The following is a 141260-nucleotide window of genomic DNA, read 5'->3' as shown; positions in this document are numbered from 1 at the left end:
GACCGCAGCTACGAGCTGGTCATCCACCAGCCGCCCGCCTCGTTCCTGCTGCGACAGGCGGCCGGAGCGCCGCGCGGCGCCATGAAACCCGGTCAGTGACTGGGGTGACTGATATTGGTGGCTAGACCAAGGGCATAGTTGTCTTTGTGCGTTCAGGTTATTGAAGCAACTAAGAATGGATATGTCTTGATAGTGGTCGGTGGGGTTCGTAAATAGACTTGGAGATACAGGTTCTCTTGTAATGTGTTACATATAATGATAATGAACATATAATTGCACACCTGTTTGTGTTTGGGGAAATCTACAGAAGTGGATATTTTATTGTAACAATTGAATTGTGCCCATGTTTGAAACTGTGAAGCAACACTCGACATTTTCCTTTCAGGTCATGACATAGCTGGGAAAGTAACGTTAAAACACATATACGAAATCGCCAAAATAAAAGCAACTGATCCTCCTCTTCATGAAGTCGATTTGGAAGAAATCTGCAAATTAGTAATTCGGACGGCTCGGAGCTGTGGAATTCAGGTAAGAATACATTTGTCATCATCATTCCACCTCATCAAACAGCCTTTGCGTGTGATCAAGCGCAGAAGCCTTCAGCTACGACGAATTGAGTGAAGTAAGCACATTGCTTTCTCAAGTTAATGCTAGCTCTTTTTTATATTTATGTGTAGTTTGAATGGCTGGATGAGTGATATTGGGCCTGTGTAGTGTGTACAGCCACAGGGATTGTTGCAATCCCTACCATCGACGACATGTCATCCAGAACGCGCTCGCTACGGGTGGGCAGTTCGGTGTTCACCGGTGTTCTTTGAAACCTTTAATTCGATGCTCCGCTGGTAGGTGGCAGTGAGGTCAACAAGGACCTGTGCTACTGGTGCGCCCCGCACCTGCACATCTGCTCGTAGCGTGTGATCATTGCACTGATCAGTGCGTGTGAATGCACTGATCAGTGATCAGTATGTGTCCCGGCGGTGTGTCTCGTTCTTCACTGACCTGAGCCCTGCTTGCTCGGACCACCGCTACATCTGGCCCGACCTGCCTGCTGCTTATCGTTTTAACCTATCAGCGCGTCCCTTCAGTGCACCTATTCCTTCTGACCTGACATGTGTGCCCTCAGGTGGTGCGTGACCTTGACCCGGTGGAGTACGGAGCCTTTCTGGAGGAGCGGCGAGCAGAGATCAAAGCTCAGGATGAGCAGCTGGCAGCTGTCAGGGAGGCCAAGCTGCTCCGGACTAAATGAGGTGCCCGTGAACGCCAGTGCTAGTGCCGTGAACTAGTGATGGTGTGTGGTGACATGTGCTAGAGATGCTGCCGCATACTGATGCGCCGCCAGTGTGTTGTTGTACCGTGATGTGTAACTGTAATTTGATTGAGACTTTTAGCAGAACGAGTGGTGGGAATTGACGTGGTTGTTGATATGAATACAAGACGCGTGTTATTAGTGTGGCAGTGTTGATGTGTTCCCATAAGCAATGTTGATGATGGAGTAGGTAAGGTTTGACCTGAAAATCACTGCAATGAAACTGAAGTACTCGCTCCACACCACTGGGAATCCTCGATAAATGATGACGCTCTTGGTTTGGGACTGGAAGCGCCCGGAGTTAGGTGTTGGACGAATACACCGGTGCGCTATTGCTAACACGTGCCAGTGCACGATCATGCACTATGTGGGTTGTAGGAATAACAGAGAGCGGTAACCGTTTCAAGAAAAAGTGGTGATAGCAGTTATTTTATCGTTTTCGGAAAAGGGCTTCGCAGGACAGACTCCGCTACGAAGACGTGTCCTCACTGGGGAGTGAATCTCATTTAGAATCGGTAGTCAACAGAAAAAAATAAAGTACAGCAAGGATATTTGTGTGAAGTATCTGATCCGCTAGTGCCATACCTAATCAATGTACGGCCCTCCATGAAGTGGTTGTTGCCAACATCACAATAATCGATCTGCATCGATGAATACGTCTAATGGCTGTTGAAAACCAATGCCGAAATGTGTGCACGAACCCTCTTCTCATTTCTATTGAGTTATTTTACAGGAGCGTCTTTGTCATTTAAAGTTATTACACCAAAAGCACATAGGCTAACCAACCACTCTTTTGCTGGAGGGCCGCACAAGGTGCCGGCTGCCGCTCTTTCCATATAGCATCGCTAGTCGATTATTTGTATTTAGTAGTTGGTATCTTTCGAAGCTGTGTCTTATCTATAAGAATCTTGTCTCATAACATGCGCCAGGCCCATGTCGTCCCCTATCTCTCTGCGTGTCCACTAACACGAATGACGTCACGCATGTGGGCGGAGCTATGGGCGGAGCCTAACGCACGCGGCAGTCCAAGCCGCCATATTTGAATTTATATTTTAATAGAATCTTGCCGATATTTTGGGTGAAGTCAATTTATATGGATAGCTTGGTGACAGTTTAGCTATACGAATAATAATTTATTATGGATGTGCGTATATTCAGCTTGGAATTGCAATTAAAGTTCCGCACCGCATAGATTCGAACCCGGGACCTTTGGAATACTGCGCGGGCACGCTAACCACTACACTACCGCGACCGCGCGACGGCCGGCGGCAGGGAGGCTGCGGAGACATGGGGGGACATTTTACGCTTTTGTGAAAAAAGCAAAAGATTTAGCGAAAAACACGTAATAGATAACTTGCAGAAAATTGTCTGCTCTTTCAGATAAGATACTTAGGTTTGATATATCTTGTACAGACTTCATTCTACAGTGCTTCGAAAATCGCTCATTTACATGGGGATTGAACGGGGCTTCGAGACTTGACTCCAAATGACGTCACGAGCTGACGTCACGAAAAGGTAGAATCGCCGGACGACCCTACCTGGTATATAGGGCCTTGACATGCGCATGTGATTCAAGAGCGGCGCAAACTTTTGTGGAGGTAGGATGTGTTATTTTATATTTTATTGTTTTTTACCAGGTTTGATGGATTTATTATGTTTTCTTTTTCTTTGCCTCTGCATGCTGAGTTCGTTCTTCTTATATTGACCAAGGCTATATCAGTAAAGCTTGGTTTGGCATGCAAACACTAAATTTCAATTTGAGCTTCACTTCGATTTCATTTTCAGTAGGTATGTTGATGTAGCAAATATATTTCATCAATAACTGAATGATATTCTCAAATCTCAGCTTAATAGATTGGAACCTTATCATTTTGGCCTTCATTGTATGTGTTCTTCTTCCTGATACTTCTAAGACCCTGGCCTTAACGATGTGGACGACCTTAGCGGGGAGAGAGTTCCAGTCGCTTATCACCTTCGTGCCGAAGCAAAGTCTTCTAGTCCTCGATTGTGCTTGTTCCTTGTTCAGCTTCCATGGGTGTCTGTTTTGATGATGCTCATCACTTTTGTAACATAGATAAAAACTGAAACTAAGGAACAGTCTTTGCATCAGAGCAAGGGGCATAGGTACAGTCCACAGCAGAAGTAATGTGGGGTTTCAGTCATGGGTATGTTCTGCTTCTGAAGCTTAGGAACGATTAGCCAGACTACAATGAAACTTTGAATGTAGCTTATATGTATCGTCACCCTTGCAGCTGCAACTTTAGCTATTGACATCTTCTTTTCGATCACTCCGCATTAAACTATCGCCAGTCAAAGCCCACCGTTGAGATTGGTAAAACCCTACATTACTTTAGCGGTGGGCTGTACCAAGCAGGCATGTTGAAGAATGATTATTAGGGAAAATAAGGGACTATTAGGGGAATAATCAGGGGAGTGGAAATGGACTTAGTTTCCAGCCCATAGGAGAGATTTTAAGGAGAGGGCGAAGAAAATATTTCAGGTTTAGTCCAGGTTAACTCAAAGTCTCAGGTTCATTCAGGGCAAAAGCCTGAAGACTACTGCAGATGCAGAATAACATAACCTGACATAGGGTACCCTAACACTTGTCCCCTGCCCTCTAATTATTTAACTCCTGCAACAAAACAGGGCCCACCCTCCCCCTTCGCCATTTTGCCACCAAATGAGCTAGAGCCTTACCATTACAGGAAAAACGAGCGTGAGCGCCGTTACATGACTCAGGGGCTGGTACCTAAGGACTCAGGGACTGAACTGCTCTGTTCGGGCTGCGCTGCATTGCGATCGTCGAGAGGAGCTCCAGAGGGACATCTCTGAGCAGGGTCTCAATTAGTCTCCCAATAAGCCAAAACATTCCACATTCCTACTCAGAAAAATGTTGTCGGACTCAAGAAAGTTTTGAACTTTGTCGCTAAAGTAATCGGGCGTTGTAAATTTGCCAACGTCTCGGAGCTTAGTGACAATTTTGGCGGCTCTCTCCAAAATACACTTATATGTCAGATTACTTGACACAAGCGCGCACAACATACATTACGGCGGGACAGAGGAACTCAATGCACCGTTTGTTTTCAATCAAACTTTTTGAGACAGGCACACCCGGCAGGACTGTCTCCTCCATGTACCACGACCGAAACTTGAAACCGGTAAACAGTGTTTCGAGTACCGAGCCGCGGTGCTGTTGAATAGCCTCCCACCTCAGGTAGTGCAGCTGCCACCTGCCAGCTTCGCCCGGTCTCCCCGGGCCGCGCTGAAGACCCGCACTCCGCTACGCCGCTGACCAACAGTACCTACAGTAGTCGACAGAACTGACAGTTTGTCAGATGGGTGGTCTGTGTTGCTGTGCGTCTTAGGATGAGTTCTGTCGCGACCCTGCGCTGACGTATGGCAATGAGTGTTCTCGTCACTTCTCCCCCTACCTGCATGCTTGCTACCAATGACTCGGATCTAACGTTAAGTCGTAATCGTCACGCTGTATAATATACAGTACAGCGCTGTATAATATACATCACAAGCCTTCCCATATACAGTGTATATGGAAGGCTTGTGATGTCACTTCGTCACAGACCTGTAACTTCGCCAAAAATTGTCATTGAGTCGCGATTTTGGCACCATCATGCTCTTCATGCTCATGCGCATCGAATCACGAATGATACACTTTTGGTGAAGGTGAGGTAAACTTAAGTTGTCACGGTTGACCCTAGGTCAAGGTCAGATCAGAGCCACTTATATCACGAGGGTGCCGAAGGAGGTCATATTGCATACCATTCAATTTGGCAGGTCTTCCCTAGTCCATTGGTCCCTTTCCCGAGGCGCTAGCTCAATTTGACCGGGAGTTGTTGACGAAAAACTCGTATGACCTTAATGACGTCATAAATGACGTCACGCAAGGCCATCGATGCAAAAGTGAAGCGTCAGCCCTTGCAAGGAGTGCATGAATCCATGCCTCCATTTGCTTGAGATAGTCCTCGATAATTTCAGGCATAGGCAACAAAAAATCAATACCTATTTCCCATTTACTTATAGTGGTGAGGTGACATGACCGACCTGGCCTCAGGTAACCCTAAGGAAAAATTCAAGATAAACAAGATATTAAGATTTAGATAAGTCATATAAGTTTCATCTCCCTGTGAAAGATCCCCTGGCACTGAGGGAGGATGTTGCGTAGTTGGGACATTTTATGACCGCGTAGAGGTTAATTTACAACGCCATAGGTCATTGACCTAACCTGACCTGAAAATGCGTTTGGTGTTTCAAGATCTTGCCAAGGCTATAGAACTCCGATCTTGCACGAAGCGAGGATTGAGTGGGCCAGCATTCATCAGTCATCTCATCTCACTATCGATATCGCGTCCCGAACAATCGCTATAAAATCGCCTTTGGGTGCGGCACCCTCCCCTCTCGGCCGAGGAGAGTAACAGAATTAACGTTTCTTTTTTGTATTTATAACGAAGTGTTGTTATTGCAGAACATTTACTTTGATGTCACCGAGTGGCAGAGCCGTTACTACACAACAAAACAATGCCTCACCACGCATTTTTTACGTTGTGAGGACTCTAAGCCCACTCAATCATGGGTGAAAGCTGAAACTCTGCGGAATGATGTTATTGCAGCATCAGCGGGCCCGTATTACGCTACAGGGCTTGTAACGCGCCGAGCTGCAAACTCCCACCCGTTTCGGGAAAGACTGTTAATGCATTCATCAACACCTTCTTTGGACGGCCATCGTAATTGCAAACCTCATGAGAGCCATTTGCTAATGATTTATTGCTTGGCATCGCGACAGCCAGTTGCAACCGACGCATTGCACTAGCTGGTTTCAACATCATTATAACTGCTGGTCCATGAACCACCTGAAACAGCAAATTATACGATATCTGGGATCTAGCGGTCGTATGGCTAGGATACATGGACGTTGTCGACATTTGACATGCTTCCAGTGTCCTCCGCGTTAAAATTACAACCCTCACCTACTGTGTAATCGTTAGGTACCTAGGTGCACTGTGGACATGTCGCAATTCAAAACTTTTATTTTCAGCACATTTTGTTCTGTGCCCAATGTAGTACATGTTAGTATCTACCAGATACCGAACTATTTCTGATGTGATGCAGCCATATAGTAATACTACGTAATAACTTTTCTTGTTCTTACTTTATTTGAGGCTCCATTTGCCAATGTTTATTTCCATAATATCGAAAACTACCCAAACAAAGTGGGTAGTATTTACACTACAGTAATACTTAGCGTTGCGTTGCCAATAACTGGTGAGTCCGAGACGGTGACCGAAGCGTCAACATGTTGCCGCTCTGTCCCGGTTCCTGGAAAAAGCTCTTATATGCCTCCCTAGCCGGAAAGAGTTATGAAAGACAGGCCGTTAGCTCCCGCTGGCAGCCTCGCACCACAAAATATATGAGTGGCAGCGTCTCTTATCCTTCGATGGGGCTCGCGAAAGTTTTTTTTTTTGTATTTTCTCATAGACGCTTGTCCTTTGGCAAGAACTTTGTTACCTAAATCTCTTTGGTTCTGTCAGCTTACATCAACAGCAGTATTTTTTCCGCACAGTTTAAGCAATTTAGTTGCGCACCGCATTTTTACTAGATCGGAACGTTTCCATCTTGTTTTATTGACCATTAATTCGTAATCCGTTGACTTCTTTTTTGTTGCTGTTCGAATGAGGTAGGCAGAAGGCACAGCGATGAATGATAGGTATATTATGAATAATATTGTTGAATTAGTTACACGAAAGCGTGCAATTGCCCTATCGAGAGAACCGTCTTCAAAACATGCCACCTAGAATTGGAGTTTGCCCATGAACCTCCTACCCTGCAGTCGGCAGTCAATCTTCGACAATCATTCCCCGATTCATACCTAGTCTTATCTCAAGTCTCAACGCGTTATATCAATTCCCTCGTTTTGGAATTTCAAGGCTATCATTGTTCTTTCTATTTTTAAAATACCTCAGCCTTTTTGTGTTGAGCCAAAATTGTTTGCCACAATTTCTTCCACCCGCGCAAACTCACTGTAGAAAGATGCCTCGGTATGTCGAAGGTTTGTACTTTTAATAACGGATCATTTGTCAAGACGGAAACTAGTTAGTAGAGCTCAATATTCCACGAAGAGCCTAGGACAGGTCTTTGTAGCAGATTATTTCTCCTTGCAATTTCACTGCAGAATTGTGATAATATCCAGAATTCCTACGCAGCTAACGCATTACGCAATCCATGCTGACACTGAATTACAGTTATCGAGCGCATACAGCAAAATCACCAATCAGTCATTCACATACGCGTGTAGTTACAAACAAGCGTGTTTATGTGTTCTGTATGATTTGCTTGTCTCTTTCATTGCTGCTTGTTAGAATATATCGCTTTGATAATGGCAATGGACTTCTGTTATGCAGTATGTAAAGTTATGCTGTATCTGAATGACCCGGTATCTATATTACTATTTGTGGTGACGTAGTTTCTGTGTATTACGAAGGTCGCGACATGGTGCTACGTAGCGCGGGTTACAGGTCACACCGTTGCACCTACCGCGCTGAAGTTTGCGCAACTCATAGAACAAGGATGGACAACGTGCCTTTGATGGGTCTCAGCTCGATCGGATCGATAGCGAGCGCGTGGCGTGTGCCCAAAAAGTGCAAATTCGCGTCATAGACTTTACATGTATTAATCGGCTGGCAAAAACGGGCGAAAACAGCCAAATTTGCCCGACATGGGTCCGGTCCCGGTGCAATATCTCGGTAACCGTGGGCCCGACCGGTACGGGGAAAACAGCATCGTGTAGAGAATCGAACGGGCTATCGAATGGTGTGCGGTGCAGACTGCAGGGGTTGGCACGCGCCACGTGCACCGGGTAGGACACTTTCTTTTGAAAAATGGACGTTTTGGACGGATTTTGGAATTTATATTAATTTCAGGTGATCGTCAGACGGAATGAGTTGAAACAGCGCCTATTAGCAATAAAAATGTACCGTCTCTCATGGAAAAATTGTGAAAAGCTAATTGATCAAAAACAATGCGGAAAAAATCGCTGAATTAAATGGTATTTGTCCAAAATGTGCCACTAAATAATTACACGGATTTTGCTGCTTAACCTGATACGTTTGACAATTGAAAATGCTATCATTGGAAAGAGCATTCAATTCTCTCCAAGATCCATTCATCACGTTTGCATGACAAGCAACAGTATTCTTAAAAATATTAATGTTTCAAACCTCTGCAAAACGATTTTTAGTGAAAATTATCTACGCCTTTAATTTGTCATAAAACTACGCGCCTAAATTATAAAGCACATTTGACAGATTCTGAAGTGGAAAGCATGCTTATCAGACACGGGCACCTCGATGCGGTGGATATTTTTTCCACAAACCAAAACGTTTAGCCGTCAAAAAGCAATCGACCGAAATGGATAAATAACCCAACCGTCACAAGAACAACCGAACACCCGCCGATCGAAAATATCCCTTTTCGCGTTGCGGAGCACGCGGGTCACCCTAGTGTAAAACCATAGATACAAGATTCATGTTATCTATGGTAACGCGAATTATGAAAAACACAGCATCACGATTAGGCTATTTTTGTTTTCCACCTTCAAATGCCGTTAAATATCAGCATGAAATGGACGTCGAAAGGTTTCCTCTTTATCGTTGACCCTAGTTTGTAAAACATGTCTTTATTTTACAGACTAATCGAGCGTCATGGCCCAGTACAAGGGAGCCGCACGCGAGGGGGGCCGCGCGCTCCAGCTGGCCAAAAAGCGCGAGCGGGAGCAAGAGGAGCTCGAATTTAAAAAGAAGAAGATCGAGAACGAGATGAAGATCGCGGCGATCGACTCTAAGTTCGCCGCGCACTACGACGCTGTGGAGCAGCAGCTGAAGGTAAGTCGGGTCGGGCTGCGCGACTCACTTCCTCAGTGATTGTTCAAGGCTAGTGCGCCGGCGCTGAATGTCTTCTCAATGACAGCCGAAGGTCGGACTGTTGCTGGGGATCTCTGGCGAAAAGATGTTTATCAGATTAGAGTGGTTTTCGGTTCCTGGTAGTGCTGAAGTGTAATGCCTCTTTTTAATGATCTCGGAAATAAGAGAGTTCCTAGAATTATAAGGCATTAAGGGTTTGAAACACCAACCTTTTGTATACGTTTTCGGAAAATTTCAAAGCTTTGCGGTAACGGAGTCACGCCAAAATTGATTAATCAGACATTCTTCCACATATCGAATGAAATAGCGCATTATCGTCGAGTTTTAAACGGCAGAGAAGGCCAAATAAGTCCACTTGCATACTAGAATGCTGTTAATTCCATTGGGAATAATTACATTAGCAGCGTTTTTCATGCGTACGACCCTTATCCAACACCCAGCGGTTTGTCGCCAATGTACCGGATGACGGAGACATCCGGTACATGAGTACAGTGCTCACGTCAGATGCCAACGGATTTCTTCCGTGACCGTCTCACAAATCGGTTGGACTTTGGCAAACCTCTCTGGCTCACGATGGTAACTATGCCCGATAAAATTACACTCGTCTGAAAGACAAATGTCCCAGAAATCCCCGTGTCTTTGTTTCATCTCGATACTGTTTTTTTTTTTTTAAAGAGTTGTGGGGTAACAGACGCTACTTTTTTACACACCTTTGTGTGAATGGTATGTGCTTATGAGCATCTGGAAGCTAGTTAACCTAATCGGGCATCTTTCTGGTTAATTCGCGATATCAAACCCCACCTATAGTGAGATGACGCACCAGTTAGCCAAGTGTTACATGGATAGAATTAGCTGGTAGCTTAACTGTTCGTCAAAGGTGGGTGATGAAACACCCATCGGAGACCATCGATAGCGCAAGCCATGGGCTGAAAGTGCTGCCTCTTGTTTCATCTCTGATCCTCTAGGCATACATTGTTGGACTGTCTTACTTGGAAGTGAGGCGTTGATTTGTAAATACCAAGGATGAATGCAGGGCTTTAGTGTCGTCGTCGCCCATATTCATTGCAACACTGCTGAATGGCGAAATAAGCAACAGGAATTGAATTATTAAGCGACATTGGTCAGTAAGTGATTGTAATCTGAAGACTTGACTTAGTAATGCCACAACAATTGATGCAACCATTGCTGAAAAGTTTCGACATTATTTCTCGAATTTCCCTATAGTGCCTTGCATTTAATTGATTTTTTTTTTATCACCGCGGATCAACGCGGTAAGAACGATGGTTACCGCAATTTAGTTTGGGATATGATTTTTGCCAAGGTCTCAACGATAACTATAGATATTGAAGCCTGCAACCTCCGGTTTTGCTATGGATTAATCCAATGATAATATGTCATCGTACGAATCTAACAAGCATCCATTGTACCCCATGAACCCTTAGCTGGCTAAAATAGCTGATTGGTATCTAGCCGCAGCCATGCTCGTTAATACGGCGGTTTGGTAATTCCTGTCGTCCGATCCGGTCCTGCAGTGCGGTCGGCACGTCGTCACGTCCCAAAATAGCGCCCCGTGCAAGGTCCGCTCCCCGGACCGCCGGATGGAGGCGTCCCCGGGAGCGCCGCCGAGCCATCGCCGCCGCCTAACGCTGCGCGCCGGACGTCGGAGAGGATTGGCGTCCGATAGATGCCGCGGGATGGATGCGATCGTGACGCCCACGCTGCTCTGTTCTGCCGTCGGCGGTGTTCCGTCTCCGGAGATTTGGGCTGTCGTGGTTCGGTTCTTCCCCTGTCACGGTCGAGATGTGAGGATCGCGCCGGCTGCCGGTAATTTTCCGACTCTGCTCGAGAAGTCTGTCGATGCCGACTTTATTCCGCCCTGATACCGACTTAGTCCACCGTCGATGCCGACTTTATTTCGCCCTGATACCGACAGTCCGCCGCTGGCGCTACCTAACTGGGCGCTGTTTCACGGCACGACGCCACAGCGCGTTACGCGTATCGGTGTGCTGGGTTTCCATGGAAACATCAACAAACTCAGATGCGCAACGCTGGAGTGTTGAGGCTTATTCGTCTCGAACGCCTCAACAATACCTATCGTAGCGTAGCGTAGCGCAGGGTATATTGCGTAGCGCAATGTAGCGTCGTACCGTGAAACAGGGCCCTGGCGTTAGGTGACCTGCCTGGCGTAAGGTGGCAAACTTCGCCCCATTCGAGAGATCCTCGAGCAGCACCGCACTGGCCCGTACGCCATACTGGGGCCGACCCTGGTATCCGATCGGCGTATGTCGCACATGACATGCCTGATTATTGTTGGGCATGTGGAGATGAGGGATGCCGCATTTCATTACTGCGTTATCCGCGTGCTATCCGCATGTAGTCACTGTTTGAATTCTAAAGGGACTGTAGCCTGGTCAATGCTTGTGCCAATGGTTGGTGGTGGCGATGGGACCAAGAGGTTGATGCTCGTACGTTTCTCAAGACCGTCAGTTATAATGTATCTGAAGGCTGCGACAAGCGGTGCTGCATATTTTTACCCTCTGTTGCTGCTGGTACTCGGTACTGGTGGCGGTTTTGAGTAAGAGTTGCGCCTCGGCTGATACCCCGCTCAGGTCAGGTCAAACGGGTGTCTGCTGGCGACGCTCTGACCGCAGACATGGGGACTCAGCGCAAAACTGGCAACCGAGCTGAGCCACCGTCGTTTGGCAACTCCGGTCCGTCCGCTCGGCTGTTTGCGCTCACGCATGACAGGCCTCAAACCGGGGCCGGTGCGCCTATGCAGATGGCAAATCCGGCGTCCTGAGGGGTTGTTTCGTTATTCTCTGCCCTCTGACAGCTGTTGTTTGAGGTGACTTTGCACTTTCACATGCTGGCGGGATAGGATGAACGTTGGCACATACAAGGGATCATGTCATAGACTCGGAACGGGTTTTACCTCTGGTAATTCCACATCGCGTCCATGCGTTTTCATGTGTGGTGTCAGTTCTTTTGAAGGAATTAACTTGTCTAAGGAAGGTGTGCGCTCGTGTGAGAATACTTATCTGATGCATTGTTTGTTTGTTTGTCGCACTTACATGACAATACATACAAGCCGTGCAAGATTAGCCTCATTTCAATACCTGTGATGTATCTGATAACCCAGACCATTAAAGTAATGTTTGATACCCAACCTGCGCTGTCCTTTCTAGATGCCGGTATCTATCTGTTCTTTCGTCTGGTTCTCCGAACCGGACGCGCTCAGCCATTTGTCCAATTATGCTAAGATGGATGATGCAGTTCAAAACCTGTTCTTTTAGGCCAGATAATGCGTGTCCCAATGCCGAGATACGTATCTTGCGATCATATCCCACATTTTACGTCAGTGCAGTCCTAGAAAACGGTTATTCACTTTTTGTTTTGCTGAGCACAAAGCTACTGCCATATTGCAAAAGGTGAGAGCGACGAACTCATGCTACTTTGCGTTAAAAAGTCGTCTTAAAAGTAACTTTTCTGTCTACTTCTTTTATGTTAACTCTTTTAGGCTCTATAGTTTGGCTTATCCTCGGAAAAATTGAAACTAACCACTGAAAAATCCTGCTCGTATGATTCCAATTCGGGTGATTGCTTACTTGAGTCTTGATACATATTTATTGATGGCCTGCAGATGCCTCGTGTCTCCAACCCTTCCAAAAGCCAATATTCAATACATCAAAAAACGCAGTCGAGATACTATATTTCAGTGAGATCTTGCTCATCTGTCATATATTCTCTCGCATATTTCTACTAGGTACTCGGAACGGGGCTAAACGCGTCTTGTTTCGCAAACTGCACGGAGCTATTACCGTTTTGCCTATCCCTGCCACCTCACTGAAGATATTAACGGTCGTAAATCGGTGTTGAGCGCGTGACGGCGCGGTTGGACCAGTTCACACCCACCCGGCCGGGCTAGCGGTCCTCCGGTTTATCGCCGGCCTACTGTGTCGCGGTGGGGACTGCCCGCTCGGAGGAGAAGCACCGCCTCCTTCTGGGCCGGTCGGTGGGATCAGGTCTGAGTGCGAACCGAGCCGCCGCCGCCGGGAGAAACGCTGCCAGACCTGTCCTGTCGGTACGAACACGGGACCGGGCTCCGCACCGGCCGGCCGGGCTCCGAGAAACAGCCGGGCCGGGCTCAGAACGGGACCGCCGCGTGCAGCCCAGTTTCGCCTTCTTCCGGTGAATCTTCCGAGGATGTGATTCAGCAGGGCGGCTTGTTGCTGTGTGGCTTTTGATTCGTTTAGTAGTGCTTATTTACTGATTTAGGAATACAAATAGCTTGTTTTGTTTTACGAGACTCTCATAACAGTCTTGTTGAGACATTATATTTCAAATGCGTTCGTGGTACACCTCTGAAGCCACCGTGCCTCGAATAACCGCTTCGCTTACGATGCTCCTAAGCTCAATCAAATCTGTTAGCACGACTCTCCGTGACAATGTTGTAAGGTTTTCTCAGTAGACGTGGTGGTATTGCTTTTCATGAGACCGCAGTAAGTAGATAAATGTGACTGAAGTTTCCGGTGCCCGGGTGAAACACCAGAGGGTCGCCGGTCTAATGGATCTGATATGTGACTCCATTGTCGGGGCAAAATCGCCATTTGTGCTGGCAAAGATCGGCAACGTACCGACGGAAGTGAAAATCGATACCAGTTATGTCGGAGAGCCGCATCAATTTGATGCATTGTGGCTTTATGTTATTTTTTTGTGATTTGGGAATATTTCCTTCATTCTACTTGCTTTGTCACATTATCTCGGGGATATGTTTAGCAATCGTGCATATTTTGTTTGCGACACGTTCAGCTCTCGTCAGTATCTGCCTACACATAACTATATGACCTTTAATGTCTCAGCGAGATCATCATTGCAGTTATTGCCGCATTAAATATGTTGCAAAATGATCCTTGAAGTCTCGTCTGCATGAGTGCAAGAGTAGCAGTGGGCAACAGGGCGTTGTGAGGTGGTTCAGTAAGCGTAAACGAGGTTTTTGATGCTTTGCACAATTTAGATTTAAACCTTGCTATTTTTGGATGATGATGTAAATAATAAACCAAATTATTACAAATGCATTCAAATATATTCAAAAAGACACACAAAGCTTTCGGTTCATGGAACCTTGATCACTGTGCAAATGAGTACCTATAACAATCGCTGTAACCGTCTAAAAATTCTTTGAAATTATTCAGCCGCGTGTTTTCTTCTTCTGCTGGTCTACCACCGATTTTGCTGCCATTGACGACCATGTGATAAATCCGCTCCTACTGTTAAACGTATCACGTGTGATGATGTGGGCTGCTTCCAGAACCTTCCTTGTACCTTTCTTTATATTGTTTTCTAATATCTTCGTGCCGTCCCAGTCAGGTAAGTGGTTACACTTTTCTATATGCAGTACTATTGCATTTGATGTTCGGTGAAATTTTACATCGCTTCTGTGATACGTAGACGACGTACTAGCAATCATTCCGAAAGAAACTGACATTTCTGAAGCGCTAAACAAACTGAATGCTGTTCATCCAAACATCCAATTTACAGTTGAAGAAGAACAAGAAGAAAAGATGGCGTTTTTAGATACTTGCATTGTAAAATCAGCCGCAGGCTTCAAATTCAAAGTCCACAGGAAACCGACAAACAAAGAGGATTATGTGCACTTTTACTCAGCACACAGTCAAAGGACGAAAAGCGGAATAGTTATCGGTTTCTTTCTCAGAGCGCTAAGAATCTGCAGCGATGAATTCATTCAGGAGGAGTTCAATCATATTTATACTTCGTTCGAAAAACTGAAATATCCCAGAGGATTTTTAATCAAACAAAAAGAAAACGCCGAAAAAATCAAAAATCGAAGAAACGAACAAAACAGAAGATACGAACAAGAAACGAACCAAGCGCAAAACGATGACACCAACAGAAGACTCGAACAACGTACGAACCAAGCACACGGAGATGAGACCGACAGAAGACACGAACGACGCGCGAACCAAGCAAACGGCGGCGATGCCAACAGAAGAGACGAACAACGTGCGAACAAAGCACACGAAGATGACACGAGAAGAAAAGCCAACAAAAGAAAGAGATGGATTTCGGTCCCAAATTCGAAAAATATTGATATCATAGTAAGAACACTTGAAAAGTCAGATATCAAAGTAGCTACAGTAACAGGAAAGAAAACTCAAGATTTAGTCAAGCACCATGAAACCAAAAAAGATACCACTATACCAGTGATGAAAAAAGTGTAGTTTACGAAATACCATGCAAAGGGTGCCAAAGAACGTACGTTGGGGAGACGGGAAGAGGGGTGGAAGTTCGTTTGAAGGAACACAGAAGCGATGTAAAATTTCACCGAACATCAAATGCAATAGTACTGCATATAGAAAAGTGTAACCACTTACCTGACTGGGACGGCACGAAGATATTAGAAAACAATATAAAGAAAGGTACAAGGAAGGTCCTGGAAGCAGCCCACATCATCACACGTGATACGTTTAACAGTAGGAGCGGATTTATCACATGGTCGTCAATGGCAGCAAAATCGGTGGTAGACCAGCAGAAGAAGAAAACACGCGGCTGATTAATTTCAAAGAATTTTTAGACGGTTACAGCGATTGTTATAGGTACTCATTTGCACCAAGGCCATATATAGTATTTGCACAGTGATCAAGGTTCCATGAACCGAAAGCTTTGTGTGTCTTTTTGAATATATTTGAATGCATTTGTAATAATTTGGTTTATTATTTACATCATCATCCAACCTGTCATGGATACTCAACACTTGCTATTTTTGTTGAAAGTCAGATGAGAAGCCGCTATCGAGCTCGTGTTAAATTTTACTTTTTAGTTCTCAAGTCGCGTGGGTATAGAAGCAAGATTGTTGATGATCCACTCGGTGCAGCTCTTCTCTACAAATATTTTAACGCCCTTTCAACTCAACGATTCTTATTCTGTTGAAGTGGTTGGTAGCTCAGTTATAAGATTCGAAGTCTGAGTGCTTAACATCTTTTCACTGTTTAAACCTATAGGCACAAATGTCTCGCAGAAGTGGCAACCGTAATGCCAATTATCTAAACGTATAAACTTTGGCTTCGTGACCAACTTTTTGTGATACTGGCATGTTAAACCCTTTAACCCGTATGAGGACATGTTTTGCGGACATATAGCACCGGTGAAATCCAAAAATATAACAGGTCGTACTACCTTTTCACCCATTTCTCGTCTCGCCACATAGCTGTAGAGAAATTGTTTTCCATCATAACAGGAGGACTTTGACGGTTATCTTTCTGGATGGATCACGTAGAAAGGTGGTCTGTCCAGCTAAGTCCTGCTTTTAAGCTTTCCCCAGTTGCTGCGAAATCTTGTTCGAATCGGCTTTTGGCCGATTTTCTATCTAAATCCATGTCGGTATGACATGCTGCCTCTACCGGTCTCCAAACAGGAAGTGGGTGTTACAACACGGCCGGCGCGGTCGGTGCTTCTCGAGCTGGTGCGCTTCTCTCGCTGTCGGCGGCTGAGGCGTGCTGTCGGCTGTGTGTATATGTGTGCATTGACCGCACCGGTACCGGCCTCGGGGCCGCGGTGCGGGCGCGGCACCCTCACCGGCGCGTGCCGCCGAGAGAGCGACGCTCTGAGCTACCGGCTCGGCGGTAACAATTCAGACTAGCGTGGCTTTTGTGAAGAAAAAAGGGCCATATGAGGCGACAGTAGGCTACACTACACGTTTTGCTGTTTTTTTTTTCATTTTCTTATTGTTATTACAGCCACGTATGATTCGGGATGTCATCCATGGATCGTTGCTGTTGTGTATATGCTATAAGCACAATAAATCAATTATTCTGACTGTTGAATGTCGGCACTCGGCATTGCTTCAATCGAAGTCGCTACCGAGTGCTTTAGCCGTTTTCTTCAGTAGTCTGCAGATATTTGCAGGGTTATGTGGTCTTGAATCGAGTCTAGAAAGCATTGTTTTTGTGAGTTATTCCTTGCTGGACTAGGAACAAAACACCCATGCTTAGTAGCGGCGGAACACCTTCAATTAGGGGGGGGGGCACTGTCGACTTTTGGTCCCATTCTTTCCATGCAGCGCCCATAGGGCTAATGTTAAATGCCAAAATCAAAGGGGGCACGGTGCCCCGGTGCGCTCCCCGTTCCGCCGCCTATGCCCATCCTGCTATTCGGCCATGGACCTGAGAGTTCCTTATCATATCGTGGACATTTCGTGCTCTCTCTATAACTCGGCACACACTTTTTCGATGTCAGGCATTCAGTCAGTCCCGAACTAGCGCACAGTTTTGATACTGACGCGATGGTCACAATCTATTATTTTTGCTCAGTTGAAAGACAATTAACAAAAGATCGAATCACTGTGCTTCGTCGGTCTTATAGCCGAGTTGTTAGTTTTTAAGCCATAGCCGTTTTCAGTAGCTTTTCGTGGCCCCTTTTTACCCTTTTACTAGTAATGTAGGTATGTGTTTTCTCGTCTGAGCGATATCCGTGTCGGTTTTTGTGGATGAATCGCCCTTTTGTACAAAAAGAACTTTATTTATAGATGTTCTTCGGCTTAACTTCTCATTGATTTACATAGGCATTTACATTTTTTTTTTATAGAAAACATCACGTCATTTCCAGGTTGTATTTCATGCTGACATGCACATGTACACGGAACATAACAATCATCAACAAATCATAAACAGCAGCGAGCCATTCCTTATTCATCGGCCATCGTGCAAAAAGCTCATAACAAGGAATGTACATTTAAAATTAGAAATTTCAGCAAACACTCTGCTCTCCCGTGAAAGCTGCACGATAAAGATCGCCTAAGTAGCAACATATACAGTTAATGTATCGGAAATGGCATCTTGATTGGTTTGGGCCTTTGGGACAAGATTGCAAACATCGGTTTCAGCACATCGGTCGCCACAATGGTAATCTGGTGCCGCCCACGGCTTGGGTTCGGCTCAGTGAGAGGCGTTCTATTCTATTTCAGTAACGATAAGCCTCAGTAACGATCAAGCGAGCGTTGCACTCTGCATTGCGGCAGCGCTCAGGACGTTATTGTACACAATCGGCACCGCTGCAGCCACTCAATCACCTCATGTCCAGTGCTACCGGGGTTCCGAGAAATGGGTAGGCCGCCATCTGTGCGCCGGTCGCGTCAGACAGTAGTTCATGAACCCGCCGCCAGGTGACCACGGATGGCTCGGCCGTCTGCCAGGCTGTGAAGCCGCTGGTGGGTTTTTGTGGTTTCAGCAGCTCAGGTGAGCCGCGCAGACCCATCAGTCGCTGATGCTGCAGCCCGACCAGCGGAGCCTCTGCGTGGGGAGGGCCGGGGGCGATCGTCCGCGGAGGGGACGGCGAGGAGCTGGCGCGCGAGCGGCACAGTCGGCCGACCACCGACTGACAGTGGGCGGGCGGGGGTGTGCTACACTGTACCACCGACACGGGGTGACAGTGGCCGACAGAGATAGCTGGGTGTGCCGCTGGGACGCCGGGCGGTGGGGACGTTGAACTGCCGACTTCCGAGTCGTCGTTGATAATAAGACGGTGGGGTGAGGCCGGCGAGCGTGACCGGGAGCTGCTGATGATCAGACGGCACGATTGCTGCGGCGGCGGTGAACGAGAACACCGGGTGGTCACCAGCGACAGTGGCATGTCTTCTGTCTCTGCCGACGAGTGGACAGTACGGAACGGCACGCTGTCGTCTCTCCCGTATCGCCCGTCCCTCTCCTGGAACCTGTCGGTCCTCTGTTCTGTGTCGTCTCTTTTCCTCAGGTCGGCTGGACCCAGTCGTAGGTCTGTCGGCCTCTCCCAGTGGCTAGGAGCAGGAGTCACCTCTTTCTCACAGCGCTCGACACGCAGGCCGTTTAAACTGGCCGCCGTCTCGCGCATGAACGCGAGCGCCGAGGCCAGTCGCTGTCGCCGAACACTCTCTGCGTCTTGCCCCATTTTGTACACATCTCGCCTTTCGAAGTCGATGTTGCCTAATCCAGCGCGTAGCAGAGCCTCGGGAATAACTCTGACAAATGCCGATCCGGGCAGTCTCTTTGCAAGTGATAGATCTTCCTCAGCTTTTCGTTTGACACCAGAAGTCGCGTCTCTGGAAACGTTTCTCACTGACAGATCGGTTGGAAGGTCGAGCTGTTGACTGCTGACCTCGTTTTCAGCTGAGCAAGCTGTCCGTTGGCTGGACACGCTCTCATTAGTCCGGCTGTCCTTCCGAGCTGCGGTTCTCGGCAGCACGGAGCCCGGCGAAATCACGGTTTGCTGCTGCTCGAAGCCCGGGGACAGAGATGGTCGTACCTGCGCACGATCCGGGGACAGCGCGCTCAGCGGCAGCAGCTCGGGCAGCTGTCTCCGCTGTGCCTTTCCCTGATCGGCGAGCGGCACCAGGGTGGGAGGCGGACGCCGACCGGTACTGGAGGCACTGCCGAGTGGGGAGGAGGCTGAGCGGGAACCTGCCGTGGCCGGGCTGAGCTGTGGATGGTCTGGACTCAGCTGGGTTTGCCCGGGACTCAGCTGGGTCTGTCCCGGACTCAGCTGGGTCTGTCCGGGACTCAGTTGGGTCTGTCCTGGACTCAGCTGAGTCTGTCCTGGACTCAGTTGAGTCTGCCCTGGACTGTGTCGGTCTCCTGCCGGCAGCTTGTTGAGCTGACTGAGCTCCTGCTCACGCAGCAGCCGCTCTCGGCGACAGCGTTCCTCCCACGGCGCGTTGAAGCGCTCCAGCTCCTCACGCGAGCCGGCGCTGAGCACCCCTCGCAGCGTATCGTAGTGGCGGCAGCGCGCGCGGGGCAGCTCGCCGCGCTCCACCTTTCGGTAGAGGCAGACCATGTTGTGCAGCTTGGCGCGGCACTGGTGCGCCGTCCGGTAGAAGCCGCGCTCCAGCAGCTCCTCGGCGAGTCGCTCCCAGATGGCCAGGTTGCGACCCGAGCTGCGGAACATCTGCTGTGTCTCGGTGCGCCGCCAGAGCGCCATCAGCTCGGCCGTCTCCAGACTGGTCCACATCACGGCTCCCTCGATCATGGTGGCGGCTGGTGCGGGTCACAGGTCACAGAAAACGTCGTGCCGGCCACCGCCGGTGGCTGCAGCGGGGAAGATTTGCGTACCACCGTCCGTTCACTGTCCTCTGATTCACCAAATGTCTCACACACAACACGCTCTGCTGAACTGCCGCACGTTAGTCACACTACTTCATCAGTCTCGTTATGACCCGGCTGCTCTCTCGTACCGTCCTCTCTCGTTCGGTCCGCGTGCCTCACTGGTTCCTCTCTCGTGTCGCACTCGTGTCTCGGCGAGCGGCGTCGCGCGGCGCGTCCGCCCGGGCCTGACTCAGAGCCCTGTCTGCCGCTGCCGCCGGCGACTCGCCGCTGCCGAGCGGCCCCCGTGCGGGCCAGTGAGCCAGCGGCCCGCCCGACCGGCCCGACGGGCGTAACGCAGTCCTACCGCAATGCGGCGTAATTCCACTGTATAGTGGGGAGAGGGGGGGGCTCTTAGACACCCCTGCGCGCGTGCGGCTATGCGCCGGCTTCACTAAGCGGTCTTGTCCAGATTTCGGCGGTTTCACAAGGACTGACAGCGGTGCGTGGGGGAAGGGTGCCAGTCGGAGGTAGTGTGTAATCTTTGCTATCGATGACGCAGTTCAAACTGTCGGTGCACCTGGCTGGGAAGCGATGGCTCACACCGACAGACCAGTTTAAAGTGATATTACTCGGTTCGCACGCCGACTTTCACACCCACTCCCCATCCCCATAGCGGAAGTCGTTGAACTCATTGTAAAGCGTTCAGTCTTGACGTTATCGCTAAGCGAGTTGGACGTTTCCTGCTGTCAAATGATATCTCTTGCGCAACGTCGGATACCTTTCTCTCATATCCCGTTTCTTCATTGACTTTCTGAAATGTCAATAGTAGCATCGGCATCTTTTATGGTTTGCCAGGGCCTTTAAAGGGACTATCCCACCTTTAACATGGGGTTTGAGTTGAGATAGCCAAGTTTGCGGCGAGGTTCAGAAACCACTATCTATCTAGGTTGCAATCCCCGCGGCCTCTTGGTGTTGAAGAAATTCGTTCCCTTCATTTGAAAATGGGCCTTGTACAAGGCCCTATCTTCAACATGGAGCGACCGTTAGTGTGACGTCACCTCGTTTAGTCATTCTGATTTAAACGGGGTTGTTCGTTGAAAAATCGCTTAAAACTTGGTCTGAACTTTGTTGTGGTGCCTACAGAGTAAAAAGAATCAGCTTTATGACAGTAATGTGGCCTGGGAAAGGAGGTAATTTTGGGCTGTGACGTCACATATTTGAAAGTTTGTGTTTGGAATATGGGAAGCCTAAGATGTTTAATGAAAAATAAATGCCAGAACCGTGTTCCTGGTCATCCAATCTATAAAGTCGGGCACAATTTAACTGGTTTTAACAACATTTTAGAAGGTTGGATAGTCCCTTTAACATTTTGTGATTTTCCGGCGGTGTTCCGCCGTGTCGTAATATACAGTTTGATGTGATTGCCTATAAGTAAGTCTGATCTTTTCATAACATCCGTCCCACTCGCTCGCTGACAACTGTTCGGCCTACATCGGCTTATTATTCATTACAGACTGCTCAATATATGATCCGCTTGACCAGTGTGGCATTTGAGCTTTGTCGTGGCTAAAAGGTAATACCATCCTGCTGAACCTTCCTTCCGGCTTTTTTTCCTCTCGAGATGCTTTACCCAGAGCTGCCATTTTTTATCGTATCTATTAAATCCTGATGTGATGTCTGCATCACCCGCCCCTGGTGACCTTTTCCACTTATTCGCCTTACTGTTGCACGCTCTCCTTGGACCTTGTAGAGCACTCACTCTGACCACCGTTTGGCACCTTAACGCCGGACTGGTGACCTCTGCCGTCGGATTCGGATGGTCAATGGAGTCGTCTGACCCTGGCCAATCGCTAGATAAATGACCTGCCTTCTGGCGTTATTGGTGACCCATGTCCTATCACTGACCTGCTGACCTGTCGTCTGGCCTCTACCTCCTGTTGTCTAACCGCTGACCTTTATCGTCTGACCTCTCACTTGTATCGTATTGCCGCTGACCTGCCGTCTAACTCTAACCCCTGCCGTCGAACCCTACTCCCTACTTTCTAACCGCTGACTCACGTCTGACCGCTGACCTCCCTCTCCCTCAGACGTCCACCATCGGCTTGGTCACGCTGGACGAGATGAAGGCCCGTCAGGAGAAGGTGGTCCAGGAGAGGGAGCAGGAGCTGGCCAAAAAACAGCGCGAGGCAGAGCGCGAGCGACAGAAGGCCATCGACGCCAAACAGGCCAAAAAGGACCGGCAAAAGAAACAGGTGAGTCTGTACGACCGGTGAATAGATTGTGGCATAGATAACAGTAGAACAGTTCTACTTTCTACTGTTCTTTCTACTTTTCTACTTTTCCAGTTCTACTGTTATCTATGATTGTGGTTACGTCATATGACGCATTTTCATTGCTTTTGGTGTGGTCTTTGTCAGTTATTGCGTCTTTTACAACCTTTTCATATCTTTCCATCATGCAACTTGCTCGTTTATCTTTTGCACTGTATGATTTGGAAAGACAGGCATGTCTTAGGTCCTGTCGATTAACGATCTAATGGTGATGGCTGGGGTAGATCGCCACGACTCTGCTGATCCCAGCTTCTGTGTGCCGCCAGATTCAGAGTTTGTCCTTCAACCCTGACGAGGACGAAGAGGATGAGGAAGGGGAAGAGGACGAGGACAAGTCCGACGGAGACCGTCCAGCGGTGAAGGCCGCTGAGGACGCGGCGGACGAGTCCTCGCAGTCCTCCGAACCGTCCTCCGAACCGTCCTCCTCCAACGCTCTGGTGCCGGCCAAATCGTCCTCACAGGCGCCAAAACTAATACCCAGAAAACTGGGTAAAAACCCTGACGTGGACACGTCATTTCTGCGCGATCGTGAGCGAGAAGAGCACGAGAATGAACTCCGCGAGCAGCTGCGACTCGAGTGGGAGCAGAAGCAGGAGGCGCTCAAGAACGAGGAAATCGAGATCACCTTCTCCTACTGGGACGGCTCAGGTCACCGGCGCAGCCTGCGCATGAAGAAAGGTCAGTCGCGGGCGTCACGAGGGCTAGAGGTTCTTTGGTGTTTTTTTTTTTTTTTTTTTTTTTTTGGTCAGTTATGCGTAATTGTGTGACATACCGCGGGTATGTGGCGTATATCGTTGATTGCTGTTTGGGCTGCGATGGTGGTTGCGCTCTAGGCATATCAGACCACAAACTCCTAATTCATTAGCATCTTCGTAGAAATTGCTGCTCATTTCCTGGTGTGCATTCCGTTTAGGCAGCTGTGAAGTCAATTTGTGCGAAGTCATCCTACATCGCACCCTCTGTCTTGCCCTGCCCAAGTAACGGAAATATTCGTCTCTAAGACCTCATCCTGTGCGTTTGATCCCATTAATCTTCTTTCTCTAGAACTGAGTTATGTCGGCGCTCCGCGTCATCTCATCAAGGTGTCCAGTTTTCAGTTAAACCGTGCATAAAATTCTATCCAAGACAGACGTAAAGTAGCAGTGTGCGCGGAGTTCCTCCGATTTGGGTGTGTTTCTGGTATCTTGCGTTTGCGACTTTTCAGCTTTCATTCGTCTACTAGTTATGGGGTTCTGTCAACTTTGCTGCAACTTCCAAATGAGAATGAGATAGGGAGCGACATGGCATAATACATTTCATCATCGGGGAAAGTTTAGCATGGCACGAGCGAGGTTTTAGGATTAGAACATCAGAAATTTGGTAATTTGACAAAAGAGGTTTTCTTCCTGTTTGCGGATTCATCTTTTATTATCAGTTTCCGCCAGGTGAACGTCTGTATTTTTATATAGAGTGACTCTGCCGATTATAATCAGCGGCTTTGCAGCAGTGACCATGGGTTACATAATAGCTGGCACCGCTTCCTTCTCAATACAGTAATTTTGTCATTAGATTTAACCGTCCGTCGGAAACCTGTTAGATACTGATTGGATTCCCCGAACACAAAGCTCAAATATGATTCGCCAGTGCTGCTGATTCACGGTATAGATTACGAGCCAAGATGTAATGTAAAGGGTATGCTGGTTCTTTATAATAACATGCTCTCAGATTTATGCTGCCAATTTTTTCTCCGAATTTCCAGTCAGCTCGCCTATACCGCTGAAAGTGTACTGGTTTATTTTGTAATTATTCTTGACGATATTTAATTTTGATAAATAATGGCAGGCAATTCTTTTTGTGGCGGCTAATGGTGGCTGCCTGGCGCGCAATGTCTTTCTGCTCAGACCGGACATTACATAAGTGTCCGCCGGCGGTCGCCACAGGAGCAGTGTTTGTTTGCACCGGCTCCGCCCTAATCCCTGCGGTAATCGCTTCGACGACTCGCCAGCATTGGGCAAAAATGACCCCACATGGTCGCTCTCCCAATGCAATCCCGGCCCACTCTTCGGCAACACAGCCGAATCATTATGACAACGGCAAGTGTGAATGACTAGGCAGATTCGAGCTGAGATATGAGCCCTAGTTCACGCGCCAGGAGGGAAGGGCTGCCAGGTAACAGTCTGGGCACGAGCTGACATCAGAGAGGGAGGCAATATCGGACTGGTTTGGGCGAGTGCCGTCGTTTTCAAACCCATCGGGAATGACTAATTTTACATCGGCTGCAATAGACCGATCGGGGAGTTTTAAGGCTTCAATGAAATAACGTAAGTGCGGTTAATCTCTCTTGACTAATCCTACTGGTTGTCACCGCGAAGGAAAGATCCGCTGATGAAATATGCGAAGGTTTCGCCCATTATTTGTCGCTGTTTTTCTTTATGGATTGGTATATCTTGGTATTATCAAAGTGCTCATCTACATATTGGTGGTGTACCTATGTGGGTATATGGTCACGAATTCTCAGAAAACCAGGATTTAGTTTGAGGTATCTTGTCATCTTCCACATGATTAATTAATAATTCATGGTCGGTGACGTTAGTTTGATCGATGTTGATCAGATCGGCCATAGGGTGCGAAAGGCTGATATATCAGTAGGTGGAACTATGGTCATGAGTACCCAAATAAAGGAACGTTCCCATTTTTGGGAACGGAGTTCCCAAATATGGGAACGGGCGTTCCCATTTATGAGAATGGAAGGCAATTTTTCGGCCGTTCGTCCACGAAAACTCAAAAGTGCACCACGTCTCAAAAAAGTGCACGCTTATTTAAGTATCTACTAAGTCTCTATAAAATTATCTTTAATCTGACCGTTGAACAAGGAAATTGACCGTCGAATGATATTTTTAATGATTATTTGAAATGACGGAATGGTGAAAACATGGGTTATACTACATTTAACATGCAATTTTAAGGAAAATGAAGCGTTTTTACATTTTGAGGTCAAGTATAATAATTTTCGCCTGGTTATGAAGTTTCATACTAGCGACACCAGATGCTGACATATGCAAGCGAACACGCGGACAGTCCCGAGGCAATATTGTTGACTTTTGGTGTCGGGGCGCACGACCGCGTGGAACGTCAGTGATTTTACCGAACTACTGTTGTAAACTCAGTTTCAGTGGTTTAAAATTATTCAGCTGTATTTAATCAGCCCGGAAAGACATATTTTATTTGGATGCTAACTGTGCTAGCTGTTTAGCGTTGTTTTATAAGGAGCGTCATGAGCGTGGTTTTTGTCTTCCGTGTTTCTAAGCATGATCGTTTTGGGGGAATTTCTCTTATATAGGTCGCTCTGTGTGGCTTATTTATAATTTTTATGCTGATTTCGATCATTCCTCGTGCCCATCCTACCAGGCCTTTTGCCACTTACACTCACTAAGAAAGGAAAAAATTAGATTTTCATTGGGACTAGGTGTTTTGAGGGTGTAACATATTCAGCGTTCCCATTTTTGGATACTTCCTTGTGCTCGTCAACTATCGGTGATAAACAGACAGGTGCTTGACATGTCTCCACCCTCGGCGCGGACGGTGGATATAGGTATGGAAGACCTTGTTGAACATCGCTGAGCGTTGTGAATTACGTAATCCTGCAGAGGGGGGCGTGCCCGCTGCGAGATCAACGGGAATAAAAGCGCAGAAGACCGGGCGAAACATGCGACGGTCTTGCCTGATGATTGTTGTGTTAACAATGATTTGCGGCGTTGGACGTGATGCTTGTTAACCCGCGCCCCACTGGGGTCTGTGTATAACACGCCCTACTGGGGGGGGGGGGCTATTCATAGCCCCCCCTCCTTACTCCGAAACTACTAGGCCGATCGTCGAAATTCAAACGGCGTCTGATAGCCCCGGAAAAACTGTCGAGCGAAACCTAATTTCATTGACCACGAGGTCACCGATGACGTCACAGGTCAGTTCAAAGTAAAAATTATTAGCATTTTGGCTTGTTCACATTTTGGGCTCTGGCCGCCGTCTTACAAGTCAGATCAGGCTCATTTTTGGTTTCCACACTCGTGAACAGATGCTCTAGATACCTTGAGGGTACCAAACTTGTACTTTGATTTTCAGGTCAGGGTCAGGTCATCACAGGTCACGAAAATATTATATCATGTGTCGGTCAGGTGACACATGTTTTATGGTCCATTTAGGCCGTGGATTTCGAATTTGATGTCGTCTGTGTCATTCGAGGTCATTTTGAGTCGAATTTAGCTTAGGTCAGGTCACTTTCAGGTCAAAAAAGGTCAAATTTTGAAGTTAAAATTTTTCAACAAAAAAAGGTGTCTATTGGATGCAGTTTTAGCTCAGGAACACGATGGTGCCATTTATATTGGTGTACGATGTCAAATACGTACTGAAAAATTGATTTGAAAAATTAATAATTGTGAATTTTTTGCAATAATGCGTATAACTTGGCCATTTTTGAAGATATTTAGCTAAAACTTGCTAGAGTTAGTCATAATCATGCGTTCTGTCACATATATTCCGGTTTTTTTCGAAAAGTCACAAACTTTTTGAAAAAATGTACCTAAAAATATAAATTTTGAATATTATATAAAATTTTCAAAATTTTCGAAACTTTGAAAATCCGAGATAGCAGTTTGATAGCGCGGTCAATTCTGAGTCCTTTCATGCAAAGAAATTGGATCTAGCTTAAAAACTGAGCTCTTGGGAGCGATTGCCGTGGTTCAATGTTTTGCGTCGAAATCGGATGAACATGACGTCACTCTGACGTCATTTCCGGCCGACCTATGGTAGCTACGAAGTTCAAATTTTGACACAAGGTGTCAAATTGATGCAGCCGAAGGTACTGAAAGTTTGGCGTTGATCCGTCAAGCGGTTTGGAAGTTATTGCAGAAAAACGGGAGGGGGGGGGCTATAAATAGCCCCCCCCCCAGTGGGGCGCGGGTTAATGAAAAGAGCCCCTGAAAGGCGTCGGTGAAATCGTTCCCAATATTGGGTACGCCGTTCCCATAATAAGGAACGCTTGCAGCGCCAGTGTACGAGAGCGTTCCCAAATTTGGGCTCGCGGCCCGGATGATGGACTGCTTTAGAAATAGGGGAACGATTTGAAAATACGATGGGCCTTACAATATTTAACTCTTTCCAACAATATTGAGACAAATATCAGGCGGTTCACGATCGTTTTATATTTTTTGGACGTCATTTAGCGGTTCTTTTTCTTGTTTTAAATAATGCCTACATGGCGTTCCCATATTTGGGTTTATCGTTCCCAAACATGGGAACGAAAATGCGTTCCCGAAAATGGGTACGCTTGACCATAGTTCCGCCTACTGATATCTGTCCTGAAATTCTCACTATGCTCGATTCCACTAGACGTGATGTTTCTCGGAATCGAAGAAGAGTATGTGTGAATGAATACAATTTCTGCCCCTCCCGTTTATCCAGACGGCGGTCTGGGCTGGCCTCAGAATCATCCTGTCTCTCGGGCCGCATGCATCAATCGTGCCGGGAATCTCCGCTGCTAAATGACGGCTGCGCATTGCACGCTGCACACACTGCACAGGCTCGGTGTTGTTTATTGACGTGCATCTGTTACCCGATGGACCCGTCTGTGAGGTGTGCACGGTGCACGTGACCGTGACACAGTTCAGCTGACGCCCGGGTCCATCGTCAGGACACGATACTCTCAGCGCCCCTTACAGACCGGGTCCGCGTCGCAATCGGAAAACAAACGATCCTGCAAGAGGCCCGGCCTCGACCTGATTTTATTCTGGGGCTTCGGTGGTAGCGTCGCAGATGACCTTGACTGATAGAGAATATGCACGGACTCAGACCAGACGGGCTGCTGGGTACGACGTACATATTTACGACGCCTTGTTATACAGACTCGACTAGCATTGATCGTGCCTAATCCGTGTCTGCTGTGTCCTCCCGTGCCGAGACCCCTTTCGGCGCAACACGGAAAACATGATTGTGGGGAACCCCGACTCGGAGCATGGATATCCATTAGTTTCGAATCTTTATTTTTTCCTTTGTGCTTAATCGATCTATCAGATGCAGGACCGGAAGATAGGTAGGGTGTCCAAGCAGTTAAATCGATCAAATTTGTCACCTCTTGGTGCCTGTTAAACAGCATAAGTTATCAGTTATCAGAAATCGATCAAAAAAGTTGCATGATTTGACAAACCCCATCGGCTCATTCGTTTTCCTGGGTTAGAGCTATATCGATACTCGCCGTAAGTTCAGCACTCGCTACTGTTCAGTTTGGGTGAGATTGACCATTCTTCAAGCACAGCGGAACGGATAGGAAATACCAGTCGGTAGGTGGCCGCATAGCGTGATTACCTAAGGATTAATTTTTCTCGGCGCTTAGATGATCCCAGACAGGTTTGATAAGTTCCGGATTTTCCTGATTATTTGACTGGAAGTTACATAAAAGCCGGGCCTCCTAAAATAAGTTGTCTTAACTGTGAAAAAGCTGGTCTTGCAAGATTGTTGCATGTTTATTGTACCTACATGTTTAAAGGTATTTGATTGATTTACTTGGTATTCTGTATACCGACGGATAAGAAGGTTTTAGCGTGAAATTGAAACTCGAAATATTTACCCTACCTCCCATATATTCCTCCCATAAAATGTACCTCCCATAAAATAAGTTGTCTAAACTGTGAAAAAGCTGGTCTTGCAAGATTGTTGCATGTTTATTGTACCTACATGTTTAAAGGGACTATCCCACCTTTAACATGGGGTTTGAGTTGAGATAGCCAAGTTTGCGGCGAGGTTCAGAAACTACTATCTATCTAGGTTGCAACCCCCGCGGCCTCTTGGTGTTGAAGAAATTCGTTCCCTTCATTTGAAAATGGGCCTTGTGCAAGGCCCTATCTTCAACATGGAGCGACCGTTAGTGTGACGTCACCTCGTTTAGTCATCCTGATTTAAATGGGTTTGTTCGTTGAAAAATCGCTTAAAACTTGGTCTGAACTTTGTTGTGGTGCCTACAGAGTAAAAAGAATCAGTTTTATGACAGTAATGTGGCCTGGGGAAGGAGGTAATTTTGGGCTGTGATGTCACATATTTGAAAGTTTGTGTTTGGAATATGGGAAGCCTAAGATGTTTAATGAAAAATAAATGCCAGAACCGTGTTCATGGTCATCCAATCTATAAAGTCGGGCACAATTTAACTGGTTTTGACAACATTTTAGAGGGTGGGATAGTCCCTTTAATGGTATTTGATTGATTTACTTGGTATTCTGTATACCGACGGATAAGAAGGTTTTAGCGTGAAAATGAAACTCGAAATATTTACCCTACCTCCCATATATTCATCGCGACTATAAGTGCTCACTGCTCTCATTCCATCAGGAGCTCGGCTATGTAGGTGCAATATATGCCTAATCTAAAGGCTTCACCCGCTCATCTAAACTAAAAAGCATTTCATCACCACTCATACTTTGACCAGCTTAAAAAACAAAAGTGCAAAGGGTCTATTTCGTAGCTAGTTAAGTAATAGTAGTTAAGTAGTTAAGTATTAAGTAATGCGGCTTATGCTATATTGAAATGTTTCCTCATTGGATGCGTCGGGATCACGTTTTTCTTGGAATTGAGTGGTACCTTTCGTTGGCATGTGACATTTATGAGCGTTCAGACATTTAGGGCCGTGTGGCTAAGAAATTTACAGCATGAATCTGAAATGAGACTTGTTAGCTTTAAGCCTGTGCGTCCATGTTCAGAATTTCTGCGTCCATTCCAGGTGTTAGTACAAGTTGATTACCGTAATGTGGGGCTATTTGAGACAGTGAGGCTATTTGAGACAGTATTTAAAATTGTTATAAAATAAAAACCGTTTGAAATTTATGCTTAATTTTTGCACAGGCGATTTACTGCTCGATTCCACATCTCCCTGAGCAAAAATATCACAAAAAATCAAACGATCTTCATTTTATAGCGACTTTAAATACTGTCTCAAATACCCTCACTGTCTCAAATAGCCTTTACGGTACCTACTTTACGTTTGAGGCTTGAGCGCATTGCATGATTAAAGCATGAATATACATATTCCTAATCAATTTTGCTTTTCTCTGTGCAATATTCAGTATTTGTGTCGAATCGGATAACTGCACTAAAATTTGTAGGCATAGACACAATATTATACAAACATATCTGCCTTTGCAGCTTACTTTTCTTTAGCGACCACGCGGTGTTTGCGGCATTGCGGTGAACAGGGGATGCCAGGGCTAGAGTCATCTGTACGTCTCTTCATTTGAGGCCTCTTCCTGGAAACGGAGGTGGGCCTTTCCGCCTCCCCTGTCAGCACTCGGTAAACTAAGAACACAGACTTTCTCATTGAGTTCACTGGGTTCGTCGGACTGAGAGGAGCGTTTTTAGTGTTACCTGTTCCATGTTGTTCCCACAGCCAGTTCACTCAGCTCCGGCCTGTCCTCACCTACTGTGGAAGTAGTTTCAAACCCACTTTCTCCATTTATGGCAACGCCTCGCAGAATCGCTGATCCCTTTCTAAAGACCGTCCACAACCAGCCACCTAGGAAATGGGGAAATTGAGAAGACTGAGCGGACCGCCCAGAGTCGAGCGGCTTAACGAGTCCGGACGCCGGGAGTCCGGAGCGGATAGTGTGAACAACCTGCTTCGTTCGGAGTCACCGACCTCTGACAATCCGGTCTCTGGAGCAGACGGCGGCGCCGCTCCTGTGAAAACCGTGCGACGTGCGGTGTACGAACAGACGAACCGACACCTGCCGGGCCACGCGCCGCGGACTCTCAGTTGATAAGTGTCGTCCCCGTCTCCTTCCCCTTCCGCGATGCTAGCTCGAAGGACAGCTCAGCTGAGACATTCAGGCATATCAGATGTTCGGAGAAACAGGGACACGTCTGTCCGCCGTGGACAGGGTGCCGCGGTGTGATACGACCCAGCTGCTCTCCCCGGCCCCGGAAAGGCTACCACCGACCCAGTGACCGAAGCGAGGAGCCGGCAGTGACCTTGGCCGCCGTCGGGACGTTCTCTCCCCGGCCTGCCATCATGATAAAACTCAATGACGGAATGTTCGTCTCATTACTCTGTAGCCGAAAATAGCCGGCGAGTTCCGCGCGTCGCTTGCAAATGATCGAGGTCACTTAGAGGGCTTTGTTACAATTCGCAGAAGTGTTACGTGCGTGTGCTAATCCCCCCCTGAGTGTTCAATGTGATTGGCGCTCCCACTGGTGCCTCAGTGTCCGCTCCCAGCAGGGCGGTGCGTCTGCAGACCCACCTGACGGGTTAGAAGGGGGTGTGGGGGATTCAAACTCCGCTAATTGGCCGCTCGGACCGGGCGCGGCCGCTGTGAACCACCCGCTGCTGCTGTGAGCGGCCCGCTGCCACTACTGGCAGAATGGAGGAATGGTGGAATGTTACCTTAGCGGTCTCCCTCACCGGTGCAGCTGATGGTATAGGTCGCTGCCGGTGTGGCTGATGGCCATAGCGGTACGGACGTGGACCTTTTATAGCTTGTTTGGCTGATAGGTGACCCTGACCACCAATCGGTTGACGAATCTAGTGGATGAGAATGGGGAGGAATCTATCAGCCGGCATCGCCGCCGCAAATGGGGTTGTTAATCATCACTGAGACATAATTTTATCGTTTTACTGTTATAGCCTGTCGCGCCTATGTGTCACAAATGATCAGTGAACAACGTTTGTGTGCATGGCCGTGCATACATACGAGCTATATTTGTTTGATAGCCCATGGTCAATGTGTGATATCGCTGTTTTATTCGCAGGTAACTCCATCTACCAGTTCCTGTCGCGATGTCTGGAGATGCTGCGTAAGGAGTTTACGGAGCTGCGAGCTGTGTCCGGCGACCAGCTGATGTACGTCAAGGAGGACCTCATCATCCCGCACCACTACACCTTCTACGACTTTATCGTGACCAAGGTGAGACCCTCGACCGCTGACCCTCCACCACTGTCGAAGCTCGGTGCTCTCTTCGCTCTTCGACCCTCGACCGCTCACCCTCGACCGCTGTCCCTCGACCGCTGACCCCCGACCGCTGGCCCTTAACCTCCGGCCTCTCGTCGATCGTCGCTTTTTCTTTGTTGGTGATTCCCGTCATTTTGTTTCTGATAATTTGATTATTCCCGTCATTTTGTTTCTGATAATTTGATTAAGTTGCTTATTGCTGTTTAGAGGTTTATGGAACAGCACGCTAAATTTATTACTGGGTTATATCGTGCGCAGTTGATCTCTTCTTCCGTATTTTCCAAAGTTCAAGACATATGTTTTTCATTTTTATTCTTCCTTATTTCCGGGCTTAAACAGCCGTCAATACTTCCAGGCATTAGGCTTACTAATTTGATAATGGAACGTCTTGGGAACGCTGCGCTTGCAAGATTTCACTCTACGATTCTAGTTGGGGCAGTGATTTTGATTACACATTGAGCCATTTTGTCACCGGGTTCTGTGAGCCACCTTTTGCAGCGGTAGTTAGTGCAACAGGTGGCGCCGTGATTGCACATTGCAGAGAACACTAGTTAGGCAAACAGCCACCAGAGGGAAAACTTGCACGGCTGCTATCTTATTGCTGAGGGTACCGTTACAAGCCTATCGCTGATGATGATTTATTTGCTTTGTTGGAAAATAATCCATGCCGCCGCCCTGCCCTTTTGTGGTTGTCAGGTATAAAGGCTTCACTAATTGAACACAAATACAATAACCCACCATGTCTGGACCGTTAATTCCGCTCTCACATTCTCTTTTGGTCTCCTCAGGCTCGCGGCAAGTCGGGGCCGCTGTTCAACTTTGACGTCCACGACGACATCCGAATGCTGGCCGATTCGCGGGTGGAAAAAGACGAATCCCACGCAGGAAAAGTGCTGATGCGCTCCTGGTACGAGCGTAACAAGCACATCTTCCCGGCGAGTCGATGGGAGCCGTTCGACCCCACCAAAACGTACGATAAGTACAGCATCCATGATCGCAAGAAGAGCAAAGGCAAGTGATCTGCGTCAACAGCGCGGAAGACTGGTGAATCGTGTGCTTAGACTGTGAAAGATGCCAAGGGCTCGGGCGTGTTTACGGAAGGCTACGTCTCATAATTGTGGTACTTACCTACATTCGATAAAATTTATTCCTTTATGACTTATTAAGTGTATAAACAAACAATGTTTCTCATGATGGCTTATCTTTCAAACACGGAAATTATTTCACATTCTGTGCTGCATTCGTGAATTTTGATCTTTCATGAATAATGGCGAAGCTTCTCGGCATAATTTGGCCGCCGTCTGAGCTCCCATCTGTTGTTCTGGCGGGCGTTCGGTGGGCGTTGTAATGCACTGGCTGGATTACCTCCCCCTGCTCGGCGCCACGGATCCTGGGCTCTGCGGCCGACCTGTGACGTCAGCCAGCCCCGGCACGAGCGTCCGCTGATAGCGGTGTTTGGGCGCGTCGATTTGCCGCCCGCAGCAGTGTGGGTGGGACGAGGGTCGGACTATCTTCCGCGTGGAATACCTGTGTCTCGTTCCAGACGTTCATTGTACAAACCATTTGTGTGGTGGCTATTGCATCGTGTTTATAATCAACGAGTGTTCTGTCTGCCCTTGTTCTTTGATGCTCGTGTAAATAAACGACCGAGAACTGTAACGACTATCCCTCCGTCGAGCTTCTCTCTATTCATTTTCAGTCAACGGAATGGTCTGCTCCAACGTCTGAGAGCAATGTAATTCCGGGTTTTCCGCGACGTCTGGATCGTGTGACACGAAGACAAATTGTGTCCCACCTGGCGGCGCACCGCTTCTAGGACGCCGCTCGGCCGACCGAGTTTGCCAACGCGGCGGTGTTCACTGACGCCAGAACCGCCAACTTGTCCCCCGACACGACTCTGTACGCCCTCGGATCCGCCGAGCGAGACGCCAACTCCCCGCGTGACCGAGTCCATTCCGAGCCCACGCCGGCTGGAGTCGGCGAACTTGTCTGACGGCGCGCGGCGCGCTCCCAGAAGCGGCGGCCGCCGGTGCGTGGTGGCAGTTATTTACGGTGGACAGAGTTGGGCGGACGCTTGCCGGCGGGATGACGCGTTTCAAGCGCCGCCCGGGGCCGGAGTTGTCGAGAGTCTGTCATGCCCCGTCCACGCGGGCGAGACATGCCATCAGCCCGTGGGGACAGGCAAGGGCCAGATCATGCCATGATCACGCCTTCTAAGAACGGCTAAGGGAGACGAAAGTAGCTTTCCTCGCTCGTCCACCCGTGGGTAGCTTTGATGGTGCTCATTAGCTACCGGAAGTATGTTTCTGCTGCCTCTTTTATCCACGGGGGGCTCTGCATGTTGCTTTTACTTTCTCTAATTAGGCTCTGAATCCAAACGCTGATATTTTCTGAGGATAATGATATCGCTCATCTCGCCTTTCTACGGCGCTTTTACTGGGTAAACACGGCACCATATTGTCCCATCCGCCGCTCGCATCAAATCCGTCCGCTCTGCATCCCTGGCACGCTCTGCGCGGTGCTATGTTTAGCCCCCTGTTTGACTCGATCAGCGGTATCAGTGTCAGTGACGCGCGGATTGGACTACCGGCGCGACAGACTGTCTAAGATGGGTCGATGAGGCTGGGGTACTGCTGTGACAGACGGTTAACCCGCGCCGGGCCGGTGCTCTGAGATTCCGCGCCGGGCCGCGGGGGGGTGTCTGAACACCCCCCCCCCCTTCTAACTCGGCTCCTGGGCCACGTAGCGACACGCGGTAAGCGGTAATCGAAAGAACGTCAAAAATAAGGACGAAAACACTTCGGTCATTTTTTGGGTCAGGTCAAAGGTCAGGTCACCAGAGGTCATCAAAGGTAAAATGTTGACTATTTCAACATTTTGGAAACTGCCAACGGCTATCTCGGGAACCGATAGAGCTACAGCGCCGCGGAAAAGCGCATTTGATAGCCCTTTTACAGACCTTTCTGAGTAATGTTCTCAGATTTCACCTCAGGTCAACGGTTTAGCCTCCAGAGGGCAAAAACTCCAAAAATAGCCGTTTTTACGAAAAACGTTTTTTCGGCAATAACTTTTGACTCAAAAGAGCTATGACATTACTTTTGCCAGCATCGTGTTCCTCTCGTCGAGACGCGTCGATTGAACTATAATTTGACCTTGAAAGGTCAACTTGAAAATTTGACCTCAGGTCAAGGTCATGACCTGACCGGAAAAGGTCATGTTGCATATCAGTCGATCCGCAACGTCGAGCCAAACACATCTAAGGCGTTTTCAGCGCTCTAGCACGCCTCTATCAGAAGTTATCATCGAAAAACTGTTAGATTCTATTCGTGACCTGAGATGACCTCGGGGACATAACGAGGGGTTACAGTTGCCATTTTCTGGTTCAGTGTGTCTATTTTACCTACATCTCGATGTTGGAGAGTGTCTAGAATAGCGTTCGTGCAAAACAGACGCTTTTCAATTTTCTCCCATTGACTTATAATGGAGAGGCCGCAAAATTGACCTGACCTTAGGTCACCGATATCAAAATTCCGAGATATACATTTTATAGATAGTGTTGCTCTAATCAATCGCTGAAAGTTTCAAGGCAATCGTTCAGTCGGTGTAGCTATGACGAGCATTCTTATTTTTTCTGAGGTGAGGTCACTTGGCGTGATCTGGTGACCTGACCTAAGGTGACCTGGGTCTGAAATTTTCACAACATGTGCGGAAAAGATGCACGAACAGGTGTGCCAAAAACGGCGGCGCGGAGCGCCGCCGTTTTTGAGATATCTGCGAAAAACCACAAGGGGGGGTGTTCAAACACCCCCCCCCCCGGCCCGGCGCGGGTTAAGATGAGACAGATGGGGCTAGGGGTACCGGCGTCACAAACTCCTACAGATTTCAGGCGTCTACGATGTTGTCCTGACAACCTCGTAAAATTGTGTTTGAAACTGTGCTTGTGTTTCTTCCAGAAAGACAGCAGGATGACTTATGAAACGGGACTGTCAACAATAGGCAATATCCTGCAGACTGATATCGTGTGGTCATTTATTACCTTAAATCGTTTTGACGCCGCAATGGCGATTGATCAATCACTTCACGTCTAATTGAGACGCCCTAATGATATCTGACGGCTGAGCGTGGGCGTTGTTTACCGGTTTGGGTCGCGGCGGGGCGGGTTAACCCGTCTGGGTCGCCGCTGCTGTCTCGCCTGTCACGGGTGACAGTCTGCCCGGGGATGGTGTCAGCCTGTCGCGGCGCCGGCAGTGCGACCCGGCAGTGTCCCCGGTCGGCCCCGTCAGGCCGCCCCCGCACCGTTTCCGGCGGTCCGTGGTCTGAGAGCCCGCCGACCGCCGCCTCTCGGTCGCCGATGGTGGCCGACTGAGTCGTAATGACCGCGTTATGTTCCCAATAATGACCAGTCCGAGAGCGCACTGCGGTCGCTGAGCGGGGTCGTGCAGTGCCAGCGCTGCAGAGCCGCGGTATAAATGTCGACGGTCGGCCGACACAACACTGCGCTACGTTCATTCGGTGGGCGCTCGCGTGAGGGTTTTTTTGCGCTACCAGTTCCGCGATTCGGTCGGCCAAATAGTGAACTTGATCCAGCAATGACGCATTACGGTAGGCAAGAACATAGGTCCGGGCAGGGTTCAAGAATAGCTCCGCGTCATTGCTATGATTGGCTATGGAGGATAATGATACAGCAGAGTTTAAAGGGGGATGAACATCTATGAGGACAGACCCTGTGTTAGAGCATTTAATCGAAAATTAGCGAGGTCGTTGTGGTTTGACGATACGGGTAGGTACCCATCAAATGTTATTGTGTCCGTACAAATAAAATGTATCGATATATGGAAAAATAACGGTATCATGGAAGTCACCAAAATAGCTTAACATGAAAATATACGAGAAATGCATTTGCTTCTTTCATTGACAGGCTGGCCTGACTTGTTTCGAAAGTTGAACTGTAATTTTGATACTCTATATATCCGGATCTGAAATTGTATCACCATTCACCAGCTATATTGTTCGTGTGTTTTTCCTTTGTTAGCGCCTGTATTTTAATCCAATGCCACGCAGTAGTAATCTGAGCCCCGGCGGCCCGGCGGCGTATGGTTCGACTATTGACCTGTGGCCGGTGACGTCATCGGTGCCGGATTTGGCGCTGGCACCATATCGGCCCGCCCCGTCAGCACATCGTGAGAGGCTATTGAGGCTGGGCGCCTCAGTGGCCAGTGCCACTAATAGCGGCCGCACACTGCCGACTGAGGCAGACGACCCTTCGTGCGTCCTCATCGTCCGTGCAGCCGCCACGATGATTCGTTATAGGCGATCTAATGATTTCATTTAGATGCAAGCGCTATATTTTATACTGAGGTTAACGTTAAGTTACCGTTCAAATCAAATGCGTATCCGTTCAAATCAAATAATGTAATGTCACCATAGTTCCGCAGTAGGTATGTACCATAAGTCACAGGCCGCTCGACACACGCTTGGCAGAGCTCAGGTATCTTTCAGCCCGCGTTCAATTTTTGCATAAGGTGTAGTTAGATGAATACCATAACGCGCTTATTAGGGTGGTCCTTATTTCCATACAAAATTTTAATTTGTATTTTTTCGCGTTTGCGCCCCCTGAAATGATGCCATTTGTCTAGAAACGTGGAAAAAGAGCAAAAAGAGCGAAATCGGCGGATGCTTTTTGGTGGCTCAATGCATATTAACCCTCGTATGTGTAGGGGGTCGGATGGACCCCCATGGGTTTTCGCGAATAACTCACGGAAAAGCGGCCGATCACGACGAAACTTTCAGTGCCCTCGAGTTGATTAATTTTATACTTACTCTGAAAATTTCATGACCCTGACCCAAATGACCTTTGACCTGTGACCTATCTTTCGAGACCATGTTTGGCCGGAGTCGCGATTCAGCGTATGTCAGCTCTCATTATCCGCGCGTTTCTAGTCTTTTTGCGATTATAAACGTCCAAACATGTGAAATGATGTTCGTCCCATGCATTACGGTGGGTGTCAAGGTCACCTGAACGTCAGGTCAGGTCATTGACCTATGATGACCTCGTGTCACTTTTCCGAGTTATACATGTTTCTAGGGCAGTTTTTCGGACTGATTTCGAATTTAGCATCCATTTGAACATTTACGAAGTAGTTTTAGTGCCTTTGTAACGTGTTACGACGCGATCAGTGGTAGTTGAGACCTACTATGGGTAGCCGGCAGGACGCGTAATGGTTGACCTGACCTGACCTGACCCGACCTGGTCTAAATGCATGAAGACATCATATGTGATCAAAACTAGCATGAAATTCGTGATCAGCACCCCAAAAAAACATGATAGCTTCGCTGTACGAAGCTCTTGTAGGTCCCGATTTTCCTGACCATTGGGTCATTGACCTGACCGGGAAGGTCAACCAATGACCTAGGACCTTAAATTGGATATCATCGGCTTCCGCTCGTCACGGGCAACACGCTCGTTTTTTTTTTGCGCAAAGCTCTAGCGCGATCTGGAGCCAAACGGCAGAGGGGTCCAACCGACCCCCCTCCCCACCCACACACACACACACGTCAGACGTTAGACGTAAGCGGAAAGTTGCGGCGTGATGACCGTGGTTCGACCACGCTTTCGGGATGACAGAGTGCCTGTACCCATGCTGGGGCCAGGTCTCACGGCTCCGCGAAGTGGTGACGATTCGGAGCTACTCGAGGTTATGCTTTCCAGCTCCACTTGGTCGGCTGCCGCCCGCGCCTACTCCGACGCCTTGCTCCTCCTCCTCTCTTCGGCGTCATCCCTCCTCCTCTTCCTCTTTTCTTGGGAATGGAGCGCCATGCCTGCCTCTGTCATTCTATCCCGTCTCTCTGGCTCACGTTGGGCGAGAAGGAAGGCGCTATTTTGAACGCTCACCCCTTGTGCTGAGTGGGAATCCTAGCCCTGGCCCAGAACTCCTCTACTTTCTCTAACGTCCGGTTGGCCGCTTCCCGGACCGTTTCCTAGAGGATGTGGTGGCGGTGGAGGAAGTAGGCGAGAGATTGGCCGCGGGATGGGAGATTGCATAGGCGGTGGGGGGAGGGGGGGGGTTCACCGGAGCACCGTACCCCCTTTAATTTTATCATTTTAACATAAGCGCTATGGGCGTTGCAGAGAAAGAATGGGACCAAAAGTCGGCAGTGCCCCCCCCCCCCTAATTGAAGGTGTTCCGCCGCTACTGGGAACTTGGAGCCAAGGGGTTCATCACTGGGGGACACCATTTACCCAGAAGTTTGCGTGACAATCGTTACACCTGAGGAAGAGGGAACGAACATTGATCGACGAAACGGACATTGAGCCAACATGGACGAACGAACGAGTGTTGAGCTACCAGTAAATAATGAAGTAGGGATCTGAAATTTTGACAGACATGTTTTTTCGTTAAACGGCACCGATTGAAGGGGCGCAAGATATCCAAATACGATTTTCGAAAATAAGGACCACCCTAGCGCTTATGTATTTATTACATGCCTACACGGTAATGAAAGTTAATAAGCACACTTCAGTTTTTATGTCTGACACAGTGAGGGCATATATAGACACAGAAGCCATTAACCCTCGCCGGCACAGGCCATTTTGAGTCCTTCGACGGCACAAGGGGGGGGGGGGGTTGGTTGGTACGACCCCCCCTCGCATTTGGCCCCTGATCGAGCTAGAGCTTCGCGGAAAAAAAACGAGCGTGTTGCCCGTCACGAGAGGAAGCCGATGATACCAAATTTTAAGGTCCTAGGTCATCGGGTGACCTTCCAGGTCAGGTCAATGACCCGAAAACCGGGAAAATCGGGACCTGTTAGAAAGTCGTAAAGTGTGGCTGCTATGTGGTTTTCCGGGGTGCTGATCACGAATATCGTGTTAGTTTTGATCATAGATGATGTCTTTAAGCATTATACCAGATCGATCGGGTCAGGTCAGGTCAGGTCAACCGGTAGGGGTTGTGACGGGTATTCGTAATACGTGTCAACCGCCTCGGACAGCTTCGTAACATGTTACGAAGGCACCAAAACTACTTCGTAAATGTTCAAATGGTTGCTAGATTCTAATTCAGCTCCAAAAACTAGCCTAGAAACATGTAAAACTCGAAAAAGTGAACCGAGGTCACCCGAGGTCACCAAAGGTCAATGACCTGACCTGACCTTCAGGTGACCTTGACACCCACCCTAATGCATGGGAGCAACATCAAATCACATGTTTGAACGTTTGAAACCACGAAAAGCTTGCAAACGCGCGGATAATGCGAGCCGACATGCGCCGAACCGCGATTTCGGCCAAACATGGTCACAGAAAAGAGGTCACAGGTCAAAGGTCATTGGGGTCAGGGTCATGAAATTTTCAGGGTAGGTGTAAAATTGATCAATGCGAGGGTACTGAAAGTTTCGTCGCGATCGGCCGCTTCTTACGCGAGTTATTCGCGAAAAACCTTAGGGGGGGTTGCATCAACCTCCCCCCCCCCCTGTGCCGGCGAGGGTTAATTAAGGTTCCGTCCCGTACTATGGAATAAAATTGTTACGTGTTAAGTCGTTAATGTATACCTAGGTGCCTATAATTGGTAATCGCTGTTATGCACACGAAATGTGCGCAATATTGTACGTTTCTGAAGCCATCAACCAGTCACTACTAATAGGCAAGGTTAAGCTTTTTAATTCCTCTCGGATCTGCGCTGGCTAGTAGCTAGGATGTCTTTCATCCTTGATGTAAGCGCTGGCTTGTAGCTGTATTTGTCGGTATTAGAATGGTTCCGCCCTGCTATTTAACTGGAAGTGCGAAAAGCTAACAAATGAATACAGGAACATCACAAATTGGAGGGGTGCAGATAGGATTTTCAGTGTCACGTTACAACTTACAGTCAATCTGTTACGAATCAAACAGTCCTTAGCCATGAAGATCGTGTATTGAGTGTACAAGTATGTGGACCTTCCTAGCACTCACCTACCTCCCCGGTTCCTAACTCCTAAGCCGTCCATGAAATGATGCGTTAGCTTACATAATATGAGCGTTTACCGTGTGTTCCAGTGTGCTGATGGAATGCCGCCGATTCTGTCCATCCCGGACATGCGGTAGATAAAAAATGGCTGCCAGGGGAGGCTTATCTCAGTTTTCATAAAACCAACGTTACTGTGACCCGCCTTACATGTATTATAACAAACAACGCAATACAGCGTACATGCTAGACTCTCCGCTGCCCGGACGCTCCACAGATCCCGTCACCTCAACATTTGCATCAACCTTCAACCGACATTAGCCAGCAACCAACCACGGCAAGGGCGAGCACGCACTGCTGGGGCGGGTCAGACTGACCCGCCACCAGCTCCACTAGCGGCGGGTCACGTAACTACGGTTTCATAAAACCAACGTTACTGTGACCCGCGGGGCATTCCACGTCAAATCGAACAAAAATCGGCTGTTTTGCACCTTACCATCAGCGATTTCATTATAAATTTGTGAGCGAGTTCCTGTGTGGCCCCGGACATTACATTGATGTTTTTTGCACATTCTGACCACAGGTCTTCTAAATATAGGGCATCAAATTTTTACAAAATGTTGCATCTTTATATTTTTGAACGACCATAACTTTGGTTGTACTTGTTTGATTTGAATGAAATAAACCATACTGTTTAGGTAATTTCTTAAGCATTTGTTTAGAATTGCACCTACAGGGTGTCCCAAAATTGATGGCGGTCTAAATAATCGCCCCTGTGGCAAAAACCAGTCGGCATGGTGACACGGTTTATTTACCAATGCATCCGCCCCTCTCCTTCACACACGCCTGCATGCGCTCTGGCATGCCACTGATCAGGTTGTCCAGCGTCTCGCGCGGGATCTTCCTCCAGGCAAGCTTGAGGCTGTCTACCAGGCCGTCCCTGGAGGTCGCAGCTGGTATCTCGTCCATCTTGTTCTGGACGATGGCCCAGAGGTTTTCGATAGGAGACAGGTCCGGGCTGTTGGGTGGCCACACCTCCTTCCGCCAGAAGTCCGGGAGGTGCTCCTCGCACCACTGCTGGCTCGTGCCGGCGGTGTGAGCCGGGGCGCCGTCTTGCTGGAAGATGACCTTGGACATGTCAGGGTGGAGTTTGACCTTTGTCGGAGGGCCGTTCTCACGGGTTCTGCTCAACGCGGACTTCAGGGCCGTCTCGAGGATGTTGTCCTGGTAGTAGCTGGCGGTGACAGTCTGGCCGCGGGGGACCACGTGCAGATCAGACAGCCCCCGGAAGCTCATCGCGCCCCACACCATGACCTTGGTCGGATGCTTGACAGTTTCCGTTGGGATGACGTTAAAAGAGCCATGGGCCCAAACTCGGTCGTTTTGGCGGTTGGGTGGGTGGTGTAGCTGGTAGGGCGACTCGTCGCTGAAAATGACCCGTCTCCAGTCGTCAATGGTCCAGCTGGAGTGCTGTTTGGCGAACTCCAGACGGCGGCGCCTCTGTTCCGGGGACAGCTTAGGCTGCAGTTGCGGCTTGAGAGGCTTGAGACCAAGACAGGTCCTCAAATAACGGTGTACAGAGGACTTTGATACCGGATGACCTCGCTGTGAAAGCTTGTTGGACAGTTTTCTGGTTGAATGCCCCCGCTTGAAGGCGGACTTCGCGATGACGATTTTGGCGATGCGTGTGATGGTGGACTTGCGACCACGTCCTTCCTGGTTCTCAAGCCCTTTGCCAGCACGGTGAAGGGCAAGCCAGCGTTCCAGCGACCGTTTTGGAATCTCCAGGTCTTGAGCAACTTGCCCTGGCTTCATGCCGCCGATAACCATGCCGACGGCCCGGGAGCGCACTGCCAAAGAGTGCTCCCGGCGCATGCTGGACACCTCTTCAGGGCTTTGCGACATTGATTTTTAGAAATGCTTGATAGAGACATATCGACGAGTTTTTATATGCTAGAAAGTAAGTCAGCACGTGCAACAATAAGCACGCATGCCACTGCACATGATTTTTTGAAAAATACATCACTGCAAAATATTCAACTTAAGGTCAACGAACTTTTCGAAGACCGCCATCAATTCTGGGACACCCTGTACTTAAATGTATGACCTTGAAATTTGCTTAACTCTGTTCTTAAGCACAATTATTGAAATAGCAAAAAACACGTCACCTTCGATTTGGCTCATTTTCATATATTTTATTGCCTACCATATTCTTAACAACCTGTGAAAAAATTAGAGTGGGCCATTCATAAGTTTTGAAGAAAATTGCACATATGCAAACGTATGTTAGCACGCGCAGTGGAGGGGGAAGAGCGAATTTCGCCCACCCCTCCTGTTTTTCGCCAATATCTCAAAAGATTAATGCGAAATTAATTATGGCTACCTGTTAAAAATTGAATTGGACATCTCATCGTACAAGCAATAAGAAAATCGGTTCACAACTGTTCTAGTAATAGCGGTGTGTAAAGTGAACATCCTGTCGCCGCAGCGACACGGCGACTCGGCAGCCGGCGCCGACCGCTACGCGCCGCCTGAATTGTAGACTGTGCCGGGACGGAACGGAACGGTTCCGTCTTTACATCGCGCTCCCTACCGCTGATTACGTTCGATTCGCGTCAAATTTTGGGAGAAGACTAAGAAATGTACAGGCAATCTTATGGTGAAAGAATTTTGAAAATCGGGTGGTAAACAATTGAAATATGAACGTGTAAACACAAAATTGTGATTGCTGCGTTTCCCGCATCGGCCGAGCCCGCCTCAGCCGGCGACATGTTACTCTTAGCAGGCCTCTCTAACTGCCATATTTATTATTGGATTAACTAGAAATTCCCCATACATACTAAAAAATGTATGTTCTTTCGTATAGTGAAGATCAAAAGACGTGAAGATATCGTTGCGTGATAATGTTTTCGTTGAATTTACTTCATGATGCATTTCCACACGGCTCAAAATTCACCGCAAAATACCGTTTGCCTGAGACACTTTTACTATGGAACGTGAATGCTTGACTACGATGACTATGCATTTCCATTCTCGCAGAGTTTGGGATATCACTAATCAGCAATCATTCATTTCAGAAAGTGTACACAAGCAAGCATGTCTTGACTCTGTCTTTCAAGGTCACGCGCGGTTGCGTGATGTTGATGCATGAAAACGGCGTTTGCCGCGAAGTTATGAATGGCCCACTCCAATTTTTTCACAGATGGTTAGGAACATTGTGACGGACATAATATGTAAAAATTACCCAAATCGAAGGTGACGTGTTTTTTGCTATTTAAATTTTTCTGTTTTAATTCAAGGTCAAATGCATTTCAAGGTCACTTCAATTAAATCTTATATTTAAAATTCAAAGCCTTATCAATTGCCTATCAAACCCTGTTAATATCATTTTGATACCAGAAAAGGAACCAGAGTTATAGCCATTTAAAGAATTGATATGTGGCATTTTTCGCTATATTCGATGACCTATATCTCAGCGATACGTTATCAAATTTCGAAAATATTATACGTAACTCAGTTTTGAACCATGCCCAGTCTGCCTACAAATTTTCAGAAAAATCGAAGGGGATGACGGATTTCGGTGTTTGATTTGACGTGGAATGCCCCCCGCCTTACATGTATTATAACAAACAACGCAATAAACACTGGAGAGAGAGAGAGAAACAAAAGGAAAACGTGAACGAATCGCACAAGTGCCTGGCTCTAGAAGGACGAACACACACACGACTGATCAGACTGACACGATCACTTGAGCATTTGCTCCGTGTACGAGCTTTGAATCGCGTTGTGCACGTAATGCTCCAAAAAGACTGACCGTGTTTTCCAGCGGCCAAGACGTTGTACATCATCAGTGTCAAAGCCTAATTGAACCGCCCGAGTAGCCCCTGTCGGCCGAAAATCTTTCGGCCGATGGCCAGTCGGCAGGCCAAACTTTTCGGCGGCAGTGATGGCCTGTTGCAGAACTTCAGCGACTGTGCTAGCAGATATCGCCTTGAAAGGCCTAACGAAAGTTAAAAACGCCGGTTTAGTAGTCGGACAACGCACCGATTCCGTACGAGCCAGATAAATCCTGAGTGCTTCCACAGGATTTAGCTTGCTATCAGGACTGGGGGGCAAAGTAACTTGGAAGCCCGTACGCTGGTTGTCATTTTTGACGCCGAGAAAGGTCACACCGAGAGAACCGTCCGCGTTAAACTGAAATTGGTCCGTTGACATAACAAAATCAGAGATAACACCGGTACTGGACTCGTACCTCTTAGCCAGTGGCGCGACGTCAGACGGCCTCAGCATTAAAGCTAGCGATAACAAAGTAATGGTTTTCAGCCGTAGCTGTTTGGTAGACAGTTCTGCACTGTCTGGCCAAGACTGAAACATGCGGACAAACGCCGAAACATCCATGATTGCAGATCGAACCATCGGGGCGCGCGTGCCCCCTTTAAAGGGACCCTCCCACCTTCAAAAAAGTTAATGAATTGGCACGAAAGTGATGTCGCTCGGTTCAGAAAGAGCGAAAACGAATATCTACCAAATTTCATCGAAAAATATTCACCGGTTTTCAAGATATTAGACTTTTACTTTTGTTTACTTTTTGGGATCTCCGCTGTTCCTAGCGACTTTATTTGAAAGTGCGGCATTTGTTGCGCGCAAAGCATCATATACCACCGCGAGCTACCAAACGTTTTAGTAAAAGATTTAAAAATCGTTAATCTCCGCTGACGTCACAAATTCTAAGGGGGCATACCAATGCACTAGCCCCTTAGAATCCGAAAACTGCAAGTTTGAAATTCCATATCTCCGAATTAAAGCATTTGTCGATGTTGTGAGTGCCCAAACCGGTATTTGCAGGCCATGGCCACCAATTTGGCTATCTCAACTCAAAACTGATGTTAAGGTGGGAGTGTCCCTTTAACGATGGCCTGCAGGAGACTCACAATGAACGGATCCCTAGCAGGGTTATCCGCTCCGAACGCTTCATACAAAGCTGAAATGGCCGCAGAAACACACCGAACGGTGGAGTGCGGCCGGTCCGACGACCCGCACCGGTGCATGAAGAAATCAGCCAGCACAGCGGAATCATCTGGCGGAAACGATACTCCACGAGCACCGCAGAAAACAAAGAAATCACGAATGTATCGGTCATACGTTGCGAGTGTGCTGCTCGCCAAGCTCACCCGTAAATAGTTGCTAGCGGCTCGCGACCATCCTCGTGCCTCTAGCCGTGTGCACCAGAGATTCTCCAGGCGCACAGCGTCCACCTGCGGTTCTGATGTGGCTCGATCCGCTGCTGCTCCGATAGAGGGAGACACGAACGTGTCACCGGCGGCAGCCGGATCGGCGGTGCCGTGCACAGCCGTCGGAGGCGTGCCATCCACGGCTGGCCTGGCCACATCGGCGCGATCAGCGTCGCGTCGGCACGTTGCGCCTCGATGACGTCGAGAACCCTCGGGATCAGGCGAAACGGCGGGTTTACCCAATTGTTCTCGGCGCCCCAGTCCGTCTGCCCCAGCGCGTCCACTCCTGACGAGCATGGGTCCGCGAACCGACTGTTGTAGGTAGGCAACAGGGCCGTGCCAACCGCCGCGAAGCGGTCCACCGTGTGCGGCCCGAACATCCGGTCCAGCTGTCGAAAGATGGACGGGTGCAACACCCACTCATGACGCGCCGACATACGAGACAGGGTGTCGGGGCCCGTGTTCGAGACACCTGCAATGTGATGCGCTACCAGCGAAACGTTATTGTCAAAAGCAAACGACCAGATGTTCTGTGCGATGCTGTCTAAGCTAACATTGGATGAACCGAATTTGTTTATATGAGCGACTGTAGTAACATTGTCCGACAGAACTTCTACTGTTTTTCCAACTATCGAAAAACGGAACGAGCGAAGAGCAAAATAAACCGCTAATAGCTCTCGATAATTCGCTGACTGTCTGCTCACCAGCTGATCCCAGAATCCGGACGCCAGCTGACAGCTGGGCGTGGAGAGAACGGCCCCCCAGCCGGAGCCCGACGCGTCGGTGAAGAGCTGCAGCTCGCAGACAGCCGGCGGCACCAGCAGCCTGCCGTTCCAGCCGTCGAGGGAGGACACCCACCACGACAGGTCCTCTCTCGCTCCTGGCGACCACAGGAGCCGAGCCTCCCAGGATGACCTGGAATTGAGGAGACGGTACACATTCCTCAATTTCAGCTTTGCCGGAAAGACTGCCGCCAGCATGCTGATGCACCGGCCAGCGATCCGAGCTAGCAAACGAGCCGAAATGAAACTACGCTTCAGCGCCCTCGAAATGTCTTGCTTCAACTTTCGAACTTTACACTTAGGAACCGTAATCACAGGAGGGCTCAAAGCGGTAGCACAGCGAATTTCAAAGCCTAAATAAGTTACCGACTCCGAGGGCGTGAGATGTGACTTTTCAAAATTCACAGCGAGACCTAAGGTACTGAGCGTCTCTAACAACACACCAAGGTCTCGATCAATGCTTGCTTTTGTGGAGCATAAATAAAAATCGTCAACATAGGCCATGAGTGACAATGATTTGACATCACGCAAATATTTAACAACGGCACGAATACATTTGTGAAAATAAAACGGAGAGCATTGTAACCCAAAAGGTAAGCAGCACCACACCCACCAAGAACCACCGTACTGAAACCCTAAATACTTGCGATATTGTGGCTCGATCTGAAAATGAAAAAATCCGTCACGTAAATCTAAAGTTACAGCCTGCTCAGCATCACGTACTATTTCGGGTAAAACATCGATACCTTCAGACGAAAATCGTGGTGTATCACAGTGTGAGTTCACATACCTGAGGTCACATATCAGTCTGAACTTCCCACTAGGTTTCGGCACAACCTTTAGTGGGGACACGCAGTGAGGCGTCTCTGACACTCTCTGAACGACACCTCTAGATTCCAGGTTAATGAGTTCATTGTTCAAAAAATCAACTTCAGTATCAGTGAACCTTGGATTAGAAAATACTTTTGGTTCAGGCTCACTTGAAAACGGTATGGGAACCCCATCCGTTACCCATTCGATTACCACATCAGACGCGCCGATATCCGACCAGGCCGCCGGCCGAAGCACCATGGTTCCCGTCACTCAGCGGCGTGCGGCCCCGGCCCCGCTCCGTGCTGCAGCTGACCGGGCCGGGACAGGTCACGTGACGGCTGCGGGTAGCCCGGGCCGGGTCGACCGCGGCTCCTCCAATCAGCCGACGCTGGGCCCGCGCCGAACCGCGCGGCCGCCGGCGGCGGACCGCGCCAGCGGGCACGGTCGGGCACGTGACTGACCTGGCGTGACTGCTGCCGCGCCCCGGCGATCGTCACCGCCCGCTGAAGGTTTTCCACCGCGCCCGGCGGGAAAGCCGCCGGGTTTTGTTGCAGAGTCTTGAAAAGCTGAGCGGTCGTATCGTCGAACTGATTTGAGACAAGCAAGTTGGTATATTCTTCTTGTAAGTAACGGGTTTGGGCTAACGCGACTATAGTGAGTTGGTTTATCACAGGATCCGTAGCAGAAGCGGTTGACAAAACCTTAAGAACGGTTTCCTGGAACCTCGCGCACCTTTGAATCACTTGAAAACGCGGCAGGTCGTTCTTCCCCACGCCGGCGCGGGAATCTCCAACGACCAAGTCCTGCGGTAACTTGATCTTGGCCACTCCTTCACGAACAGTCTTTAGTTCTGCCTGGAGATCACTGTAGGATCCAAAATCGAACCCCTCTGTACTCACGGGTTCAGTCGGCTCAATAGCCTGTTCTGGCTGAGCCACGTGCCGACGACCGGCGTTGGGCTCTTCAAGGCGGTCGTTGATTGCACTCACTGACGCCTCAATCACAGTGAACCTGTCTGACAGGGCACGGATAGCCGTACTCAGCTCTTCCATCACTGGACACGGAGTCCCACACCGCCTCTAATACCGGCGACCGGGGAGCGCCCGAGCTGCGCGAAGGGCGAGCACGCACTGCTGGGGCGGGTCAGACTGACCCGCCACCAGCTCCACTAGCGGCGGGTCACGTAACTACGGCGCCGTCAGCGTCCATCAGGGCCGCTTGGCGCTGATCGACGCGACGGCCGACAGAGATATCTGAACCCCATGGACCCCGTGATATACCGTGATATCATATCAGACATCTCATATCATATATCATAGAACTCCGTCTGACGGCACACATTGCCCCAAAAGACGGTAAATAACTTTTGAAAATACCCATCTCCAATTTTAGTGTTTTCTGGGCCAAAATTTTGCGAGGAATCCGATGGTGTGGTCCCCGAGATCTGAAAAATTTCCATTTTGGAGATAGCACCTATTTTTTGAAAAATAAATATTCGTCAGGCATAATAGGTCAAATAAATTGAAAATATAATGAGTTAATTTTTGTAACAACACTAGAGTGTGTTGAACATGAATTAGAGATATATTTTAGCTGAGATGATACTATATCTGCGCATACATGTACATGAACTAGTGCATTAAAGGGACCCTCCCACCTTCAAAAAAGTTAATGAATTGGCACGAAAGTGATGTCGCTCGGTTCAGAAAGAGCGAAAACGAATATCTACCAAATTTCATCGAAAAATATTCACCGGTTTTCAAGATATTAGACTTTTACTTTTGTTTACTTTTTGGGATCTCCGCTGTTCCTAGCGACTTTATTTGAAAGTGCGGCATTTGTTGCGCGCAAAGCAGCATATACCATCGCGTGCTACCAAACGTTTTAGTAAAAGATTTAAAAATCGTTAGATCTCCGCTGACGTCACAAATTCTAAGGGGGCATACCAATGCACTAGCCCCTTAGAATCCGAAAACTGCAAGTTTGAAATTCCATATCTCCGAATTAAAGCATTTGTCGATGTTGTGAGTGCCCAAACCGGTATTTGCAGGCCATGGCCACCAATTTGGCTATCTCAACTCAAAACTAATGTTAAGGTGGGAGTGTCCCTTTAACCCGCGCCGGGCCGGGGGGGGGGGTGTTTGAACACCCCCCTTGCGGTTTTTCGCAGATATCTCAAAAACGGCGGCGCGGAGCGCCGCTGTTTTTTGCACACCTGTTCGTACATCTTTTTCGCACATGTTGTGAAAATGTCAGACCCAGGTCACCTTAGGTCAGGTCACCAGGTCACGCCAAGTGACCTCACCTCAGAAAAAAATAAGAATGCTCGTCATAGCTACACCGACAGAACGATTGCCTTGAAACTTTCAGCGATTGATTAGAGCAACACTATCTATCAAATGTACCTATATCTCGGAATTTTGATATCGGTGACCTAAGGTCAGGTCAATTTTGCGGCCTCTCCATTATAAGTCAATGGGAGAAACTTGAAAAGCGTCTGTTTTGCACGAACGCTATTCTAGACACTCTCAAACATCGAGATGTAGGTAAAATAGACACACTGAACCAGAAAATGGCAACTGTAACCCCTCGTTATGCCCCCGAGGTCATCTCAGGTCACGAACAGAATCTAACAGTTTTTCGATGATAACTTCTGATAGAGGCGTGCTAGAGCGCTGAAAACGCCTTAGATGTGTTCGGCTCGACGTTGCGGATCGACTGATATGCAACATGACCTTTTCCGGTCAGGTCATGACCTTGACCTGAGGTCAAATTTTCAAGTTGACCTTTCAAGGTCAAATTATAGTTCATTCGACGCATCTCGACGAGAGAAACACGATGCTGGCAAAAGTAATGTCATACCTCTTTTGAGTCAAAAGTTATTGCCGAAAAAACGTTTTTCGTAAAAACGGCTATTTTTGGAGTTTTTGCCCTCTGGAGGCTAAACCGTTGACCTGAGGTCAAATCTGAGAACATTACTCAGAAAGGTCTGTAAAAGGGCTATCGAATGCGCTTTTTTGCGGCGCTGTAGCTCTATCGGTTCCCGAGATAGCCGTTGGCAGTTTCCAAAATGTTGAAATAGTCAACATTTTACCTTTGGTAACCTCTGGTGACCTGACCTTTGACCTGACCCAAAAAATGACCGAAGTGTTTTCGTCCTTATTTTTGACGTTCTTTCGATTGCCGCTTACCGCATGTCGCTACGTGGCCCAGGAGCCGAGTTAGAAGGGGGGGGTGTTCAGACACCCCCGCGGCCCGGCGCGGAATCTCAGAGCACCGGCCCGGCGCGGGTTAACCCTCGTCGGCCGAGAAGGGGTGAGGCGGGTGCCGCCTCATAGGGCTTTTCGCGATAGCTTAAAACTCGCTTAGGGTAGACAGCTGAAACTTGGTATACCTAATCTTTTATTCAAACTGGATCTTTTGACCTCAACTGCGTTTTCAGGTCAGGTCAGGTCACTGACCTATGACGTCATAAATGAACCTCTGCACGGTCCTCAGAAGTTGCAACTTTGCAACGCCCTCAGTGCCAGAAGAACTTTCACAGGAAGATGAAAGTTACAGGACGTAGTATCCTTCTGAGGTCTCACAACTTGTTTATCTCGGATTTAACCTAAATGTCACATGAGGTCAGGTCGGTCACGTGACCTCACCATTATAAGTCAATGGAGGAAATATTGAAACTGTTATTTTGGCGCCGGAAATGATCTAAAACTATCCCAAGCACATGAAATCGTGGTAATTCATGATCGGACCTTACAAAAAAGGCATGAAACCACGATTGCATGTGCTTGGGACAGTTTTTAGACAATTTCTGGCGCCAAAATAACAGTTTTCATATTTCCCTCCATTGACTTATTATGGTGAGGTCACGTGACCGAACTGACCTCATGTGACATTTGGGAAAAATCTGAGATATACAATTTGTGAGACCTCTAAAGGATACCACGTCCTGTAAGTTTCATCTTCCTGTGAAAGTTCCTCTGGCACTGAGGGCGTTGCAAAGTTGCAACTTCTGAGGACCGTGCAGAGGTTCATTTATGACGTCATAGGTCAGTGACCTGACCTGACCTGAAAACGCAGTTGGTGTCAAAAGATCCAGCTTGAATAAAATATTAGGTATGCCAAGTTTCAGCTGTTTTCCATCAGCGTGTTTTGAGCTATCGCGAAAAAAACCCTATGAGGCGGCATCCGCCCCACCCCTTCTCGGCCGGCGAGGGTTAATGTACTAGTTTATGTACATGTATGCGCAGATATAGTATCAGCTCATCTAAAATATATCACTAATTCATGTTCGATACATTCTAGTGTTAATATAAATATTCACTCATTATATTTTCAATTTATTTGACTTTTGTGCATGACGAATATTTACTTTTCAAAAAATAGGTGCTATCTCCAAAATGAAAATTTTCAGATTTCGGGGACCACACCATCGGATTCCTCGCAAAATTTTGGTTCAGAAAACACTAAAATTGGAGATGGGTATTTTCAAAAGTTATTTACCGTCTGTTGGAGCAATGTGGGCAACCACCGTCCCACGGGTTACCCGAGGTTACCTGTGGTTACCTTGCTACCCAGTAGGGATACTCCTGACCCAAGAGACCGTGCTGGAATGAATGGACATTGTTCCATTGGACAGTGTCACTAATCCTTGCAATGACCTCATCCCTGGTTAACCCTCGCCCCGTTGGGGGGGGGCATTTTGGCCCCCCCTGTGGTTTTTCCTGAATAGCAAGAAAACGGCGGCGCGCAGCGCCGCCAAATTTTCAGTACCTTTCCGGGCATCAATTTGACACCTTCACACTAAATTTCAAGTCTTAGGTCACCTTAGGTCAGGAGTTATTGAGGTCAAACTGAGGTCATGTTCGAGCAAAAATGAGCAAAAAACATGCAATCTTGAAACGCTCACCAAATCTACAGTTATCAAGCAATTTCAAAGCTCTTTATATGGTCTAATAGACAAAAAGCGGCGCTACAAAACTGCTATCTCGGATTTTCTAAATTTTGGGTTTTTGAGCCAAAAAATTTCAAAAAATTGATTTTTTTAGAATAACTAAAAAAAAAAATCCAATTTTTTTCTGAATTTCGAAAAAACCGGAATATATGTGATAGTCCCTGCGCTCTTCTATATACATACCAAATTTCAGATCGATATCTCGTTTTTTGGCCAAGTTATAGCGAAAAAACTGTTCAAAAATGATGACGTCAAATTTTTGAACTCAATTTTTAGCGATTCTAGACCTCGTACGGCAAAACAAAGACCACCATTTAACTCCCCGTGACGAGCTGCATCGATTCGATACCCATTTTATGCAAAAATATCAACTTTGAAATTTGACCTTATTTGACCTGACCTTGACCTGACCTTGACCTGACCTTGACCAAAACGTGACCTAAGCTGGCCCCAAAGGTTGCCTGACCCACATAATCGCATTTGTCATGTAAAATGGACCATAAAACATGTATCACACGACACTTTTATATTGTGACCCCCCAGTGACCTGACCTCAGTGACCTGACCTGGTATCAGTGACCTCAACTAGCAAAATATGTGTTTGAAGAACATTTCCCCATCGATGATTTTCAATGAAATGCATTTCACTCGATTTTACAACGCATTTCTTGAAATGCCTGTAAACGGTGAAAATTGGACCTTTGACCTGACCTGTGACGTCATCGGTTTGACCTAGGTCAATAAAATTGGGTCACAAGGTAGTTCCCTGATAGGGCTATCCAACACCGTTTGCCGCTTGTCGCTACGTTGCGTGGTTCTCGAGATCTTAGGGGGGGGCCAAAATGGCCCCCCCCCAACGGGGCGCGTTGCTCGGCAGAGCCCAACGGGGCGCGGGTTAACCCTATTAGTGGCAGGGGGGTGTTTTTATCCACCCCTCAGGTTTTTCGGGAATATCTCCGAAACCGCTGAAGCTACGATGCTGAAATTTTCTGACTTTTCCTAAAACTAAATTGGGCACATTCCCTGAAAATTTCAAGTTCATAACTTTACCAGGGGCGGCTCCAGAGCACTGGGAATTGGGGGGTCCTATTCGTGAAGCGAGTCATTTGGGCAAAGATCACGATGCTGCACCAGTTTTACGAACAGTGAATGAAAGGTATCATGTGATAACATATACAAAGTTATTGTGCATCCTCTTTTGACACGTTTTTGCTATAATAGGCGGATCCAGGCGTCCAAAAAGGGGGGTTATTTTTTACCTCCCAACATAGGTGCCCTGACACCGCCTATGCATGACCAATACAATTTTAGTCGTTCTCTCATAAGAAAATTGTAACATAACAAGACCATTGCCACCCTTTTTAGAAACAGTACCAACAAAAACCTTATTTACTATACTTTTTGTGTACCCCCAATCTCAATGATCTGTATCCGCCTATGATTTTTTAAAATGCATATTTTTAGGATCCATGTGAATTCCTGGTTCATTCTCTATCGATCGGCAAAAGTTGCGTTAAGATTGGTTCAGAAACCTGGCCGTGATAAACAGTCTAAAATGTATCTGCAATTTGCCCGTTTTTACCCCCCTCTACCCCCCTATTGACATTTTTTAATTTTATTTTTTCAGAAATGTAGATCTCGTTGAGCGAAATCGAATGCCGTTTGAATTTTGAAAATCGGCCCGTTAGATCTCGAGATATCAAGGGGGGGTCGTAAACAGCCCCCCCCCCTGCCACTAATAGGGGTAGCCAGGAGCCTGCCACTAATAGGGTTAAGCCTGCTTGCGCTGTTTTGCAACCTAAAATACATCTTTGAACGTAAATTGCTTTATCCATAAGCGTAGCGCACCACCCGTGCTTTGTCAGAACTAGAAGTGAGCGTGTGTCAAACGGTCATCTATTGAGCGCAGCTTGACCTCACCTCCACACCCCCGCTGGACAGTGGACAATCAGCTGAGCTCAGAGCGGCCCACTGTCGGCGCGGGGCCGATTCGGCGCCCGATTGGTCTCGTCTGAACGCCCCAGCCTTATTAATCTGACCGCGCTCTGTCGGTTTTACTTGGCCCAGTCCGTCGGCCGGACACCGGTAAAACACCTATAAAACTCACTCCCGATCGGCATACACACATACACCGGAGCGGTTTCTTAGCAACGCTACCTCCGACGTCAATATTGCCACGGCCAATGGCAGGCGGCGTTACAGTCGGCCGACGAGAGAGCTCGGTCGTCATTGGTTACACACGCGCTCCATTCATACCCGTGTGGGAGGATGCCGTCCTGTCGGCTATATAGGGAGGTAGACACGGTTCCACGGGCAGATGGTGGATATTCGACGACAGGAGAGCAGTAGACGACCCGAACACGACATGGCCTCATCAGGTGAGTCCAGAGTGCTTGACTTGTTAGGTAAATAAATTTAAGAGAAGTTTTTAATAGTTTACCAAAAATATGCTTTATTAATGCTTTCTGATTTTTGTTACCGAAGGATATGTTCTTTTAATAAGTTGTAAATTCAATCTGAAAAATCCGCGCACGTTAAATCGGCATTTTATTTATGCTCAAAACGGCCATTCGTTTTTGCCCACGATGTGCAAAAGAAACAATTGTTAAAAGTACGATTGCTTGGTTTGAAATGTTTTCGACACTGCTTTGATGCATGTCGCGCTGTCCCGCCGTTTTCAGCGACGAAGGCCGTCTCGGCACTGCTGGTGCTGAGCGCAGGTATCACCGCCAATCCCGTTCCCGTCCCGAACCCCCTGTACCACGAGCCCCAGCCTCTGTACTCCGACATCGGGCCCGTCTACCCCTTCTCCGACTCACTATTCGCCGAACAAAACGCCGCCTACCCGTACCGGGATTCGAACCCGTACCTGCCGGAGTCTCTGGTAGCCGAGCTGGACGGTCCGCTGGCCGCTGAGCAGCTGGTCGGGGGCGCGGAGATGTTCCCCGATCAGCTGACGGGCGAGGAGCGCTCCCAGCTGCTGGGTCTGCTGACCGGTGAGCTGCTGCCGGCTGAGGGAGATGACTACGGGCCGCTCGGCTACGACCTGCCGCCGCCGGTGGAGGACGCCGACTGGTACGAGGCGCTCGGACTCGCCTCCCCTTACGATAGTGAAGATCTCGGCGGAGAGTACGGCGACTACATTGGCGAGGTGGTTGACGAGCCGCTGCTGCCCTCTGGACCCAGCCGGGCCATGACCAAGAAGGACACCGCGGCCTCCGAAACGCGCGCCGAACAGCCCGCAGAGGAAGACGATGAGGAGGAGAGCGACGATGACGACGACGATGACGATGACGACAACGATGACGACGCTGATGGTGGCAACGTTGCAGATGACGAAAGCGAGAATACTGACGACGCCGCCGCTAATCTCGTCAAACAAATCGAAGAGCTGAGGAAGACGATCCACTCCGAGGGTCTCCGGCACCCATCCCAGTCCGCTCCTCAGACCCCCGACCACCCTGTCCGGTCTCCATCCACCCCTGCCCCGGCGGTGGAACCCGGCTCAGGGGACAGCTCTCGGTCGGAGAGTGCAGAGGCGCCACTGGCGGACCAGCTGCGGGCAGCCGCCGCCGAGCCGACCGCCGCACCACTCACAGACTCGGAGACCGCCTACGAGACCATCAAGAGGTTCCTCGTCATGGAGGACGCCCTGAAAAGGGTGAGTCAGCATAAATATGCCACCCTTATTTTCTTGTTTCAATATGGGCAAGGAGTTGAGTTTTATATTCACAGCTCATTTATTTCAGCCATTTCACAAAATGTAGCAATAACGGCACGTTTTTCATTCCTTCCAACTACTCTCAGAAAAGGAACAAACGCCTATTGGGTCATGGTAGTGCGGAATTTTTATCGTGTGCATGTCATACGTCTTAGTCTGGCTTTCTATTGTCTGCTCCTGCGCGCTACAGTAAGGTTGGCTCTTCATTAACCCGCGCCCCACTGGGGTCTGTGTATAACACGCCCTACTGGGGGGGGGGGGGGGGGGGGCTATTCATAGCCCCCCCTCCTAACTCCGAAACTACCGGGCCGATCGTCAAAATTCAAACGGCGTCTGATAGCCCCGGAAAAACTGTCGAGCGAAACCTAATTTCATTGACCTCGAGGTCACCGATGACGTCACAGGTCAGGTCAAAGTAAAAATTATTAGCACTTTGGCTTGTTCACATTTTGGGCTCTGGCCGCCGTCTTACAAGTCAGATCAGGCTCATTTTTGGTTTCCACACTCGTGAACAGATGCTCTAGATACCTTGAGGGTACCAAACTTGTACTTTGATTTTCAGGTCAGGGTCAGGTCATCACAGGTCACGAAAATATTATATCATACGTCGGTCACGTGACACATGTTTTATGGTCCATTTAGGCCATAGATTTCGAATTTGATGTCGTCTGTGTCATTCAAGGTCATTTTGAGTCGAAATTAGCTTAGGTCAGGTCACTTTCAGGTCAAAAAAGGTCAAATTTTTAAGTTGAAATTTTTCAACAAAAAAGGTGTCTATTGGATGCAGTTTGAGCTCAGGAACACGATGGTGCCATTTATATTGGTGTACGATGCCAAATACGTACTGAAAAATTGATTTGAAAAATTAATAATTGTGAATTTTTTGCAATAATGCGTATAACTTGGCCATTTTTGAAGATATTTAGCTAAAACTTGCTAGAGTTAGTCATAATCATGCGTTCTGTCACATATATTCCGGTTTTTTCGAAAAGTCAAAAACTTTTTGAAAAAATATAAAAATATAAATTTTGAATATTATTATATAAAATTTTCGAAATTTTCAAAATTTTGAAAATCCGAGATAGCAGTTTGATAGTACGGTCAATTCTGAGTTCTTTCGTGCAAAGAAATTGGATCTAGCTTAAAAACTGAGCTCTTGGGAGCGACTGCCGTGGTTCAATGTTTTGCGTCGAAATCGGACGAACATGACGTCACTCTGACGTCATTTCCGGCCGACCTATGGTAGCTACGAAGTTCAAATTTTGACACAAGGTGTCAAATTGATGCAGCCGAAGGTACTGAAAGTTTGGCGTCGATTCGTCAAGCGGTTTGGAAGTTATTGCAGAAAAACGGGAGGGGGGCTATAAATAGCCCCCCCCCAGTGGGGCGCGGGTTAATCTAGTACCGCGTAGGCATGTGCGGTGTGTGCACTGTGTAGGTGGTATGCAACGCGTATAATATGTCAAACCTTTGAAACACACATACTCATTACTCATGTAGCCAAACATGCACAAAGGAATGCATGATAGGTTTAGTAAAGTAGCAGCCTGGGTAAAATAATGAGAACCTCCTGTCATCGCCTTATCATTGATTCCGGGATTTATCCTTTTTCAAATTAACAATGCGTTGGGTAACCACTAACCATCAAAGGCTCCTGTTCGGGCGGTGGCCGCACATTTTCATTAATTATAGTGAAGGTGCCTATCATTAGTTGCTTCAATGTATGACCTCATCAATGCAATATTGCGTTCCACGTTTGCGGACTCGTGATAGTCCGCTGCGCCATTTGAAATAATGGTTTTGCGTTTTGAGTTACAGCAGACTCGCAGGCGGACACGCGGGAATGGCACTTCAATGACGGGAGCAGGCAGTACACACATTATGGGGGAACATACGCGGGTCACTGGAGAAGAAAAGGTGATGCTTAGACCACGAGCTGGTAACGGCAGCAGGCAGACAAATTACTTTAAACAGTATTATGGTCAGGAGGAAAACACGTAGGTACTAAGTACTAACATTTTCGTATTTAGTGTTCTAAGTGGCTTGGTTTTTTAACTTTGCACAATCTGTTTGTGACACATGCGATCAATTAATACTCATGCTTTTTTATAATCATTCAACAAGTGATTGAACTTAGCTTACCTGATCACTGTGCCTATATACAGTAGAATTCGCATTTTCGTATTCCGATGTCCTTTACTTGTCTCGAAATTATTAAATAATTATCAGGATGGTGCAGTGATTCGAACAAAAAATCATACTCATCCGATCACAGTGATCATTTAACGGTTCTTTTCCTCATTTCTTGTGTCATTTTGATGAGACATTGGACAACAACCATGTTATCGTAACATCACACTGAGATATTTATCGGCATTCGACACATACATTACGGCGACCAGGCCTATCAGTCGCCGTTTGCCGTTTCCTCGGAGCCGCCGCCGCCGATCCGACTTCTGGCTGGGTAGACTGTACCGCAGTGCCCGCCTGCCGTGCGGCACAGCCTACCCGCCAGTCAGTCTCGCCGCGGAGCCGGACTGGCTTGCTTGAACTGCACTGCTACAAAGTGGGGACCAAGACCAAAATTGTCACCGTCACCAGGTCAGCCTCCCGCGAAATAGTTATTGCATTGCCATGTTGGACGCAGTTGAAGGAATGAAATAACTCCGTCTTCCTCGAAAACAAACTTGATGCAGGGTGTAACGACATATTTCAATGGTTGATGTGGCGGTGATGCGCATATATCTAATGCATACTCGTAAGCTACGATATGTATATTTGATATGATTGGCATAGCCTCGGCGAAAATGAAATAATGTTAAGATTGTACCTACCTACTTTTCTAAATGTCCTAGTCGGAGTCAGCGTACCTATGTATTTGCAGCAGTTCCGTTTTCTTATGATTAAGTGCTTTTAACTGTGGCTTTATAAGAGTGATACAGGAAATTGCTCTTATTTTCCTTATAGGCACAGACATATGGTTACCAAAATTTAGGAATAAGAGACTTGTCAAGGTCAAGTTATTCCATCACCAGTTATTATGTCGCATTTTTTAAAACGCACCATTTCAAACAAAAAGCCAGACATTAATCTTTGAAATGGAAGTTGTTTCGTATTAAATATGTTCAACCAGGCAACCCATACAGCCGGCCACAGTACGCATATTCGTAGTCCAACGTTTCCTTATTGGTAGTCAGGTGCAGTAGCCTTCAGCATTTCAGCGTTAACTTCGAAAGGGATAATAAATTCCGACAGCCCTATCTCCCGTCATCGCCTCACTTCACAGCCCGTCGCCCACTTGTGCCGGCCCTCCAGCGCTGACATTTGGGACACGTGCCCAGTTTGTTAGCGACGCTCCACTGTGGCATACCGCCCTTTGGCGAATGTCGATCGGGTGTCGCCGCCCCCGCCCGGGCTCCTCCTTTACCTTGTGCCGTCCGCCCCCGCCCTGCCCCCCCCCCGTGTCAGGCCGGTGCCGGCTGGTGAGCGAGTGCCGTTCGTAATCAGGTCTGTGGGGTCCACTGCGTCACAGCGGGCTCCCGGGGGCGTACCCCCCCCCCCCCGTCAGATCGGTCCCGGACGAGCGAGGCCTCTGCAGGTGATAGCCGGAGGCCGTGGAATCTGACCCCGCGGTGACACACTTATCCTGTCCCCCCCCCCCACCCCCACCCCCGCCCCCGCTTCCCTAGCCCACCGTGTCCGGCTTGGGGAGGGGGGTGGGCTGGTCACCATATGGTCGGCTTTTGGACGGACGATATTAGACGCAACAAAACTCATTCGCATGTCTAGTTATAGACCTTCGTTACTTGCTGTGCATCCTTCCCAGCTTTCTTCCCACGAATTCCTCATCAGTCAGCGCTGAGCTGCGCACGACCTGCTTCCTCTCTGTGCTGATGACGTCCTCACCGCCGGCTGTCCGCGGCGCCGGGGTGGGTCCCGGGAGGCGGCCTCAATGGGTAAGAGTGGCGCCGCGGCGCCGGCCAGCGTCAGATGAATCTAGCGGCGAGTATTTTTAGCGGCCACGTATCGACCGGGTGCCTCCCACGCGCCGCTGCCGGCCCCGATCGCCGCGCCGACCGCTCGAGAGCCGCCGCGGTCCGCGCTCACCGCCCTGCCCACGCGGCCGACACTGAAAAATGGCCCGACAAAAACGGAAACAAGGCACCTGAGTCAGAGTGCAGCCGGGCAGCCAGGCGTGCTTTCGCACTTCATCGTCTGTTGCGACAAGTTACTAACGGTGGAGTTTATAATTCACAATGCATGCCTTCCATATTCCATAAGCGAAAAGCACATTCATGTTTTCACATCTGTGGTGCAATATGAACATTACATTGTGATCTATGCATGCTGCAGCCGGACTTTTACCCTATGACATATTCAGCTAAAGACTCATCACAGCAATCAGCACCGTGCGCGTCACTGACCCAGACGGAAACCAATCCCGGATACCTGACCCATGAACGGAGCATTATCCCAGCATGCCACATCAAATCGAGACTCTCATCAAATCAAAGGTGAAACCCATTACCGAGGTGCAACAATACAGAACACATTTGGGAGGTCAATGAACTTTGAATTTCTACATAGCTAGCGTGGGAGTGCAGGCGCCGGACATATATTAAAGCACTGCAGGGAGGATTGATGCAATCGCGGCTCTCATGTGGGCGGTCTTTGAACGATACGAACTATAGTTCGTATGTGCGAATATATTCGCACTCCTGAATGCGGTGCGACATGCAACAGGTTCCATACGGCGCACGCGTGCCATTTCCCTAAGAGCACCACCGTCATTCCCTATGCAAGGTGTGTGCCGCCGGGACCATCTGGAACAAATGACGCCACCTGGCTATCCAGTATGCATCGATCCTTGTTGTCGATGCGCGCCATCGGGACGTTTTCCGGTCAAGGCTGGCGGGCCGCGGACAGACGGGCGGGCCAGGGGTCGATAGAGCAGGCGGGCTACATCAGTGTGCGCCTGTGGTGGTGTACAGAGACACACACAGAGAGAGAGAGAGAGAGAGAGAGAGAGAGAGAGAGAGAGAGAGAGAGAGAGAGAGAGAGAGAGAGAGAGAGAGAGAGAGAGAGAGAGAGAGAGAGGAGGTGTAGGATCCGTTTGGCAGTGCGGTGTAACACTGCATTCATCAGTGCCCGGGTATCCGGCGATAATGCAATGGAATGCAAACAATGCAAACAGGCACAGCCCTATTGATTAATGGCTTGTATTCCAAATGCTGTTTCATTAAGAATGCATTGGTATCCGGCAGGCGTTGAATAGCGACTCGTAAGACATGCAAAATCGCATATCAATGGAGGAATAACGCAAAAGCTGCGCATTATCTTAACCCATGAATGTGTTGCCGCGGCAATTACTAGCTAGCAAACTAATTTTAAAACACCAAACAACAAAAGCTTTTACCTAAACATCAGCCATCAAACGTTTATCAAGCTAATCTTTATGGCATGTTCTATCTCAACTATATATGTTTTGTAAATATTTTTCATAACATAGCCACGCTCTTATGTGTGTTAGACAAAAGTAAACACATTGTAAAACATCGTTTTATGACCACATTCAGAAGCAAACAATAACCACAAAACCATACATTTCCGGAGCGCACTTAGTCTTCTTTGAAGCTCTGATATTTGACAGGGTTCCAGACTGGGCACGTCTGACGTCAGCAGATATCGTTTGACGCACGTCTTCGGCATATATCGTTCGTGGATCAGTCTGAAATTGTCGCTCAATGTCAGACCGACGACCGGACCGGGCCGAACGTCAATGACGTCATAAAACCGCCGTCAGTGACGTTATAAAAATGGAGCCTGGTGAATGGCTGGGATGATGCACTGACAGCACAACAGTGTAATGTAGCGGTATAAGTCGACTCAGGAGAAAGGCCTTTTATCGGTCGCTCATATACTGTTAGCAGTAATCTCTGTTCTAGGATAAATTAATATCGCGTCTTTCAGTGCTAGAAGACAAATGACAACACTGACATCTTGCTTTCTTGTGTTGCAGCTGCCGAAAAAGACGGCGAAGAAGTCGAAGCGGTTCGTCTCGGACCAGTTCACCCGGGAACTGGAGGACCTGAGGACGGTGAAGACGTAAGGGCTGACGTCCAGAAGATGTCAAAGGCGTCGGCGCTCAACACCGGCCGATGGAATTTTCAGCCACGGTGAAACGCGCAACAAAGCAGCGTGGCGGTGCCATAAGAGGAATCAATCCTTGGAACGCGACAGCCAGCAAAAAGCCTCCCCGAAGACCTAAGAAAGACGCAGATGAAAGACTTCGCTGACTGCGTTATTAGTAGCAGGTCGCTTTTGCTGGAGCCAGTCCCACTGTTTATCCCGCGCGTGTGCACCTCTGAAGCAGAGCTTCCCTGTTGGTCAGCACATTCGAGAGCTCGAGTAGGAGCTACGTAGCCAAATGTGGCTGGACTATACATAATCGACCTCTGGCGCAGCGCACCAGCTGGTGTCGGGGGTTTAGCGCGGCCTGACCTGCACTTGTTTGTTCTCGAGCGGCGGTGATCCCGCGCGGAGCATGTGATATGAGTGACATAAGCAGTGTATTTTTGTAATCCTGTGACTTCCACACTTTGACAACCTCAGATTATTTATATTTTTGGCTTGCTGAGGCACCTACCTATCTTTAATAGCGTGGCTGGAGCTACTTGCTTTCAGAAGATTTTAGTAGTCAAGTGGGATGTATTTGTGTTATTATCATTAGATGACTCTGTTTTCCAGCTAGCCGATGAAACAGGTCGGTGTTTGTACCTGAATATCATAGCAGATTCTCTCTCTCTCTCTGCTACGCGTATTGTTGAGAAATGCCAAGAATGGATGCTAGTCTAAGAAAGAGGGGTTTTAATTGTGATGTAATCACTACTAAATCTTTGTGTAGGTCAAGTCTGAGGAGAGAGACTAGGAGACAAGCCGCCGTCACTACATTATTTCCATTTTCCTGACAACTCTTGAACCGATTATTTCTGTTGTTATAGTGTATGCGTCCAGAACCTCAGACCAAAGAAGCGTCATGCTGGACGTTCCCCGGTGTCGAGTGCCGCCTTATATGATCACGTATAGAGGTGGACCTCTGGTGACTGGTTTACTGTGTGTGCGTACGTATGTACAGCGTACCGTATTTAGTGTCGTGTGTTGTGTGGGCTGATCACACGAATGGATCACGCTTTTGTTCCGTCTAGTTAAAGGCCGTGTAAAGGGCGCTTACATTGTTTCCGCAGGTTAAACTTTTGACTTGCGTATGATCCATATATGTATACGATGATACTATACTCGTACCTATACATGTATACTTTACTTCGCCCGGATCTGACAAAACGTCAATGCGTAAATGACAAGCAAACATCTCGTATATTTTGAAGTGTATGAAATATATTATGATGCACAGCTTGTTTTTTCTGCAGCAGTAAACAAAGCTTCAAGACTTCTGCGAGTTCGTTTCGATTGCACCACAAACATGCTCGCACAGTGTAACCCACATGTCGACTATGCCCGTTAATCATCAAAAGCAGCATTTAAAAGGCTAAACTAACGAGAACATTGTAGTTTTAAGTTCGAAGTAGCACCATTTTTATTCATTCTATCACATCTTTCACAAGCGCAGAGCAATAGCAAAAGATTGTTTAGTATAGCAATTCCTTCTGTTATGAGTTCAGGCGCGTAACAATGCCAGTCTAAGTTTGTAAGTGCATGACTACTTAGTTTTGAAATACCTGTGGGAGTGTCGCGCCCAGCTCGGAAGCTCAGCTGACGTCTAGAGACCCGGTCACCGTGCGAGATAGGTCACCAACCGAGCGGAGAGGAGGGCGAGCGAGGGTGATCACTGAGGGGTAAAACCGAGCGGGGGGGGGGCAGGAGGGACAGTCACTGAGCCAGGTGGCAGTCACCGAACTGGGGAGGGGTTACCGAGCGAGGGGGGGGGGGAATATTACGGACGGGAAGTTACGGACGGGTGGGCGATCCGTGCAGCTAGCCGATAATTATCGACATGAGACCGCATGCTGCAGACATTATATTTTAGTCTCTTATCAAACTTGTAAAAACTTTATTTTCTTTAAGCGCTAAAGACGGCTCTTAATCAAGACTGACTCGGACTGATGGCGAGTGATGATTCGGAATATAAATTGGACTTACGTGCTCAAAAGAAGCGATACAAGGCTTCAACATGCATCCGATGCATAATGCACATCATATTGCCAATATTATCGTTTATATAGCTATTTTATCATAACAGCATGAAAATACATTCTAGGTTCCATTTCAGCCTAAACTTTTTACTGTTAAAATAATTTATGAGAATAATGATGCATAATTAATTACAGTAATCAAACCGTAATTTTGTGCCAACCTGAACAATGAAAGAAGAGCCAGAAAACACATATGGGTGTAAATATTTGCTGTCCCTTTTTGAAGGTCTAAAACAAATGTAATAAAGCTCGGACCTCGACTGTGGAATTTGATAAAAAGTGAAGCAAGCATTGCTGTTAAAGAGAAGACAACTTTGTTATAGTAAATTGTCGTAAATGTAGGTAATTCGCCGTCTAGAGGCTCGTCTTTTGAAATATTGTGTAGGCCTTTCTCCTTACACTATTTTGTGGGTAGATATGTACTTACTCAAATATCATTCAATTGCACCCTCAAGTTCCGATATACGCAATGATATGGAACGTAGTGTAGGGTTTCCGGTATCAATTATCAAACTTCTATACCGGATGCATGCAACACATATCAAATGTCTATTTTGTTTGCAAAGCAATTAGTAGTGCACAAATTGCAGCTAATGCTGCTTATTAGTAGGTACCTATCTATATCCCTTATATCTCAGTGGTTCCTTAATGATCACGTGAGCTCTCAGCTCACGTGAATTGTTCTCTGATTTTCTTTTACCTTATCAATTTGCTGACTCGGACAATATCATAAATGCACAGCAGCTGGAGCCTAAGGATGCCCGCGCTGCCAAATGTATCCCTCATATATCTCACGGTCCGCCCCAGAACCAGCTGGCAGCGCTGTGCAGCATATGGCAGCGCTGCGGAGCGAATCGATGAGCTGCTGGTGGCGCCACGATTGGGGGCGGCGTTGGCTGAGTGGAGGCGGCGTGGTGCGGCGCGGCGGCGACGTGGTGCGGCGCGGAGCTGATATCCCATGGGGTACAGAGTCACCTGGTGGTAAAGGTGAGTAGTTACTGAGTGATAAAGTGACCCTGATTGGTGACCTCACTGCATCCCCACCTCTACCCCCGTCTTGCTGCTTTGGCTTGCAACGGAGTACCCACCTCGGCCAAAACACGGTCCAACTGGTGTTGGCACTTGTTGCGCAGAACAGAACTGATGTGCTGTTGCAATGCGTTCTTACGTTACAGCCTACATATATGCAGCCAGCGCATAAACAAATGTGTGAAAATGTTAGCGACAGCTTATTCATGAACCGAATCTGATACCACTCTCTACGTAATATTCAATAAAAATCCGTCTTGCAGGGCCAGTTGTATGAACATTTTTTGTTAAAAGCTGATTTAATGATAGCACACATTAAATTATTCAACTTTCCAGTATCTAGACGCCAAACCTTTAAACTGTTGAGTGACACTCCGAAGTTCATTTTCAACTTAATCAATGAATCATGATTGGATCGATGTTCTCAATGCATGCTCCCATCGCACAAAATATGACCGTTTGACGTTTGACCGGTGCTCTGGCTCTACAGCAGGCAACATGATCTCCCGATGTCTGGTAACCCTGCTCTGTCTGCTGACGTCACGGGTCAGTGGAGAGCGATCCGCCTCCGTCCGGAGCGCTGGCGATGCTGGAGAACTGATAGAAGACCTCGACTACGGCAGTCTGCCCGACGGCATCACTTCGGACACCGTAGTCGTCACCTACTTCTACGACTCGGGTAGGAAAATAAATCACGCTTGGACGGACTTAATTTATCAAAATTAATGACCGTATAAACTTATTATATCAGATGATTTTACACTTCCCGTAGTAAGAATCAAAACGGATTTTAAAATGGTAATACACTTTCCGTAGCGCAGATAACGATAATGCGAAGTTTTGCGAGCAAAGTTTAAGTTGTTCTTAGGAAAGTAAAGTGTTCAAAAGTCAAAACCCACGCAAATAAATGTAAATCCTTAAGGAAAGATTTGACGTTCGCACGGCTGAACGATTTCACGAGGAACGATCTCGTCCCCACCTACAGAGCACCACTCTGCTGATACGGGACACCAGCTGCTGAAAAAGCTCAGCAAGTACTTCAGGCGCAGGCCGGAGGTTGACATCAGACTGTGCAAGGTAAGGGCAGGCGACAGTACTAACGACTAGCTTATTCCCTGTCAAGGAGTGGCTAAATGCGGCCAATTTTGATGTTCTGTTCTTCTAGCAATATGCCTACAGCAGAGCAACAGATCTTCCTTATTTATTAAAGGACTCAGCCTGCAAGGGTAAAGCGGCTTTGTGGCTATTGGAAAAATTATTGACAGTAAAAAGCCTCGGGCTAGACTGGTTAACTCAAGCTTAGCCGTTCTATTCAATAATTACGAAGCATGTCACGATTCAAACATTAAGCTGACAATTATTTCAATTTTGAGTAGTAATTCAGGAAGCGGACGACAGTTCCCTCACTGTTCTCACCTTTCTCAGGTGTCCTGTACCGGCGAGACGGGCCAGTTTTGTCGGCGGCACCTGGTGAACCGAGCCGTGCACGCGTTCCGACAGGGCCACCCGCGTGTGACGCTCTCTCTGACCGGTCCCAGCCCCCTGGACGCCGCCATCGCTACCAGCCTCCAGTAAGGAGACCTCCTCCGCCGTGCTGAAACTCGAGAATCAGTACCGACACTAGCATATCTGGGAGCTTTGGCAGTGGCGGAAATAGCTCTTGAAATGCCACAGCTATAAAAAAAGTAATAACCTTTTGCTTGGATTTACATATGTAGGTTAGCAGCGTGGGGGCGTATTGTAAGATGTTGCCGGCTGCGGTGGTTGGGAGATTACCGGTAACTAGAGAGGTCACTCTGGTTATTTTCCTCGGTAAACCTTATCTCGCTCGTTGTTATCTTAGGAAACAATTAGGTGCGTCTCACGTAGATCCCGATTCCCGAAGGTCGATCCATGACACGAATAGGACCAGCTTTATGGGTGCACCAACCAATCAATTAGGTACTACTTCTTTGGTCGGGCCAGGTAATCATGGGTTTTCTTATTTCCTGCTTGAGCTATTTATAAATGCTGGCATTGTTGAGTTACCTGTCGCCTATAAAGACGATCTATTCCACGTTTTTCAGTGCCTATAATTTGGACTGAAATATTCCGTCACGAATTAAAAAAATATTCGAAGTCAGTTTAACTATTCCGTGGGGCCTTCGGGAATCCCATGATGTTTGCACAGTAAACTCCGAAGCCTCTCTAAGGATTTTAAAGGCGTGTTCACTGCCCAACTGCTGAACTATGCGCTCAGTACTCTCTCTCTCTCTCTCTCTCTCTCTCTCTCTCTCTCTCTCTCTCTCTCTCTCTCTCTCTCTCTCTCTCTCTCTCTCTCTCTCTCCTCTCTCTCTCTCTCTCTCTCTCTCTTTCTCTCTCTCTCTCTCTCTCTCTCTCTCTCTCTCTCTCTCTCTCTCTCTCTCTCTCTCTCTCTCTCTCTCTCTCTCTCTCTCTCTCTCTCCGACCGCTGTCGCTGAGCTCTGATCCTGCCGTCAGTCAGTTACCCGCCAGGTGCCCGCCGTTTCTGACTATTGTGTGTTTGTGTTATTGTGCGTTTCTGATTATTGTTATCGTTTCCACATATATTGTGTGTTCTTTTACACTCGGTTCCGAGTGTACGCCTGAGTACGCGGCACTTTAGCACTGCTCCAAACTAACGCGATCTTCTGCATTTTGTGGTTGAAATGTTCTTACAAGCACTCAATGATGTCTTTTCTCGCAGTCTATGGCTGGCGGAGCGGGTAGCCGTGCTGAACACAGCCCAGGAGCTGGCTGAACTTCAGACCAGATGCCGAGGACGATGCAACATTCTCACCGCTTACTTCCCCTCTCTGGGCGCGTCAGGTGAGTTTGGCGGAACGCGCGTCTGTCCAGATGTGCCGCGATCAACTAATGGGCAACAATATCTGTTCGGAGAGAGATCGTTAGTGGAAGAAAATGTTGGCATCGTTGCAAGGGGATAGCAGAATCACGTGACCTCATTACTACTCAAGAGCAGAAGCTGTAGAATTGACAGGACTACAAAACTGCTATCTCGGATTTTTGAAATTTTTGGATTTTGACCCTCAAAAATCAAAAAATAGAGTTTTTGAATATAATAGCCGAAAAATCAAAAAAAAAATAGAATTTCGCAAAAACCGGAATATATGTGATAGTCCTTACCGCCTTTTATCCACATACCAAATTTGAGATTGATATCTCTTTTTTTGGCGAAGTTATAGCGAAAAAAATCTGTTCAAAATTGATGACGTCAAATTTTGAAGCTCAATTTTTAGCAATTCTAGACCCCATAGCGCAAAAAAAGACCACCATTAGACTCCCCGTGACGAGCTGCATCGAATCAATACCCATTTTATGCAAAACTATCAACTTTAAAATTTGAACTTTCTTGACCTGACCTTGACCTGACCTTCACCAGAAAGTGACCTAAGCCGTACCTGATAGTCTTATAACCAGCACCATTGAGTTGGAAATGAAAAATTGGCCATAAAACATGCATCGCACAACCTTAGTACCTAAAGTTAGGCTCATGTGACCTGACCTGTGACCCTTGGTGACCTGACCTGTGACCTGACCTGGTATCGTCAGTGACCTCTTATAGCAACATATGTACTAGGCAACTGACGCCCTATCGCTGATTCTCGACAAAATGCGTTTTCTTCGGTGTTATAGCGCATTCCCTAGATGACCCGTGAACGGTGAAACATGTCATCTTTGACCTGACCTGTGACGTCATCGGTGACCCCGAGGTCAATGAAATTTGGTTTCTTTCGACAAATTTGACAGGCATTTCAAACGCCGTTTGAATTTTGCGGATCCGTCAAGTAGTTTCGGAGATACGAGGGGGGGGGGCAAAAAATAGCCCCCACCCACCAGGTCGCGTTATAAACAGACCCCACGAGGGCGCGGGTTAAATGGAGGTAAACGCCAGTAAACAGTTTTTTTTTACATTATGTGTTAAAGGTAGTGTGCCACCTTCGAATGATTTCCCATTTTATTTTTCCTAGGATAAGAAGCTTCTGTTTTTACCTAATATCGCAAAAAAATCAAAAATGGGCCTAAAATAGTGCTTTTTTCGCCTAAAAGTTTATCGGTTTTTCGATATGTATAACAACTGTAGTGGGCTGACCTGCAAACAGGCGTCGGCAACAATCACGAATGCGGCGCACATGTGAGTTGTGACAATAAGCAAAGGTCATTATAGAGTTACGACGTACGGGAATGAGTTATCAGCTGTCTAATCGTAGACAACACAATGTCGAAATTAAACTGTAAGCCTGTATTGGTATTGTTTCTTTAATTTGGCTGTCGAACATTAATTTATGGTTTGAAATATTATTTTATGTAAAATAATTGATGTGAAACAGCCGTCTCTAAAGTTATGACCCCATCTCACCACATGAAAGTGGCAGAAATGACAATGATCAGCGGACGCATTTTTCTTGGCCGAAGTCAGAGCGCGGCCCGACGCACCACCACCGCACCACAAAGTATGAGCAGAAGCCGCGCCCAAAGCCAGTGCCCCAGTAACGTGAGGTAGCCGAGTCGGGGCAGCGTGCGCTGACCCAAGCCGGGGCCGCGGCTTTGGGCGCTGTATACCGCATCCCCGCGGGCAGCCCCGGGCTATCACATGACACCGGGAGGACGCGCGTTCATTCAGTGTGTTCATAGTGGTGTGAAATGTGGTTGGGGTACGACCGACAACCCGTCGGGGCGAATTTCGCACTGGGGTACTCAAAATTTGAAGAATTTGAGACGTTTCCATGAGTTTTGAAGGTATGGATAAGTTCTAAAAATCCGGTTCTCCTTATCTGGGCCATAAACTCCATACGGTCCAGGAAAGCTGGCACACTACTTTTAAAGATATTTCTTGTCCTAAATGACTTTAATCTAAAATTATTTCATTCTTGCAGCCTTTGGTTCTGCTTTTGATAAAGTTCATTAACTTCGAGCTGTCCCCTCCACGCTTATATGAGGTGCATCATTTCCTACCGCATTCAGGCCTTCCCAGCCTGCTGGACGTGTCTTAGGCGATATGAGTCGGCTCCTACATTAATAACAATCCGTTATTTTCAATTATTTTATTCATACTAACAATAAACACAGTTTCGCAATAATGAGGGCAAAAACGTCATAAGCCGAATACAGGGAGCGGCAATAAATCTCTGCGTTCTACGGTACAACCGAGATGGTGATATGACACCGGCGGCGGACTCGGCAGTCACCGCCGCCGTCTCCGATGAACGCCGTCTCCGGCCGTCCCCATGACCGGTGCTGCGCAGCCGGCCGAACTAACCCCCGGGCAACTGGTAAGTGGCTCCAAGTGCAGGGTGGTCTGAGAGGCTAGGGCTCTGTTCCGCGGTGGGTCGTCGTCCGGGCGACTACTCCGTCGTGTCCGGGGTCAGAGGTAATGACCTTTGACACTACCGGCTCGCTCGGCCGCGGCTTGTCACGCAGTCCGTCGAGCACCCATTAGCGCGGGAGGGATGACCGCACGGCACGCAGAGAGACATGTAGCGCGTGTCATCGGTCGTTGTGCCCACCACTGCACTACCGCACCGCTCCACAGTGATGCAAATGGGGTTCACGAGTGGCCATAAATACCCAAAAGTCAAGTTTACCAAATCGAGTTAATTGCGATATGGCCGAGTAGACAAATGTTTGGGGCATCTGAAATCACATGGTTTTCATGTTTTTGTCAAAACCGGACTCGTGTATAATCGTTAGAAGTCGTGACATTTTCTAGGTCGTAAAATGACGGTCAGACACTCGCAAGTTCAAACGCCGCTGGTTTGCGTTCATTTCGTACAAATTGAAAAAATTATGCATGGGAATAATCCCCAAAGCTTTGTGCTTCTAATGCCGGGTCACAATAAGCCGTATCTCATTCGCTTTGGCGGTAATCTGACTATTTATCATCATGCTGCAATCGCAGTTTTTAACTAAGAAAAAAATGCTTTCGTTTCACCTACAGCACTTAACACAGTGTGTGCCCGTTAGTCCACCATACCATAGCCTTCCCTAATCGTTTCTGAGTCGCATCGTGAAAGAATAAAGGCGCTAGCACAGGGCTGACCGGCGCTACAGAGGTTTTTGTCCGGGCGGTCGGGTGCCGCAGTGGGCGCGCAGTGGGCGGGTGGGTGCCGCCGCGCGGCGTCCGGGGGGAGCGGCGGCGCGGCCGCCCGGGCTGCCCGCTGCGCCGCGGCACCCGACCGTGCCGGACGAAAACTTCTGTAGCGCCGGTCAGCCCTGCGCTAGCGCCTTAATTCTTTCACGATGCGACTCAGAAATGATTAGGGAATGCTATGATATGGTGCACTAACGGGCACACACTGTGTGAAGTGCTGTACGTGAATTGAAAGCAAATATTTTTTGTAAAAAACTGCGGTTGCAACATGATTACAAATAGTTAGCTCACCGCCAAACCAAAATAGATACGGCTTTTTATGACATGGCATCAGAAGCAGCAGGTTTCGGGGATCATTTTCATGTATAATTTTTGCAGTTTGTATGACATGAACGCACGCTAGCGGCACTTGAATTTCAAGTACCTGACAGTCATTTTACGACATCGAAAATGTCTCGACTCCTGACAATCCTACACGAGGCCGGTTTGACAAAAACATTAAAATCATACTTTTTCAGACACCCCAAACATTTGCCTGACTGACCATATTACGATTTATTCGATTAGGTGAACTTGAATTTTGGGCCTTTTTCGTATTTATGGCCACTCGTGAACCCCATTTGCATCACTGTGCGCTCGCCGCCATGGCGACTGGTCTTCTCGCTCAGCCGTGCCGTTCCGCGCCATAGAGCTGCATGGGTGTTGTAACTTGTAATGATGGTACTCATGGGCCGCTGTCAGCCTCATGGTTTCCAGCTAGTTTCACCCGGGGTATAACCCGACTCCACTCACCTGACTTACCTCGCCTTACCTTTGCTCACCGTCGAGCGGTGTGAGTCCTCACCGAGTCACCGCTGCGGCCCTATCGACCAGGGTCGCCCCCGCCGCCGCCCCCGCTGCCGCCCCCGCTCAGACCTGGCGCAGTCTCGCTGCAGCACTGATCTCCCGGATCAGCCCAGTTGCCGAGCAAAGTTATCAAAACGTAATTCCTTAGAACAACTGAGAGGCGTGTTGTCTAGTCTGACTCTCCTCGGATAGCTGAATCCATGCCTGTCCCGGGGCGGCTCTTGCAGCGTTGTTTTTGCTCCGTGTTTCTTGTAATACTCAGGTCAATTTCTGATTATTGTGATCGTCAGTCAGAGCGCGGGATAGGACAAAAGCTAACTATATGTACTTTTGATCAATGGACGTCAACACACTCGGTGATTGAAGGTTATATCAATTCATTAGAAACACGGTGATGTAGTTTGCGAGACGTCATTAAGAATTAAAATTAGCAAGCTGAATTGTATCCATTCGCTGTTGATAACGCTCCGTTGCTTATTGCTTATATTAGCTATTTTAGGAGCAAAATTGTATTTAACTACTGAAATGCAATTATAAATTATTATTCAGTGCTCAAGCACTATTTGATTTTCATCATTAACCCGGCCGGGCCCGGGGGGTAATCCCAACCACCGCAGCCCGGGGGGGGGGGTTTCGCCCCCCCTGTCTAAGTCCGTAAATAAGGGAGCTACGGAAACAAAAGCGATACCAAACGAAAGGTCCTTACGAGACAATTCTAAAGCACCTAAAATTTTTGACCTCAGGTCAATTTTCAAGGTCAGAGGTCAAGGTCAAAGACAAAAACCGGCACATGTGTAGTGATCTCAAAGTAAGCCTTCTAGAGGACGGCAGGCGGCATTAAACCGGCAAAATTGGGTGTCAAACGAAAGACGAGAATCTGAGGATTCCGAAAATGTGCTCAAAATCAAAGGTCAAGGTCAAGATCACACTCAAAACTGACCTCAAACTTGGCACTTTTTCGCACATCTTGCGTGCTAACTTTCAAGATGTTTTGAGATGTTTTGAGGCTTATCATCTCCCTATTTGTGGTTCCTCTTACGATACAAGGCTGCTCAAAGGTCAAGGTCACTGAAGAGTATCCCTGCTAGAGGCTATTTCACTAATTCAAGTTAGTAATAATAAATAAGACAATTTTGCCATCCGGAAGCTCTAAATGAAGGCTTAGAGGAAAATAGATGCCAGATTCGTGATCAGCGGGTACAAATCCATCATTAACGACTTTTCATGTGTCAAGGTCAACCAGAGGTCATTCGAGGTCACATGAGGTCAACATAAAACTTGACCTTTTCCGAACAAAATATATATCATTCGACGCGGCTTGACAAGGCGAATGCGATGGCACCACTGCCGTAGCTCTAGGACCATTTTTGTCGAAGTTATTTGCGAAAAACTAAAACCACATTTCGGGGTCGTTGACCTGACCTCTGACCTCAGGTCACCAAACTATTTTTCTATTTTTCTCTAGGTCAAACGCTACACAACCGTGCTCGTAATTTGTCTTTATCTCTAAAAGTCTATTTTAGCAGCTATTTGAAGTTTGCGTCTGTGACGCCGAAGTTTGCCGTGCAGGGGTCTAGAAAAATGGACCTTGTGACGTCATCAAGGGGGCTAGGTCCAAATTTTTTACTTCAGAAGATGTCAAATTGATGGGAGAAAAGGTACTGAAAGTTTCGCTTTCCTATCCCTAAGCGTTCGGGAGCTATCGCAAATATTCGCCAGGGGGGGGGGCAAAAAACGCCCCCCGGGCCCGCGAGGGTTAAGTAATTTTTTTGGAAAAGTGGCTGCCGTTGACGATAACTGAATTTCAGCCTCGCTTTCCTTTTAATTTCTTTTCTTGTTTCTTTATGCTTTTTTAGTTTCGGCTCTGGCCGCAGGAACGCCCGTAAAGCCTTACATTAATTTCTACCAGCAACTCCGCTGACTTCTGAGCCCATTCCGGGAACACGGAGCCGGACCTGACGTGCGGCAGGTTTCGCGGAGCCGCTGCGACTTGCTGCGGTGCGTCTCCAATCGGGCGGACAGCGCTGTGGTCAGGTCGGGCCGTGCCCGAACGACCGTTAACGGCCGGCTCTCCGCCCACACGGCAGTGCCGAGCCCTGCATCACGTATCGTCTGCCCCCGGACCGGAGAGAGCCGAGCGCCCGAGGTACCGAGCGGCGAGCCGTGATTGATTGCGCCGCTCCGACCTGCCGCATTAATCCCCTCAGGGCTGATGTGCCGCCCGCCGTGCTATCCGCTGAGCTGAGCTGAGCTGAGCTGAGCTGAGCAGTGAGCACTCTCGGGCGAGGGTCAGGTCAGTTCACCAATACAAGTCGATGAATGCAGCGCGAGTTGACATACCAATTACCAGCCGTCTAGCAACCTTTCTGGTCTTTACGTAATTGCTCGACATCTCTATCATTTTGCTTGTAAATGAATATGTTTATACGTTCTTGTAATAATATGTTACTTTGGATGAGGTCAATTACAGCACGCTCATGTCCTCTTCAGCATTTCCAGCAATACCTAAACTTAAGTCATTTTTAACTGCGGGATGACAAATTAAAGCATCACCCGGCGCTGTCTGCCACATAATCTACCGAGTTAAATCCAGTGCATCGGGAAAGTAATGGTGAGGGCAATGTTTTCAAAACATTCGGCATCTGCCAAGCCAACTTTTTATGAGATAACAAGCTTCTGGAATCAAATTTGACAGATTTAGAAAGCTGACTGCATAATCCTCACTGCGAGCTCTACATATTTCGTTGTTTCTAGGACGAGCACAAGCACTAAAAATAATACGAGCAATGTAAAACATAGGCGTTAGGCAACGCTACGTAGGTTCATAGTGCAGGAATCGGTCACCAAGGGTGCTGCCTCACAAGCGGTCTTGACTGCACAAGCTCGGTATTTCACTAGGCCGTCTGATTCCTTCCAGTGCCGCTCAGCCATGTAATCCTGCATTCGGTATAAAGTATCGGTGGAGGGCAAAGTGCTGTCTCACGAGGGTTGCCTCGCTCCGCAAAAGTAAGCAGTCAGTCCACTCAATGGTATAATTACCCATTCCCATTCATTGACCTTTTGTCAAAGTAATGAGAGCAAACACATCAGGTATAAGTACGAGCCAGTTAAAAAAGAAATATTGCGCAATACACCTGAGGGTAATAGAAAACGTGCCCTGCAACCAACACCCAAGTCTTTGATGGTTTGTTTTTATTAGCTTATTAATCCTACGGCATCAGTTTTACCTTCTCTAGTTTCGTATCAGCAAAGATACTCGTCGCGGATGGCTGATGTAACGATTGAACGTTTCGCTGGGGATAGGATAGGATTGGTATCTTTTTCAGAGAGCCAGCTCCACAGCGCAGAAGGTGGTCATCTCTGCTCCTCAGACGTCGTTCAGACTGTCGTTCTTTGGTGACCTTGACCGCTGACATAGAACGTGGGCGGGAATCACTTCTCAGAAGTACGACGTAGTTTGTGACTGAAGGAACATTGAGGTTTATTTACATAAATTATTGTTCAAAGTTTCCGTGGGCACTTAGTCTTTGCTGCTTCGCTAGAAGAGGAGTTTGCTTCATTTTGTGTTAGTTCTTTCTATTGCCTTAGTCCCTGTGCATACCTATGCAGACCTATTTTTCCTTTTTAACGATAGGAAATCGAGATGCGGTGTCTCTCTACTTCGCCGATAGCTTATGAGCCGGTTGACAGTTCAGTTTTGTGTTACGGACATTTACAACAATTCTATTCCCAGTTCTCACCCACCCGCTTTCAACTCCCTTCATCCATCTGTGTAATAATGAAGCGTGTGTTCCACCACACGCCCCTCCCCCCCCCCCCGCCCACTCTGAGTGGCGAGGAATAGAACCACTATGACATTCACCCATATTGTGCAGGATGGTGCAATGCTCAAGGGACTAACAATTCAAACTTCACCGGAAACTATGTACAGACCCACACAATTCAGTGTCTGTGCGACGCCGTCTTTTCCAAAGCATAGAACAAAGACTTTCAACGCACCAAAATAAAACCGTCCGCTGCATTTCAAGTTCCTCGCGACCCTCAACGACGGTGAAATATGCACTCGTATGTAGACTAGCTGGAAAGGCTGTCGCTTAGTTTCAGCACCCTGTCGCCGAATCTGCCAAAGGAAAAACAAGCTTTCCGATTCTGGGAAAAGTTCATTATTCACACTTTAAGCCCGGCACGTAGGGGACTGAATTTGCTTTGCGACTAACCATGCACCTCACGCTACACGCTGAATACATACCAAATTTGACCTTGTCCGACCCTGCATAATAATGTGCCATCAAAAGAAGCTCGCAGCTGTCATAGTGAACCTGTACGCATCCGGAGCTCAGCGCAGCAACACCATCCATTTTGAGACGAGTGACTGCACTCAACAACTGGATGTTGTGTAACATTAATTAGATCTCAAAGTTCCTAGCGAGAGAAACTTTTCTATAACCTTATTTGCTCTTGTACCGAATATTTTTTCATACACTTCTTCTCACTAACCGGACCACTTGTTGCTGGACTAGTGAATGTTTATTTTGTTTCCAGAGCACCGGCTGCTGCTGGAGGCAGCGCTGGACGAAAACACCGCAGAGGAGACCACCGATGACGTCACCAATCGGCTACAGTTTGTTATGACGTCATCAGAGGAGGCAGTCGTCGACCTTCCACCACCGCTGTACCAGAGTTTGGAAGGTAGAGAAACAGTCATCAGTCGCCATATCAGACACAATTTATGTGTTTTAAATTGTTTATCCATGCGTGGAAAATTGACTTATCTGGACTCTAAAGATTTCGTCAAGGATGGCGAATAGTTGAACATGATTTAGTCGTATAACTTAATTCCGAACACGTTTTCGTTTGTCTTCGGTTCCTTCCTAGCTGAGTGGGTCCATCTTCCCTCTGTCCAGATCAGACCGAGCTGCTCAGCCCGCGCCTGTGGATGCTGCTGTGTGGAGGTGGCGGCGACGGGGAGCCGCTCGGCACCCCCGGCCGCTGCCACGCCGCCGGGTTCCACTGGGAGCTGAGCGCCGAGGAGCTGAGACACTTCCTCAGAGCCAGCACCCGCCCCGGATGGGTGAGAGCCACAGGTCACCCCAAGGCCCACCTTCAGACAGTTAGGTTTCCAGCAGGTTCAGAAATCAGTTCGGACTTTGAGTAGAAATCATTCCGGTTTGATTGTTCCGTCGTGAGAACAGATGTGGAAGTTAGCATGGCGCATTATGTATCCGCATTTACTCAATTGTATGACATTTTGTAGCCGACCGAGTCGGTTCCGTGTTAGCACGACTGAGCCCGTTGGTCGGCAGACACTGGTTACAGGCGGGTCACATGGCTTCCTAAGCGGGCAACATGACTGGCTGTCTGCTCTTCTGTTTAACAATATTGGCGCGGTGTCTGCCTGCCAGCCTACGCTCGCTAAACTTTTCAGAGAGGCCCTCACACCGCACCTACTGATCTTCACCTTTTTGGAAGGGCGCGGATGCAATATTTACGCGTCTTCAAAGGCAAAGGCAGCCGAGACACATGAAACAGTCTGGAGACACTGTCTATACGGTGCAAGTGACACCGTGACAAATAAAGTAGTTCCAGGAATCGCATAGCAAAAGTAAGAATATGATTTCCTTGACAAAGGGGTGAGACACGTGCTATCACACGGGGCAGTAATTATATACCGACGAATTGAAGCGTAGCGCATCAGCACGAGTGAACGGACATATGTGATCAATTATACTGCAGATACAGGAGTGAAGAACTCATAAATGTATAATGCGAACGGCTTTGTTGCCGATGTTAAAGGAAAAGTTCATTTTTATTGCGCATTTCCTCACTCATGTAGATGTAGACAACAAATGTAAAACTGTTTTATATCGGAGACCAGAATATCGTAGTGCTAAGTATCGGAGTCGCGTGTCATTCTCTCTCGAGCAACGTGAGGCTGCAGTTGATCACGACATCTCTCAACTAGAGCCTCAGCCTTTTCCATCCTCTCAGGGACGCCGTTCAACTGCGTGTTGGGCTCACCGGCAGGCCAGAGCCATCGCCAACCGGCGGCGTTAAATCCGGCTGCACCTGAGCCCGCGCTCACAGCTGCCGTCTCATACCGGCGGGATAGTGGCGGCGGCCCTGTCTCTCGCCCACACACAGGCCGAGAGGCGGCACCGGCCGGGGCTCGGAAATAGCCCAGAGAAATATGGCGCCCATAAGGTGTCCAGAACAGACGAGATTGGCACGACGCTGCGCCGGAGGTTGGAACTAGACCGAACTGTGTTATATAATGGCTAAGAAGAACACCGTGGGTTTAATTATTCCCAGAACGAAACATGCGTGTTATGTCTTGCATACCAATTCTATGAGCGTCGTACTTACCTTCCGCTTATGATGCTCTCAGGAAGTACCGCTTGATTTCAGTCACTTCCTGCTACTGATAGGTGAAGGCGGCCGGTGCCGTGTCGGCCCGTGAGCTGCCGTTCGACCTGCGGCGGACGCACGTGACACTGCTGCTGACCGACGTGACCAGCCTGGGCCGGGTGACCGCCGCCGCACCAGCACTCGGCACCCTGTTCCGCGGCTCAGTCGGATTCGTTATACTCGACCTGTGAGTAAACAATGAGCACGTATACCTGTATGTATCGAATGCAATACTTCATGTGTGGTTAAAAATTAGGCGTGCGCTAGAGGCTAAAAGATTATGCTGAAAAAATGCGATTTAGCTACATGGAAAAGAAACACAGCATTTGATTTTTAGTGGCAAAACTATACTTAACTTTACAATGAAATGTTTTATTTGCTGATAAATCGCCTCCTTTGACAGGGACAGCTGGCCGGCGGAATCACTAGCTGAGTTCGGCCTGGACAGGGAACACCTCTACCTTCCCTCATTGGCCTTCATTACCAGGGGAATGGTGAGTCACGCATTTATGGAGACGTTCATTGCCAACTGCCGAGACACCATACCATCTGCACTGTGCGTTATACCGCAATGCCAATTACGTTATGCTTTCTACACTGGGTGACCGAAGTTGACCATCACTCCATTTTCATGTACTACAGGAGACAGCGTCGGCCGTGCTGAACGAGTACGATGACGCCGTAGGATTCATCCAGAGCCAGTTGATCAAGTACCTGAAGCAGGTGGAGCGGCAGCAGCGCGCCGAGACCGAGTGGGACGACCTCCAGCTGCGCACGGACAACGTCCCCGGTCAGCAACAGCGTGCGCTCCCGGCGAAACGGTCCAATCACGCGCTCAGCAACAGTGCCGCTCCGACACAGTCCAGACTTACAGCATTACCCGGAGTTCTAGTGGTGTTAGCTATAGAAGAATTGAAAGCTCTCGTGACAAATTGAGACTCTGTAGCGCAATGTAGCGCAATAAGAATCTGTCAATTGAGTCAGGAGTCTGTCTACGTCAATTTTGATTGAAAGGATATTGGACTTGGTTTATTTTAGGCTGTCGTTCCTTCTTTGTTTGATAGCTGCGTCCCTGCGAAATCTCCGAACCCAGCTGCTCGAATCCCGATGGTGGCGTATCTGTGCATTTATTTCTCTTTATATGTGTCGCCGTAAGTTGAAAGAGGTTACCTCTGAAACAACATTGAAGCAGCGCACGTGCTCTTTATAGCTACACAAAAATGCACCCACTAGGTGCGCATATGCCAAGATACCTACACCACAGTTAAGTACTACTTCACTGGTATCGAAAATGCACCAACATCGCGCGACTTATATTGAGTTCCGTTATGTTTTTCAGCCGTGCTGAAGCAGGATGACGAATTGGAGCTCCTGCTAACTGACGAGGACGACTTTAGTCCGGTCCGGGAGATCGGAGATGAAGAGTTCAACACTCTCTCCCGCTCTGACGAGTTTGCCGTGCTGGTCGCCTACCTGCCCTGTGAGTGATTGCTACCGGTATAAAGATGATGTGAGATGTTGCAATCCGGCGCCGAATATTGCAGTAATAACTACGTAATAACTTACGCAATAACTGCAACGTAAGTACCAGCAACGGAAAGCGTTCGAACTTCGATGCAGTCGTTTTAAAACACTATACCATGATTATGACTTGAGGATAAAAAGGCATTTCAAATAAGGTTGACCACGTCACAAAATATTCGGAGTTTGAAATCACGTGATCCTGCTGCCCACGAGCGGTGTGAATGAGATATGGCTTTAGCCAATTAACGTGCATGCACTTTCCCGATCTCAAGTCATCTATATCGCCAAATCGTACTTTTGAAAACGAATATGGATATTGAGACAGAATGAAACATTCTAATTTCTTACATCAGAGACACAGCTTTTAGCAGATGATCACGCTGTAGTAGTTATCCAGAATTGGAGGATCAAAAGCATGCGATAGCATGCTTTTGCATCCGGAAATTCCCATTGGTGGGTCGCTGAAAAAAAGTTCGGCTGAACCTGTTTGTCAGTGAGTGAGTATGTGAGTATGTGAGTGAGTTTGTCCAAGCTTTTTTGGACCTGGAGTCAAAATGGGTGGACCGATCGGGACGAAAGTGGGACCGTTTGATTCGTCTCCGGCGAGGTAAACTTTTGGTGCTGGCCTCGGTTCGCTCGGTGCTTCGTGGCACATGCTATTCCGCTTCAAAGTTTCGGTGACACGAATTTTTTTGTCAAGGCTACAGGTCAACCCGAGGTCACGGGCAAAGCCATACTGGCGGGACACATCGGTAACACCTTGAACCAGTTTCCAGGGGGGTCACCGTCTGCGAGGGGTGCAGGCTGCACGTGCTGGGGTCGGAAAACCGTTTTGACGTGAGGTCCTCTGGCTCAAAGAAATTTTAAGCTATCAACCTCAAAATCGGTTCAATGGTAGTCCCAGGCAAGGCCTCCAAAATAATGCACATTTCATTGGGATCCTCCAATTCTGGCCCAAGGCAACGCACGAGCGCTGCCGGCATCTAGTAGTTACTGCTTGAGGATATTTTTGGCATGCCCTTCATCTAGCTAGTGTACCTACGCTGCTGGAAAAGCTCAAAGGAAAATGTACCCATAGTCTACCATGAAGTATTTTGTCTATTCTTACATTGATGTTTGCTATTTACTCCAGATCTAAAGAAGGAGGTGGTGTGCATTACGTTAACCCTCGCCCATGTAGGGGGGTTGGTGCAACCCCCCCCTGAGGTTTTTCGGAAATAGTGCAAAAACGGCGGCGCGCAGCGCCGCCAAATTTTGGGTACCTTATGGGGCAAACCTTGCGCATCTTTTGATAAAAAAAATTTGACCGGGTCATGTCAGGTCACGGAGTTATGACGTCACAAAGGGAACAGCCTCCGGCCGGATTTTCACAAACTGAGTGCCAACGCCCGAGGTTTCCTGCCGGTGCTACGGAGATCGGTTGATGGATCGTGATGAAACTTCCCATGCATGTTGGGGCAAGTATTGGCTATCATATGGTATAAGAAACTTGACCGGGTCAGGTCAGGTCACGGAGCTATGACGTCACAAGAGGAACAGCGTCCGGTACTATTTTTGAAAAGCGCCCGAACCACTATTTTGCTAATTCTTGTCACCTCAATGGGAATATGCAGCAATATTAGCTTCTATAGGGAGCAAATGGACCTCCCAAATCCAAAAATACAATCAGATTTCAAAAATTTAAATTTTGATTTTTCGAATTTCTGCCGCCGACTGTGACCTTGCCGACTTCCGGCGCTCCCAACGCGCCATTTTTAGAGCTAGGGAAACGAAATACATACCAAACGATAGAGAATTGATCAAGGAACACGATAAAGAAGGTTTCAAGTCGATATCTCCCACCGTTTTGCCGCAATCGCCGCCGAAAGTTGAAAAAAGTCTATTTTTCCGAAAATTTGACCTTTGACCGGTCAAAAGTAGGTCAAATGTTGACCTAGGACCAAAAAATATACCACCAATCGCGAGATCTTGGCGAGAGCAATCCTTTGGTCTTTTCCGCTAAGCTCTACGACGCTCCGTTTTCAAACGCCAAGGGGGGGTCGCACCAACCCCCCCCCCTGCATGGGCGAAGGTGGCAGATCGCCGTTTACGGGCGAGGGTTAATGCATTCAGCGAACTGCCTAAGCTGACTTTGTGGATGCAATCTGTGCAGCTACTTGAAGCACGCTCCTTTGTTGAGCCATGTTCCCTGACGACCATCGTTGCTCAGCTACTGACATCTATTCACGGCGAAATCAATTTTTGCTTATGTGATTGGTCCTTCGGAGGATAAGATTCTGATTGAACACTGACCTTTGGTGAGGAAATGTCGAGCAAATATAGTATATTTCTATGGAAACACACGTGGGGTGCAATTGTTTCCGTGCGATGCGCTTCAATCATTGCTACTTCCAATACAAATCCTGGGCACACTGCCGGTCATGCGTCCGCCGCATGGCCCCGGTCTTCTGGGGGACTTCCCATGGTTTTCTGCCCACCTCGCTCTACCCAAATGTGCGCTGTAAGCCGTCTCTGAGACCGCAGCGATGCGCGGTAGTGGCACACCTCAGGCATGTGACTCGGCCGCGTTCCTTGGAAAGCTGTCCCGGTGATGGCGCCACAGTCTGCAGTCAGCTGCATAACCAAATTGAATTCCGCCGTCAGACGTTCAGCGATGGCTGTCTGGCGACACGGTGCCCTGACACCCTGTCTGTCCTGCACTCGGTTCCCTGAATAGTGTCGTCTAAGACCCTGCGAATAACCCGAGTGGCGTATATGTACATGCGAGGTACTTTCATCTCAATTCAGCTGGCAGCTCAAAAAGGCTAGTGGATGGTCCCATCAGTGATTTCAATATTAAATTTTATGATATTTTATAATGGAAAGTCTTCGCTGCGTAAATGAAGCAAGGAAACTCTGCTGCTGGAATGTTTTTTCATCTCCTAGAAGGGGCTGCACTATGACCAAAGCGGTACGGCGGACATTACGGCATGCATGTTTTTTGTGCTGATTGATAGGTAGATGTTAGGGATATACAAGTCAAACCTGTAGAATATGAAAATGCCGCTATGATTCAGAAAAATGTAAAGCGATTTCGGACCTTCACTAAAAAAAAAATGTGTACCGCCCACCTAGCCAAATTCTTGTGTGCAGGAAATACTGGCATCAGCCATAAGCTTATCAACTCTAACGTAAACGGCATCGCTGAGAACATTAACTCCGTGAGACAGTTACGCCGCTTTCAATGACTGGCCCCCTTCCAGCGCCAACGGACTTTATTTCTTAAACGGAAAGTATATATGAATGTGAATGATCTGGAACCGGGTCTAATTGACCTTATCGATGTCATTCAGATCGATTTGCTTAATGGATAATCGACTTTCCCTATGGCTAATGTGTACTGAAAAATGTACGGGTCCCTCCCTTACGCATATCTTTCCCTTATCCCCACCCACCGCGTTATGCACATCGTCGTCATTTGTTACGCATATCGTCCCCCACCCACGGCGTTATGCACATCGTCGTCTATTTGTTGTGCATTTCGTCCCCTCCCACCGCTCGGCTCCTCGGCCGCAGGGGACCCGGTGAGTCGGTGTCTGCTCCGGAAACTGACCACCCTGCCGGCTGATCTACGCCGTCACCTGGGCCGTCTCAGCTGCCTCGACTGGTCGGAGCTCTGTGACCGGGTCGGGGTGCGCTCCCACCCTACTGTGCTGGTCCTGGCGGGAGGCCATCGGAGACGGGTCAATGGGAGTCTGACCGCGGCGGCGGTCACCAGGCTCCTCAGCAGGTCAGTCTGAGTCAGTCAGTCAGTCAGTTAGTCAGTCAGTCAGTCAGTCAGTCAGTCAGCCAGTCAGTCAGTCAGTCAGTCAGTCAGTCAGTCAGTCAGTCAGTCAGTCAGTCAGTCAGTCAGTCAGTCAGTCAGTCAGTCAGTCAGCCAGTCAGTCAGTCAGTCAATCTACAGGGTGTCCCATAAGTTCGTTCTCACATTATATTTGCATGTGAAACAGAGTACATTGCGTTTTGATATATTTATGACCCCTCATTGTGCTCCCCAGTTAATAGGCAAACACATGAATACATGCTGCGGCATGCCAACTGGCAGGTTTGGCTGCTTAGCAGGCTTGAAGTTAGCCCAGACTGAATTGACGTGCGCCGTGAGCTCCTCGAGGCTGGAACAGCGCTTCGCTTCGACGAGCCTCAAGTTCAGTATAACCAACGAATTTTTATGAAATTTTGATCCGATGAGTTGCCTGGCATGTGATCTTGCCACAAACGCCTGTCACAGTCACCTTGCACTGCTTTTAAGCTTTGCTTGACCTGTGCACTGATGCACTGTCTTGCCTGAAGCTGGGCCTACGACCTTCCGGATGCCATTTTCTCCTCTATAAATGTGTTCATACTCGCGGTTCGAGCTCAGCTTGAAGGCTGAAACTCCTCCTAGATGTTCTTGGGAAAGCATTCTGCTTCCCAAAACTGTTTCTGGAGTACCAATCGGAACCTGGTCAGCGTCTGGACGCCTATAACCTCACAATACCGTGACCCTGGCCTTTTGCATATGAACATAACGGGACGGAACGGAGGCCTCCTCCTTCGCCCTTATGGGGTTGTTTTCGGGTTTGGACGGGTGTTTCATCTCGAACGTGGACTTGTTAGTCCAGATGACCTGATTGATGTCCTCAGCCCTCTAGTTTTTTAGCCTCAGGCATAACGAAACTCATGTTTGGCCATTTTAAGACGTTTTTGACTGTTTTAAGCCCTCCGGTAAGCAAAGCTTAAGTACCCTTGAGTTATGTACCCCGAAAGAATACTCTTAGACAGCTGGTAATCCATCCTGAAAAGTCTGCTTACCAACTTTCTAGCCCTTTGACCTTTTTGATGGCCACTTTGGCGCCACACAGTTTTGGCCACATGGCTCACTCCTGAGGGCTGACTGGAAAGAGAATAAACTTGCAGTGATTGACTCCCGACAAATCATCGGCGCCACTTGCTGACTGTGCGTCCAGTTAGCGATGGACATTGGCTACAGACTGGTAGGCCTCAATCACCCTCAATCGTGGAGAATGGTCACGTGCTGACTAAATACCGAGACGTACCCGTATCGGAGACCTTAATGTTGCGGCGTTAGCCGTCTCTGTAGGAAGCGGGCTCTCTAGCAAAAACGATTTTGTCTACAGAAATTAGTTACTGTGGAGCATATTGCTACCAGCCATGGCAACCACGTAAGATCAGTTACGAACCAATTTTAGCGTGCCTTTAAGCAAGAGAGCCTATAAACGTAAAATTTAGGTGAGAACGAACTTATGGGACACCCTGTATGCATGTTTTTCCAGTCTGGCAGCTTGAGAGTCTGTCAGTCCTTCAGGAGCACGGAGAAGGGCAGATTTTTCAACAAAAAGAGACAGCTTACGAAGAAACCGTTTTCACTTTTCGCTATGCTTGAGTTTATTAATGACGCATAATCATGATAAGAACGATGTGTAACAACGAGAGGAAATTTGTTTTGGAGTTCTCTCATATCTTCTCTCAGTTCGGAGACATAGTGCCAGTGTTGTTCACACCATTGTTTGTTTCGGCAGCGGCGCGGCGCCGGTGCCTCTGCCGGTCAGCAGCGCCACTCTGGAACGCTGGATGGACGGCCAACTCACCGGGTCACCGCTAGATGGCACTGATGGCGTGCTGCTGATAGCCGCCAGCCAGCACCCTCCCTCCGCTCTCACAGGCCCGCTGAGGGGGGAGGCGCTGCTAGCCCAGGTGGAGGGCTCGGTAATGCAGGATATGTGAGTATGACACTTATAAACAGCAGCTCAAGCCTCGTTGGGCTCATTTCATCTACCAGCTTTTTTGCTTTATATCATTGATGGATTAATTTCATTTTGATTTTGTTTCATTTTGCTTTATTTTATTCTTTTCTTATTGTTTGCTTGCTGGCAAAACTGATATAACTAGTTCATCACTTCGGTCATCAGATGCCTGGCATTCATAGATCCATTCATGACTACTGGACGGCTATTTCCACATCAAAGGGAAGGATAGGATCATATGCAGTTGGACTGAATGATAAAGTGTACAAACGTCGCGAAAATGTTCGTATATTTTTGGCGTTCCAGGTTCGGTAAGTCTTCACCACTCTGCATCAAAAGGAACGACCCGTTCCAGACAAAACTGGAAATAGACCTAGAAAAACTGGAGCTAGCCATCGCTCACTGCGTGCCCGTCATGGTGAGCAATACTTTGTTCTAATTGGTTGCGTACTGTGCCGCAAAATCGTTTTGAATTATCGTGTTAGTCGGTAACTGTATTATCGTTTCTAAAATAAAATGAGATGGAATAGCTTCAGCCAAGATTTAGTGTAAAAACTAATAAAGTCAACTGGAAACGATGCATAGATGAAACGAGCTGAAAGTTGTGCAATGTGTATAACAGGTTTACTGGAACTTTCTAAACCAGGATGATGTGCAGAAATCAATTGCCTCTCACCCTCTTCCCCTTCTCCCTCTCTTTTCCTCTCCCCCTCTGCCTCTCCACAGCCGGAACTGGACGAGGAGACCCTCCACCTGTTGCCGCCGTCGCGGTGGACGTTCCTGCTCTTCTGTAGTGACGGCAGCTGCCCGGTTACGACTGTCGAGGACCGTCTGACAGAGGCAGTCGGACAGCTGGCTCTGACAGTACCCCACTGCTTCTGGATCAGCAGGTGGGAGGGGGCGCTACGTGTAGAGGGATTCTGGTGGGAACCTAATGGGTCTAGTCAGACACAGATCAATACGGTAGTTGTCTGGACAATACGACGCTGTGGCTTAGAAGCTTGATTGTAAACTTCAATGTTTCATGATGTAAAGATGCCCCTAAAGATTGGGCGGTGCACAATCTCATTGTCGATGGTGTGTATTCAAAACCACTCAGTGACAAGACAGGCGGTTGAAATTGTTTGCTTCCGAATAGGACCCATCCATGATCCAATGGTGGGCCATGTTTGAAATTCCACGAATTACTAAGGTCTGACTATCAATGCAAGCCTACACAATCTCTTACAGCATCTATTCAACCACCCTCAGCGCTGGATCGGTGGCGTCACCTACGCTTACCCTCTCTAACCAGCACATGTCCTTTTTCCCGCCAGCTCCAGCCCCGTAGGCCGGCAAGCCCGACAGCAGTACCAGCTGACCTCATCCAGGGCGCTGGTGGCCGTGAACCTGACCTCGGGTCAAGTGGTGAAGTATACCGGCCCGGGCAGCGCCAAGCCGGTCCTGCACTGGGCGGATCGGGTCCTCAGTGGCCACATCACCGGAGAAGGTGGGTAGATTGGCCGTCCGTTGGCTTGATGTCTCCTGTGTTTTGCTTACTTATTTCTTTATACGCCATAAATACTGAACCAATAAGTTTTGTAAACTTACTGGTTCCTCTTTGTTTTCTGTCACCTCGATTGTCTTACATTATCTATTTTTGGCATGGATGACAGGTATTTTTGACACAGCTGTCGAAAAAAAAAAACATATATAGTATTCACAGTCCACACCATGAATGTTTCTAGATGTGTGGCGCATGTGCTCAGAAAACGGTGTCGTTCCAGTGCTGTTGAAGTCGGAGCCGTGGTTGCCGGTGCTGCCACCTATCGACTTTTCGTCCTCCAGACGGACTGAGACTGTCCCCACCGCCGAGGCGGACACGCTGGATATCATGGACGAATTTCAGGGCGCCGCAGATGGTAAGAGCACCACGCACGGTACTCACGCAGGATTGCTTGTCGTCGATAGGTTTTAATACAAAATGGCAGTTTCTAATGAAGTTACGTTCAATGTTAGTGAATGGAAATTAAATCCGGAATAAGTAAACCCATCGACTCCTGTGTCTTGCAATTATTTTAAGGAGCTCTTGAAGTACGTAGGTGTGCAGCTCAAATCAGCAGAGAATGCATATATAGAGCAGAGTGATGGTCACTTGATAAGTCTATGTCTGTCAGCCCCTATTACTACTTTATGTGCAAGAAGTGAGAACGATATTCATATTTCCTGGCTTTAACACCAGTAATGTTTTTTTCAGGTCCACAAACTCAGCGAGATGAATTATAACCCTGCTGATTCTGAATCGCTGCAAGCACAACATAATTAGAGTATCGTAATGTTGCAATTGTAAGCGATATATCGTCTATATACTATATACGTCAATTATATATACGTCTATATACGTCTATATACGTCAATTATATATACAATATCTATATACGTCAATTTCGTTGGTCTTTGCGTCATCCTTTCAGACAATGATGACGAAATGAACGTTGTGAATTTAACCGCATTGTAACGTGCCAGTTAGGTGCTTACAATGCATATCTCATGCTCCTGTATATTTATGTCTTTATTTATGCTAATGATCGCTCAAAAACAAATGCTGAAAAGTCTGCTTAGGTAAGAGCATCCGTGTTTCAGTGCGTTTGCGTTTCACTCTGAGCTGCATCTTTGTGCTTCATTGCCACGATGTCAGTGCAGCCGACAGTGGCCCCTGCTGCCGTGTCTGTGTACCCGAGCTTATGTCTTCCAAGTGCGTCGCTGTATTTTTCCAATGTCTGAATACACACTGGAGAAACCGGGACTTGTTAGTTTGATCTTGGTTTGATCCAGAAGGGCGTTCACTACCTTACTATCTTCGGCACAGGGAAGATGCATGATCGGAACTCGGGAGAAGTGTTTTGTAATTTTGCCAAATAAGATTGCCGCAAAAGTATCCCGTTCCCTGAACTAGTGACTATTATCTATTGAGCTGTTGATTGCCCCACGCCACAGGCCAATTAAGCAGTTAAAACATAACAATAGGTGACGGTGAATCGGAGACGTTAGTATGTGTCCCAGATTATAACTTCGTATTCTAACAAACTCCAGTTTTGGCACGCTAGCTGTCTCATCCTCTTTATCACGTGACAAGCGGCGCTCGTGGGCCAGCTGTCCGTTCCCTGGATGTGCCTGGAATCCCATTAGTCACGTGTCAGTGCGGTGGCGTCCCCTGGCGGTGGGGGCGCACCTAGCCGGCCGTGCCCCAGTTGTCTTTGGGCGTCCGTCGGGCGGGTGGCGGCCTACAGTCGCCCAGCAATCGGATCGATTTGTGCCGGTTACTGGCGGTTACCGGGTGTGCCGCGGTGCCCGTCGCTGCCGTTACGACCCGGGCCAACCAACCAGTGACGTCAGACAGGTAACGATCGCGCCGTGCCGCTCTGGCGTCGTCCGTTGGACCCGGTGGTCGACAGGTATGTGGTAAACAGAGAATGGCGTTCTGCCGCCCGCCGACGCTGACAGGTCGAGGGGAGTAGTGAGGTCGTGGCTGCCGGGCGCTGCCTTTTGATAATGCTCCTTTGTTCTCTGTGTGTATGTGTGTGTGTGTTTGTGTGAGTGTGTTTGTGGCAGTGACTGCCGCGCGTACGCGATTTATTACATGCGTATAATCAAAAGTTAATTTCGCTGTGAACTGTACTTGCATTTGTTTGGGGACTTGTTTGCAGCAGTTGAAGCAAAAGAACTAAAGAAGTGTTCTTTTACTTTTGAGTAAAGTAGCGCTCTATTCACAATGCATTATCATGAGGAAAGCTCTCGCGTAATTAACCGGATTGCCTGCAATATCGATGCGAATGCGGTGAAATGCAATCCTTCCCAAAAATGTTATAAAGATCCGGTACCTACGCGTAGAACGGGCTTCCGGCACGCAATGTATGACAAACGCCACTAACAAACCTCCAATTCATGCTATGTTTTTGCACGACGGCTATAGATACAGAAATAGCAGGCACGTCGACGGCGAAGGGTTCGGGCCCTCCGCCACCCGAATGCCTGGAATGTAGACTGTACCGCAGCACAGGCGTGCGTTGCGGGACAGTCTAACGTCCCAGCTGCTGCCGCGCCTCGCTTTGGCCATGTGGTGCCGCGCCGAGGAAGTGTATTTTATCAGCTCGTGAGTCGTGATGCCGTTTTTCCACAGGACAGTGAGCGATGGCAACTGTCTCCCGACGAACAAGTGGCATTCCCCAGCCTGTGGCGTCACGAGGACCCAGTCGACTAAGCGCTAAACAGGTGAGACTAAAGGGCTCACAACGAATTACGCGTGCTCTTCAGTTGTGACATTACTGTAATGGTTCTGCAAGGACGAAACACAAAAAATGCAGGATGTTTGTGATATGATACCAAGCTACGCGTAATGTCGGCTGTCTTATTTTAGGAATGAAGTAATTGCATACAGTTACAGCTACACAATGTATGATGGTTATACAGTCCAAACGATAAACTGCATGGAAATATGTCAACGAAAGTATGTATTTTATGGTAATTTTGAAGCATTGATCACATGATTAATATCATCGCCATTTTTCATTAGATGTCAGTAACCTTCCATCGCTAACCACCGATCCCGTCACCACATGACCTAATCTCATCCATCAGCCGGTCTGATCAGCCGTGTAATACCACGGCCTTGGTCGGCCCGCCTCTATTGACCGCGTCGGGTGTGCACTCGTCCAGCAATTACTGCCGTCACATGCCTGTGCCAGCGCTACCAGGCACGAAAATGACCGTATAGCTGTGCGCCGCGTGACTAGGCCCATGGTCGTGCCGCGGCACGTGTCCTTGCTGACTGGACACGTGTGCTTGATTCTCTGATGAAGGCAAGGTGTGCTTTCTTGAGGAGAGATTATCTGTTGCTTTCGACGACATCATATTTCTGAGATTGAACTCATCAACAAACATTGCAAAGTGATTCCAACTAATCTTAGAATTAAAAAACAGCACGACCAATAAACAAAAGCTGAATCGTCGTGTTTCTGTGTCTCCAGACGTGGGCTAGCTACCGTTTTACTATCCACTCGCGAATCCGAAATCACCTTATCGCGTGATAGCGAACTCCTCACCATAGGGAACCGATCCAATTATAGCTATTGGAAGCTGTTGTCAGCTTGAATACACCATTTACAGAGTGATAAGTTTGCAACACGCATCTTCCGTAAAAATGTGGATGAGCACAATTCAAGCGACAGAATGCATACCGTCTGTGGCCTTTCGCTACATAGCGGCGGACGGCGGTGATCGAGCGTTAATTGTTATCGACCAGGCGCCCACTGCAGGCTGCAAGCAAATGCCTACCGACCTTCTATTGATCAGAATATGCCAGTCCTCGTCCTTGTTGCATTTCGAACGTGGTTCGGGCCTTTTTTCTACTACAAGCGGTTTATACATTTAAACGAAAACGTTTATTTGGATGTTTTAAGGGAAAAATAACTTTACGATGGCGATGTGTGTGCCAGAGCCAAATTGTTCAAGGACCCACATCCTCGAATTTAATTTTTGGTGCATTCATGCTGCCAGTATTTGAACATTTTTGTGAGCGATACCCGCGCAACAATATTCACATCGATGATTGTAGCTGTCGATAATTATAATCTCCAATATTTTGTGAAAGTCGACGAAAGGCTGCCGACGGTCAGCACTGGGCTGCTTAGATCTTTAAAGATATCCACATGGTCTTCATCTTTTCGAAAAAAGTGAACTGCAAAGGGCAGTAAGGTTAACAAAACTCCCCCAAAACAAGTAAATCACAAATCAGCTTCAAATTGGACGGAATGCACATCAATCGAAAAAAAAATATATTTTGAATTCCAACACACCTCCTTACAACACCTATCAGTGTATCATCTCATCTCCCCTCACACCCCTGCGCGTCTCCCCCGGCACCCCTGACCCGGTTGTCTGGCCCGGTGCGTCATCGATTGCGTACCCCGCCAACTGACCGGTCGCCGCGCCGACCGCGACTCGCCAGTGCCACGGCGAGTCGGTGTCGATACGTCGCCCAGGGCAGCAGTGCGCGGTGCTTGGGTCAGTCGCCGGCCAGTACCGACCGAGAGGAGTGGAGACGAGTGCCGGTGGTGTGTTTGGTGTAGTGAGGGGATTTGGAGGAAGTGGGAGAGAGAAATTCAGGTGAGCGAGCGGTTGATGGCGACCGGCCTTGATCGCGCGGTGAGAAAGTGGCAAGAAGGTCACATTAGCACTTTGCACACTAGCATAACAATCATGCATACTAATCGCTAAAGCACTCATAGAAATTACTTCGAGTACTCGCGAGAGAAATAGACCACAAAGGCGACCACCAGGCCGACAGGACAGATCACGAGTGAATACTGTCAAAGCTGCTGTCTGAAATGCCCCTACCAACTAACACAGAAACAGTCAATGCAAAGTTCTTTCCAAAGTCCAAGCATGTAATATTTTAAAAACCCTCATATTAGTAAACACACATCTAAAGCTTGCCTGCATTGTAGCTAACAATAAGAAATTAGTCCAATTCCAAGTTCAATCCCTGTGCGTATGTAGAAGCTCGGCTGACAGTTGGCGGCTGTTATCAGCTGCGCTCCATTGTAAATTTAAGACGTAAATTGTACTTACGCTGATTTATAAGAAGCTCTTGCCCAGTAAAAGCGCCCCTGATGACTGTCGCCCCTGATGACGATCTAGTTACCTTTGTGCCCGAGTGACCTCACTTGAAGCTGTCTTATTCATTTGAATCACCACGTTGTTCGTGATGGCACACTTTCATCCAAAGCACGCTCTTGAACCGGTCCAGAACACAGAGAGCCATAACATTCAAAATTCGAGTGAAACGCTTCTTGGACATCAAACTTATCCATTTGCCCACATACCTACTGTGTGAACCTGGTTATAGGTACGATTTTGGACACCCTTTACTGTTGTTACTCTTATTGCTGCTTGTTTTTTATTTATATACACTGTGTTTTTTCTTTGCTCGTTCAGCCCTTTCTGGTCGATTAACTTAGACCCTTTCAGGCTTAAGGGGTGATAGGATAATGATAAGCCCTTGGGCTGCGTCTTCCAACTAGTGGGCCTCAACGACTCAGCCCGGTCTTGAACGAATCATGTCCCTGTGAGACAGGTCGCAAAGCATGTTCAGAAGTCACCCCGGAAGGACTGTGAGAACAATCCCGCCTGCTGTTCTAGTAAGAATTCTGTAACTGCCCTGTTTTCTGCGCCGGACGCTTGGATGGATGACCGGCAGCCCCCCTAAAAAAGAAGAGCAATGATACTGGCGCAGTTAGTGTCTAGTATCCTGAGAATAGGATGCCTGATAATAATGTAACGTTCTCTTCCCTGCATCTGTTTTGATTTAACCCGCGCCGGGCTGGGGGGGGGGGTGTTTGAACACCCTCCTGCGGTGTTTCGCAGATATCTCAAAAACGGCGGCGCGTTTTTGGCACACCTGTTCGTGCATCTTTTCCGCACATGTTGTGTAAATTTCAGATCCAGGTCACCTTAGGTCAGGTCACCAGGTCACGCCAGGTGACCTCACCTCAGAAAAAATAAGAATGCTCGTCATAGCTACACCGATTGATCGATTGCCTTGAAACTTTCAGCGATTGATAAGAGCAACATTATCTATGAAATTGATATCCCGGAATTTTGATATCGGTGACCTAAGGTCAGGTCAATTTTGCGACCTCTCCATTATAAGTCAATGGGAGAAAATTGAAAAGCGTCTGTTTTGCACGAACGCTATATTCTAGACACTCTCAAACATCGAGATGTAGGTAAAATGGACACACTGAACCGGAAAATGGCAACTGTGACCCCTCGTTATGTCCCCGAGGTCATCTCAGGTCACGAACAGAAACTAACAGTTTTTCGCTAATAACTTCTGATAGAGACGTGCTAGAGCGCTGAAAACGCTCTTAGATGTGTTCGGCTTGACGGATATGAACATGGCCTTTTCTGGTCAGGTCATGACCTTGCACCTGAGGTCAAATTTTCAAATTGACCTTTCAAGGTCAAATTATAGTTCATTCGACGCGTCTCGACGAGAGGAACACGATGGTGGCAAAAGTAATGTCGTGTCTTTTTTGAGTCAAAAGTTATTGCCGAAAAAAACGTTTTTTCGTAAAAACGGCTATTTTTGGAGTTTTTGCCCTCTGGAGGCTAAACCGTAGACCTGAGGTCAAATTTGAGAACATTACTCAGAAAGGTCTGTAAAAGGGCTATCGAATACGCTTTTCCGCGGCGCTGTAGCTCTATCGGTTCCCGAGATGGCCGTTGGCAGTTTCCAAAATGTTGAAATAGTGGACATTTGACCTTTGGTGACCTCTGGTGACCTGACCTTTGACCTGACCCAAAAAATGACCGAAGTGTTTTCGTCCTTATTTTGGACGTGCTTTCGATTGCCGCTTACCGCGTGTCGCTACGTGGCCCAGGAGCCGAGTTAGAAGGGGGGGTGTTCAGACACCCCCCGGCCCGGCGCGGAATCTCAGAGCACCGGCCCGGCGCGGGTTAATCATATGTGCTAAGGACATAAGCTGTCAACATTCTACCAGCTGTCGTGATCTATCATTCAACAACATCCAGCAATATCCTCTTCTCCACAGTGTCCCCAGTGTGCCTCAGCAGTGTTCTCCTATCCACAGAGGTCTACTTCTCAACCGAGGAGACAGACAGAACGCGCTCCTTCACCTGGGTCTTCCTCACCAGAGCCGGCCGAAACTTCGGCCTCGGCGGCAGTCGGGGAAACTTCTGAATACTCAGGCCACCAACAGGCGGCGCCAGAGTCACCCTCACCTCCAACGACGGCTGGCAGCACCAGCAGTTCCCCAGAGCGCCACTCGGCGGCGCCACGGTCGCCGGGCGCGGAGAGCGCCTGCAGTCAGCGCTCGCAGATGAGCAGTCTGTCTGCCTCGCTCAGCATGAACAGTTCCCTGGGACCTGGCAAAGTACGGGCCATGTTCCAGGCTCGCCGCATGGGCGGCACCTCAGCACAAAACTCGCCAGTGGGGTGGGACAAGAGCTACCCGCTGGAGCCCATCAGTAAGAGCTCACCTCCGACCGGCGGCCGGCAGAAGCGGACACCGCCGGCGCGCAGCGGCGCGGGCAAGCGCGCCGACCGTTCACCGCCTCAGCAGCAGACGGTAAGTCGAACCAAGGGGCGCGGCGCTCCGCTGCGCCGGACCAAGAGCCAGGGCGCCATCGAGGCCCCGCAGAAGCGTGCGACCAAGCCGGCCGCACGCAGCAGCTCAGTAGGGCGCGCCAAAAAGAAGCCGCCGCGCAGACAGGAGGATCGCAATCGAATAAACGACGAGCTGCGTCGCCGAGAGGGCGAGCTGCTCGACAAGATCAAGGACACCACGAAGGAGCCGGCCGGTCTGAAGGCACGCGCGCCGCGCAGGGTGAGGACGTAACATCCGTGTGACGCATGGTGTGCCGTGGTGTGCTGCAATGCAACCGACCGGCCGGCCGGTCGCTCGGCGTGACAGTGCAGCCAGCATTTGCGCCTGAGAACCGCTTTAAAGCCACCAGGCACTGAAAGGAAACGGAGCAGATTATTGCGCGCTACGCAGCATTGCCCAGAAATTAGCTAGCTGTTTCAACAAAACATTTTTAAATGTCTCCATGCCCGACCGATTTACCAGGCCGCAGAGGCTCAGAACCCACGCTAGGCAGAGCTTATTGCGTAGAAACTTGTCGCGTATATTATGACCCTATCACCCGATCTGGAAATTCCGTATTCCTGACAGAAGTTAATTAACCCCGCGTTCGATGTTTCTCGGACCACGAAGATTCTACGTCGTCCGGCCACTCCCGTTCAAGGTCAGCGGGGGCTCAGCTGCGGTTATGGAACGTGATTGGCCGGACGGCGTAGAATCTTCGTCGCCCGAGAGACATCGAACGCGGGGTAAGTGTCGAGCGTTCAACGTGTCGAAGCGGCTCAACTGGCTTTTTAGTTGTAAGACGACTACTCCTTCCGGAGAAAATAACGGGCGTTAAAATGGCTCGAAACCGGCTCCCACAGGTGCACTGGTCGGCTCAGGCAAAGGTTACTCAGTACTCTCAACTGTGCCACAGGACCGGGAAAGCAGATTTTGGGCGCCGGGAGTTAGGCGCATTGTTAAGGGTTTTACGATAGCCTTTTTACGTTTATTTCTTCGGTGAGTTTTTACTTGGTGGTTGGATGTGCGACACGTCTACGAGTCTATATGAGTACTTGCCTCAGCCTAGTTTCTAGGTTCCTATCTCTTATGTGTTTGCCATACCATACCACCCCGGTCTCGTAATTGCAACGCCATACCCGACTCGGACTCCGGTTCCCCACTTCGAGTCTAACTCAGCCATTCAACTGAGCCATGGCGAGGCGCTGGAAACACATCGATCCAGGTGTTTGCTTAGCATTATGATGGATGGGATAGTGCCGCTGCCTACATACTACCGCAATAACTTAGAAAGCATCGTTACAGCACTTGAATCGTAATATTTTTGGTGTTCTCTAGCCTCTAGTACACTAGAATTATTTTCCTAGTGCTCAGAAGGCTCCCTTTTGATAACCTTTGGGCTTTAAAGTGCAACCACAACACAATTCAAAACACCTACATATCCAGCAAACTACTTCCACAAAATCAATAACTTCCATTCCTAAGCAGAAGTCAAGGCGCAGTAGCCTACAAAGACCACTGCTGCATTGGAGGGCACCCGGTTCAGACGCCATTCCGTACCGCTGCAGCGTCGACTTCAGGGTTATGCTTCCGCACTCAGGGAACATTAAATTGTCCCTGCGAAAGTGTTATGTGGTATAGAACTGCTAATGCCGTGCCGCCTAATGCAAGTCTTGTCACCACCGTAAATGACGGCTATAACGTTTTAGAGAGCTGTTAAAAGAGTAAGGTGTAAACAATTAGAGTCTCTTCTCCAAAGCGCCTGATGGATCGTCAATAGCCACCTTGTTGGCTTGAAAATTCATTACAGATCGAAATCGAATCTAAGACCTTGAACTCATGTGTCACTGTCCCCGTGCCGCCGTAACAATGCCAGCGAACAGTAAACGAACGACAATAACCCTGCTAAGTGCTAACATCGGCCGGATCGATCTTAGAAACCGTGGCAACGTCCGCCAGCCCCAGCGATCATTGGCGGTGTCCGTTAATATTTCAGGGATCACCGGTGCGTGGATATTGCTCCCTGCAGTTAACTACAGGCCGATGGAATAACAGGCTGACAAACAGCGTTCAGACCGGTCTCCGCCGCTGGCGAAGCGTCGCTGCTGTGACCGCACGCCCTCGCATCAGCGCTGACAGGTGGTTAACTGAATCTGTACGAATGGGTGATTGATATAAGGTCGCACGAGCAACATTTTATTTTCTCTTTTTTACGATGGGTGGCTTGGGTCTCTTCATACAAGCTCTTATTTATTTTCCTCGAGCAAGATATATTAAGCTGAAATTGTCATAAACTTAGATCTTTGCTGTTTGAACACGACCGGAAATTTGTGGTGCAAACATATAGGTACACAATACATACCTACGAGTACACCCTCCCTCTTTATAATAGCCCAGTCGACCTCGACCGGTCGTTTTTCCAACCAGGTTGGCTGACCTTTGGCGCCATACTGAGTATTCCTAGAATGGTTTCCAGGCCTGCACCGTCCAAACACGGGGTACGGGCGTGTGCACACAGAAAACTCACCGTATAACGATTCGAGCCGCAAGTGGTGTGACGTCACACAGGCTGACATTACGTCACGCTGTGCACGCTGGTCGCTGATTGGCTCAATTATCACAGGGTTGGTGTCCGTCATGCTAGTAAACGCGTGTACCTATAGCGAAGTGGGTATAACGATTGGGTAGGCCGTGATAGTCATAAGAAATTGCTGTTAGAGACGTTACTCGACTCGGAATTATAGGCATGCGTCCTTTTTGTTGACCGAAAAGGCCGTTGATAAGCATTATGCTGAACTGAAAGCATGCATTATGTTCGTATATAAGCGTATTACTAATTACTATCTCATTGACGGCAGCTGGGATCGCGATTTATTGTAATTACTTACCTTCAAAGACAATTACACGACAAAGTGTCGCCTGATAGCGACAACCGGCCTGGTGTAGACAACGCGCACCTGATAGAGCTTGATTGCTCTAGAGAGTTTTAGATGTAGCGTAAGCAGGGACTCGGATTTACAACATGTAACTTTATAAATAATTATGAGATGCATACCAGTGCAGATATCGGAAGAAAGCATGACTTTCGCTGGATGGTAGGACCTTTTTCTTCACTATCGGCCACGCGTAATTGTATTATCGGAAATACCCACGGACTGGGCAGGGGGAGGGGGGGGCACCTGCGCCCACCCCGACCCGGCCCGCTGCCACCCAAAGGCCCGTATTGGCGCGCCGGAGCTGTTTGGCGCCGTTTCCATAGCGTCTGCGCGTGCCGTGTGTGGGGCGCCGACCCTCAGACAGGGAGCCGACCACAGCTGCGCCAACATCGCCGCTCATCCAGCGGACATGGGCTCCGGATCGGTACGGCTTGTGTGACCTGTGACCTGACCTGTGACCTGACCTGTGACCTGACCTAGCCCGCACCGACTGGCGTGTGCAGCGTGGTGTGCTGTGGCGACCGCGACCTGACGTGCGTGCAGATACTTGACACTGACCGTTTTGTTTGCTCTGCCGTCGCGGAATGCTGCGTGTGCGTGTGCCGTGTGTTTGAGGAATTTGTTTGTTTTACAGTTACTCAAGTTGAATTGCAGTGACGCGTGTTTATGGTGTGACTATCATTCAGTTTATGAGTGTTTGCTTTACTGAAATGTTTGTGAGCTTCATTGCTTTTCGATGAAAAGACACGCGTGGAAAATTATGCGTATCGATTAGATATAACAGTAAGGTGTGCTGGTCGATTGAAACTGACAGCTTAAAAGTGCACTGCAAATATCTTCTCAACGTCTTTAAATGACGCTTGTTCTATTGTCCAAGAATAAGTTTTCAATTGGTACCCGTTAACACTTGCATGACCTGACCACACACGGGCGTGTTTTCAGAGTAAATCAAAGTCGCCGGCGCCCCCGAAGGCGGCGGCGGCGGCCAAGCCCGCGCGACAGACGCTCTCACCATCGAGAGGAGGAAAGGGAGGCGGCTCCCGACGACCCTCGGTCAATGGCGGGTCACGGCGGTCATCGGTCAAGGTACGGGTGACCGGAGACCATCGGTCAAGGAATGGGTGACCGGAGACCATCGGTCAAGGTATGGGTGACCGGAGACCATCGGTCAAGGTACGGGTGACCGGAGACCATCGGTCAAGGTACGGGTGACCGGAGACCATCGGTCAAGGTATGGGTGACCGGAGACCATCGGTCAAGGTACGGGTGACCGGAGACCATCGGTCAAGGTACGGGTGACCGGAGACCATCGGTCAAGGTATGGATGACCGCTGACCGTCCTGACGCCGGGACGGCCATGGGTAACAGCAAAGTTGGGTACCGCTATAGTAAGTGACCTTGGGCGTTTGTCGGTGTGCTTAATTTCATCTTCTTATGCTACTACGCTCGTGAATACCTGCGCTAAGAACACAGACACTCATCAGCCGCGTTTACTTATTGTCGATTTACACGTATATCATCAAGTGCTTGTGGTTATCCTACCTTCCTTTATTTTTTTTTTTGCAACAATATATATAATTGATGTACCATAATTCTACACTTTTTGTGGGATAATTACCTTATGTTAAAAGAATCTGACCAAGCGATTCTTCCAATAAAATTTCTCACTTACAGTTTGTTAATTAATGGAAAACGAGGGTTGCATGTCATCGCAAAGTAGGTTACAGCTCCGATTTCCGGTTGCATGCTGTATAAGTAGATACGCCAGCTCATCAGGGCATTTAAGGAAATCCTTAGCGGGAGGAAATTCCCTGCCATTATTCGTCTCATGACCTTTAAAAAGTTTCGAAATGCACGCATAATGACAGCAAACGTGAACCCTGTGACGTTCGCTAAAACACTTGCAACGTAAATGCAGTTAAGCATAACACAAACCTACAATATTTCTCACCAAAATAGTATATGGTCATTTTAGTCAGGCTACCCTGCAGCAGTTCATAATGAATGCGATCGTATGAAATCGTATTGCATCGTAAAAAATTGGTCAGAGATTATAGTGGCGTCTGGCTATTGGCTGAAATGTGACGCGATCCCCGTTATCGTACTGTTTGCCCCGTACTCCGGGGAGGGAGGGAGGGGGTTTATCGCGTGACTGACGCTCCTCCGTCTGGGTGAGTCATGCTATTCGCGGAACGGTGTCAGTCCGCTACCGGGATTTGGAGAGTGACGTATGGCGTGCCAAATTTCAGACAGGACGGTAAGGTGTGCATGAATGAATACGGCTTAGGTAACGTCAAACGCATTAAAAGTTCATTATGAACGTCTGCTGGTCAACATAGGTAAGGAGACTGTCTGTGTTTACATACAGCCCCTTCCAGGAAATTCCTGAAAACGGAGTTTGTTCCGACACATATAAAAGCTGGGCCGCCCTTCAGTTTATATAATCATGCATAAAATGTAAAACCATTTCACCTCTAGAAATAGCGATAAAACAATAGCATCGCCTGATCAGATACCGTACTTGCCAGTGATACTTGCTTGCATAATGTCGATTCATGAATATGTTGCACGATGAATTATTCATGTGTTCGCCTTCTGCTCCTCAACCAGGCACCAGCACATCATTACAGGGAAACCTCATCACATATATTTGACCAGGCCTGCATTCCGTTCCAGCCGTCAAACCCGGAATGTATTACAATACAGCCGTCTGACTCGGCCTGTATTCCGTCCCAGCCGTCTGACCCGGCCTGTATTCCATCTGACCCGGCCTGTATTCCGTCCCACCCGTCTGACCCGGCCTGTATTCCGTCCCAGCCGTCTGTCCCGGCCTGTATTCCATCTGACCCGTCTGTATTCCGTTCCAGCCGTCTGACGCCCCGCGGCCGCCACCGACCGACCCCAACATGGCCCAGTGCCCCATCTGCACGCGCTCGTTCGCCAAAGACCGGCTGGAGAAGCACCAGGAGATCTGCGAGAAGAGCCACGCCAAGAAACGGAAGGTGTTCGACCCGGTCAAGATGCGGGTATCGGGCACGGAGTCGGAGCAGTATCTGAAGAAAATTAAACAGGGCGGCGACAAACAGCAGAAGGTGAGCTTTACCTGTAATGTGAGAAAAGAAAGAAAATGATATATGAGTAAAATTATTTCTTATACAGAGGCCAGTTTTACCAACAGAAAATAGCCGGCTGCCGGAATTTTTGGTCTAAGGATCGCTTCCATACGGAGCGTAAACGCGATGGGCACGTAAGCGGATAGGGCTTTACCGTTTACGCTCCGTATGTGAAGCGGTCCTTAGACAAAAAATTATGGCAGGTGGCTATTTTTCTGTTGGTAAAACTGGCCTCAGAGCATTTATTACTCGCAGAGAGTCGCCCAGCGAGGCTCAAGGGCCCTCGGTATGTAATAGTGTAATGCGGTACAGCCTGCCCTTGCAGGCGTTCACTGCTAACGCCATCTATGAACAGGATTATAAGTATACGGCCGTTACGGCCTGCCGTGGCCGGCTGGCGGCAGGTAAACGGGAGGGCCAGTTATAGGTACATTACCTACAGACGTCGTTGTTTGTATTACGTGTTTATATACCGTTTAAACGTCACGTGAGCCAGCTAAGTTCCGAATAACCGCTTTGTGATCTCTTTAACATTTCTGTGTTGACGTCACATGACGTTTTATTCCGATAGCCGTTGACCTTTGCTACCGTTTTCTCTAACACTAGAATCGCTACCGACAGTCGCCAAAGAAGGTGGACTGGCGGAAGCAGCACGAAGAATTCGTCGCCAACATCCGAGCGGCGAAGATGGCGCAGGCGCATGTAGACGCCGGCGGAAGTCTGGCCGACCTTCCGCCTCCGCCGCCCTCCGAAAACCCCGACTACGTGCAGTGTCCGCACTGCGAGCGACGCTTTAACGAGGCGGCGGCCGAGCGGCACATCCCCAAGTGTTCGTCCATCTCCAGCAACAAGGGTCCGCCGGGCAAACAGGGCGGGAAGAGGGGCGGCCGGAGGTAGACGTGGAGGGGAAGGTGGCAGAGGGCGGCAGTTTCTGCAGGCAGGGGTGAGGAGCCGATGGCCAGTATTAGGAGAGAAATGGACGAGGGGCTAAAGTTTAGGGGATTTAAAGGGATGAAGGCAAGGATAGAAGGTCAGTTGGTAGTGGTTACTGGCTACTGCGACCGATGTAATCAAGGCCTGAAATAGGGGTAAAGACGGCGAACCGTCGGCAGAGCTGAGCTGGCGATAGGCTGATAGTCACCAAGGGAAGCCATTCAATGATGGAGTGAAGGATGTTGTTGTTTGGGGAGATAGGTAGAAACAAATTCGGAGACGGAAGGGGGGGGGGGGGGCGGTAAGAGGGGCGGATAAGAGCTATCGGTGCCGAGGTGACGCTATCGAACAGGGAAGCGGCAGCTGGCGATGCCGTTCAGACGTGTCACTACTGTCACTGCGGTCCGTGACCTACTATGGGTGAGGGCAAAAGGGGACAATAGTATCAGTCAAATGAGACTGATGACTGATGAGGGCAGGGGTGATCACAATCCGTCTGCGCCCACAAGTTTGAGAGCACCGTTTATTTTAGGTACTTTTTTGTCGTAGAATCGTGAGATTTGCAACTGATGTGCACTGTATATTGATATTTCTGCGCAGTAGTTCTAATTTAGACGTTTGTTTATAGAAATGTCGCTAAATTGCGATATTGTGGATCAGTTTTGATACTCCGACGTGTGATCTTCAGTTGAGCACCATCGCTAATCGAAATGTCGTGCCTATGCTGTTCTGTGATACATATCCTACTCATATATCAGCTGAGCACGGTCCTTTAGTCCGTTTGCGAGGGCGTGCCGCAGTGTTGTTTGCATTACAGGCGCAGTGTGATATTATGAATGAGAGTGTGTGTGAATGTGGTACAGGTACATGTGATTCAGCGTACACCGTACCCATGGCAATCACAGTATCCATTGCAATACTTTGCAGTCAGGAAGGTGCTGAATTCATCAGTACGTTGCATCAGTATCATGAGATGCCGCTGTACGTATCAGAAAGTGCAGCGAAGATAAATGAATGATGATAGGGAAAATAATAAAAGGATCACCTACCCACGCGAAAGACGTTTTGTTATGCTGGAAAAAAGAACGTACCAGTGACTGTCGGTACTCGGTAGTCCTCCACATAACAGTCGCACGGAGCAAACCTGCAAACAGGTATATTTATTTTTCAAACATCATTCAAGTTACATGAAAACGGGAACATTTGACCAACCCTGAACTCGACCGCACGTCAAACATAACGCCCCTCACTCCCGCCTGTGAACGAACACTACCAAGGTACGTGAAAGAGCAGCTGAGAGACTCGAGACGGAACATCAACCGACAACTTCTGAGCTTTCATTAAACCAGTAACTCGACCAGCAGTGAACTCACTCGCGTACAGCCGAACGGAGGCACCAAGATACACCCGAAACACACACGGACCGAGCGGATCCGTCCTTTGAGAGACACTATCGGATGTAGCGCCGGCGCCACGCTACAGGTCACACAGTTTGTGCCGAACAGCGTCACACAGGGGGAGACATCACTGGGATCCGAAACGTAACGTCTGAGCTGCGAGGCGACGTCATGTCAAGTCCCACAGCCGGTGGAGTCAGCCCTCTGGCGAACGACTAACCCTGAAACTGTCTGCATCGCTGAGGTGATTTACGCGTGCAGACTGACAGTTTGGGTTGTGAGCATCACACGTTCCGAAACACGTATCAGCAAGCGCTCATTCAAAGTCTCATCTCAGATTCCATGCAAAGCATGCCCATCTCGGACTTCTTGTCACCATGTCCTCCCGCTATCGTCTCTAGTTTCTGCGGTACGGGATATCCAACTCCCTACACAGCCGTCTCACACCCGGTTACGGCTCGTCCAGCTCACAGCGCCCCGTCTGCTGGAAAGGCTTGTGCGCCGCCTCGGGCACATCTCGCGCGATGCTCGGCGGTAGCAGGTGCCGCAGTTTGTTGTGTCGCTCCGGCGTCATGTTGAACGCCAGCAGGCACTTTTTGAGCCAGCAGGCGCGACAGCGCGCCTCGGCAGAGTGTCGCGGCGCCACGGCCGGAATATGGCACCGCCCCAGCCCGAGGAGGCACTGTACCGACTGGTGGGGCATCAGACGGCTGACAAACTTACGGCACGGTTCACAGGCGTAGGAGCCGTCCAGCTTGCAGCTGGCTGTGTGGGTGTAGTACTTGGTGCCGCCACACACGCCACACGTGACGAACCCGGGGGACGGCGGACCGGTCGGCTCCGAGCTGCGGCAGGGGGACGGGGGGGGGGGGGACGAAGGGTGAGAGTCGGACGCTGAACGGTACGACAGCTGGGTGTCATACATACAGACCAATTCACGTGCAGATGCTTCGAATCAGCTTAAAGATGATGCGTGTCTTATGCGGGATCTCTGCGTGCCCGTGTCAAAGCTACTTCAAAGATCTAATTAGGCATCGATCAGCTGTTCGCTGAAAGTTCTAAAACATGTTTCCATACCACAAACTCCTTTTATCGAGGCTGTCAAACACTCATCCTCACAACAACCTCCACGTCCACTTATGACTGTGAAAAATATGACCCTCACCTTCCAGCCTTCCAAACAGTCTGCGTCCCGCCTGGTACCTACCTGGGGGCCGGCGGCGAGTGCGGCCGGCGCTGCGGTGGTGCGTGGTGCATCCGCTGCTGCTGTGCCGAGCGGGACAGCTTCAGCTTCATCGGCGCCACAGAGCGGACTGCGAACGTGTTGTCGCCGCCGCCGGCGCCCCTGCCGGCCGCGGGGGGCGGCGCCGCGCCCGACTGACGGTTCTTCAGGTTATCCTGCCACGGGATATATTGAGGTCAGTGTTAGAGCTTTACTTAGAGCTTTACTTTTGGCTTGTGGAGCTCTAGAGCTGCACACACCTTTTCTCCACAGTTTGGGTTTCATAAAAACAGGAGTAGAATGTTTTAATTAACTAAATGTTTTAGCGTGTTGGTCGACATCATATGACAGACGCAAAAAGGATACCGGCTACGTCCTATGCTATATCAGCATTTAAACAATTAAAACAGCATCTGCATCAGTACCTCATTAGCAGCAGGCGTACAGAACTACAGACACAAGCTCGCGTGTCCAATTTGAAGCATTAACACCCACCCACTAGACACCAATAGCACCAGGTGAGCTCGCTATTTAATACCCCGCCACCAGCTGCCATTCCTCCGCCCACGGCGACCACCCCAGCGGCAGCTGCTCCCGCTGCCGGTCATTGACCCACCTGGAACTTATTCCACGCCTTGCGCGCGTGCTCCGGGTGGAACTGCTTGAGGTGGTTCAGCACCGACTTGGGGTCGCGGAACTTGGAGTGGCACACACGGCATACGTATGCCTCCTTCTTTCCTGTAACGACACAACAGCGACGAGACCGTGATAAGATGGCCAGAATCATCAGAATGTATCCAATGGACACTGGGAGAGGAAACTTTTCACCATTTGGATATCAAGCATTGATCAGACGGATCTTATTAGCACATGCTACTCAAAATACGCTAGCTAAAATGTTACAAAGGTTCTGTCACACAGCTTAATCTTCAACTGCGTATATCATGATATTTCACAGCAGCAGAATATGCTTGATGAGAAAGGACACGAAAATGTATATTTAGCCTCCGTTCATCAGAAACGAACGTGTTGCCCGGTACCAAACATTGACCTACGTCATGAAAACTGAATGATACTCAGGCTGTCGCAAATCAATGGCCTGTGGAGTGACATCAGCTACAGTAGTCAAATACTTGAACTGTCCGGAAGGCAAGACATTTGACCCAGAAACACCACTAAAATATTCACCCTAACAGCGCACTGTCCTCACTGAAGTGAAACCAAGGACGCTGTGTCGCACGTTACATAAACCCATAACACTGCGGCGTAGAAGTTGGTAGAACATTCTCAGAACAAACACACGCTATTGTACATTGACATGTGCCCCCTCCCTGACCCGTGCGTTTCCCGCTCACCATTGGGCGGTGCGGGCCGGCGGGCCTGGGCGGCCGCTGGGGAGGCTTTGGGCGGTGGCGGCCGGGGTGCCGGGGCTGCCGGCGGCGGACGGTGGGACACGGGCCGGGAGTGAGGCGGGCTGGGCCAGCGGCGAGCCGGCTCCTCCGGCTCGTCAGAGTCCTCCGAACTGGTGTCCTCCAGGCGGCGCACTCGGTCGTTCTGCGAGAGGAAGGAGAAAGGCTGGTCATGCGGCGTGTCGGATCATCGTTTGATGCTAGGGATGCTCAATTGTCAGGGTTACTATCGCTATACATATTTATCTCTTGCATGTTATAGCGTTTAACTGATATATTCGGTACGACTGAACACGAAAATATCGGTAAAACGTTAGCTGAGCAGAGGTATGCTGAAACACTCTCTGGCAGCGTCACATTCACATGGTTGTTTCATATCCTTGTAAAAGTCATCAAAAGGCTAACAACCCTACATCCCCGCCCACATCAGAACCACAACTCACTGGAGACAGCACCCAGCGCAGCCCTCAATCCCCCACGTACCTTGGATGGCCGCACCAGCAGCGGCGGCACCTTCTGCCTCTCGAGCCGCTCGCGCTCCTCCTCCAGCTCTCTGCGCCGCTCCTGGCGCTCTCTCCGCTCCTCCTCACAAGGGTGTCTGTCCAGCTCGCGCTGAGTCAGGTACGAGAGTCCGCAGCGCCGGCAGACGAAGAGCCGCGCGCAGTGGGCGGCGGCGCCGTGCAGCCGCAGCGCCGCCACAGAGGGACACACGGCGTGACAGAGCACGCAGGTGAACCTGGCGCAGAGGGCGGTAACGTCAGTATAGGGGGACGACGGACACACGGCCTGACAGAGGACACGGGTGAGCCTGGGGCAGAGGGCGGCACTGTCAGCATGTGGGGAAATAAGGCACCATCAATTCAGTATACGGGGAGAGACAGACACACATCACCATCAGTATACAGGGACAGACGGATAACAGAGGGACATACGGCACCCTCACTATACGGGACAGCAAGGGACACACTGCACCGTCAGTATACGGGCACCGCCACACAGTGTGGATAGAACTGTCACAATCACTCAGCCTCGATACAACACCACCCAGTCCGTCCCCCGCGGCTCACTTGGGTCCAGCGCCGGCCTCCTGTGTGGCAGTGGCCGCCAGCAGGTGCAGGGCGCTGGTGGCAGGGTCGGCGGGTATCGCCGGAGTGACCGACTCCGATCGGGACCCCAGCAGCTGTGACGCGTCCCGCTTCTTGTAAAAGTCGGCCAGGTTCACAACCACCACCTGATGGCGAGCCAGGAGGGGTATGGGGTCGTACCTAAGACATTAACTAATGTTCGTGAAACATCAACCTATTCTCCTGATATCCCCAGGTAGTATTAACGTATTAACAACACTCGCCCACCTTTAAACCTCATAATTCCATTTTTACCGTTCACTTGCGGTAAAACCCGTGCAAATTACCGGTAAAAACGACGATAAAATATCAAGAGCCACGCTGTAGGCATCGTACCTGCGAGCCCACATCGATTTCGACGCTCCTGTTGACAGCGTCGATGCCGATCTTGGGGATCCACTCGTCGATGGGCGGCGGCTCGGTGGGCGCCCCGTCGTTTTCGATGAAGGGCGTCACCACGTCCAGCAGGTGGTCCATGTAGCCGGGGCCGTGGTCGGTAGAGAGCCGTTCCAGGCGGCGCGCCTGGCCCGCCGACAGGCTGACCGTCACCTCCGACATCTCCATGGTGGTGCCGCCTGGCCTGACAGCAAGAATGGGTGGAGCACAAGGTCAATCAAAGCCATAAGTTATTTTGGACCATAAGATGGACCATAAGTTATTTTGGGTACCTATATCCTTATCCATTAGTCTTAGCATAACTGGGGTATATATTCCATAATCCATGATGAAAATGACTGGGGGACATGTAATTTCATTTATCTTGAAGTCCCCAATGATGTCACATGTCAGGTCACAAAGTAAGAATTATCAACAGTTAGGAACTACACATTTTTACACATCTGGCTCTGGCTGCCGCCAAGTCACATCAATTCCAAAACACTCATCATCATAACTGTATGCTGAATGCTGATGATACCCTGTGGGTACCAAACTTGTACTTGGTGTTTTAGGTCAAAGCCTGATCAGTTTAGGTCACAAGTGGTCATGGAGATTTTAACTAGGCTTGTACAGGTAGTGAAGTGCATTTTATATGGCCCATTTTGACTGTATACCTAATTTGGAGGTCTAAAACTAATTTCAGCTGGATATGGTATCGTGAGGTTGAGGTTATAGTCAGGTCAAAAAAGATGAAATTTTGGTTGATTTATCACAACAAAAAGGTGCTCATCCAATTTTATTATTGCTGAGGATCATGATTGCACAATCTCTTTTGGTGTTTAATGTCTAAAACATACTAGAAGTTACATTTTATGTATTTTAATAGTAAATCATAAAAATAGAAAGGCAGACTTGTCAATTTTTCTGTAATATTGGGCCAAAAAACAGTATGTCATAAGTGTGTGTTTTATAACTATGACTATTACATATGTTCCTTTCTAACTCAAAAACCTTTAGGTACCTACCTAAAAGCTTTGAAATATAATTTTTGTGATTGTACCTATGGATGTAATTTCCTAAAATTGTCAAAGTTTAGAAAATCCCCTCTCATGCAAAGTAATCAGTGCTAAGTCAAAAGCTGACCTCAAGAGTGATTGCCATAAACCCATGTTTCAATTTTGCATCAAAATCATACAAGCCTGACAACAACTGAGCAACATTTCTGGCCAACCTATGACAACTACAAATTTTCCTCTGGTCAAAATGTGTCAAATTTATGCAGCCAAAGGTAGGTAATGAAAGTTTTGTGATGAAACATTCAACAGTTGTGAAGATCAGATAACATTCAGACAGACAGTAACGTTAACGATCAGACAGATCAAAATCATTAACCAGAAATCAGGGCCCTATTCCACGGGTGTTGCGCAAGCTGACATAATGTGATGACGTTATTACTGCTGACGTAAGGGGCAATTCTGGCATACAATTGCTGCAATATTGTTTGACGTCATCAACTAAATGTTCGAGGTTTACATCCGAATTTTCCTTAAACCAAACTTCCTTCAAATGCATTACATTAAGAAACATCTTTTATTGATAAATATACTATGACTGCGTAAACTCTTACTTTTAGGCTAATAACCGCGTCACTAAATGTTGATGCCAAGGCCACAGCAATCGTGTGCCGGAACTGCCCATCACGTTAACAGTATGGCGTCATGACTCATGACATTATGTCAACTCACGAAACGTGACAGGCCCAGAAAAGACTCGAGTCCTTCAGAGCCAAAAAGGGTGGCCGGGCCATAACAACTTATGGATTCAATCAAGGACAAACCAGCATGGCTGCCTCCCAATAATTTTTTGTTTGTTTCTCCCAACACACCAAAATAAATAAAAATATGCATAGCCCGACCTCAATGTTAACTATCGTGACACGTCGTAACCTTCGACCCAATGCAGAAGAAAACGATTATCTTATCTGACGATTTCCATTCCCAGAGAGTCAAACACCAATAATTGTCAATTACTAATGTTTATATGCAATTGGTATGTGCATATACGTCGCGAGAAACCATGGGAACTCACCCACCACGGTGACTAGTGACTATAAATATCACCCACCATTGCCACCAACACGATCACAAACAAATCTGCAAATCTGGCAGCACTAAAATTTGCCGTTGAATCGTTGAAGTATTTTTTGAAGTATTTGTTATGCGGAATAAAATAATTTTTAAGGTCAGATGATGTTACAAAAACTATTATTTTAAATATTCATATTTTCTATTTAACGGTTAAAGAATAATTTAAAAAAAAATTAATAAAAAAGCAAAAACAAAAAATAAATCATTTATATTCTTCAAGAATAGAGTTTTCCTTTCCCAAAGGGAAAAGTTTCCCTTTTTCCCTTGAAAAACAATTCTGGCGCAGAGCCAAAGCAGAGCCAAGAGAAACACGTGCTCCCCGTGCTCCGCGTGGTCCTTGAAAAAAAGAAGTTGAAAGAAGTGAGACTCAGACGGTGTGTCTTTTCGATTGGTATTTGGTATATGCCGGATATCTACGTGAATTTTTGAGGCTTTGGGTATTTTCAAATTGTGATCTGGTGAGTGAAGTTTCTTGTTTCTATGTCGAAATATTGTCTGGTCTGGGAATTGGGATTGAATAGTCACCTTACAGAAGATGCAGCAACCTCTTGGCTTTTCGGGTCATATGTTAAAAATGTTGTATTTTTCATGTGCACTAAAAAGCAGTAATCTATCCAGACGCACTTTCAACTGACAGCGCACAGAATATTGTCCCATTTTTAGTGAACACCCTATATACGAACTGACCTGACCCTGGCTGGCTAAAAAATTAACTGAGATTCTGGGCTGAACTGTCAACCCAGACTGGAAATAATACACAATATGCCGAACATGTCCGGCGTAGTGGCGGGATTGCGCCGAAAATTAAAGCGCACGTCCGGCGTAACTTCGTATGCGCCGAATTCAGCGCATGGCGGCGGACAAATTTTTCGGCGCAGGGCGGTCGCATAATTTTTTGGCGAAAGACGGTCACTGAATGTATGCGGTACGCTGGTCAATCTAGCAGCAGATTTGCCCCGCGGGCGGCTCTGGAGAGGTTTCGCGACGATACATCCCCGCCCCGGTTGTCGCGTGCTCGAACTGGTGAGCCGCTCGAACTCAGCGGAGAAGCGGCTGCCCTGGGCCCTGTTCGCTTGCTGTTTTGATATCAGCGTGCTGTCGGTTTTCCCCATATAAGGAAGTTATTGCTGGCGCGGCTTGGCCTCTCATTGGTCTAACAAATAGACCACTTGAATTCGACCAATGAGGAGCCAAGAAGTAGCAGCATGGTCGCAGCCTGCTGATAAATAAATGGGGTGCGAACAGAGCTCTGGTGAGGCCTCAACCCTCGGCGTGGAGATAGGTATGGAAGACCTTGTTGAACATCGCCAAGCGTCGTTAAGCAATACTGCAGTGGGTTCCTGCCCACTGCGGTATCGAGGGAAATGAGAGCGCGGACGACCTGGCAAAACAGGCGGCCGCCCTGCCCTCAAACGCCCACTTGCTGACCAGGGTGGTTCACTGTGCGGCCTCGCATCAATGGCGCAAGAACTGCTCAGAATCACTATTCAAGCCACTCCTCGGGAGTCGGGAGGACGTCGCCGCTCCCTATCCCCGGAGCGGACCGAGAGCATGCCGTTTCGGTGCACCAGATGAGGGCAGGCCACTGGGGCCGCTCGCTCCAATACGGCACCGAATCGGCTGTCTCCACTCCGCGGCGTGCCAGCAGTGCCCAGACAAGCGGTGTCCCGTGGCGCAGAGTGTGCCGAGAAGAGGGTGATGTGCCAGAGCACATGTTGCTCCGCCGATATTAATATCGGCACAAATTTGTGGCCCCGGAACTCACGGCTCCAGCTTTGTTTCACGGCATGAAGCTAAAGTGCGCTAAGACTATTGAGGCATTGGGTTTCTGTGGAAATGAAAAACTCATTCGGATGCTCAAACATGGGAGAGCATACAAGGCCCCGGAACACTCTGTCTGGTTCATGTAGCCTTGATCGGTAGATGTGCACATGTGCTTTATATAAAAAGGGCTTAATTTTCGCATAAATAGGCATCTAATTTTTGTCGCAAATCACACAGAAATTTCAGCGCAAAATCGGTTGCGCCGAATTTCGGCGCAAGAGGGTCTCACGGGCGTCCGGCGTAGTGTATGGATGTTTTCCAGTCTGGCTGTCAACTCCAATCAACTGGAACTGACTCCACAGCCATGTGGTCTGGAGACTGGAGTCATCGCTTGATGTGTCGCAGGGACTGACTCCAACTCTGACCCTGGCTACAAAAAGAAAAAAAATACTCGTAACTTCTCAGACTCTGGACAGAACTGTTGACTCCAATGACTGACTGACTCCATAGCCCTGATCACAGTTTTGTCAAAGAAAAAAAAATGTGGAACACAATGGACTGCATTGTGACCAGAAAAGTGTTCAAGAAAATGGGCTGCAAAACAATGCCTATGTAATGGCTATGCCTGTGCTATCTGCTATACGTAACTTGCACTTTTCTTGGTGGCTCGGGGGTTATGACTGCTACATGTTTATGCTAGCAGTGAACATTGATATGTCGCCTCGTATTCGTAAAGCCGCAAACGTGCCAATGACAGACGTGCGTAGTCTTGTCAGGGCCCAGGGGCCATACATACATACGTTGACGTTGACGAACCAGGCGCCCTTTGCGGGGCACGGGCCCAGGGGACGGCCAGACGGGTCGGCCGCGGGGCGTAATTTTCCCAGTCAGCTGATCCAGACCGGTGTCAGGTGGCGTCTGGGCTGGCTGCGGCGGTGACGGCAGAGAGGGAGATAGGGGGGGGGGGGGCGGAACGGTCGCCTGCGACGACCCGGGGCCGGGGCCGGGCAGAGGCCGGCGCGCTGCGGGGTCGAAGATGGGAGCGATGACGCACGAACAGTCGGTCGTCCATCATGAACTCGCGACGGGTACTGGTAACCATTTGCCGAAGGCGTTGGAGATTGCTGTAACGTTGGCCCAGTCGTCGGGCTGAACGCCTGTCAGCTGCGGTGTGATTGGCACATGTGGCACGCTCCCTCACCACACATGCTCAAATTTCCATTCCAATACGTGACTCCTTGCGAGACATTTCATCCGACTGATGCCGGGATGACCATCTACAATGACCGGCACCCCACCGACCGTAGCCATCTTGCAAGCTGGGCTTAACCCTCGCATGTGTAGGGGGGGGGGGGTCGGATGGACCCCCCCATGGTTTTTCGCAAATAACTCGCGTAAAAAGCGGCCGATCGCGACGAAACTTTCAGTACCCTCGCATTGATCAATTTTACACCTACCCTGAAAATTTCATGACCCTGACCCAAATGACCTTTGACCTGTGACCTCTTTTCCGAGACCATGTTTGGCCGGAATCGCGATTTCGCGTATGTCGGCTCGCACTAGCCGCGTGTTTGCAAGCTTTTCGTGGTTTCCAACGTTCAAACATGTGATTTGATGTTACTCCCGTGTGTGTCAAGGTCACCTGAAGGTCAGGTCAGGTCATTGACCTTTGGTGACCTCGGGTGACCTCGGGTCACTTTTTCGAGTTTTACATGTTTCTAGGCTAGTTTTTGGAGCTGAATTCGAATTTAGCAACCATTTGAACATTTACGAAGTAGTTTTGGTGACTTCGTAACATGTTACGAAGCTGTCAGAGGCGGTTGACACGTACTACGAATACCCGTCACGACGCCTAATGGTTGACCTGACCTGACCTGACCCGACCTGGTCTAAATGCTTTAAGACATCATCTGTGATCAAAACTAACACGATATTCGTGATCAGCACCCCGAAAAACCTCTTAGCAGCCACACTTTACGACTTTCTAACAGGTCCCGATTTTCCCGACTTTGGGTCATTGACCTGACCTGGAAGGTCAACCAATGACCTAGGACCTTAAAATTGGGTATCATCGGCTTCCTCTCGTCACGGGCAACACGCTCGTTTTTTCCGCGAAGCTCTAGCTCGATCAGGGACCAAACGACAAGGGGGGGGTCCAACCGACCCCCCCCCCCCTACACATTAGAAGCTGGCAAACGCCGCACACATGCGAGGGTTAAGGCGACGGTGATGATATCGCTCAAACTCATTTCCGAGTGATGGCACAGTCCACTGCCAGTCAGCGTCGAACCCATGACTGAATGGCATTGGGGTCGTTTGCAGCGCTGACAGAATTCACATCCACTGACTTATTTGAACGATTCTTTGATATTTTTATAGCTTTTTATAGGGTGCATTCGCTAATTCGAGCCCATATAAACGTAAAGCTGCTATTTTGGCTTTTCCCCTTCCTCCTATTGGTGTCACCAGTGCTTGAAACCTTGCCATGAAGGTTTCAAGCACTACCTGTAAATAGACGTACCTATAAATAATGAAATATAAAGTATGCTTGAATAGTGGTTTCTCGATATACACTGGCTAGGGCCTGGGCATTCTTTCCGCATCATTTTCATCCTGTAAAGGGCTTCCATTTCCACCGGTAAAGATGTTCACTCCGCCAAAGCGCACGTGTGACTTAAGTGGCACGTACAGGCACGTGCATTTTTTTTCTGCTGAAACTTTTGAGCTCAATATCAATACAAGCTTCATGCGATTGTTTCAGTCAAGTTTCAGTTTTTGAATTAATTAGCTCATGTCATATTCGAAGCTGACATTTGCATCAAATCTTTGGTTAATAAGTAGAACAAACGAATGCTTTGGCTTGTTTCATGAAATAACCTAGAACTATTGGTTTTTTTCAGGAGTAATTTTGGAAATGGAAGCTGACTACACAACAGCCCTGGCTCACCTGGTTCAGAGGCAATGTGGTGAAGAAACATTTGCAACGTCACTTGACATTCTATTGGAGCAATACAGCAACAAGACAAACTATGAAGACAAGAGTGCTGTGGTGATAGGTATGGATTACATGCTAGACTCAGGTAATTTACATGACCTGAAGCCTGATCTAGTCTCAAAGATAGTCTCCCAAGTATGCATGCCTCAGATGGTTTCAGTGCTGAGCACGATCCAAGAATCCGAAGGAGAGTACACTGCTGGGGCCATTTCAGAGTGCACCATCTCTATCCTGGAGAAGTGTCTGCTGGTTTGTGATTGTGACAAACTCAAGACCGAGCTGCTGGAAAGGGCTGTGGCAGTGCTGTCGGCGGTCTTTGTCTCCAGTGACGGTTCGTACGCCTCTGAGCCGTGGTCACGGGGCCTGCGCTGTGTCTCCAGACTGGCGGCCGCCGCGGTCAGTTCGCTCTCGGACGTTTCGTTGCAGCCCCACCTGCCGGCTCTGGCTGCCGTGCTATCCGGTCTGGTGAGAAGCGCCCGGCCGGCCGCCGCGCTGGCCGGGGTCGCCACACTCGGGCCGCTGCTGCTCTCGCGGCCGGAGTTCCGTGCCGCCCACGCCGCCCACCTGTGGACGCTGTTGCGGCCGGCCGACGCCGCCGACCTGGCCCGCTGTCTTGCGGCCGCCTGTGCGCTGGCCGATCACCTGCTCTCGCCGCCGCCGGGGCTGCTCTGGCCGCTGCTGGGCGCCGGGCTGACCGCCGACGATCCGCTGCAGAGGAAACGGGCGCGCTACTTGCTGCAGCGAGCCGTGGAGACGCGCCGCGCCGCCGGAGAGGACAGTCTCTGCCGCTGGTTGCCGTGGAGCTCTGCCGCCGCCCGCCGCGCCGCGCCACTCTGGGACGATCTGGCGTTGTTGCTGGAGACCCTGGAGGGGAAGCAGGTGCACCTGATACGGCCGGTGATGGCCAAGCTGGATACCCTTCTGGCCAACACCGAGCTGGTGCCACTCTTCTGGAGTCTGTGCGTGCTGCGACGCGCGTTCGGCCACGGTAACGCGTTCGTGGTGCGCTGGGGCGTTTTACGGGCCCTCCGTTTGCCTCCTGTGGACGAAATCGAAACGTTCGTCACCTCAGCACTGGTGCCGGCGCTCAACGATGCAGCGCTGTTTGCTGATGTGGATCTCCACGCTGTACTGTCATCCTGGGAGCCGGCGGAGGCGGGACGTGAGTACCAGTGTGACGCTATGCCGCCCCCGACTGAGACCGGTGGCCAGCTGAGGACTTTCCTTTGCGCCTACCTGAGCGGTGAGGCGGTGGAGCGCCGGGCCGCCGCGCTAACGGACGCAGTGGCCGGCCAGTCGTGGTCGTCTGTGGCGCTGCTGCACGTGGCCCACGCGCTCGCCGCCGTGCCGGCCGGCCGGTGTCTGGACGCGGCGCCGGCGCTGACGCTGTGCCGCTCTCTGTCTGAGCGGCTGGCGGCTCAGGAGGCCGTGCTGCGCCTGGCCTCTCGCCGCCTCCTGCTGCGTGTGGCGCTCGGCTGGCTCCGGACTGACGCGCCGGTACTAGAGTGTGCCGTGGCGGCGGCGGCGGCGGCGGCTGACGGTACGGCTGCGCCCGCTGGACTGGCCGCTCCCGAACCCGCTGCCCTCCAGGTAGAGGTGATGGCAGCGCTGGCGGCGGAGCGGAGCCCCGTGCGTGGCAGGCTGCTCGGCGGCGCGTTGCGGATCCTGGAGGCTACGCTGCCACTGACGGCGGACCACCCAGTCCTTCCGCCGCTACACGCCGCGCTGGTGGAGTGTCACACGGACTTATACCGACCACGGAACGCTGTCGTCAGTGACATGGCCCTGCTGGCTGCCCTGGTCGGGAAACCTGACGACAAACAGGCGCCCTCTGCTGCTGTCCGACAGCTGATCGGTGTGGTAATACCCTGTGTCGGGGAGTACATTGTGCGGCAGGTGGAGGCAGCAGCAACCGCCGAGGATCTGACACTCTGCGAGTTTTACTCCGAGTTGCTGCGCGCAGCTGCCGCGGTCGGCTGTAGGGTGGGGGTGGAGACTGTCGTCCACCGACTGTGCAGTGTTTCCACCAGTGCTCATCCGCTGCGGGTGCATGCGGCTGTAGTGACTCTCGCTGGTGTTGCTGGTGCACTGGTGTCAGCCGTCACCAGCACTAACCTCGGTGACTCCCTGGTGCCGCTGGCAGAGCTCGCCCGCCACGACTCCGTCCCAGCCGCACTGTCTGCCTGTTCGGGCGCCGGTACCTGCGACACGCCGCTGGCTGCCCGCCACTTTGAGGCCACCTGGCGACTCACTGAAGCCCTGCTCTCGGCCGGCCTCATGTCTGAGTCAGCCCGGCGGCGGGCGGCGCCGGGCGCAGTGTCAGCGCTGTCTGTGTGTCCGCGGCGCGGTCTGGAGCCACTGCTCGGCTGTCTGCCGACCCTACTGGCCGACTGTAGCCCAGAACTGCTCCGTGAGGCCGCCACCGCCGCCTGGACCGCCCTGCACGAGCACCGTCGCAGTGAGGTGTTCGTGCTCTCGCTGCCGGGCCTGTCACGTCTCGTGTTCACTGCTGACACACTCACCAACCCGGATCTGGCTGACCTGGTGCAAGACATGAGCGAGCGGCTGCTACAGCTCGTGGAGTCGGTTCCGGCCGCACTACTGGCTCTCATATCACAGCTGAACTTTGTGTGGTCGACGGACAGCAGCAGCCTGCCCCGCCACCTCCCGACCGTGACTGCCGCCCTCCTGCACGGCGCTGTCCACCGTCGCGACCGTCGTGCGCTCCAGGACACTGTCGGCTTCGTGAGCGGCCCGGCGGCGCCGTCGACCGCCGATCATCTGCTCGACAAGGCCGTACGCGCCGCTGGGGTGGCCGCCCTGGGGCTGCTACTGAAGAGAGGACGGGCGGCGGCGGTGGCGGAGCTGGCGGAGGAGCTGAGGTGCCGCGCCGACCGAGCCGGAGAGGGACGACACTTTGGCAACTCTGCCAGTCATCGAGTGCAGCAGCGGGCCTACCAGGCGCTGCTGGTACTGCACACGGCTCTGTCGCCGGTTAGTGGCGGGGAGGGGATGGGGGAGGCCGGGAGGGGCTACTAGCGGGCTCAAGCCCGGTTCCCACTGGGCCCGTCACCCTTCGAAACGGGCCCGTCGCCGTCACCGACCGTTTTGAAGGCCGCTTTTCCCAAGTTGAATATGGTAGCCATGAAACGGGCCATATGGTAGCACTTGCCGTGACAAAAACGGCGCGCGTGATTCGTTCTACGCGCAGTGTTGGGAAACGGGGAGGCCGGCTGGCCGGCGGCGGCTCGTTGTGGGGAGTCCGTCCCGGGTCCGGCGGGCCGTCCCGGACCACGCGGCGCGGCGGTGCCGCGTCTCGCTGTGGGGGTCTGTCCGAGCGGCCGCGTCCCCCTTACCGCCTTCCGGCGGAGAGCGGTCAGTTTGTCGAGAGGTTTGGTGCAGTGTGCACGTGAAACATACTGGACAACGACAGGTTTGCTTTAATTATTTCAAACACCTACTATCAAAATACTTTCCAGACAGGACCACACTTCAATCAAGTTGACTACCTAAAATACCATCACATTTCCATCCAAACCGCTAGATGATCAGTAATGTAATATTATGCTGAGGGGGGGGGGGGTATAATACTCCTGTTTGAGCTGTTAAATTTGAGCATTGTCCTCATGGCTAGACCGACATATGTAAGTACCAAAGCGGCGCAAGACCAGAGGAGTTAACGACAATTTCTCTTCAAAATGTGCGACATTCTACGCTATTTTACTGAAATTATCAGTTTTATATGTTTTACAGTCATCTACAACCTCGTTCATACCATACTCACACGTAAAATGAGAAGGAACACAGAAGCACCGACACGAAAAACGGGCCCGTTCCGCACCAAAACATGAATATTTTCATGTCTCCGAAACGGGCTCCGACGGCGACGGGCCCGTCGCAGTCAGCTGTTGCGCCCCGTCATGAGGCGTCGCCGCCCGGTTCCCACTGAGCCCGTCAGGGACGGGCCGTAAACGGGCCCGTCAACGGCGACGGGCCCGTTTCGACGGGTGACGGGCCCAGTGGGAACCGGGCTTTACCAGGCGCTGCTGGTACTGCACAGCAGTGTGCAGTGCACACTGCTCTGTCACCGGTTAGTGGCGGGGAGGGGATGGGGTGCCAGCGGGCCTACCAGGCTCTACTGGTGCTGCGCACGGTACTGCTTCGGTACCGAATCAGTGACGGTAGAGGGGAAGGGTAGGAATGATAATGAATACGGAGCCTGGATTTACTACTTTTACCTTAGCGTAATGCTGTATGGTTGATATTTTATCATTCTGCATTGCCTTTAACCCGCGCGGGGCTGGGGGGGGGGGGTAAATTTTACCCCCCCTCGCGAATTTTTGCGATATCTCAAAAACGGCGGCGCGCAGCGCCGCCAAACTTTCAGTACCTTTTCTTACATCAATTTGACACGTTCCCTGAAAATTTGAGCGAAATCCGTCGGAAAATTTTTGAGAAATTGACGTTTTAGTGACGTCATGTTCGCCATTTTCGCCTCAAAAACGGCAAAAGTTCAAACGCCGCTAACATCTTCATTTTTAAAGGAATCAAGACGTAACAAAAAAGGTTATACGTAATTTTACTTTGTCTATCAAATGGCTATCTCGGTTTTTTGAAAATTTTGGATTTTGGCCTAAATTTTTTCAAAAAACTGATTTTTTTGGGAAAATCATTATAAAATCCAAAATTTTGAGTCTATCGAAAAAACCGGAATATATGTCAGAGAAGTGGTCTATGTGCACCTACATACCAAATTTTAGAAGAATCGGTTCAAAAATGTGGGAGTTATTCAAAATTTTATGACGTCACGACACACAAAATTTTTGAAAAATGACTTTTTTGGAAGTTCTAGACCTCGTACGGAAACAAAAATAGCACCATTCGATTCGCCGTGAAAAACTGCATCATATAGATACCTTTTTAGGCCTTAACAACCAACTTCAAAATTTGACCTCACTTGACCTGACCTTGACCTGACCTCGACCTGAAATTCATCCAGAGGTGGTCCATATCACTTATTGAGTGTGCCTATTGAATTCTATGAGTAAAATGACCCGTAAAACATGTGTCGCACATGCCCTTTTCTATATTTTGTTTTTTGGTGACCTGACCTGACCTGACCTGACCTTGACCTTGACCTCTGAATGATATTGTATGCAACGAATATTGTCTTGGTAGCCTAAGAACACGTTTTGGGCGATCAGTCTCAGTCCATGACTCCATTCTTCGGCAACTACGGTGCAAGGCCGATACTGTAGAAACTTGCAATTTGTACCCTTGACCTGACCTTGACCTTGACCTCAAACTTTAAATTAAGTACATGTTTTTAATAGTTCGTGATGAGAGCTTTCGATTGGCGTTTGAATTTTCCAAATCGGACCATTAGTTCGGGAGATAACAGGGGGGGGGGGTAAAATTTACCCCCCCCCCCCAGCCCCGCGCGTTCGGCTGGAGACCCCAGCCCCGCGCGGGTTAAAAGCTATGTTACCTGGGACAGGTTTTCTCGTTTTTAGTTCTACCGACCGCTCATCCACTTAATTTTATCTTGCTAGAAACATAGCTGCGTGAATTTCCATAACAGCACCTATTCTGACCTGACCTGACTCGACCTCTCTCCTCACAGGATGAGCGTGAGAAGCTGTGTATCTCCACGTGCGACCGGCTGCTGCGCTGTCACCCTCAGCCCAGTGTGCGGTACCTGCAGGAGTGGCTGGTGGTGCTGCTGTGCGTGCAACAGCCGCCGCTCATAGCACACGTCTGGGACCATATGGACAAGGTGAGGTGGCGACAAAACGGTTAATGAGTAGGGCCCAGGTGATGGACGGCGTTAGAGAGGCTGACTTGGTTTGATGTGATTGTTTTACCTGAAATGTTTCGATAGATGCTGTTCTGCTATGCTGTCTGTTAGCGAGCAAACGGCCGGCGCTCGACGCGGTCGGTCCGCCTCGCCAGCGCACATGTGTGTGCCATGTGGCCCCTGTCCTGGTTCTCATGCCCACATGTTGTGTCCCACGTGGGCTGAGACGGGACGGGGGCACGACAGTCTGGAACGGGGCTCCGCCGGTGCGCGACGGCCCGGTGTACATTGTACATACGACGTGGCCTGACGTGTACGAGTCATCGACGCGACTCCGCCGGCGTGCGACGTCGCCGACGCTGCCTGACGACATGTGACGAACGTGAGCGTATCGTTTTAACCGTTTGCTCTCTACCACAGGCGGGTGAGGGTCGAACCGGCAGTATCGGCTCGTTTGTCGCCATCCTGACGCACCTGGCCCAGTCGGGCGCGGCTACCCCCGGCTCTGGAGACAGCGGCGACTCGGCAGAGCAGTTTGTGCGACTCTGCTTCCGGCGCATTCTGCCCTGGTGCATGGCTCAGCATTTCAACACGCGAGTCTACGCCCAGGTGAGATTAGGTGGACGACGATCGAGTGTAACAAAGCTGGTGTTTGCATCTCTTTTTAGACGGCGTTTGCATCTCTGTGGCGTCACAGTGACGGGATATTGAGCGAGTGGCCCGTTTGAGGGGCGGTACCGTATTGTCTACGCTTGCGTGGGGTCCGCCGGGCTGAGCCCCCGGCAGTCTGTTTTGGATCGGCATCCATGACTGGGCAGTTTTCCATCTGGAATATCTGGAATATCTGGAATATATGTAGACCACTTCAGCTGTCGCTTCTGTGCTTTTAGATTATTTATCAACCGAAATACATTTAAGACCTTACCACTCCTGGTGTTCACTCGATGAATTGCGTCTGTTTCAGGCGGCGCTGCACCGTCTCTGGCTTTTGGCGGAGAAGCGCGCTATGACCGCCATCCTTTCCGAGTTTGAGGTAGTTCACGCCAGCGTATCCCAGTCTCTGGAGTACGGAAACGCCAACAAGAACTCGCAGCTGATTCTTAACGATTTCTACTTCACCGTGTTCGACCCGGTCCGGCACTTCTCTCTGGAGGTGAGCGTAGTTTGGCGGTGTTTCTGCGAGCTAACGATCACCAGACACCATACAAGTTCACGTGGGCTTAATTGGACTGAAAAAGGACCATCGCTTTCTCTCAAGCTTTTAATAAAATTAGAGCGGGAATCGGAGTCATTGCTGCTTTTGGCGTCCCAAGATGATGGGCTCGTCTTATATGCTGTTGCGGATGTCATTCGTCACTGTTCGGCTGTGACGTCTTTCCTGCTCATTGCAGAAACATCCTGCTCCAATTTGTGAACCAAAAACCGCGTCTTCTCTCATGTGCGGGGCTGCGGAGTCGATGGATTTTCGGCGAATCCGACTCCGACTCGGGACTCCGGCTTTCAAAAACCAACTCCGACTCCGACTCCGGGCAGAACTGTCGACTCCGACCGACTCCAACCCCCGACTCCGACTCCGCAGAGCTGATCATATGCTACTGGTATTTTAGCCAGTATTCACAGCTCTAACTCAGCGTTTCCCCGCTTGTTCTTATCTCAGGCGATCTACTGTTCTCTACCGCGGCTGGCGTCGGTGGAACAGGACGAGTGGGTGCCTCCGGAGCTATTCCCCGACCACCTTACCGAAGGGGCCGGGGATGGAGAGGAGGCACCGGCCGGTTCACTGCGTCTGAGCCGGCTCTGCCCCGGTCTGAGGGACGCCCAGCCAGCCAGCTGGACGGCGCGCACCGGCGACCTCAGGACGGCACCTGCAGGTAGGTCGGGTTAGAGCAGTGGACGGTGTCAATGGGTGCGGCATGGCAGAATACAGTGGTGTGGCGCCCGCTGCCCGCAGTTGAGCGAGGTTACAACAGGACCTCAGGATGGCGCCCGCGGGTAAGTTTGGTTAGAGCAGTGGTCAGTGGACTGCGTCATGAGTGCGTGCGAATTGTTAGAAATAAAATACTGAACGAGGACACAGGCAACTCCAAGGCGGTGTTTCACGGCCGCGCGCTGCTGTATTGGTGCGGCGTTTGAGACGAATTTGGTTCGACCCTTCAGCGTTGCGAGCGTCCTAGTTTGTTGATGTCTCCATGGAAACCGCGCCGCTGCTCGCTGCGCGCGGCCGTGGAACACCGCCCAGGACGACGCCCACAGGTACGAGAAGTTACAATAGGACCTCAGCACGGCGCCCGCAGGTACGAGTGGTTACAATAGGAGTTCCAGACGGCGGCTGCGGGAGGGTTAGGATAGAGCAGTGGATTTAGCTTGCAGGTACGGCAGGGTAGGATGGCGGATAGAGCCAGCAGGAATGGTTTAGCTGGATCTCAGGACGGTACCCGTGGGTAGGCTAGGTTAGAGCAATGGATCGAGCTTGCAGTTACGGCAAGTTAAAGACGACGCCCTGCACAGATAGGTCAGACTCACGACTAACAGAGCAGGGAGGCGCGGTACTTTAGAGAAGTTGGTTTAGAGCGTAGTTACACAGCGTCGCGCGACTTCGCTGAGGCACGCCTCTGATAAGCCCGGACTGGAGCCGCCCCTGCGCTGTGGCGCGCCTCTGGTTTGTCCGCACTGGGCTCGCCCGTGCGACCCGGCCGCGGGCGCGGGGCATTGGCGGAGCCGGCCGTCTGTGGTCGGCGCGGCCGGCCGGGCATTCGGTGTGCGGCGGCGGACCGGTACGGACTGTGCGGTTTATCGAGCAGTGTCGGAAGGAGTAACTAGGACCTTGGTATCAAAGTGGACCGAACGGAGCAGGTACGGGCTGCGGCATGTATATACAGTTCTTTGCCGATTGAATGGCGGATTTGTCGGTGGGTGGAATTCAATTACACTTCTTTGTGCTCTATTCTCCGTCACCGGATCTCAGTGATTCCCGTCTGACTCAGGTCCGGGTCAGCTGCAGCTTAGATAATGTCCGTGTCATGGACATGGTTGTGACTGCTGACTATGGTGCACCCGCAGATCGGTGGCATCGATTGGGCCGCTTGAATATGTGTTTTGATGAATATGAGACGAGATGAATATGAGCCGAGAGGGCATGACGAAAGATTTGCAAGTAAAAAGGTCAAGGTGTATGTTTACTGTTTGACATGCATGACCCAGCAGATTACTTGAGCTGCTCCGGTTGTCTCTCAATAGAGGAAAGACAATTCTAACGAATAGTGTTTGTCAATTTCGAACAAGCCGCGGCTCAAATATACATATACACGGAACGCCTCCGTGGAAGCGAAAGACAGAGGCACACCTTATGTTTGCTCATTCCTTTGAATATTGATGTAGTTGCATACATTACATACGCTGTTTGTGCTCACTACAAGTGTGCTGACTGGCGGCAGACTTTTATCACAAAACTAAGTGTGAGTATGACATGAGTCATGTCATACATGACCACCAGTCGTGAAAGAATGAGCGTCACAACCCCACGTTACGTCGCTTATCACTCCCCCCCCCCCCTTCCCCGCCAGGTGAGGTGGCCGGCGCGGTCGACGGGGACCCGTCCAGTACCGGCGGCGGCGGCGAGGTGCAGCGCAAACCGACTCCGTGGCGCCAGCTGCTCCCCGAGCCGTCCGAGGTGTCGGCGGTGCGCCGGAGTCGGCGACCGGCCAGCAACGGGCCCGTGCTGGTGGCAGCGCTGGTGGACCGGGCGCCCAACCTGGGCGGTCTCTGTCGCACGTGCGAGGTGCTCGGCGCCGCCCGGATGGTCATCTCCAGCCTGCAGCTGACCGCCGACAAGCAGTTCCAGAGTCTGAGCGTGTCCGCCGAGCGCTGGGTGCCACTGACGGAGGTGAAGCCCCACCAGCTGGCCGAGTACCTCTCCCAGCTGCGCTCAGCCGGATACACCCTCGTCGGTGTGGAGCAGACCTCCAACAGCGTGCCCGTCACCGCCTACCAGTTCCCGGAGCGGACCGCGCTGGTGCTCGGCAACGAGCGGGAGGGCATCCCGGTGGAGGTGATCCACCTGCTGGATGTCTGTGTGGAGATCCCGCAGTGTGGCGTGGTGCGGTCGCTGAACGTGCACGTGGCCGGTGCGCTGCTACTGTGGGAGTACCGGCGACAGCACCCCTGAGGAGGCCCGGAGCCGGAGCCGGAGCCGGAGCCGGAGCTGCGCTGAGTGAGTACCGATGGTGTTAGAGGGAGTGGTGGGAGGCGGCGAGTGGAGTTGTCTCCGAAACTCGCTCGCCGAGGAGAGACGGCGCTGCCGCCGTCAAAGGGGTGGGCTGGAGATTGCGCAGGTGTCTGGCTGTGCTGTTAGGTACTTTGGTAGTGGTATGGTTGTTCCGGAATAATTGTCCAAAGGCAAATCACAGGCTGCTGATGAGAAATATCCCCACAATCTTGTACTAACATGCGAACGGGGTACGCCTTCACCGACTCCGCCTTCGCTGTCTCTTCCTTTCACCAAGCTGTCTAACACTGAAGGCTGGAAGTCGTAGCAAATCTGCATTCTGCGAGAGCTGCAAATCTGGAACCCCTTTCTTTATTTTTGTGGTTCTGGAGGCCGATCACTATCGGCGCAGGGCCTGAGTTGATTTATTTGTGGGTGTTCGACTCTGCGTTTCGTCTGTGGGTCTGAGTTTTGTCTGTCCGGCTGCTGAGGTGTTGCTGTGACGGATCAGTGGAACTCTCCAGAACACTCTTACACTAACTATTTAATCGAGTTTGAATAATCAGGATATGGATCTCGATATGGGTGAAATTCAATGTTATTTTGGTGCCGGCATATCTCCACCTCCGCCAAAGAGCGCTGTCCATACAGGATCTTGTATTCTCCAATCTCTGGTAGATATCCGTCATGGATGATCGTCAGCCCATTACTAACAAACGTGTAAAATCTTTTCGCGGTGTTCTGAATCCCAGTCCATTGCCTAACAGAACGCCGTTCACCTCGACCTGCGGAAATAAAATCACTTTACAGAATACACCATTCACTCGACCGATTTAGCCTTCCACGCCATCTTTTCGCCTTACATACACCTACACCGTCTGGGCCAACCGATGTTTTATTTCCCGCCTCGTATAAGGATAGTTTAAGTTCGTAGAGGGTGAGCGGAGTGTTGTACGATTCGGAGTTTGTTAAAGAGAAGTCGAATTGCACTGTTTTCTCTGTTCAGCTCCGGTGTACATTTGAAGGGTAAATGTTGGAGGCAGATACGTCAGCGAAATGTTTTGCGAATCCGTTGGTGACAGTGATCCACGAAAACACCGTTGGAGAGCCGCTGTGGGAAGCATCTGAGCTGAGTTTTTCGAGTGGTGAAGGAGCGCACACTGGACCACAGCTCGCCCAGTGCATTGGGATGGATCTGTTGCATTTTGATGCACATTTTTCCCACACAACCTTCTTTTCTGCGTAAATGATTTTTGCGCATTCCTTTTGTGCAGCTGGGTAGAGCTGAGCATGCCTATCACAAATGCATTTTTGAAGTTTCTGAAAAGTGTCTTTTTGTCTTTGTGGAGTGTATTTTTCTTATAGCCTTTGCTCGTTGACATTTCCGATTCCACCATATGCTATTTTTGGGCAGATTTGGACTGCCCATCGTTTTTTCGCAATGTTTATATGGCTGACAATACCACTGCGTTCCTAAAACCAACCACAGCTTGAGACATACCATTTGACGCATTGTGGCTGGCGCAGATGCTGCGGCGGCGCCCGACGGGGAGGCAGTCAGTAACCTCTCGACCACCACGGTCAGCCGCTCTTCCCGTGCCGCAGATACCTCTGCTTGTCGAAGCAGTAGGGTAGAGAGCCCGCTCATTGTCTTTGTTAAGCAAATGATTAAGAAGTTAAATATTTAAAAGCCAAACACTGTGACATACCGTAAAACGGGGCGACTTTGGACAGTTTTGAGACTTATCAGTGAATATCTTGAAAACTACTGTAGATAGAAATGTGAAACATGGACTATTTTGTGGGCTGAGTCTGGCCTTATCCATCCATGGTGTCAACAAAAAATTAGGTATAGCCATTTCCCTATTTTTTAAAAAAATGTCTGGTGTTCAAAGTCACCACGCAATGGGGTGACTTTGAACAGTCTGTGTTTTTCATCATTTATCTCATTAGGTGTGCAATTTCTCGTGCCGGTTGGGGTGGCTTTGAACACCCTGATGCTTTTTAAAAAAGAGGCCAAAAACAATTTATACCTGCAAGAGTCCTTCTGGGGGTAGTAGTCAAAACAAGGCGAGCTCATCAAGCAAAAAACACAACTTCTTGTAACAGCCTCTGCTGATGAATTAAACACTATATTCACAGAAATTAGCACACAGACAGTGAGTAAAAAGAAGCATCTTTCATGGCAAACACCTTACTTACTCACCTTAACACTTGCACAGGCACTGTGGAGCAACACTCACAGGATATGAAATCACTCGATTCAACTCAACTCAAGTGTAATGCATGCACTCGACTAGGTCTGTGCATGAAATACACTTGAGAACACCTGAGTACAGAGTATCCTTGATACCCGACTTAACACCTTAATACTAACGTCTAACACTTAACACTAGGTACACCTGTTAGCGTCAGAACACGTCAGTCATGAGTTTACCCCAGCATCAGTTTATATGGTGAGAGCTCCTCACTCTTGAAGTGGAGCCTGCCCCTCCTGTACATGTCAGGCTGGCTTAGCTTGCACACCAGCTGGTCGATCTCTGTTACACCCTGTTACAATGTAACAGGGTGTTACAATGTTACACCCTGTTACGATCACTGTTACAATGTATGCAGTGTATTTTGGTAGGGCTACTTTGAACAACAAGTCTTTTGAACAACAAGTCAGGCATGCATGTCACCGGGGCTACATTGAACACGTTCAAAGTCACCCCAGCAAAATTCCAAAAATGTTATGTTTTTACAAATCCCTTCACAGCATTGGCCATGCTCAAGCAAGGTAAAAAATTATGATGGGGCAATGTAGGCCAACCATCGAGGATGGCAAAAATATGCCATTCCATTCCATGACCATAATGACTAGTCCATGCCATATGGAAGTTTACGAGTATATCTCAAAAAGCTAAAAACATTGAGTTAGTTTTTGATTTTTTACTCCTATGTACTAAGGTACATATATTCCAATATGTCATGTACATTTTCAAAAATGTGCATTCTTATCTGTAAAAAAACATGGCTGCATTTATAATTCACATTTTTATGATATTTACGATTCCCTCTAAGAAGTGAACGGCGTTCAAAGTCACCCGGAAGTTCAAAGCCACCCCAGTTTACGGTAAAGGAATCGGAACGAAAAAGTAACACAAAAATCCAGTCAAATAACCGACTCCTAAAACGGCGACAAAATCAGCACTTTTCCCCGCAACTCGCTGTCCAGACGAAAATACATTTTACATCAAGCCCTGTTATCATATACGTTGTGAAAAACAGTCAACGTATAAGAACATAAACGACATGTGACATACATGACAGTATGCACGTCTGCAACACCTTCGAACGTCTTTTGGTAAACACCGGTTCGGTGGCCCTGGTTTACCGACATAGCCACATAAATCGCCTGCCGCCACCAGACGGCCTCTGACAGGCGCTCCTTGGCCGAGTCTGGGAGCGGGTCGCTGACTCGACTCGAGTCTTGAGGACCTCCCTCTCGATACGTTTACGTGTCGGATGATCAAGTCGCTCCTCCGCCTGGTGTTTGGCCTGGGTCTTGCCATGTGCTTTTGTGAGCAGATGACGACACTCTTTTTACGAGGCTTGTGACCATGTCACCCGTCATGTCCAGCAGTGGCTGCCAATCCTGGCCATCTGTCATCTCGGCCAGATGTCCTTTGATGAAATTAAGGAACATTGTGACGGCATTGGTGGTCAGAGCGCCAGAGGCAGCGGGCACGTCATAGCGGTCGCGCATGACTCGGCGCATCTTTCGGCGATTTTCTGTGACGGCCACGAGCAGCCGCCATTCGACAAACTCGACATCCAGGGCACGTTCGAAAGAATGTAGTGCGTTCATCGTCGACTTTGACGGCTCGCACACCTCTTTGAATGTGGCATCGACGGAGAACAGCGCCATGGGCTGCGAGTGGAGGAGCAGAGAGCTGCGCAGCAGGTGCTCCTCGCGCGACTCCTTGGCACTGGCCGCTGTGGCCTGCGCCAGGCTCGAGCCGTGCCGCCTTTGCTCGGTCTCGACATCATCGTAGGCCGAGGGACGCAGGTGAATGGCCGCCCGCATGGCAATCTGACCACCTCTATGTACATTGTACATCTAGCGACGATGGACCGCCAGATGATGCCCCAAGTGGCTGGCGACTATATCCATCTCGTTCTCGCGTAGATTCTTTACCTGAGCTATCGTCGCAAGTATTTCCGCATATTGGTTGCTGTTATGGTCTTTCGGTCTTGGACGCCGGCCAGTTCGCAGAGCCTTTTTCAGTGTCTGCCACCCGCTGAGCCTTTTACCGTCAGCTTTTGTCCCGACGAGGTCCGCACACTGTTTGCCGGTCAGATCGATTGGCCACGCCTCATCCAGGACCATGGTCTGCGCCGAGTAACCCCAGTAGTCCACATGCAGTTGTCGAGTCATCAGACACAGCCACCCGGTCACTTCCACCTCCAATGGGGCGTGAACGACTGACCACGTCTCACTCAGAGGTGTTTCGGTCATGGCTGGAGCAGTGCGGTTCTCGACGGTGAGCAGGGAATGGGAGGAGATTAGAGCCGAGGCGAAACAGTCGTAGACTCTTATTCCTCGGTCCCGTACATCACCTCTTTCATAAGTTTCACGCTAGCGTGTGCCTCACTTTTGCGTTTTTTTTTGTTTTTTTTTTTGCTGCATAGGCCTTAAAGGCCGTCTCAGGACGGTGAGTCATGTGGTTTGCCACGCGCCGTCGCTCAACCTCATCTAGGGTGGAGTACGCTGCTGACGAGGCAGCCTTACGGAGCATCGTGGGGCCAAACTTTTTGACGCCGAACATTGAGCATATTTCGTCTATGTCATCTCATGGGTAGGATGACGGGAAGAGGGCAGGAAGCAGTAGGGTGGAGAGCCCGCTCAATGTGTGATTCATCACCTTCCGACCGCGCCATGTTATGATATATCGAATGTATTAGCGGCAGGCGATAACGCGTCCACTCGTACTCAGAGCCCGTAGGCGACTGCCGTCATTGCTGTATCCGTCCCGCGCCCGCTGGAAGTGGCGAATACTGGTCACACATCGGGCGGGTAGTTATAACACACAGCATTCGGTGTGCTCTTCAGTATTGATCTCCTGTAATATTTTAGAAGTCAGCTAATAAGCTCTTTTGATTTTACTTTATCTTGCTGATATTTGAGCAAGATCAGCTTGCGTTCATCCATTAACATTCCCTGACTTGATATTGCTCAGGGCCTCTTCAATGTTAGCCTCCTTGGTTGGTTACTTATGATTGTTTTCAGTTAACATGCTTTTTTAATTTGATATAAGTCACTGACAACTTGACAAGGGATTTCACACTTCCTACAAAGCCACTGTGCAAGGGTACGAAAACCATCAGGTGAATCTGAAGAGGGCCTTGGAACACAGCCAAGTCCTCCTCTATCTGTTTGTTTACAATAATGTTAGTGATGATGTATTCTTTTCGGACTCTAATGGTCGACTTAGAAAAAATGAAACGTCTGTTACGAACTTTGTTAAGCAAATGATAAAGAAGTTAAATATTTTAAAGCCAAACACTGTGACATAAAGGAATCGGAACGAAAAAGTAACACAAAAATCCAGTCAAATAACCGACTCCTAAAACTGCGGTACAAAATCAGCACTTTTCCCCGCAACTCGCTGTCCAGACGAAAATACATTTTACATCAAGCCCTGTTATCATATAAGTTGTGAAAAACAGTCAACGTATAAGAACATAAACGACATGTGACATACATGACAGTATGCACGTCTGCAACACCTTCGAACGTCTTTTGGTAAACACCGGTTCGGTGGCCCTGGTTTACCGACATAGCCACATAAATCGCCTGCCGCCACCAGACGGCCTCTGACAGGCGCTCCTTGGCCGAGTCTGGGAGCGGGTCGCTGACTCGACTCGAGTCTTGAGGACCTCCCTCTCGATACGTTTACGTGTCGGATGATCAAGTCGCTCCTCCGCCCGGTGTTTGGCCTGGGTCTTGCCATGTGCTTTTGTGAGCAGATGACGGCACTCTTTTACGAGGCTTGTGACCATGTCACCCGTCATGTCCAGCAGTGGCTGCCAATCCTGGCCATCTGTCATCTCGGCCAGATGTCCTTTGATGAAATTAAGGAACATTCTGACAGCATTGGTGGTCAGAGCGCCAGAGGCAGCGGACACGTTATAGCGGTCGCGCATGACTCGGCGCATCTTTCGGCGATTTTCTGTGACGGCCACGAGCTGCCGCCAGTCGACAAACTCGACATCCAGGGCACGTTCGAAAGAATGTAGTGCGTTCATCGTCAACTTCGACGGCTCGCACACCTCTTTGAATGTGGCATCGACGGAGAACAGCGCCATGGGCTGCGGGTGGAGGAGCAGAGAGCTGCGCAGCAGGTGCTCCTCGGCCGGTTAGCCGAGCTAGGCCGGTTGGCCGCTGACGGTGACGAAGGGCCGGTAGGTGCTGGCGGAGATTAGCTGCTGTCCCCGGGAGACGGTCCGCCTCGGCTCAGCGGACGGCCAGGTGCTGCAGCAGGATGTATAGCTGCAGCTCTACCATCTCGGCAGGTGGCGCCCCTCTCACTGCACTCTGAAGAGTCGAGCAAGGGCATATTTCCACATATATAGTACCTACATACTAGATTGCTGTTCCCGTGCTCAGTTGGGGCCGTCCTCACCTTCTAGCCTCTGCAGAGGAAGTAAGTAGCTTATACATCTGGAAGATGTAAAATAGCAAATGTTTTATCACTGAATAAGTGAACAACATTATTGCACTTCTTTCAAAACTTGCTTGAACAAGAACTTACAATCATGTGCTATTCGTTGAGTCTAATAGCGTTAATCCTCCCAAGTTTCAGCTCAATTATAAGGAGCGAAGGGGTGCTGGGGCAGTGCCGCCCCCGGCGGTGGCTTAGGTAGAAACTCGTTAGGTCTAGCGAGGGCTAATTGACCAATTATCCTATTCGGTAAGTCAATGGCAAATAACTGGCACGTCTCGATCTCATCATACCTACCTGGCTTTTCATCTGGCATACAACTTTATGAAGGTCTTTATCTTGTATCCGGCTTCCAGCCTCGCGCTTCCTTCTTCGATCCTCCAACTTTTTTGTGGCCCATGCGGCGACAAGATCGTGACCACAAGACCTGCATATTTTCTGGTTGCCGCCGACTTTCGTGTGGCACCTTGGGCATTTACACCTTCCCATTGCTGGAAGAAAGACAGTTATTAGATTGTTGAACCACTCGATAATAGCACATGTTCATACGTCTTTTTAACTCGTTTCAACATAGGTGCGATTGCGAAGCCGATCATCATTATTATTATAGTCATCATTATCATGATCACGTATTCGATAAACACACCAGAAAGTGTCTCTCTCGGGAAAAGGGACAGCCACACCTTTACATAAAAAGTAAAAGAAGTCGACCTTTTCCTCGACCTAAAAAATGTACAACTTGATGTGCTTAAAGATGTGCTTAAAGGCACAGTACCAACCACCTTCGAAAATGCGGAGTTATCTATGCGAAAATTTCCGATGACAGTCCAGGAACACGTAAACCAATTTCTTAACGTTCTACGTTGCTTACTTTTTGAGAAAATGATATTTTCTTTGAAATAAAATCGGGCTTTTGGCGCCATTGAGGCTCCTATAATGTGCGGCTATTCCGGCGTCGCTGTTTGAATAATCGTGTTCCTCTCGCAAATGTAGTCCGATGTTATAGGTACTTCTTTCTGAAGGTCAAATTCATGGTTGACCCGATGGTTAACCCGCGCCTGACTGGGGTATATTCCATAACGCGACTGACTGGGGGGGGGGGGCTATTTAACCCTATTAGTGGCAGGCTCCTGGCTACCCCTATTAGTGGCAGGGGGGGCTGTTTACGACCCCCCTTGATATCTCGAGATCTAACGGGCCGATTTTCAAAATTCAAACGGCATTCGATTTCGCTCAACGTGATCTACATTTCTAAAAAAAAAAATGAAAATTAAAAAAATGTCAATAGGGGGGGGGGGGTAGAGGGGGGTAAAAACGGGCAAATTCCAGATACATTTTAGACTGTTTATCACGGCCAGGTTTCTGAGCCAATTACCCCGTTTCCATGGGCATCACTGATCCGGATCAGCAAACTTAAACCATATTATATTTCTCGAACTATTCGTTACAAGATATAATTCAAAGTGGATTAGGCTTATATAACCAGTTAATCCCTTATTTTCATTTTCATATGCTGTTTAACTATACTGGATTAGCTAATCCATTTTTACTGATCCGGATCAGTGTGCCCATGGAAACGTGGTCATTCTTAACGCAACTTTTGCCGATCGATAGAGAATGAACCAGGAATTCCCATGGATCCTAAAAATATGCATTTTCAAAAATCATAGGCGGATACAGATAACTGAGCTTGGGGGTACACAAAAAGTATAGTAAATAAGGTTTTTGTTGGTACTGTTTCTAAAAAGAGTGGCAATGGTCTTGTTATGTTACAATTTTCTTATGAGAAAACGACTACAATTGTATTGGTCATGCATAGGCGGTGTCAGGGCACCTATGCTGGGAGGTAAAACATAACCCCCCTTTTTGGACGCCTGGATCCGCCTATTATAGCAAAAACGTGTCAAAAGAGGATGCACAATAACTTTGTATATGTTATCACATGATGCCTTTCATTCAATGTTCGTAAAACTGGTGTATACAGTTATAATACATCAGCATCGTGATCTTCGCCCCAAATGACTCGCTTCACGAATAGGACCTCCCAATTCCCAGTGCTCTGGAGCCGCCCCTGGTAAAGGTATGGACTTGAAATTTTCAGGGAATGTGCCCAATTTAGTTTTAGGAAAAGTCAGAAAATTTCAGCATCGTAACTTCAGCGGTTTCGGAGATATTCCCGAAAAACCTGAGGGGTGGATAAAAACAACCCCCCCTGCCACTAATAGGGTTAAAGCCCCCCTCCTATCTCCGGAACTACTGGTCCGATTTTCAAAATTCAAACGGCGTTTGATAGCCCCGGATAAACTGTCGAACGAAACCCAATTTTGTTGACCTCGGGGTCACCGATGACGTCACAGGTCAGGTCAAAGTCAAAATTATTGGCATATGGAGCATGTCTACATTTTCGGCTCTGGCGGCCGCCAAACATGCCATAGCGGGATGCATTTTGGTCACATTACTCCTAAATGTATACTGAAGGTACTCAAGGAGAACCTAGCTTGTACATGGTACATAAGTCATATTTAGGTCACTGGCCGCTGTGGCCTGCGCCAGGCTCGAGCCGTGCCGCCTTTGCTCGGCCTCGATATCATCGTAGGCCGAGGGGTGCAGAGGAATGCCCACCCCCACCCGCATGGCAATCTGCGCGTTCTGACCCACCAGAACGTTATTCTGAGCGAAAATAGCGCGCCGCTTGTCGATGCGCTCCCTGGCGGTCATGTCCCGGTGGTGCGAGGAAAAGTGGCGAGCGAGGGCCTTGGCCAGAGCCTTTTCAGTGTGTACCACCCGCTGAGCCTTTTACCGTCAGCTTTTGTCCCGACGAGGTCTGCACACTGTTTGCCGGTCAGATCGATTGGCCACGCCTCATCCAGGACCATGTTCTGCGCCGAGTAACCCCAGTAGTCCACATGAAGTTGTCGAGTCATCAGACACAGCCACCCGGTCTCTTCCATCTCCAATGGGGCGTGAACGACTGACCACGTCTCACTCAGAGGTGTTACGGTCATGGCTGGAGCAGTGCAGTTCTCGACGGTGAGCAGGGAATGGAAGGAGATTAGAGCCGGGGCGGAACAGTCGTAGACTCGTATTCCTCGGTCCCGCACATCACCTCTTTCATCAGTTTCACGCTAGCGTGTGCCTCGCTTTAGCGGTTTTTTACTGCATAGGCCTTAAAGGCCGTCTCAGGACGGTGAGTCATGTGGTTTGCCACGCGCCGTCTCTCAACCTCATCTAGGGTGGAGTACCCTGCTGACGAGGCAGCCTTACGTAGCATGAAACTGCGACAAAATCAGCACTTTTCCCGTAACTCACTGTCCAGACGAAAATACATTTTACATCAAGCCCTGTTATCATATAAGTTGTGAAAAACAGTCAACGTATAAGAACATAAACGACATGTGACATATATGACAGTATGCACGTCTGCGACACCTTCGAACGTCTTTTGGTAAACACCGGTTCGGTGGCCCTGGTTTACCGACATAGCCACATAAATCGCCTGCCGCCACCAGACGGCCTCTGACAGGCGCTCCTTGGCCGAGTCTGGGAGCGGGTCGCTGACTCGACTCGAGTCTTGAGGACCTCCCTCTCGATACGTTTACGTGTCGGATGATCAAGTCGCTCCTCCGCCTGGTGTTTGGCCTGGGTCTTGCCATGTGCTTTTGTGAGCAGATGACGACACTCTTTTTACGAGGCTTGTGACCATGTCACCCGTCATGTCCAGCAGTGGCTGCCAATCCTGGCCATCTGTCATCTCGGCCAGATGTCCTTTGATGAAATTAAGGAACATTGTGACGGCATTGGTGGTCAGAGCGCCAGAGGCAGCGGACACGTTATAGCGGTCGCGCATGACTCGGCGCATCTTTCGGCGATTTTCTGTGACGGCCGCGAGCAGCCGCCATTCGACAAACTCGACATCCAGGGCACGTTCGAAAGAATGTAGTGCGTTCATCGTCGACTTCGACTGCTCGCACACCTCTTTGAATGTGGCATCGACGGAGAACAGCACCATGGGCTGCGGGTGGAGGAGCAGAGAGCTGCGCAGCAGGTGCTCCTCGCGCGACTCCTTGGCACTGGCCGCTGTGGCCTGCGCCAGGCTCGAGCTGTGCCGCCTTTGATCGGCCTCGACAGCATCGTAGGCTGAGGGGTGCAGAGGATGGCCCGCCCGCATGGCAATCTGCACGTTCTGGCCCACCAGAACGTTATTCTGAGCGAAAATAGCGCGCCGCTTGTCGATGCGCTCCCCGGCGGTCATGTCCCGGTGGTGCGAGGAAAAGTGGCGAGCGAGGGCCTTGGCCACGCTTACGTCCCTGTCGCTTGCCTTTATGTGCTTGCCGCCGAAGCAGGAGACGCGCCGGTCGGAGCCCGCCCGGACCAAAGCGATGACGTCACCGAAAGAGCCCTTTTTACCGGCGATCGGGCACGGCTGCATACTGCACTCCTGTACAGTCTGTCTTAAAAGTACCGCGCAAAGTGACGGTGGATCCATCAAGCCTGACCGAGAAAGGGCCTGCTTTAATTTGAAAGTTACCGACCAATTGACCTAGGGAATGGACGAGGATGTCAATTGCTTCGGTGACCCAAATTTAGCAGGCCCTTCCTCAGTCAGGCTCGATGGATCCACCGTCACTTTGCGCGGTACTTTTAAGACAGACTGTACATGTCGTTCGAATCGAGTCCGCTGGACGGACAGACCACAAGGGCAGGGAAGGACGGCCGGGTCCTCCTGCCAATCAGGTCCTCGTGGTCCGCGTCTGATCTCTGGGCCTGGGCGTCCTCGACCTGACCTACCGAAGAAGAGTCCGGTTCGCGAGAACCCCTAGGAGCAGGAGGTTCTGGCCCATCGCGTGATGGGCCTGGCTGGTTGGGACCCTCCTCGGGACCCTGCTCAACCAACTCTCCACCCTCAACAGCCTCGACATCCGAGCCTGAGAAGTTGGCCTTGGCCTCTCCTACCTCCGAGGGCTCGTCCATCGCATCGCACGGCTCCTTACTCTGTATACGTGTGCGTGCTGACAACACGAAACGATCATGCATAGATATTTGTTCGTCAGTTCGGGTCTTTGGGCGCATCGAGAAATATAGGTACTCCAAATATCATGAGTACGCCTTCCAAAGGCAGTAGCCGAAAACGTTAACGTATACTCATGAGTACGCGTTCTAAAAACTGAAGCTGAAAAGCCGAAATGGGCAGCAACAGGGCAACATAAAACGATTACGAGCACGCGCTCAAAAAGCATAATCTGTATGTAATCATAAATGACAAAAGACAGTGCCGCTAACAACGCAAGAACATGAAACGTTAAGTAAAACCTTAACACGCGCACTGCAGCGGGTCTGAGCCGAACACGAACTGCAGGGGGGGGGGGGTTGAAAACAACCCCCCCTGAGATCTCGAAAACGGCGCAACGTAGCGACAAGCGGTAAACGGCGTTGGATAGGTTGAGATGAGATCTACAAGAAATACTAAGATCATTTTTGGGACAGGTAAAAAACGAGGTCATCATAGGTCACCAAACTCAAAATGTTGCGATTTTTTAGCGATCTCGACATCCCTCCATATTTCCCGCTTTCTCACGGGAACTAGATGAGCTAGAAAGTTGCGAAAAAAAGCATTCGATAGCTGTTGAAACGCTCTTTCGCTAAGCTGTCCTCAGATTTGACCTAAGGTCAATGGTTCAGCCTATAGAGGTCATGTAATGTCAGATCAATATTGCAAATTTTCCGGAAATGCTTTTTCTGCAATAACTTTTCTTCCCAAAGAGATAGAGAAATAATTCACACACCATCGTTCTTAGCTCGTCAAGGCGCATCGAATGGTATATAATATGACCTCGAAAGGTCAAGTTCAAAAGTTGACCTTAGGTCAAGGTCATGACCTGACCGAAATAGGTCAAGTGGCGGCGGTTCTCGGGTTCCTCTGGTTTCAGACTGTGCACGCTCCGCCCACACTCAAGGAGTTCGTTCAGGGCTGATGAAGCACAGGTAGCTAGGAAGGTGAGGGTGGCAATTCTTACCTCCGGTGGGAGGCAGTGCTACTGCAGGGCTAACGACCGATGGGTCGCCCGGCATTGAGTGGGGAGGAACAGGGTGGCAGTTCCTACCTCCGAGGGAGGCGGTGCTACTGCAAGGCTAACGACCGATGGGTCGCCTGGAGACGAGCGGGAAGGAATAGGGTGGCAGTTCCTACCTCCGAGGGAGGCGGTGCTACTGCAAGACTAACGACCGATGGGTCGCCTGGAAAAAATGAAGTTAAAGTGACAGAGGCGGAGAGGCAGGAATAGGAGGCTTCACCAGCACCAACGACTCCTGCTGCACGCCGCCGACGGACATCACTTTCCAGACAGCATTCGGTTCTTGCTAAGTCCCTGTATTCACTTCACACCTTAGCACTGAACACAGCGGAGCCGTTCGTCCTCGGCGACTGTACAACCGCAAGTGCCCCCGGCCGGCCGCCGCGCCTGACGGCCGGCCGGGGCGCTGACAAGACCGACCGCCGCCGGCAGTCCGCCGGCGGTCCCGCGACAGCACATTCCTAAACAGGCACGGACCTGCCCATGAGGGCCGAAACCATTAGCAAGGTTCGCAAACGGATACCCGATCCCACGCTCACGCGAGTTCGGTCGCCGGGACGCCGAATTCCTCACGCGCAGTTACAAAAGGGCACCGTTTCCAGGAGCTGACCCTCCGACCAAAATAGCCCCTGTGCCGGAAGACACACAAAGCACAGATGGCCGGCGCCCATTCGCCAAACGACGCACACCGCAAATTCAATCACACAGACGAAAGAGTCAGCTACGCTCAGACTACCTGACCTTAGTGACGGCGACCTCCCGCGAGAGCCACCGCTGCTGACCAACGCTCTCCCGACCCTGCACCGCTGCTGACCAACGTTTAATGCTAACTGACGTCAGGCGCGTGTAGATGGCAACAAAACAACGAACAGACAAGTGACATTTATTGAGGCGTCAAGCACGTCAAGCGAGGCGGCGTAAAACAACCTCCGCATCCGCCCGCACACGGGCGTTCACACGGCCACTGGAGAGAGCAGCCAAACAGCGACGCAGTCGGATCGTTGGTAAAAGGCGAGTTTGTCGTCAGCAGCCGCTCAGCGTCAACGGCCCGCTGCTCGAACGCCGCCGACCGTTCTTCAGCTGCGACCGCCCTCTCCTCTGTTGCCGCTTGCTGCCGAGCCATCGCTTCGAGCTGCTGCTCGGCGGTCAAGGCTCGCTCAGCGGCCAGCAACGGTAGCCGGTCTGCTGCCGCCCGCTGTGTCTCAGCAGTAGCCGCCCGTTCCTCGGCCGCTGCCAGCTGCCGAACCACTGCCTCCAGTCGCTGCTCAGCGGCAGAGGCCCGCGCAGCTGAGGAGGCCGCCTGGTGAACTGCTGCTGCCCGCTGCCGTTCACTGACTGCAAGCATCTCCTCGGCGGCTGTCATTCGCTGTGCAGCGGTGGCCGTCCGCTCCTCCGCCATCGCCAGCTGCGCAGCCGCCACTTCCCGATGGCTTTCAGCAACGGCCGACCGCTCCTCCGCCACCGTCAGCTGCTCAGCCGCCGCTTCCAGCTGATGTTCAGCGGCGGCCGCCCGCTGCTCGGCTGCGTCGCAGGCCGCCACTGCCGCGTGCCGGGCGCTGATCTCCTCTTCCAGCTCAGCTTGAGCGGCGCGAAGCCGTCGCTCAGCGGAGGCGTGCTCGACGGCGCTCGCCTCCACCACCGCTGCCAACTCCTCTGCAGCTTGGCCGAGATAGCGCTGGGCCCGGTCGCGCTCCTGCTCTGCGCGCTGCAGAGCGACGGCGAGCTGGTCAGCGCGCGCCGTGGCGGCGGATAGCGCGCGGTGCGCGGCACCGTGTTTTAACTCTGGCCAAAAACTGGCCAGGACGCAAAATATCGACTATTTTTAAACGTTATCATTTGGCCACTATCGTGTTCAAAAGTGATAAGAGCATCTTTAACGACGGAAACTTTTATTCTCTTTACTTTTGAAAACGTTGAAAATGTACAACAAAGTCAGACAACTCTCAAAAGCTTAACTTCGGCGAACAAACGCAGAAACAGTCGCCTTGCTTCACGTCAACATCTTCGAGCTTTGGATTGACAAAACTATATAATTTGGGTACCAAACGATAGCGTGTACGATGCCTCCATCCGCGCGACGGTGGCGGTGAGAGCGGCCACGGCAGCTGTGAGATCCGTCCCTGCCGACTGCTGGCAGTTACAGGAGTGGCTGGCCGGCGGGGCGACAGCGGCGGCCACCACGGCGCCTTGCGACGCCTCCTGGAATCGGTCTGCGGCGCTGGCGAGGTCGTCGATTCCGGTCGATTCTGGCAGGAGGGCCAGGGCAGCGCGCGTGGTCTGCGGCAGGCGCTGGAGGAAGAGCGTCTGCAGGAGGCCGGTGTCATCTCTTGAATTACCCAGCATGTGCTGCATGTTAGGCAGCAGCTGGGTGGGCTTCTGGTCGCCTAGCTGCTGGTCCCGGAGCAGGGTCTCTAGGCGAGACGCGCGAGACTGCGCCAGCCGAGACCGCAGCGCCGTCACCAGGTCCGTGAAGGACGGCGGCGTGGCCGTCACTACGTCACGTACCTGGGAGGCTACGTGCACCGGTAGGTTCGCTACCAGCAGCTTGAACTTGGTCGCATTGTCAGTGATGTTTGCGACGTCGAATGCGCAGTCTACCTGCACCAGCCAGAGTTCCGCTTCCTCCGGCGAGAAGGCGGGCAGGCGAAACGTTGCGGACGGACACGAGTCTGCAGTGTCGGGCATGGTGGCGGAGGTGAACGCTCGTCGCGCACTCGCTGTGCAGCCACTGAGGCGCTCGCTGCGCGATCACAGAGCGCTCGCTGCGCTGTCACTGGAGCGCACTCGCTGTGCAGCCACTGAGGCGCTCGCTGCGCGATCACAGAGCGCTCGCTGCGCTGTCACTGGAGCGCACTCGCTGTGCAGCCACTGAGGCGCCCGCGGCGCGATCACAGAGCGCTCGCTGCGCTGTCACTGGAGCGCACTCGCTGTGCGGTCACTGGTGCGCTCGCGGCGCAATCACTGGCGGGTCTCGCG

At 49.5% G+C, this 141260-nt stretch overlaps 8 protein-coding genes across 22 annotated transcripts in view; 6 read left to right on the top strand and 2 right to left on the bottom strand.

Annotated features, from left to right (window-relative positions):
- LOC122384152 (39S ribosomal protein L11, mitochondrial-like) overlaps window positions 1–1447 on the top strand; it is a 4586-nt gene extending 3139 nt beyond the window's left edge. For all 9 annotated transcript variants that reach the window (XM_043371204.1, XM_043371208.1, XM_043371209.1 and 6 more), the window contains exons 3-5: window positions 1–91; window positions 386–528; window positions 1124–1447. The exon at window positions 1–91 is cut by the window's left edge and continues 99 nt beyond it. In XM_043371204.1, the coding sequence (XP_043227139.1) occupies window positions 1–91; window positions 386–528; window positions 1124–1246 (357 nt within the window). In that variant the 3' untranslated portion in view covers window positions 1247–1447. The remainder of the gene's footprint in view (window positions 92–385; window positions 529–1123) is intronic.
- Window positions 1448–2854: 1407 nt separating this feature from the next.
- Window positions 2855–34257, top strand: LOC122384151 (protein FAM50 homolog). Of its 2 annotated transcripts, none has more exons than XM_043371202.1 (6): window positions 2855–2904; window positions 9005–9198; window positions 22394–22558; window positions 22903–23314; window positions 32399–32553; window positions 33387–34257. In XM_043371202.1, exons 2-6 carry the CDS (start codon window positions 9019–9021, stop codon window positions 33615–33617), a joined length of 1143 nt encoding a protein of 380 aa, XP_043227137.1. In that variant the 5' UTR covers window positions 2855–2904; window positions 9005–9018; the 3' UTR covers window positions 33618–34257. The 2 variants fall into 2 exon arrangements, with proteins under 2 accessions (XP_043227137.1, XP_043227138.1); XM_043371203.1 differs by having other exon boundaries at window positions 2882–3094.
- Window positions 34258–46417: 12160 nt separating this feature from the next.
- Window positions 46418–49480, bottom strand: LOC122384150. Of its 2 annotated transcripts, XM_043371201.1 has the most exons (4): window positions 48568–49480; window positions 48158–48207; window positions 47467–47677; window positions 46418–47151 (listed from the first exon to the last, which is right to left on the bottom strand). In XM_043371201.1, the coding sequence occupies exons 1-4, from the start codon at window positions 48613–48615 to the stop codon at window positions 46744–46746; spliced, it is 717 nt and encodes a 238-aa protein (XP_043227136.1). In that variant the 5' UTR covers window positions 48616–49480; the 3' UTR covers window positions 46418–46743. The 2 variants fall into 2 exon arrangements, with proteins under 2 accessions (XP_043227136.1, XP_043227135.1); XM_043371200.1 differs by lacking the exon at window positions 48568–49480 and having other exon boundaries at window positions 47467–48557.
- A 6137-nt stretch (window positions 49481–55617) lies between these two features.
- Window positions 55618–64439, top strand: LOC122384149 (trigger factor-like). The gene is made up of 3 exons (XM_043371198.1): window positions 55618–55689; window positions 55993–56972; window positions 63052–64439. The coding sequence occupies exons 1-3, from the start codon at window positions 55629–55631 to the stop codon at window positions 63139–63141; spliced, it is 1131 nt and encodes a 376-aa protein (XP_043227133.1). The 5' UTR covers window positions 55618–55628; the 3' UTR covers window positions 63142–64439.
- A 1715-nt stretch (window positions 64440–66154) lies between these two features.
- On the top strand, window positions 66155–89723 carry LOC122384148. The gene is made up of 18 exons (XM_043371197.1): window positions 66155–66229; window positions 66762–66950; window positions 67257–67348; window positions 67697–67842; window positions 68976–69097; window positions 77769–77915; window positions 78131–78297; window positions 79652–79818; window positions 80035–80125; window positions 80274–80421; window positions 80971–81111; window positions 84711–84924; window positions 86714–86914; window positions 87245–87356; window positions 87665–87828; window positions 88255–88427; window positions 88705–88839; window positions 89175–89723. Exons 2-18 carry the CDS (start codon window positions 66770–66772, stop codon window positions 89201–89203), a joined length of 2430 nt encoding a protein of 809 aa, XP_043227132.1. The 5' UTR covers window positions 66155–66229; window positions 66762–66769; the 3' UTR covers window positions 89204–89723.
- A 443-nt stretch (window positions 89724–90166) lies between these two features.
- LOC122384147 (zinc finger C2HC domain-containing protein 1C-like) lies at window positions 90167–104121 on the top strand. Of its 3 annotated transcripts, none has more exons than XM_043371195.1 (6): window positions 90167–90317; window positions 91098–91189; window positions 95572–96069; window positions 99966–100109; window positions 101891–102115; window positions 102758–104121. In XM_043371195.1, the coding sequence occupies exons 2-6, from the start codon at window positions 91109–91111 to the stop codon at window positions 103031–103033; spliced, it is 1224 nt and encodes a 407-aa protein (XP_043227130.1). In that variant the 5' UTR covers window positions 90167–90317; window positions 91098–91108; the 3' UTR covers window positions 103034–104121. The 3 variants fall into 3 exon arrangements, with proteins under 3 accessions (XP_043227130.1, XP_043227129.1, XP_043227131.1); XM_043371194.1 differs by having other exon boundaries at window positions 90203–90317; window positions 95572–96327; XM_043371196.1 differs by lacking the exons at window positions 90167–90317; window positions 91098–91189 and adding an exon at window positions 92925–93082 and having other exon boundaries at window positions 95572–96327.
- Window positions 104122–104228: 107 nt separating this feature from the next.
- Window positions 104229–110825, bottom strand: LOC122384146. 3 transcript variants are annotated; one of them, XM_043371192.1, is made up of 8 exons: window positions 110688–110825; window positions 108558–108801; window positions 108165–108328; window positions 107581–107833; window positions 107044–107242; window positions 106305–106426; window positions 105674–105864; window positions 104229–105311 (listed from the first exon to the last, which is right to left on the bottom strand). In XM_043371192.1, exons 2-8 carry the CDS (start codon window positions 108783–108785, stop codon window positions 104918–104920), a joined length of 1551 nt encoding a protein of 516 aa, XP_043227127.1. In that variant the 5' UTR covers window positions 108786–108801; window positions 110688–110825; the 3' UTR covers window positions 104229–104917. The 3 variants fall into 3 exon arrangements, with proteins under 3 accessions (XP_043227127.1, XP_043227128.1, XP_043227126.1); XM_043371193.1 differs by having other exon boundaries at window positions 110724–110768; XM_043371191.1 differs by having other exon boundaries at window positions 110515–110694.
- A 5580-nt stretch (window positions 110826–116405) lies between these two features.
- LOC122384162 (probable methyltransferase TARBP1) lies at window positions 116406–125910 on the top strand. The gene is made up of 7 exons (XM_043371238.1): window positions 116406–116633; window positions 116928–118499; window positions 121129–121281; window positions 121723–121911; window positions 122267–122455; window positions 122960–123173; window positions 124866–125910. Exons 1-7 carry the CDS (start codon window positions 116406–116408, stop codon window positions 125465–125467), a joined length of 3147 nt encoding a protein of 1048 aa, XP_043227173.1. The 3' UTR covers window positions 125468–125910.
- Window positions 125911–141260: the final 15350 nt, after the last annotated feature.

The sequence above is a fragment of the Amphibalanus amphitrite genome, unplaced genomic scaffold (genome assembly GCF_019059575.1).
Source record: "Amphibalanus amphitrite isolate SeventyFive unplaced genomic scaffold, NRLGWU_Aamphi_draft 000182F_arrow, whole genome shotgun sequence".
NCBI classification, from domain to species: Eukaryota; Metazoa; Arthropoda; class Thecostraca; order Balanomorpha; family Balanidae; genus Amphibalanus; species Amphibalanus amphitrite.
This window is presented reverse-complemented; position numbering and strand designations above follow the sequence as displayed.

Excerpts from the sequence above, each read along its gene's own strand:
- LOC122384151 (XM_043371202.1), top strand. The coding sequence starts at position 9,019 with ATGGCCCAGTACAAGGGAGCCGCACGCGAGGGGGGCCGCGCGCTCCAG. Across the intron at positions 9,199-22,393 it reads CTGTGGAGCAGCAGCTGAAG|ACGTCCACCATCGGCTTGGT; the intron begins GTAAGTCGGGTC and ends CCTCTCCCTCAG. Across the intron at positions 32,554-33,386 it reads ACGACTTTATCGTGACCAAG|GCTCGCGGCAAGTCGGGGCC; the intron begins GTGAGACCCTCG and ends TGGTCTCCTCAG.
- LOC122384150 (XM_043371200.1), bottom strand. The coding sequence starts at position 48,048 with ATGGCCTATGTTGACGATTTTTATTTATGCTCCACAAAAGCAAGCATT. Across the intron at positions 47,152-47,466 it reads CCGGATTCTGGGATCAGCTG|CTGGACCGGATGTTCGGGCC; the intron begins GTGAGCAGACAG and ends ATCTTTCGACAG.
- LOC122384149 (XM_043371198.1), top strand. The coding sequence starts at position 55,629 with ATGGTGGATATTCGACGACAGGAGAGCAGTAGACGACCCGAACACGAC. Across the intron at positions 55,690-55,992 it reads ACACGACATGGCCTCATCAG|CGACGAAGGCCGTCTCGGCA; the intron begins GTGAGTCCAGAG and ends CGCCGTTTTCAG. Across the intron at positions 56,973-63,051 it reads TGGAGGACGCCCTGAAAAGG|CTGCCGAAAAAGACGGCGAA; the intron begins GTGAGTCAGCAT and ends CTTGTGTTGCAG.
- LOC122384148 (XM_043371197.1), top strand. The coding sequence starts at position 66,770 with ATGATCTCCCGATGTCTGGTAACCCTGCTCTGTCTGCTGACGTCACGG. Across the intron at positions 87,829-88,254 it reads CACTGCTTCTGGATCAGCAG|CTCCAGCCCCGTAGGCCGGC; the intron begins GTGGGAGGGGGC and ends TTTTCCCGCCAG. Across the intron at positions 88,840-89,174 it reads ATTTCAGGGCGCCGCAGATG|GTCCACAAACTCAGCGAGAT; the intron begins GTAAGAGCACCA and ends TGTTTTTTTCAG.
- LOC122384147 (XM_043371194.1), top strand. The coding sequence starts at position 91,109 with ATGGCAACTGTCTCCCGACGAACAAGTGGCATTCCCCAGCCTGTGGCG. Across the intron at positions 96,328-99,965 it reads AGGCACGCGCGCCGCGCAGG|AGTAAATCAAAGTCGCCGGC; the intron begins GTGAGGACGTAA and ends GCGTGTTTTCAG. Across the intron at positions 102,116-102,757 it reads GCGGCGACAAACAGCAGAAG|TCGCCAAAGAAGGTGGACTG; the intron begins GTGAGCTTTACC and ends CGCTACCGACAG.
- LOC122384146 (XM_043371192.1), bottom strand. The coding sequence starts at position 108,785 with ATGGAGATGTCGGAGGTGACGGTCAGCCTGTCGGCGGGCCAGGCGCGC. Across the intron at positions 107,834-108,164 it reads GAGGCCGGCGCTGGACCCAA|GTTCACCTGCGTGCTCTGTC; the intron begins GTGAGCCGCGGG and ends CCTCTGCGCCAG. Across the intron at positions 105,312-105,673 it reads CACTCGCCGCCGGCCCCCAG|CTCGGAGCCGACCGGTCCGC; the intron begins GTAGGTACCAGG and ends CCCCTGCCGCAG.
- LOC122384162 (XM_043371238.1), top strand. The coding sequence starts at position 116,406 with ATGGCCAAGCTGGATACCCTTCTGGCCAACACCGAGCTGGTGCCACTC. Across the intron at positions 116,634-116,927 it reads CTGATGTGGATCTCCACGCT|GAGGCCGTGCTGCGCCTGGC; the intron begins GTACTGTCATCC and ends CTGGCGGCTCAG. Across the intron at positions 118,500-121,128 it reads TGCACACGGCTCTGTCGCCG|GATGAGCGTGAGAAGCTGTG; the intron begins GTTAGTGGCGGG and ends CTCTCCTCACAG.